General features: G+C 46.6%; 1 protein-coding gene across 1 annotated transcript; it reads right to left on the minus strand.

Annotated features, from left to right (window-relative positions):
• Nucleotides 1-34636: 34636 nt before the first annotated feature.
• LOC140116348 (vomeronasal type-2 receptor 26-like) lies at nucleotides 34637-106342 on the minus strand. The gene is made up of 7 exons (XM_072132876.1): nucleotides 106200-106342; nucleotides 105654-105945; nucleotides 45800-45832; nucleotides 44326-45132; nucleotides 38672-38929; nucleotides 36137-36257; nucleotides 34637-35535 (listed from the first exon to the last, which is right to left on the minus strand). The coding sequence occupies exons 1-7, from the start codon at nucleotides 106340-106342 to the stop codon at nucleotides 34637-34639; spliced, it is 2553 nt and encodes an 850-aa protein (XP_071988977.1).
• Between the last annotated feature and the right edge of the window lie 37837 nt (nucleotides 106343-144179).

Genomic DNA, 144179 nt, shown 5'->3' on the forward strand with positions numbered 1-144179 from the left:
CATCCGGAGTTCCGGCGTACGTGTCCTGCAACCGGAGAACACCGCAGAGCATCACTGAGCCCTGCTGCCTGCCGGACATAGGGAACGGAGACCTTCGTGTACCGGAGCTGTCCTGTCACCGCGGCTGATCCTGAGTGAGTACCGCTGGGGAAGTTAAAGGGGGGTAGAGATTGTTTCCGACGCTAGGTTATTGGCTCACCTCCCAGGGAATAGTGACTGTGTCTTAAAGTGCCCACGTCCCATTCTAGCCATCGCCCATAGCAACGGACATTGTGTAACCCTACAGACTTCCCTCAGCTAGGCCAGTCATGTCCGCCCAGGACGAAGATACGGGACTGGAGCAAGTCCCATCCCCTGGTCCCTCCTCAGGGTACCGGAGCATGTTAAGTCCTCCAGAGAGTCCCTTCAGCCCTGCTACAGCTAGTGTCCCGGGGACTCCCACCATGATGCCTCTGACTATGCCCTACTATCCGGGGGCCCCCTGGTTACCCTACTACGAGGGAGAATCACATACTCTCCCTGAATTCAGGGACAAGTTGTTAGCCACCTTCGCCCTGTGTCCATTTACAGAGGAACAGAAAGTGGGCATCCTCATCGGGCAGTTGAAAGGACCCGCTCTCCGGGAAGTCAAGTCTTGGCCCCGAGAACAGTGTCAGAATGTGGTCCAAATTCTTGATAGGCTACGCAACACCTTTGACAAGTGTACTGTCTCCGAGTTGAAGCAGAAATTCTTCGGGAAAAGACAGAAGCCCCAAGAGTCCCTCCGAGACTTTGCCCTCTCCCTACAGGAGACATGGAAGGCCATCACCTGCCTTGAGCCCAAAGACGCTGAAACCTCTGATCAAACCTTAAGGGAACAATTTATTAATGGACTTGTTGATAGAAATCAAAGGTGTCAACTAAAGATCATCTCTTCTCAACATGCCCAGGCCTCCTTCCTTGAGTTTAAGGAAATTGCCATTGACATATTAGGGGACCGACCGCCTACTGGACCGCAGAAAGAGCCTGAATCCGTGGAAATGGAGGAATCTGCTCTAGCTTGCCATCCAATGCAGTCGACATCACCTACTCCTGCGGCTACGGAAGTTGCTGACTTAGCAGGACAGGTCTCTAATCTGGCGGACACCCTGCATCAAATCCTCGATCGGTTGACCCAGTTGGAAGTAACTGTCTCCGCTAGGAGGAGGAAACCTCCAGAGAACCCGGTACGGTCAGCTACTCCTCGTGAATCTCCGACTAAACAGCGCCCAAAAGAAGCGAAGTCGTTAAGCACCTGGAGTCAGAAGAAACCCCGTCAGCGGTGCAGCTACTGCCATAAATATGGGCATGAAGAGAATGATTGTCGTCAGTTAAACGACAAACCCTTGGAGCTAAGGGACGACCTCCAAGGGAAGAACTTGTAAGTCCCCGAGATGCCAACTGGATGCCCAGGTTCGTGGGGACTCGCCCCATGGTTCATGTAACCATCAATGGAGTTACCCTACCGGCCTTAATTGATACCGGCTCTCAAGTGACCACCCTCCGGATTGCTGCCTTCGAGAAATGCCGAGGAAAAGCATCCTTAGTCCAGCCTCCAAAGGCTTACTTGAACATTATTGCTACGAACGGAAAACCCGTACCCATCCGCGGCTACTGGGAGCCCACGCTAACCATTGGAGACACTGAGTTAACCAGACAGGGCGTAGTGGTGACACGTGTGCCCGAAAACGGTAACTTCTCCCTGGTACTGGGTACCAATGTCCTCCGCAACTGCTACCCTGAAGTGCTGAAGGCTCTCCACGACTCCCTGCCAACAGTGCCCAACGGTTCCCGGAAGGTAATTCAGGAGACTATGCAGGTTCTAGCGGCGCAACAGAAGTTTGCTGGCCCTAATGGAGAAATCTGCAGAGCCCGGATCAAGGATCCCCAACCTGTCCGCCTTCAACCTGGGACTGAGACGTTAGTATGGTGTCGAGCCTGCATGGGCGTCCAAGGTCAAGACTACCAGGCGATAGTAGAACCTCTACCAGCGGATGAAGACCTGCCCATTCTAGCCGCCAGGAGCCTAGTCACTGTGTCCCGAGGGCAAGTACCCATTCGACTACTAAATGTGGGAGACTCCCCAGTGGATCTCAGAAAGTACCAAGCCGTAGCCACTCTCTTCAGCGTGCATCCTGAAGACTTGGTGGAAACCGCTCTGTCTGCCTCCCAACAGTTGGAAGTGAAGCAAAGTGCTGAAGGTGAGCCTGCCGAGCAATCCTGGTGGCTTGAGCTCAATATTGGAGACGACGATTTTACTCCTGCAGACCAAGTACAAGGTGTCCTGGATGTCGTTATGAAGCACCACCAGGCCTTCAGCAAACACCCACTGGATTTTGGGCAGACTACTCTGATCCAACACACCATCCCTACTGGCTCTCATCCTCCTATCAAGGAACGATACCGGCCCATACCTCCAGCCCGTTACCAAGAGGTGAAGAAGCTGGTACAAGAGATAAAGACAGCCAACGTTATCCGGGAGAGTCACAGCCCATGGGCTGCCCCGCTGGTCCTTGTGAAGAAGGATGGAACCCTTCGATTCTGTGTTGACTATAGGAAGATCAACAATATCACCCACAAGGACGCCTATCCTCTGCCTCGAATCGAGGAATCCCTCGCAGCCCTAGGGTCAGCTGCCTACTTCTCTACCCTGGACCTGACCAGTGGCTACTGGCAAGTGGCCATGGCGCCGGAAGACAGAGAGAAGACGGCTTTCACCACCCCAATGGGCTTGTTCGAGTTCAACAACATGCCATTCGGGCTATGCAACGCCCCAGGCACATTTCAACGGCTGATGGAAAGATGTTTGGGTCATCGCAACTTCGAGACCGTCCTGCTATATTTGGACGACATTATCATCTACTCCAAGACTTATGAAGACCACCTCCACCATCTGGCTGAAGTCTTCCAAATCCTGACCCAACATGGGTTGAAGGTCAAGCCATCCAAGTGCCACCTGCTACAACCTAGCGTCAAGTACTTGGGACATGTGGTGAGCGCTCATGGAATTGAGCCAGATCCAGAGAAGATTGCAGCTGTCCACGACTGGCCTACCCCATCAACCGTACGGGACATCAAAAGCTTCCTGGGATTTGCCAGTTATTACAGGCGTTTCATCCCGAAGTTTGCGCAGCTGGCGGCTCCCCTGCAAGAGCTTCTACGGGGCCTGCCAAAGGAGAGCCAACGTTCCCGAGTATCCATTGAGTGGACGGCCGAACGAGAAGCTGCCTTCCAGATGCTCAAGCAACGGCTGACTGAACCTCCGGTGTTGGGATATCCAGACTATAGTCTGCCTTTCACCCTATACACTGATGCCAGCAAGCAAGGTCTAGGGGCGGTATTATCCCAGCTCCAAAACGGAACTGAAAGGGTCATAGCCTACGCCAGCCGTTCCCTCCGAGAACCGGAGCAAAACGACCAGAACTATAGTTCCTTCAAGTTGGAGTTTCTGGCGTTAGTCTGGGCTGTGACCGAAAAGTTCAAGGACTACCTAGCTGCATCATCTTTCACTGTCTTCACAGACAATAATCCTTTGGCGCATCTGAACACTGCACGTCTTGGAGCACTGGAACAACGGTGGGCCTCCAGACTTGCCAATTTCAACTTTACCATCAAGTACCGGGCTGGTAAGACCAACGACAACGCCGACGCTCTGTCCCGTCTCCCTGAACAGTGGAAGGGACCCTCCACGGATGCTCAGTGGGAAGATGTTGAGATGCCAGCATTCTATGCCCGGTTTGTGCGTCAAGATGCCCAGAGAGTTTACTCCCTACCGACAGAGGCAGCGCCAGCTACTCCTCAAGAAGAGTCAGAGCCCCCTGCGGAAAAGGACCTCTGGATGAGTCTTCAGGCTGATAGCCGTTCCATAGGAGAAGTAATGGACTATCTCTCTAGTGGGCGAGTGCCTGAAAGAATCCGGCGCAGAAGAGCTGATGGAGAACTGTCTCAATTGTGGCGCCAGAGAAAGACTCTGAGCATGCACCAGGGTCTGCTAAAGAGAAGAACTCTGGACCCTATCACTTATGACCGGCTATACCAGATTGTGATTCCCAGGAGGGACGCCAAGATAGTACTGGAAATGTACCATGACCAGTCTGGACACTTTGGCGCTCAGAAGACTGAAGCCACCCTCCGAAGGCGATTCTTCTGGGTCAACATGAAGTCCGACATTGAAGCCTGGTGTCGAGAATGCCCAGCCTGCGCCATCGCTCGAGGAGAGCGACACAATCAGAGGGCCCCTCTACGTCCCATTGTGAGCCAACGGCCCTTGTAGATCCTGGCATTGGACCATGGGAAGTTGGAGCCCAGCAGATCCGGTCACAGTTATGCTCTTACTATCATCGACCACTATACCAAATTTGTGGTTGCAGTACCTGTCAGAGACCTGTCTGCAAGGACCACCGCAGCGGCCCTGTGGAAGAGCTTCATCCTCCCCTATGGCTGTCCGGACCAGATCCTTACAGACCAAGGAACAGCATTTGAGTCCCAAGTCTTCCAGGAGCTGTGCACTCTATATGGCTGCAAGAAGCTGAGGACCACAGCCTATCATCCCCAAGGCAACGGGCTTTGTGAAAAGATGAACCAGACTTTAATCAATATGCTGAGGACTCTGACCCCTGCAAAAAGGGCTGACTGGCCAAAACTGTTGCCCGAATTAGTGTACCTGTACAACAATACCACTCATTGCTCCACAGGGTACACCCCGTACTATCTGATGTTCGGGAGACACGGCCATCTCCCTGCTGATATGACCTGGGACATGGAGTCCCCTGATTCCCAGTCTTTACTCCCCCAGACTGACTGGGTTCACGAACACCAGAGGCGCCTGGCGGATGCCAGAGAAGTTGTGGATCTGCGGTTAGAAGAGGCCCGGGAGAAACAAAAAAGGGACTTCGATCGTAATGCCTGTGCTGAGCCTTTTGCCCCAGGAGATCGAGTGTGGCTGCGCAACAACCATCCTACAAGTAAGCTAGATGGGCGTTGGGAGCGTGAGCCATACCTAGTTAGGGACAGTCTCTCCCCTGAAGTCTACGAGATTTCAAGAGGAGACCGTCCACCACTCCGGGTACATAGGAACCGGCTGAAGAGATGTCTTCGTCCTTTTGCCCCTATGTCCACACCTCTCACCTCGACTCCCAACTTACAGACCTCCTTGTGTTCGCCTACCCCCAGTTTCTTGGAACTTGTGACTGTGCCTCAATTCTGTTTTGTTTCCACTCCAGTAAAAGGTACCCCAGAGAGACCATCATCCCCACCGCAGTCTCCAATACTGCTGCCTGTGGAGGATGATCCGGCTCCAGTGTCTGCAACCCCTGAAGCATCAGAGGCAGCTGAGACTCCGACTCCAGCGCTTGACTCAGAGGAGGACGATGAGGAGGTTGTTATCTTCTCCAGGCCGGAACTTCGAAGGTCTCAAAGGGAAACAAAAGGTAAAGCTCCTGCGTACCTGCAGGAGTACCAGCTGGTGACACGCAGAAGCAGGAGGCAGGTACGTTTTTCTGACACCGAAGTACTTACCACCGAGGAAGATGCAGAGTAACCCCTGAAGGGCTGTAGCCCACTTCAGGTACTGTGAATATTGTACATATGTATATCTATTACTGCTATCCCATTTGGGCGAAGTGCCCCTATTCCACAAGAGCCAGAGACTTTCCTGAGACTCTTACCCTTATTTATCTCAGTCCAGAGATTATACACTGTCTTGTGCTATGATAGCACCCCTTCCTCTGCCACAGCAGAGAATTTCTTCAAAGGACTCTGTCCCTCTCCAAATAGAGGAGACCCTTTGCTTCTTCATTGCACTTTTCCCCCACATCAAGGGCTGTACCCAGAAGATGGACTTTGTCACTAGAGACCTTCTGAGAGACTTTCGCCAGATACTCCAGGGAAAAGTTGCTATTGCTATTGACTACTATATTGCACTTAATGCCTTCCTTTTTAGGTACGGACATTCTGCTTGCACTTCCATGCCTTTTCTTTGCAGGAAAAGAGACATTTGCTATCTTGCTACCCTGAGTAGCCTATCTATCTGTAACGTTATGTTATAAGATGTGTACCCATTGGGCTGCTAAGCCAATGTGAATTTATCACCTGTTTGCACACTGTCATATATGCCAGTAGTCTGCATTAACCCTTTCATAGGCTTTTCAGGTTGTAGTGTGGCTGTGTCGGACCGTCTTTATGTAAAACACTGACCGCTACCTGATCCCTCAAACTGAGGTTTGCACGTGGGGGTAGTCCGTAAACTGCGGGTCTTTAGGGGACCGGGGGTGTTACACAGTTAGCACCTGGATGCCACCCATACATGGGTAAGGATGCCAGTCAGGAGGTACTCGTGTCGCATATGCTAACGCTATGCAGATAGACACCTTATATAATTGCCGCCAGGGAAGAAGTGTTGATAAAACAAATATACAGGCCTTGGTGCAAGGAGTGGATTACAGGACATGACACCACACCTTTCCTACTATACAGTTCGGTTTAATGGCGTCAGCGACCAACTGTCATACAGCTACATGTTTTTGTCTTAGTCCGACACCAACCCAGGTGCCTGTCTCCAGGACCATGGGCGGTTTGTCCCTACACCTCACATAGCCTGCACTTCCCAGAAGTGCCCTTAGCCCCCTCTGTGCCCCAAAACATCTGTAGTCGAGCCAAGGGCGGCTCTTTCAATTGCCCCCGGGGTATGCAACACCCTCGCTGATGCAATGGCGAGGAAGGGTTTGCGAATACGTCCCACCTGCATGTAATCCCATTACACAACATGGTTCTGATAGGACATAGGGATATTGCAGTGGTGAATCCTGCCTGGCAAGGCAGAGGTTAAGTATTTTGTATAATGCAAGATGCTATTGTCCAATCATATGTGTTACATCCTGTCCTTTGTAAGCTGAGATGTGATTGGAGGAGCAGCCACCACCTGACCAAAGGGAGGTAATAAAACCCCCTGGCCAGGAATGTTCTGGGTCTTTCCAGAGATCTTTTCAGAGAGATTCTGTTGTAGGAGAATCAGTGAGTGAGTGAGTAATCTCTGTCTAGCCCATACCAGAGCAGGAAGAGCCTAGCCCCTGCCTCTGAAGAGGGATGATAAGACTAGAGTTAGTGTAGTGAGGAAAAGGGGTATCATCTTACCTTTAAAGGTGATACCTGAAGCCCTACAGGACAAGCTGAAGCTTCCTACCAGGACACAGCTGCCTCCCAGCCTGCCCTCTACTTCCAGGCTGGTGAACTATCTCCTGAGGCTCCCTCCAACTCACATCTCGGCACCCTACCTACCTGTTAAAGGCACGTTTGCTGCGGTTCCTGCGGTTCAAATAAAGAACTGTAAGTTGTTTTCTTCAACTTCTGTCTCCGTCTGGTCCCTGCTAATACGGCTACCTTCATCACCGGCACCCTGTCCATCACCCAGAGACTCACACTCGGGACACTAAGGGGTTGCCCCAGGGAGATCCGCTATAACAGCCTCTCCCTCATCATTTCTTGCCAACACCACCCTGCTGGAGACCTGCCAGGCTGTAGGACAGCCCTCCGGTTCCCCCGTACCAAGCACCGTGACAATAGCGTGCTTAGGCCGCAACCGCCAGCCACTCCGGTACCGCGGGCCCCGGCTGTCTCCAGGCCTCACCTCAAGGGCTAGGCCCCGGTGGGGGATGTTGCACATGTGAGGGGTTATATACAGGCGAGGAGACAAGCCATGTGAGGGGCTATATACAGGAGAGGATACAAGCCATGTGGGAGGTTATATACAGGCGAGGAGACAAGACATGTGAGGGGTTATATACAGGAGAGGATACAAGCCATGTGAGGGGTTGTATACAGGAGAGGATACAAGCCATGTGAGTGGGTATATACAGGAGAGGATACAAGCCATGTGAGGAGTTATATACAGGAGAGAATATAGGCCATGTGAGAGGTTATATACAGGAGAGGATACAAGCCATGTGAGGGGGTTATATACAGGAGAGGACACAAGCCATGTGAGGGGTTATATACAGGAGAGGATACAAGCCATGTGAGGGGTTATATACAGGAGAGGATAAAAGGCATGTGAGGGTTTATATACAGGAGAGGATACAAGACATGTGAGGGGTTATATACAGGAGAGGATACACGTCATGTGAGGGGGTTATATACAGGATAGGATACAAGCCATGTGAAGGGTTATATACAGGAGAGGACACAAGCCATGTGAGGGGGTTATATACAGGAGAGGACACAAGCCATGTGAGGGGTTATATACAGGAGAGGATACATGCCATGTGAGGGGGTTATATACAGGAGAGGATACACGTCATGTGAGGGGGTTATATACAGGATAGGATACAAGCCATGTGAAGGGTTATATACAGGAGAGGACACAAGCCATGTGAGGGGTTATATACAGGAGAGGATACATGCCATGTGAGGGGGTTATATACAGGAGAGGACACAAGCCATGTGAGGGGTTATATACAGGAGAGGATACAAGCCATGTGAGGGGTTATATACAGGAGAGGATACATGCCATGTGAAGGGTTATATACAGGAGAGGACACAAGCCATGTGAGGGGTTATATACAGGAGAGGACACAAGCCATGTGAGGGGTTATATACAGGAGAGAATACAAGCCATGTGAGGGGGTTATATACAGGAGAGGATACAAGCCATGTGAGAGGTTATATACAGGAGAGGATACAAGCCATGTGAGGGGTTATATACAGGAGAGAACACAAGCCATGTGAGGGGGTTATATACAGGAGAGGATACAAGCCATGTGAGGGGGTTATATACAGGAGAGGATACAAGCCATGTGAGGGGTTATATACAGGAGAGGATAAAAGGCATGTGAGGGGTTATTTACAGGAGAGGATACAAGACATGTGAGGGGTTATATACAGGAAAGGATACAAGCCATGTGAGGGGTTATATACAGGAGAGGATACAAGCCATGTGAGGGGTTATGTACAGGAGTGGACACAAGCCATGTGAGGGGTTATATACAGGAGAGAACACAAGCCATGTGAGGGGGTTATATACAGGAGAGGATACAAGCCATGTGAGGGGGTTATATACAGGAGAGGATACAAGCCATGTGAGGGGTTATATACAGGAGAGAACACAAGCCATTTGAGGGGTTATATACAGGAGAGGGTAAAAGGCATGTGAGGGGTTATTTACAGGAGAGGATACAAGCCATGTGAGGGGGTTATATACAGGAGAGGATACAAGCCATGTGAGAGGTTATATACAGGAGAGGATACAAGCCATGTGAGGGGTTATATACAGGAGAGGATACAAGCCATGTGAGTGGGTATATACAGGAGAGGATACAAGCCATGTGAGGAGTTATATACAGGAGAGGATACAAGCCATCTGAGGGGTTATATACAGGAGAGGATACAAGCCATGTGAGAGGTTATATACAGGAGAGGATACAAGCCATGTGAGGGGGTTATATACAGGAGAGTATACAAGCCACGTGAGGGGTTATATACAGGAAAGGATACAAGCCATGTGATGGGGTTATATACAGGAGAGGATACAAGCCATGTGATGGGGTTATATACAGGAGAGGAGACAAGACATGTGAGGGGGTTATATACAGGAGAGAATAAAAGGCATGTAAGGGGTTATATACAGGAGAGGATACAAGCCATGTGAGGGGTTATATACAGGAGAGGATACAAGCCATGTGAAGGGGTTATATACAGGAGAGGAGACAAGACATGTGAGGGGTTATATACAGGCGAGGAGACAAGACATGTGAGGGGTTGTATACAGGAGAGGATACAAGCCATGTGAGGGGTTATATACATGAGAGGATACAAGCCATGTGAGGGGGTTATATACAGGAGAGGATACAAGCCATGTGAGGGGGTTATATACAGGAGAGGATACAAGCCATGTGAGGGGTTATATACAGGAGAGAACACAAGCCATTTGAGGGGTTATATACAGGAGAGGATAAAAGGCATGTGAGGGGTTATTTACAGGAGAGGATACAAGACATGTGAGGGGTTATATACAGGAGAGGATACAAGCCATGTGAGGGGTTATGTACAGAAGTGGACACAAGCCATGTGAGGGGTTATATACCGGAGAGGATACAGGCCATGTGAGAGGTTATATACAGGAGAGGATACAAACCATGTGAGGGGGTTATATACAGGAGATGATATAAGCCATGTGAGGGGTTATATACAGGAGAGGATACAAGCCATGTGGGAGGTTATATACAGGCGAGGAGACAAGACATGTGAGTGGGTATATACAGGAGAGGATACAAGCCATGTGAGGAGTTATATACAGGAGAGGATACAAGCCATCTGAGGGGTTATATACAGGAGAGGATACAAGCCATGTGAGAGGTTATATACAGGAGAGGATACAAGCCATGTGAGGGGGTTATATACAGGAGAGTATACAAGCCATGTGAGGGGTTATATACAGGAAAGGATACAAGCCATGTGATGGGGTTATATACAGGAGAGGATACAAGCCATGTGATGGGGTTATATACAGGAGAGGAGACAAGACATGTGAGGGGGTTATATACAGGAGAGAATAAAAGGCATGTAAGGGGTTATATACAGGAGAGGATACAAGCCATGTGAGGGGTTATATACAGGAGAGGATACAAGCCATGTGAAGGGGTTATATACAGGAGAGGAGACAAGACATGTGAGGGGTTATATACAGGCGAGGAGACAAGACATGTGAGGGGTTGTATACAGGAGAGGATACAAGCCATGTGAGGGGTTATATACATGAGAGGATACAAGCCATGTGAGGGGGTTATATACAGGAGAGGATACAAGCCATGTGAGAGGTTATATACAGGAGAGGATACAAGCCATGTGAGGGGTTATATACAGGAGAGAACACAAGCCATGTGAGGGGGTTATATACAGGAGAGGATACAAGCCATGTGAGGGGGTTATATACAGGAGAGGATACAAGCCATTTGAGGGGTTATATACAGGAGAGGATACAAGCCATTTGAGGGGTTATATACAGGAGAGGATAAAAGGCATGTGAGGGGTTATTTACAGGAGAGGATACAAGACATGTGAGGGGTTATATACAGGAAAGGATACAAGCCATGTGAGGGGTTATATACAGGAGAGGATACAAGCCATGTGAGGGGTTATATACAGGAGAGGATACAAGCCATGTGAGGGGTTATATACAGGAAAGGATACAAGCCATGTGAGGGGTTATATACAGGAGAGGACACAAGCCATGTGAGGAGTTATATACAGGAGAGGATACAGGCCATGTGAGAGGTTATATACAGGAGAGGATACAAGCCATGTGAGGGGTTATATACAGGAAAGGATACAAGCCATGTGATGGGGTTATATACAGTAGAGGATACAAGCCATGTGATGGGGTTATATACAGGAGAGGAGACAAGACATGTGAGGGGGTTATATACAGGAGAGAATAAAAGGCATGTAAGGGGTTATATACAGGAGAGGATACAAGCCATGTGAGGGGTTATATACAGGAGAGGACACAAGCCATGTGAGGAGTTATATACAGGAGAGGATACAAGCCATGTGAGGGGTTATATACAGGAGAGGATACAAGCCATGTGAGGGGTTATATACAGGAAAGGATACAAGCCATGTGAGGGGTTATATACAGGAGAGGACACAAGCCATGTGAGGAGTTATATACAGGAGAGAATACAAGCCATGTGAGGGGTTATATACAGGAGAGGATAAAAGGCATGTGAGGGGTTATTTACAGGAGAGGATACAAGCCATGTGAGGGGTTATATACAGGAGAGGATACAAGCCATGTGAGGGGTTATATACAGGAGAGGACACAAGCCATGTGAGGATTTATATACAGGAGAGGATACAAGCCATGTGAGGGGATTATATACAGGAGAGGATACAAGCCATGTGAGGGGTTATATACTGGAGAGGATACAAGCCATGTGAGGGGTTATATACAGGACACAAGCCATGTGAGAGGTTATATACAGGAGAGGAGACAAGACATGTGAGGGGTTATATACAGGCGAGGAGACAAGACATGTGAGGGGTTATATACAGGAGAGGATACAAGCCATGTGAGGGGTTATATACAGAAGAGGATACAATTCATGTGAGAGGTTATATAGAGGAGAGGAGAAAAGCCATGTGAGGGGTTATATACAGGCGAGGAGACAAGACATGTGAGGGGTTATATACAGGAGAGGATACAAGCCATGTGAGGGGTTATATACAGGAGAGGATACAAGCCATGTGAGGGGTTATATACAGGAGAGGACACAAGCCATGTGAGAGGTTATATACAGGAGAGGATACAAGCCATGTGAGGGGTTATATACAGGAGAGGATACAAGCCATGTGAGGGGTTATATACAGGAGAGGATACAAGCCATGTGAGGGGTTATATACAGGAGAGGACACAAGCCATGTGAGGAGTTATATACAGGAGAGGATACAAGCCATGTGAGGGGTTATATACAGGAGAGGATACAGGCCATGTGAGAGGTTATATACAGGAGAGGATACAAGCCATGTGAGGGGTTATATACAGGAGAGGATAAAAGGCATGTGAGGGGTTATTTACAGGAGAGGATACAAGCCATGTGAGGGGTTATATACAGGAGAGGATACAAGCCATGTGAGGGGTTATATACAGGAGAGGACACAAGCCATGTGAGGATTTATATACAGGAGAGGATACAAGCCATGTGAGGGGATTATATACAGGAGAGGATACAAGCCATGTGAGGGGTTATATACTGGAGAGGATACAAGCCATGTGAGGGGTTATATACAGGACACAAGCCATGTGAGAGGTTATATACAGGAGAGGAGACAAGACATGTGAGGGGTTATATACAGGCGAGGAGACAAGACATGTGAGGGGTTATATACAGGAGAGGATACAAGCCATGTGAGGGGTTATATACAGAAGAGGATACAATTCATGTGAGAGGTTATATAGAGGAGAGGAGAAAAGCCATGTGAGGGGTTATATACAGGCGAGGAGACAAGACATGTGAGGGGTTATATACAGGAGAGGATACAAGCCATGTGAGGGGTTATATACAGGAGAGGATACAAGCCATGTGAGGGGTTATATACAGGAGAGGACACAAGCCATGTGAGAGGTTATATACAGGAGAGGATACAAGCCATGTGAGGGGTTATATACAGGAGAGGATACAAGCCATGTGAGGGGTTATATACAGGAGAGGATACAAGCCATGTGAGGGGTTATATACAGGAAAGGATACAAGCCATGTGAGGGGTTATATACAGGAGAGGACACAAGCCATGTGAGGAGTTATATACAGGAGAGGATACAGGCCATGTGAGAGGTTATATACAGGAGAGGATACAAGCCATGTGAGGGGTTATATACAGGAAAGGATACAAGCCATGTGATGGGGTTATATACAGTAGAGGATACAAGCCATGTGATGGGGTTATATACAGGAGAGGAGACAAGACATGTGAGGGAGTTATATACAGGAGAGAATAAAAGGCATGTAAGGGGTTATATACAGGAGAGGATACAAGCCATGTGAGGGGTTATATACAGGAGAGGACACAAGCCATGTGAGGAGTTATATACAGGAGAGGATACAAGCCATGTGAGGGGTTATATACAGGAGAGGATACAAGCCATGTGAGGGGTTATATACAGGAAAGGATACAAGCCATGTGAGGGGTTATATACAGGAGAGGACACAAGCCATGTGAGGAGTTATATACAGGAGAGAATACAAGCCATGTGAGGGGTTATATACAGGAGAGGATAAAAGGCATGTGAGGGGTTATTTACAGGAGAGGATACAAGCCATGTGAGGGGTTATATACAGGAGAGGATACAAGCCATGTGAGGGGTTATATACAGGAGAGGACACAAGCCATGTGAGGATTTATATACAGGAGAGGATACAAGCCATGTGAGGGGATTATATACAGGAGAGGATACAAGCCATGTGAGGGGTTATATACTGGAGAGGATACAAGCCATGTGAGGGGTTATATACAGGACACAAGCCATGTGAGAGGTTATATACAGGAGAGGAGACAAGACATTTGAGGGGTTATATACAGGCGAGGAGACAAGACATGTGAGGGGTTATATACAGGAGAGGATACAAGCCATGTGAGGGGTTATATACAGAAGAGGATACAATTCATGTGAGAGGTTATATAGAGGAGAGGAGAAAAGCCATGTGAGGGGTTATATACAGGCGAGGAGACAAGACATGTGAGGGGTTATATACAGGAGAGGATACAAGCCATGTGAGGGGTTATATACAGGAGAGGATACAAGCCATGTGAGGGGTTATATACAGGAGAGGACACAAGCCATGTGAGAGGTTATATACAGGAGAGGATACAAGCCATGTGAGGGGTTATATACAGGAGAGGATACAAGCCATGTGAGGGGTTATATACAGGAGAGGATACAAGCCATGTGAGGGGTTATATACAGGAGAGGACACAAGCCATGTGAGGAGTTATATACAGGAGAGGATACAAGCCATGTGAGGGGTTATATACAGGAGAGGATACAAGCCATGTGAGGGGTTATATACAGGAAAGGATACAAGCCATGTGAGGGGTTATATACAGGAGAGAACACTAGCCATGTGAGGAGTTATATACAGGAGAGGATACAAGCCATGTGAGGGGGTTATATACAGGAGAGGTTACAAGCCATGTGAGGGGTTATATACAGGAGAGGATACAAGCCATGTGAGGGGTTATATACAGGAGAGGATACAAGCCATGTGAGAGGTTATATACAGGAGAGGACACAAGCCATGTGAGTGGTTATATACAGGAGAGGATACAAGCCATGTGAGAGGTTATATACAGGAGAGGATACAAGACATGTGAGGGGCTATATACAGGAGAGGATACAAGCCATGTGAGGGGTTATATACAGGAAAGGATACAAGCCATGTGATGGGGTTATATACAGTAGAGGATACAAGCCATGTGATGGGGTTATATACAGGAGAGGACACAAGCCATGTGAGGGGTTATATACAGGAGAGGATACAAGCCATGTGAGGGGTTATATACAGGAGAGGACACAAGCCATGTGAGGGGTTATATACAGGAGAGGATACAAGCCATGTGAGGGGTTATATACAGGAGAGGATACAAGCCATGTGAGAGGTTATATACAGGAGAGGACACAAGCCATGTGAGTGGTTATATACAGGAGAGGATACAAGCCATGTGAGAGGTTATATACAGGAGAGGATACAAGACATGTGAGGGGCTATATACAGGAGAGGATACAAGCCATGTGAGGGGTTATATACAGGAAAGGATACAAGCCATGTGATGGGGTTATATACAGTAGAGGATACAAGCCATGTGATGGGGTTATATACAGGAGAGGACACAAGCCATGTGAGGGGTTATATACAGGAGAGGATACAAGCCATGTGAGGGGTTATATACAGGAGAGGATACAAGCCATGTGAGGGGTTATATACAGGAGAGGACACAAGCCATGTGAGGAGTTATATACAGGAGAGGATACAAGCCATGTGACGGGGTTATATACAGGAGAGGTTACAAGCCATGTGAGGGGTTATATACAGGAGAGGATACAAGCCATGTGAGGGGTTATATACAGGAGAGGATACAAGCCATGTGAGAGGTTATATACACTAGAGGACACAAGCCATGTGAGGGGTTATATACAGGAGAGGATACAAGCCATGTGAGGGGTTATATACAGGAGAGGATACAAGCCATGTGAGGGGTTATATACAGGAGAGGACATAAGCCATGTGAGGAGTTATATACAGGAGAGGATACAAGCCATGTGAGGGGCTATATACAGGAGAGGATACAAGCCATGTGAGGGGTTATATACAGGAAAGGATACAAGCCATGTGATGGGGTTATATACAGTAGAGGATACAAGCCATGTGATGGGGTTATATACAGGAGAGGACACAAGCCATGTGAGGGGTTATATACAGGAGAGGATACAAGCCATGTGAGGGGTTATATACAGGAGAGGATACAAGCCATGTGAGGGGTTATATACAGGAGAGGACACAAGCCATGTGAGGAGTTATATACAGGAGAGGATACAAGCCATGTGACGGGGTTATATACAGGAGAGGTTACAAGCCATGTGAGGGGTTATATACAGGAGAGGATACAAGCCATGTGAGGGGTTATATACAGGAGAGGATACAAGCCATGTGAGGGGTTATATACAGGAGAGGATACAAGCCATGTGAGAGGTTATATACACTAGAGGACACAAGCCATGTGAGGGGTTATATACAGGAGAGGAAACAAGCCATGTGAGGGGTTATATACAGGAGAGGATACAAGCCATGTGAGGGGTTATATACAGGAGAGGACATAAGCCATGTGAGGAGTTATATACAGGAGAGGATACAAGCCATGTGAGGGGTTTTATACAGGAGAGGATACAAGCCATGTGAGAGGTTATATAGAGGAGAGGAGACAAGACATGTGAGGGGTTATATACAGGCGAGGATACAAGCCTTATGAGAGGTTATATACAGGAGAGGATATAAGCCATGTGAGGGGTTATATACCGGAGAGAATACAAGCCATGTGAGGGGGTTATATACAGGAGAGGATACAAGCCATGTGAGGGGGTTATATACAGGAGAGGTTACAAGCCATGTGAGGGGTTATATACAGGAGAGGATACAAGCCATGTGAGGGGGTTATATACAGGAGAGGAGACAAGACATGTGAGGGGTTATATACAGGAGAGGAGACAAGACATGTGAGGGGCTATATACAGGAGAGGATACAAGACATGTGAGGGGCTATATACAGGAGAGGATACAAGACATGTGAGGGGCTATATACAGGAGAGGATACAAGACATGTGAGGGGTTATATACAGGAGAGGATACAAGCTATGTGAGGGGTTATATACAGGAGAGGATACAAGCCATGTTTGGGGTTATATACAGGAGAGGATACAAGCCATGTGAGGAGTTATATAAAGGAGAGGATACAAGCCATGTGAGAGGTTATATACAGGAGAGGATATAAGCCATGTGAGGGGTTATATACAGGAGAGGATACAAGCCATGTGAGGGGTTATATACAGGAGAGGATACATGCCATGTGAAGGGTTATATACAGGAGAGGACACAAGCCATGTGAGGGGTTATATACAGGAGAGGACACAAGCCATGTGAGGGGTTATATACAGGAGAGGATACAAGCCATGTGAGAGGCTATATACAGGAGAGGACACAAGCCATGTGAGTGGTTATATACAGGAGAGGATACAAGCCATGTGAGGGGGTTATATACAGGAGAGGAGACAAGACATGTGAGGGGTTATATACAGGAGAGGAGACAAGACATGTGAGGGGCTATATACAGGAGAGGATACAAGACATGTGAGGGGCTATATACAGGAGAGGATACAAGACATGTGAGGGGTTATATACAGGAGAGGATACAAGCTATGTGAGGGGTTATATACAGGAGAGGATACAAGCCATGTTTGGGGTTATATACAGGAGAGGATACAAGCCATGTGAGGAGTTATATACAGGAGAGGATACAAGCCATGTGAGAGGTTATATACAGGAGAGGATATAAGCCATGTGAGGGGTTATATACAGGAGAGGATACAAGCCATGTGAGGGGTTATATACAGGAGAGGATACATGCCATGTGAAGGGTTATATACAGGAGAGGACACAAGCCATGTGAGGGGTTATATACAGGAGAGGACACAAGCCATGTGAGGGGTTATATACAGGAGAGGATAAAAGGCATGTGAGGGGTTATATACAGGAGAGGATACAAGACATGTGAGGGGTTATATACAGGAGAGGATACAAGCCATGTGAGGGGTTATATACAGGAGAGGACACAAGCCATGTGAGGGGTTATATACAGGAGAAGATATAAGCCATGTGAGGGGGTTATATACAGGAGAGGAGACAAGACATGTGAGGGGTTATATACAGGAGAGGATACAAGCCATGTGAGAGGTTATGTACAGGAGAGGATACAAGGCATGTGAGGGGTTATATACAGGAGAGGATACAAGCCATGTGAGGGGTTACATACAGGAGAGGATACAAGCCATGTGAGCAGTTATATACAGGAGAGGATAGAAGCCATGTGAGGGGTTATATGCAGGAGAGGATACAAGCCATGTGAGAGGTTATATACAGGAGAGGATATAGGCCATGTGAGGGTTTATATACAGGAGAGGATACAAGCCATGTGAGGGGTTATATACAGGAGAGGATACAAGCCATGTGAGGGGTTATATACAGGAGAGGATACAAGCCATGTGAGGAGTTATATACAGGAGAGGACACAAGCCATGTGAGGGGTTATATACAGGAGAGGATAGAAGCCATGTGAGGAGTTATATACAGGATTGGATAGAAGCCATGTGAGGGGTTATATACAGGAGAGGATAGAAGCCATGTGAGGGGTTATATACAGGAGAGGATACAAGCCATGTGAATTGTTATATACAGGAGAGGACACAAGCCATGTGAGGGGTTATATACAGGAGAGGATATAAGCCATGTGAGGGGTTATATACAGGAGAGGATACAAGCCATGTGAGGGGTTATATACAGGAGAGGATACAAGCCATGTGAGGGGTTATATACAGGAGAGGACACAAGCCATGTGAGGGGTTATATACAGGAGAAGATATAAGCCATGTGAGGGGGTTATATACAGGAGAGGAGACAAGACATGTGAGGGGTTATATACAGGAGAGGATACAAGCCATGTGAGAGGTTATGTACAGGAGAGGATACAAGGCATTTGAGGGGTTATATACAGGAGAGGATACAAGCCATGTGAGGGGTTACATACAGGAGAGGATACAAGCCATGTGAGCAGTTATATACAGGAGAGGATAGAAGCCATGTGAGGGGTTATATGCAGGAGAGGATACAAGCCATGTGAGAGGTTATATACAGGAGAGGATATAGGCCATGTGAGGGTTTATATACAGGAGAGGATACAAGCCATGTGAGGGGTTATATACAGGAGAGGATACAAGCCATGTGAGGGGTTATATACAGGAGAGGATACAAGCCATGTGAGGAGTTATATACAGGAGAGGACACAAGCCATGTGAGGGGTTATATACAGGAGAGGATAGAAGCCATGTGAGGAGTTATATACAGGATTGGATAGAAGCCATGTGAGGGGTTATATACAGGAGAGGATAGAAGCCATGTGAGGGGTTATATACAGGAGAGGATACAAGCCATGTGAATTGTTATATACAGGAGAGGACACAAGCCATGTGAGGGGTTATATACAGGAGAGGACACAAGCCATGTTAGGGGTTATATACAGGAGAGGACACAAGCAATGTGAGGGGTTATATACAGGAGAGGATACATGCCATGCGAGGGGGTTAGATACAGGAGAGGACACAAGCCATTTGAGGGGTTATATACAGGAGAGGACACAAGCAATGTGAGGGGTTATATACAGGAGAGGATACATGCCATGCGAGGGGGTATATACAGGAGAGGACACAAGCCATTTGAGGGGTTATATACAGGAGAGTTACTAGCCATGTGAGGGGTTATATACAGGAGAGGATACATGCCATGTGAAGCGTTATATACTGGAGAGGACACAAGCCATGTGAGGAGTTATATACAGGAGAGGACACAAGCCATGTGAGGGGTTATATACAGGAGAGGATACAAGCCATGTGAGGGGGTTATATACAGGAGAGGATACAAGCCATGTGAGGGGTTATATACAGGAGAGGATAAAAGGCATGTGAGGGGTTATATACAGGAGAGGATACAAGACATGTGAGGGGTTATATACAGGAGAGGATACAAGCCATGTGAGGGGTTATATACAGGAGAGGATACAAGCCATGTGAGGGGTTATATACAGGAGAGGACGCAAGCCATGTGAGGGGTTATATACAGGAGAGGATACAAGCCATGTGAGGGGTTATATACAGGAGAGGAGACAAGACATGTGAGGGGTTATATACAGGAGAGGATACAAGCCATGTGAGAGGTTATATACAGGAGAGGATACAAGGCATGTGAGGGGTTATATACAGGAGAGGATACAAGCCATGTGAGGGGTTATATACAGGAGAGGATACAAGCCATGTGAGGGGCTATATACAGGAGAGGATACAAGCCATGTGAGGGGTTATATACAGGAGAGGATACAAGCCATGTGAAGGGGTTATATACAGGTGAGGAGACAAGACATGTGAGGGTGTTTTATATATATATGGGGTGGTCACTACTGTAATTTTCGGATTTGAGGTTGTTCCCTCCATTTTTTAGCGCTCTGGTCACACCCCAGGTAGATGATGACATTTGAGGTTGCGGTTACATGTGACATTTGTGATGTGTTTTTAAAAGCACCGCAGAAACTAATGGATAAAGATATAAGGTGTATCAACAGCAAAAGTCCCAGTGGAAAGTCACAAAAACACAAAAAGTTGCAAAAAAAAGAAAGAAAAAAACCAAGCAGAAATAAAGATACTTGTCCCCAAGGTCTATCAGCTGCTTATAAAGCCCAATACAACAGAGACCCAGTAACTTAACCCCTAGGCGCACCACAACGTTATACTACGTCCCCGGGGCTAGATGCTTAGCGCACCGGGACGTAGTATAACGTCCAGCTTCTGGGACTGGCTCAGGAACGGAGCCGGTACCAGAAGCAGCGGCTATCAGCTGTCTATCACAGCTGACAGCCTGCGCTAACACCCGCGAACGAAGCCGACTCCCATCGCGGGTGTTAACCCCTTACCATGTAAGGGTGTTCCTGCTGTGGATCGGATCCCCCGTGCCGCTTACCGGTGGATCCGATCCTCTTCTGGGCAGCCCCGAAGTCTGCCTAGTGCCCCGGGGCTGCCCGATGTCCCTTCCAGTCAGATCCCTTCCGGGTCTGACTGTAGACTGTCTGCGCTTGCTCTGCTTGCTCAGACAGCTTACACTGCTCTACAATGAAATAGTATTATACAGCAGTGTATTGAACTTGAATCAGCAATCAGAGCATCAGCGAATCAGAGCATCGCTGGTTCAAGTTCAAGTAAGTATAAGTAAAAACATGTAAAAACACTAAAGTTAACACATTAGAATAAATAAAAAATTAATACATAAAAATATAAGCCCCTAAAATGACATTTTCCCATAAAAACACTTAATAAACTATTAAAAACACAAACACACAAAAAACCGCCACATATTTGGTATTGTCGCGTCGGTTACAATCTGTATAATAAAACAGAATCGTTAATGGGCCTGCACGGTAAACGCAGGGGGAAAAAATGCAAAAAACGTTCCGAAAAAAGATAATTTTTAATTAACACCTTTAAAAAAATGGTCTAAAGTGATTTAAAAAATGTTACACACTCTAAAATAAGACCACTAATAAAAAACATCTATTCTCGTAAAAAATAAGCCCCTAACCAGATTTGTCAGCCGAAAAATAAAAAAGTAATGCATATGAAAAGATGGCGATTAGAGATGAGCGAACATACTCGTCCGAGCTTGATGCTCGATCGAGCATTAGTGTACTGGTAACTGCTCGTTGCTCGGACGAGTATTTCGCCCGCTCGAGAAAATGGCAGCTCCCGCCGTTTTGCTTTTTGGCGGCCAGAAACAGAGCCAATCACAAGCCAGGAGACTCTGCACTCCACCCAGCATGACGTGGTACCCTTACACGTCGATAGCAGTGGTTGGCTGGCCAGATCAGGTGACCCTGGAATAGACTAGCCCCTGCCTGCGCTGCTCGGATCATTCTCTGTCTGGATGCCGCTAGGGAGAGAGCTGCTGCTGGTCAGGGAAAGCGTTAGGGTGTTCTATTAGCTTACTGTTAGGCAGGAGTGATTCTACAAGAACCCAACAGCCCTTCTTAGGGCTACAATAACGTTATAATTTTTTTTTTTTTTTTTATTTGCAGCTAGTACCATATTGTGAGGAATTAGCAGGGGGACTTGCTACCGTTGTGTTTAGCTCTTAGTGACACACATATCCACCTCAAACACCAAAGTGGGAAAATTTATTAGGGGTTTGAGTAGAATTAGGCACAGTCTGCCAGTTTCTTTTTATTTTACGTTTATTGTTTTAATAACTCAGTGTCATCTCATCTGGCATAGCAGTGTGCTGTAATACTTGGCTAGAAAATAGCCATAGGAGAATACAAACGTCTTAATTACGCCTACAGTAGCGTTATATATATTTGATTTCTGGTTGATCTGCTGGTGGCTGTAGTTGTTGCAGTGCATCTACTAGCAAATTGTGAGCAATTTGGAGTCAGACTTGCGACCACTGTGTTTTAGTGACGCACATATCCATCGCAAAGACCGAAGTGGGAAAATTTATTAGGGCCCGGGGTTGTATTTCAATTAGGCACAGTCTGCCATTTCCTTTTTTATTTTACGTTTATTTTTTTCATAACTCAGCGTCATCTCATCTGGCATAGCAGTGTGCTTTCATACTTGGCTATAAAATAGCCATAGCAATAGGATAGCATCGTTTGGTTTTAAAAACTAAAAAACACAAAAAAAAACAAAAAAAGTTAAAAAAAAAATTCATGTTATAACTCTCATTTTCAAAATGTTTAACCCGAGGGCTAGGGGTAGAGGACGAGGGCGGGGACGTGGGCGTCCAACTACTGCAGGGGTCAGAGGCTGTGGTCCTGGGCGGGGTGAGACACCACCTGCTTATGAGGGAGCAGGGGAACGCCGCAGAGCTACACTCCCTAGGTTCATGTCTGAAGTTACTGGGACTCGTGGTAGAGCACTGTTGAGGCCAGAACAGTGCGAACAGGTGATGTCGTGGATTGCCGACAATGCTTCTAGCCATTTGTCCACCAGTCAGTCTTCCACGCAGTCTACCCATGTCACCGAAATCGGCACTCCTCCAGCTCCTGCACCTCAGCCTCCTCCCCCCCAGTCTGCCCCCTCCCAGCAAAATTTGCCATTTGAACCGGCATACTCTGAGGAACTGTTTTCTGGACCATTCCCACAGTCACAAACCACTTGTCCGGTTGCTGATGAGCAATTTTCCGATGCCCAGGTTTTCCACCAGTCGCAGTCTGTGGGTGATGATGACCTTGTTGACGTACTGGAAGAAGTGTGTAAAGAGGTGTCCGACGATGAGGAGACACGGTTGTCAGACAGTGGGGAAGTTGTTGTCAGGGCAGGAAGTCCGAGGGGGGAGCAGACTGAGGGATCGGAGGATGATGAGGTGACAGACCCAAGCTGGGTTGAGAGGCCGGGTGAACACAGTGCTTCTGAGACGGAGGAGAGTCCTCGACCAGAACAGGTTGGAAGAGGCAGTGGTGGGGCTAGACGGAGAGGCAGGGCCAGAGCTGGTGCAACAGCACCAAATGTGTCAACTAGTGAAGCTCCCGTGGCGAGGGCTCCTGCGGCGAGGGCTAGATTTTCAGAAGTCTGGAGGTTCTTTAAGGAAACACCGGATGACCGACGGACTGTGGTGTGCCACATTTGCCAAACCAGGATCAGCAGGGGTTCCACCACTACTAGCTTAACTACCACCAGTATGCGCAGGCATATGAATGCTAAACACCCCACTCAGTGGCAACAAGCGCGTTCACCTCCGGCCGTGCACACCACTGCTCCTTCCCCTGTGTCAGCTGATAGTCAGCCCCCTGCCCAGGACCCTGCCACAAAAACCCCATCGTCGCCTCCACGATCCTCCACAGCATCCACCAGCGTTCAGCTCTCCATACCCCAGACGCTGGAGCGGAAACGCAAATATAGTGCAACCCACCCGCACGCCCAAGCCCTTAATGTGCACATCTCCAGATTGCTAAGCCTGGAGATGCTGCCCTATAGGCTAGTAGAGACCGAGGCCTTTCGCAGCCTCATGGCGGCGGCCGCCCCTCGGTATTCGGTCCCCAGCCGCCACTACTTTTCCGGATGTGCCGTCCCAGCCCTGCACCAGCACGTGTCAGACAACATAATCCGTGCCCTGACCAACGCCGTTTCTGACAAGGTCCACCTGACCACGGACACGTGGACGAGTGCTGCCGGGCAGGGCCACTATATATCGCTGACGGCACATTGGGTTAACTTGGTGGAGGCTGGGACCGAGTCTGACCCTGCGGCTGGTCATATACTGCCGACGCCGAGGATTGCGGGGCCTACCTCGGTCCAGGTGTTTCAGGCCTACTATGCCTCCTCCTCCTCCCACCCCTCCTCCACCTCCTCCTCCGAACGACCATCCGTGGGCATGGCGCCATCAGTCGCTAGCTCTAGGCACAGCAGCAGTGCCGTCGCTAAGCGACAGCAGGCGGTGCTGAAACTGCTGAGCCTAGGCGATAAAAGGCACACCGCCCAAGAACTATTACAGGGCATCACGGCGCAGACTGATCTGTGGCTGGCACCGCTGAACCTGAAGCCAGGCATGGTTGTGTGTGACAACGGCCGTAACCTGGTGGCGGCTCTGCAACTCGGCAGACTGACACATGTGCCATGCCTGGCCCATGTGTTAAATCTGATAGTTCAGCATTTCCTCAAGACATACCCCAATCTGTCTGATTTGCTCACGAAGGTGCGCCGCATCTGTGCGCATTTCAGGAAGTCCAGCACAGATGCTGCCACTCTCAGGGCAGCGCAGCGCCGCCTCCAACTGCCCGCTCACCGACTGTTGTGCGACGTGCCCACGAGGTGGAATTCAACACTGACCATGTTATCCAGAGTTTACCAGCAGCGCCGAGCGATTGTAGACTGCCAGATGTCAACTTCCACCAGAACTGGTAGTCAGGTCAGTCAGCTTCCTCAAGTCTACAATGAGGAGTGGACGTGGATGTCTGATATCTGTCAGGTGCTGAGTAACTTTGAGGAGTCAACACAGATGGTCAGTGGCGATGCCGCCATCATCAGCCTCACCATCCCGCTGCTTGGCCTGTTGAAAAACTCTCTGGTCAGCATGAAGTCGGAAGCTTTGCGCTCCTCACAAGAGACGGGGGAAGAAGATTCCCTTGTTGATAGCCAAAGCACCCTTAGGTCTGTTTCTCAGCGCATATCGGAGGAGGTGGAGGAGGAAGAGGAGGAGAATGTTGGCGAGACACAAGAGGGGACCATTGTTGAGTCCTTCACTGTTGAGCGTGTATGGGCAGAAGAAGAGGAATTGGAGGAGTTGGAGGAGGAGGAAATGGACAGTCAGGCCAGTGAGGGGAGCGAATTCTTACGCGTTGGTACTCTGGCGCACATGGCAGATTTCATGCTAGGCTGCCTATCCCGTGACCCTCGCGTTCAAAGAATTTATTCCAGCACCGATTACTGGGTGTTCACTCTCCTGGACCCACGGTACAAGCAAAATCTTTCCACTCTCATCCCTGGAGAGGAAAGGAGTGTGAGAATGCATGAATACCAGCAGGCCCTGGTGCACAAGCTGAAACAGTATTTCCCTTCTGACAGCGCTAGCGGCAGAGTGCGTAGTTCTGCGGGACAAGTAGCGAGGGAGAGTAGGCGAGCAGGCAGCTTGTCCAGCACTGGCAAGGGTACGCTTTACAAGGCTTTTGCCAGCTTTATGTCACCCCAGCAAGACACTGTCACCTGTCCCCAGTCTCGGCAGAGTAGGGCTGATCTTTACAGAAAGATGGTGAGGGAGTACGTAGCTGACCATACCATCGTCCTAAATGATCACACAGCTCCCTACAACTACTGGGTTTCAAAGCTGGACATGTGGCACGAACTGGCGCTGTACGCCTTGGAGGTTCTTGCCTGCCCTGCCGCTAGCGTCTTGTCCGAGCGGGTTTTCAGTGCAGCTGGTGGCATCATCACCGATAAGCATACACGCCTGTCGACTGACAGCGCTGACAGGCTGACGCTTATCAAGATGAATAAAGCATGGATTTCTCCTAATTTCCAATCTCCAGCAGGTGAAGGAAGCTCAACCTGAATAATTTATCCACTCCTCCTCCTCCTCCTTCTCCTCATTTTCCTCCTTCTCCTGCTCTTTGTACAGTAAAGCAGAGGAAACTGGCTATTTTTTGACAGGGCCCACTGGCTCTACCTATAGTACTTTATGCATTTAATTTTTCTGGAGGGCCACCGACCCGGTCCTCTGTTTTAAACAATTTTTGGGAGTGCCACATACAGGCACTCAATCTATTCAATTTTTATGGAGGGCCACCTACCTGCTACTCTGGTTTAAAAACTTTTTTGGACTGCCACATACAGGCACTCAATCTATTCCATTTTTCTGGAGGGCCACCTACCTGCTCCTCTGGTTTGAAAAATTTTTTGGACTGCCACATACAGGCACTATCCAAATTGAATTGTCTCCATAGCAGCCTCCACACGTTGTCTCCATTGCTACCTCCAAAAGTCGTCCATATAGCTGCCTCCATACATCGTCCCTTTATCAAACGAGGTTTGTCAGGCCGAAATTTGGGTTGTTTTCATGGATTCCACATCGAAGTTGTTAACTTTGTCGCCACCCTGCTGTGTTATCCACAAAATACACTGGCAAACTTTTACCATTTACGGATATTATTTCAGCGCTTCTTGCGTATCTGTTTACATTCCCCTCACCCGCCATATCCCAAACTTATAAGAACGCTACTACACTTGATCTTATACAAAAGGTTCTTAGAAGTGCTGTTTGGGGAGTAGCCTAGAGACAGGGGCTTGGATTGGCGAAAGCTCGCCTGGCAGCGGAGCGGCAGCTCCATGCCAAGAACCAACTAACATAGTTTTAACTGCAGCACCTTTAATCTACTACTAGTTCACTGCCTCCATACATGGTCCCCTTATCAAACGAGCTGTGTCAGGCAGAATTTTGGATTGTTTTCATGGCTTCCATGTTAACTTTGTCGCCACCCTGCTGTGTAATCCACAAAATATACTGGCAAACTTTTATCATGTACCTGTTAAGATTGGTACACAAAAGACAGGGGATAGTGAGCCCTGAGCTTGCCCCAACCTCTGTCCCTTCCTATAGCCCCCCCACGCTAAACCGTGGGGCGACTACTTGAAGACTTCGAGATACACTGGAATAAGTGTGGGAAGGAAAACACAAACAGACTGACAACATAAAACACAAAAGAATCGTAAACAAGCCGGAGTCACAACGAGAGGGAACGTCAATAGCAAAATCAGTAAGCAAAAAGTCAAAGTCAAAAACTAGCCGAGGTAACAACAATACAGATAAAGATACTGAGCAATACGACCTAGAGCAGCGAGTGGAGAAAGGGATTTTCAAACACTGGCACAGGTGACTAGTGAAGCTGCAATTTATGCAGCCAGAACTCCACCTCCAGAACCTGATAGGAGCTGGACAGCATCTGGGAATTAACCCCTCATGGTGCAGAAACAACCAGGAACCAAGCAGAGGTTCAAAGTCCCAGCCACTCCTAGACAGCGCGAGATCTTAGCAGCCGCTGCCCAGGACGAGAAGTGGAGTTTGCGCGGATACGCGCCGGGGTTCGGAGAACGCCGCTGGTACCACCAGAAGTCCCAGCAATCTCCCTAGCGAACCTGACAGTACCCCCCCCCTGACGGGGGGCCTTCGGACCCCTAGATCTTAAAGATGGCTTCTGAGGGTAGGTCTGATGAAATAACCTGAGTAACCGTGGAGCATGAACATCTCTAGCCGGAACCCAAGACCTATCCTCAGGACCAAAACCTTTCCAATGGACCAGGTACTGCAGGGAGTTACCTACCCATCTGGAATTCACCACCTTTTCCACCTCAAATTCCAGATTCCCCTCCACAATAGATGGAGAAGGAGGGTCAGAAAGAGGCAAAACAGGCTCAACATAGCGCTTCAGAAGACTCTTATGGAAGGTGTTATGGACCCGCCACCCTGCTGGAAGTGTAATCTTGAAGGAAACCGGGTTAACAACAAACGGACCCACAAACCTGGGCGCAAACTTCAAAGAGGGGACCTTCAATTTAAGGTTTTTTGTTGATAACCACACTTTATCCCCCACCACAAACGTATCGGATTTAGTGCGCCTTCTTTCAGTTTGTTGGACCATAGAATTTTGTGCCCTCTGAATATTCTCCCGAACTTGTGACCAGAGCGAGCGCAACTTGGATGTAATAGCTTCCGCTCGAGGAATATTAGAGACAGGCACAGATGAAAAAGAGAAACGTGGATGAAAACCATAATTGCAGAAAAACGGAGATACCTGTGTGGACGAACTACAGTGGTTATTAATAGCAAATTCTGCCAACGGAAGGAATTTCACCCACTGGTCCTGACTGTCCGAGACAAAGAGTCGCAGATATTGAATCATCTCCTGATTCATTCTCTCAGACTGACCATTAGACTCAGGGTGAAACGCCGACGAGAACGACAGATTAACTTCCAGTCTAGAACAAAATGCTCGCCAAAATTTGGAAACAAATTGTACGCCCCTATCTGACACAATATCATCTGGTATACCATGGAGGCGCACAATATTCTGTATAAACAATTCAGCTAATTCTTCAGCTGAAGGCAACTTTTTTAATGGAACAAAGTGTCCCATTTTAGAGAAACGGTCCACTACCACCCAAACCACTGAACAGCCTTGAGATGCTGGCAGATCAGTGACAAAGTCCATAGACACTTTAGACCATGGCCTGGTGGGAACTGGAAGCGGAAGAAGAGGCCCCTCAGGACGTCTCCTGGGAGTCTTTCCTCGCGCACAGACCTGACAGGCTTGGACAAATGCGTGCACATCCTTAGTCATGTGAGGCCACCAGTAACTTCTCTTTAAGAGATCCAAGGTACTCCGCATTCCCGGATGACCAGCCAATACCGAGCAATGCGTCTCCTCCAACACTCTCAAACGACAAGAAGGAGGAACAAATAATTTGCCTTCCGGAAGGTCTTTAGGTGCAGATCTTTGTCCTGCTAAAATTTGAGAGGAGAGGTGGGAGGAGACAGCTGCCAGCACAACCCCTGGAGACAAAATATTACTGTCAGCAGCCTCTGGAAGCTCAGGAGTCCCGAAGCTACGGGACAAGGCATCAGCCTTCACATTTTTTGACCCAGGTCGGTAGGTGACCACAAAATTAAAGCGAGAGAAAAACAAGGCCCACCTAGCCTGACGTGAGTTCAAGCGCTTAGCAGTATCCAAATATACTAAGTTCTTATGATCCGTGAGCACAGTTATCGGATGAAGAGCTCCCTCCAAAAAGTGTCGCCAGACTTCAAATGCCCACTTAATGGCAAGGAGCTCTCGATTACCAATATCATAATTCCTCTCACAAGAAGAAAATTTTCTAGAGAAATATGCACAGGGCCTAAGTCTGGTGAGAGTGGAAGACCCCTGAGACAACACTGCACCTACTCCTACCTCGGAGGCATCAACCTCCACAACAAACGGTAGAGAGAGGTCAGGTTGAACCAAAACCGGGGCTGACGAGAATGCCGCTTTTAGAGTTTCAAACGCTGAGTAAGCGGCAGGGGACCAATTGTTCGGATCAGCACCCTTACGGGTCAGATCCGTGAGGGGTTTGGCGATCACGGAAAAGCTCTTTATAAAGTTCCGATAATAGTTAGCGAAACCTAAAAAACGTTGTAGGGCCTTGAGATTGGTAGGCCGAACCCAGTCCGTGAGCGCCTGAACCTTACTCGGATCCATCTGTACATCAGAGGGAGTTACAACATAACCTAAGAAGGAAACCTTCTGGACGCAAAAAACACACTTTTCCAGCTTAGCGAAGAGGTGGTTTTTGCGCAACCTGGTAAGTACTTGGCGGAGATGTTGCTGGTGAGAAACCATATCAGGAGAGAAAATCAAAATATCGTCTAGATATACCACCATAAACACACCAATGTAATCATGAAAGATGGAGTTCATAAACCCTTGAAAAACCGCTGGGGCATTACTCAAACCAAAAGGCATAACCAGGTATTCAAAGTGCCCCAAAGGTGTATTAAATGCGGTTTTCCACTCATCCCCTTCTCGGATCCGAATCAGGTTATAAGCCCCTCTGAGATCTAATTTAGAGAAAACTTGGGCCCCAGAAACCTGATTTAAGAGATCCGGGATCAAGGGGAGAGGACCTGAGTTTTTTACCGTTATCTTATTTAATTCTCGATAATCAATACACGGCCGTAGACCACCATCTTTTTTCTCAACAAAAAAGAACCCGGCCCCAGTGGGCGACTCAGAGGGACGGATATGTCCGATTGCCAAACTCTCATCAATATAACTCTTCAGTGACTCCCGTTCTGGTACTGACAGGTTATATATACGACCCTTAGGCAATCTAGCATCAGGAAGAAGGTCAATTTTACAATCAAACTCCCTGTGAGGAGGAAGGACTTGGGACAAGGGTTTTGAAAACACATCTGAGTAATCAGAGAGAAAACCTGGAAGACTCTGATCTTCCGCTACTACTGTACATAATGAAACTTTGGACAGGTGATCCTTACAGTGAGGACCCCAATGAACCAGCTCCAGAGTTTCCCAATTAATTACCGGATTATGGATCCGGAGCCAGGGTAGACCAAGGATGACATTTTCAGACAAGTTTTCCATAACTAGGAAAGAACACCACTCTTCATGCATAGCTCCTACCATAAGCTTTATCTGCGGGGTTCGGAATTTGATCAACCCTGCCTGTAGAGGGGTCAAATCCGCACCCGACATCTGGATAGGAGTGGACAATGGAATCAATGACATGCAAAACTGAGAGACAAACTTATAATCGATTAAATTAGACGCAGCACCTGAATCCAAAAAGGCGCGACCAGTGCAGGAAACAGACTGAAACTTAATAGTACAAGGTAAATACATTCTAGACACAATTGGGAGTACCTGAGCTCCTAAGCAGTCCCCCCGACTACTGCTTAGGAGCGGAAGTTTTCCTGCTGCTGCCTCTTGGAACAGGTGTTGACCAGATGATCAGGACTTCCACAGTAGAAACAAAGATGACGTCTCAGTCGATGTTGCTTCCGCTGTGCAGGAGAGATGCTATCCAACTCCATGGATTCCAATTCTGGACTACCTGGAGACAGACTGGCCGCTGGCTGACAGTCAGAGGACACCCGAGGTGATCGCCTGGATCTTAGGCGACGATCAACTCGGATGACCAGAGTCATAGCATCATCTAATGTCTGAGGCTCGGCATAAGCTAAGACTAAGTCCTGTACTCGGTCTGACAGTCCGGACATAAATTGGTCTTTTAGGGCGCAGTCATTCCATTGCGAGTCAGTCACATACTGTCTGAACTGGGCACAATAATCTTCTGCTGTCCGTTTTCCCTGACACAGAGATCTAAGGTGGGAAACTGCCAGTGCTCGGCGGTCAGGTTCGTCATAAATCTGGCCTAAAGCAGAAAAAAAAGCGTCAAGAGAAGAACGGGATGGAGAGTCAGGTGGGAGAGAAAAGGCCCAATTTTGCGGACCCCCACGCAGCAGGGAAATTACCACGCCCACCCTTTGAATCTCTGTGCCCGATGAACGAGGACGTAAGGAAAAATAAAGTTTACAGCCCTCCCGAAATGAAAAAAATTTCTTACGGTCACCAAAAAACACGTCAGGGAGAGGAACCTTAGGTTCAGGTGTGGGTGGCAGTGGATCCTGCGGTGATGTCTGCCGCGGAACCTGCATAGATTCCTGAATTTGGAGACGGGAGGCTAGATCCTGAACAAGCTGAGTTAGGGTCTGGACCTGAGTGACCACAGCTGACAAAGGCTCCATGGGAGGAGAGAATGTAGCAGGTCGGATACAGGATGCAGACCTATGTGTGGCCAGTGTTTCTGTTAAGATTGGTACACAAAAGACAGGGGATAGTGAGCCCTGAGCTTGCCCCAACCTCTGTCCCTTCCTATAGCCCCCCCACGCTAAACCGTGGGGCGACTACTTGAAGACTTCGAGATACACTGGAATAAGTGTGGGAAGGAAAACACAAACAGACTGACAACATAAAACACAAAAGAATGGTAAACAAGCCGGAATCACAACGAGAGGGAACGTCAATAGCAAAATCAGTAAGCAAAAAGTCAAAGTCAAAAACTAGCCGAGGTAACAACAATACAGATAAAGATACTGAGCAATACGACCTAGAGCAGCGAGTGGAGAAAGGGATTTTCAAACACTGGCACAGGTGACTAGTGAAGCTGCAATTTATGCAGCCAGAACTCCACCTCCAGAACCTGATAGGAGCTGGACAGCATCTGGGAATTAACCCCTCATGGTGCAGAAACAACCAGGAACCAAGCAGAGGTTCAAAGTCCCAGCCACTCCTAGACAGCGCGAGATCTTAGCAGCCGCTGCCCAGGACGAGAAGTGGAGTTTGCGCGGATACGCGCCGGGGTTCGGAGAACGCCGCTGGTACCACCAGAAGTCCCAGCAATCTCCCTAGCGAACCTGACATTACCGATATTATTTGAGCGCTTCTTGCTCACCTCCTTTGGTTCCTCTCTGCTACCCATTGGTTTGAAGCCTGAGTCCATTTAGGGTATGTCGCCATGCCACTCTCTAGCCTTCCGCTGCTGCCGCTGACTCTGCATGCCGTCCCCTATAGTGTCAGGGTCAATTATTGGATGTTTTAGATGCTATCTAGCTTCATTCTGTCACTCTGTCAAGGCCATGCTGTTGCCCATAATTTTGGCATAATGGTGCGATTAAGCAGCCTCAGAGGCATCCATGCATGCTGCCCCTGCTGTTTCCTGTCCATTTCCGTGGTGTTTCCATCCTTTTCTGAGGTTCCCAGGTGTTTGGCCAAGCTTCCCTGTGCAGAGCCTTGGTCCCCTTGAAAAATGCTCGAGTCTCCCATTGACTTCAATGGGGCTCGTTACTCGAAACGAGCACTCGAGCATCGGGAAAAGTTCGTCTCGAATAACGAGTACCCGAGCATTTTAGTGCTCGCTCATCTCTAATGGCGATGCTAAAATGAACAAAATTGTCTCCAAATTAGTTTTTATTCAGTAAAATTGAATAAAATACACAAAACCCCCACATATTTGGTATCCCTGCATCCGTAACAATCTGCATAATAAAACAGAATTGTTATTGGACCTGCAAAATGAACCCCGTAAAAAACCTCAAAAACACTGCGAAAAAAAGATAATTTTCAATTAATACCCTTTAAAAATGCTCTAAAAAGTGATTTAAAAAAGTTAAGCACTCTAAAATAAAACCACTAAAAAGAACAAATATTCTCGCGAAAAATCAACCCCTAACCAGATTTGTAAGCTGAAAAATAAAAAAGTTATGCATATGAAAGTCAGTGATGCTAAAATTTACATTTTTGCCTAATTACTTCTTATTCAGTAAAATGGGAAATGTTTTTTTAAAAACCTATATAAATAAGGTCTTTTCGTAATCGTGGAGACCCATAGAATAAAAATAATATACTATTTTTACGGGACGGTAAACGGCCAAAAAAAATTTACAAAAAAAGTTCCTAAAAATTGATGATTTTCATTTCCTCCACCAACAAAGAGTTAATAAAATCTCACCAGCTATAGATGCCCCAAAATTATGTACCAGAAAAGTGCATCTCATGTGGCAAAAAAATAAGCCCCTATAGGTCAACAATAAAAAAACAAAAAAAATTCTAGCCTCTACAATGTGACATAGCAAATCTGCTCTGCATGGCGCCTCCTTCCCTCCAATGCTCCTCCCCCTGTTCTATGCTCCTTCCCTCCTATGCCCGGCCGTGCGCCCGTACAGCAGTTACCACCACATATAGGGGATCGGCACTCGGGAGAAATTGGGTATCAAACATTGTGGAGCCTTTTTTCATTTTATCCATTGCAAATGTTCCACCCAAAATGAATGTATTGTGAAAAAATATTACAATTTGTAGACCACACCTCCTTTTTGTTTTAACCCCTATAAAACACCTAAAGGGTTAACAAACTTCTTAAAAATGCTTTTTCATACGTTGAGGGGTGTAGTTTCCATAATGGGGTAATTTACAAGTCTTGCTATTATTTAGGCCTCTCAGTGTCAATTACAAGTTGAACCGCTCCATCTAAATATTAGTTTTGGTGATTTTCCCAAAAATTTGAAAAATGGCACCTAAATTCATAACATTCTAGTAAAATATGTGGAATATTAAAAAACCATCCAACATAAAGCAGAGACCCGGGAAATGTAAGTTATGAATTTATTTGGGAGCTATGACTATCTGCATCAAAAGTAGGGAATTTAGAACTTTGAAAACAAAGATTTTTTCCAAATTTTTTCCAAATTTAGTTTTTTTTTCATAACTAAACACAAAAGATTTCATCCAAGTTTTTAAACTAATTTGAAGTACAATGTGTCACGAGAAAACAATCTAAAAATCCCCTGGATATCTCATAGCGTTCCAAAGCTATAACCACTTATAGTGACACAGGCCAGATTTGAAAAATGGGGCCGGGTCCTTAAAGCCAAAAGAGGCGGAGTCCCGTAGGGGTTAAGATATTGCTTCCAGGTTCTGCTCACGTTACAGAACGGCCACCACCCAAATGACTACAATTATTATCTCTATAGCAAATTACAGAGAAACTGTCATCTACGACTTTTTATTCTCAGAACTTATTATATAGAAATGTTCTGCTATATAACACGTGTCTAACACTTTGTATATGGAATTTCCTATTATTTACATTGGATCTTCAGTATAATAACAGCATTTATAGGATCATGTATCTCCATGGTCCCTACAGTCTATGAGGTCCTCATTGCTTCCCGATGAGCCTCTGCCTGGTGTTCATCTCCGGAGTGACCAGGATGATGTAACACTTGGGGATGAAGATACAGCCCAGCAGCCCTGCACTAGAGGTCAGGATGGCAAATACCTCCACCGCCACCATGTATTTGCCCTTGGTGCTGAGATATGCCGGGATGAAGGAGATCCACACACTGCAGACCAGCAGCATGCTGAATGTGATGAGCTGGGCCTCATTGTAGCTGGCCGGTAACTTCCTCACCAGGAAAGCCACAAGGAAACTGAATAAGGACAATAATCCCATGTAACCAATCAGAATGTAGAAAGCCACCGCAGAACCTTCATTACAGCGTAGTATCATCTTCTTACTGTCCGATTGCAGGTCATAGTCTGGAAATGGTGGAGAGGAGATCAGCCAGACCATGGATATGATGAGTTGTCCCACCGAGCAGAGGACAACTACACTGATGGACACACCAGACCCCACCCAATCTTTTAACTTGCTCCCAGGCTTGGTGGCCCTGAAGGCCAACACAACCAAGAAGGATTTAGCCAGAACACAAGATACAGACACTGTGAAAAAGATCCCAAAGACGGATTGTCTCAGCAAACAGGTAACTGCCATGGGACGTCCAATGAATAATAAGGAGCAGAGGAAGGAGAAGAGTAGAGACACCAGGAGGACATAGCTGATCTTCTGGTTATTGGCCTTCACTACCGGAGTCTGGTGATATTTCCAGAAGATCCCCAGCACAGCACAAGTCATCATACAAAGGATAATGGAGAGAAGAGCCAAACACATTCCCAGTCCATCATCATAGGAGAGGAATTCAGTGGTCTTCAGGAGGCAGGAAGTTCTCATCTCATTGGAGTAGTGATCTTCAGGACACTTCACACATTCATCTGCGTCTACAATACACAAGGGTAAAGTTATGATCAAAATAATTTGAAACAGTAGAAATCTCAAATCTAGATAGCAGGAAAGTGCGATGGGCAGTTGGAGCTCTTGGAGTTGGAGCTCTTGAGAGATCCAAGGCCTCATGTACATGAACGTGTGCTGGTCCAGGCCGTGACCTTCTCACCCCTCACCTCTCAATAGAGAGCAGAGCAGATGCCTCCGACATGTCCCATGTTTGACCAGCAGCTGCCCGGCAAGGTCGCAGTGCCACTTGACGCATACTGCCACATGTGATGCGGTGCCATAGACCAAATTTGCGGCAAGGTCACGGGTCTCATTATAGTCGTGTGCATGGGGCCTAAAGGTTATGTGTCTGATGTGATTATTACCCTATGAGGATACTTTGAGTAATAAGTGATCGCTCTTCTGCAGAATTTATTAAGACAAACTTCCAGAAATGTATTATTTTTGGCCTCCTTATCTCATGCCTTTGAGGTTTGAAACGGAGAGCTGTGGGAAGTTCTGTGCTCAGTGAATGGTTGCTGGGGGTCTCTGTGTTGGGGGTTTCAGTAGGTGATCCCCCTATCTACACAGACACATCTAGCTCCTCACCTGAGGTGTTGGAGATCTCCCCCTCAGAACATACGACACAACTGTAGCAACAAATGTGGAAGCTCTCAGTCCTCTTCCGGTATCCGGGTTCACAACTCTCACTACACGATGATCGAGGGATCTGGAATGATTGGAGAGATATGACATAACGGAATGGTTTGTTCATGGAATGTAAATGATAGTAGTGACAGATACCGGACACTTCACAACCGCACAACAACCGCACATACATATATACACATACCTCCCAACATTTGAGAAAAGGAAAGAGGGACAAAATGGCGGCACGCGTAGCGATCCCCCTAAGCCACACCCCCAATCACTCCCTGGCCATGCCCCAAATTTTAGCCATATTATAATAATACAAGTAATTTCAATTAAAAAAAAAATGTTTATCCTGACTGGGATTTGAACCTAGAACCTGCAGTGTCCATGAACAATAATGACACAACACCTCCATCTGCTGAGCTATGGTGCTCCAGTCTTCTTGCTCCAGCGTTCACGTCCCGGCCTCCTCACTAATTGGTGCTGGCCACCTGGCTGTCTGTAGAGGGCCAACTTCTTCCCTTGTGCCCTGCTTGATCTTTGTGCCTCATGCCTCTGAGAAAGCTGTGTTCCTGATGCCTTGTGGTCATGTTTTGAATTCCAATTGTGACCCTGGCTCTGTCCCTAACTATGCTCCTTTGCTGCTTGCCTTGACCTCCTGCTTTGCCTATCACATTGATCCTGTGCTTCCTGTCTCGACCTCTTGTCTGTCCCCGACCACAGTTTTGTACCTCACCTTGGTTGTCTCCGTGGACAAAGCCGTGCCTGTGGAGCGACCTGGTGGCACCACACCACAGAAAGTCCAACCCTCTTTGCGGTGGTGCTCTGGTGAAAACCGGCTGCCACTTATATTCTGCTCCCAGGTGTCGGCTTACGTCATCGTTCGCGGTGGTCCAGCGGGACCACTACCCCTGGAGCCTGAAAGTGATGAGTCTCTGCTTGATATTTCTCATTTGCTCTCCTATAAGTGTTTTTTCTCCCACTCAGAGCCGGTAGCTTAGTCCATATGGACATACATCCACATAAATCAACGACTGTCTAACACAATTTATGAAATATTTTTAACTATCCCCCTATCTAGAAAGAAAGTTCTGTTGTTGGAAATGCGCCATGTTTGAGGCTCATGTAAATGGAGAAAACTCCTAGAAGTAAAGAATATGGATTGTGGGTGGCCATAAGGTTGGGTTTACCGTGGGGTGTGTCCGTGTGACTCCTCTGATTGGTGGAGAGGTTTTATAAAAAAATGATGGGTCTGTTTTGTAAAGGGGGAATTTTAAATAAATAAGAAATAGTCAATGTTTTTGGTGACACTCTCATTGGTTAAAATTTGTTTGAGATTGACATTATTTAATATAAAGTTTTTAAAGCACAGGGAAAAGGCTTTAGAAAAATTAAATAGATTTAAATAAGTGAAGAAACGTGAAAATAGGAGATTTTTTTATTCTTTTTATACATTTTATATGCCTTATGTTAGATTGATATGTAAGAATGTGGAATGGATGCTAAGGCTATGCCCCGGCTCGGGCAGCGTGTTTCTAGTATCAGGACATTTTTGTACATGTTATTTGCACAGTTTTTCAAGCTCTTTTGTGAGTATGGAGAAATAAATTACAATGAAATTGGGAATCTCAATGGTCTGCACTATGTGCCTGTCTCCATCCAGTTTTTCCGAGGACATCTGGAAATCACTGTCCTTTGCTTGTAACTGCACTGGAAGTCCAGTGTGACTTCTGTGTTCTGCCCCAATTGATATTTAGGCCTCCGATATCACATAAGAGTCTTGCCCACCCTAACTAGGGTGCTGGCTATAGAGATTTCTACTTAGCTCCCTGCCATTTTTGTGATTCTGATTTTTGTTTTCCTGGTATTCTGACTTTTGGCTTGTGTCCAGACTATTCTACTGTCGTCTGCTGTCTACTGGAAGGTGACTATACTTATCTGTTTCTACTGTCCTGTCTATTGCTCCATGTTTAGCCTTTTGGTGCAGAGAGGCATCGGGTATGAGTTGTCTTTTTACCACTAGGCTATGTAAGGCAATCAGGTAAAGCATTCTGGGTAGTAGCCTAAGCATTAGGGCCCAACGTGTTTGCTCCAGAGCATGCATTAGAGTATTATAATAAAGGATCCCAGCACTACTTGAAGATTTTTTGTAGGTGCAAAACACTTGTCTTTATTAGGTTCTTCTTGAAGCACAACATTAGAAAATTGTTACTGAACTCTGGGCCACCAGAGATGTCAGTCATAGACCATGAACAGTATAGCTGAAGCACACGGTTGTTGTACTGTTGAAGATGATGGTTACACTTTTAAGAAGAACCTAGTAAAGACAAATGTTCCTTCATTCTGCTGTGTTTTAGTAAGTTTGGGTGGATGTACGTGCAACTGCAAAGTGTTAATGGTGATTACCACTGACTGGGTGAGCTAAACAAATGTACGTCATGAGATCTGAACACTGGAGCAAAGGCAATGACATTAGACAAGGTAACTCACCCCGGTAAAGCTCTGGTGCCAGGAGATGTGACTGTCATTGATGACCAGCCGCTGGTCCTCAGGAGCTGAGAGGTTGTAGGTTCCCACATCAACAGCCTGGGCATCTTCTAAAGTAATGCGATTCTCCTCTGTAGAGTCACTAGACTTAATGAACCAGTTCTGGAGATCAAGATCTCTGGGGACCTCTCCTTCCTCATTAAAATAAATGTCATCCCCGGAGCCAGAACTAAAATGGAGCCTCTTCAGATATCTATTGAGCTGTAAAAACATCAAACACAACAGCAAATTGTAGACTTATACAGAGGAAGCCAGGAATCAACATAATATCAGGTGCCTTCAATCGTGAGGAAATCCCGCACCTTCATATAAAATGGGACATTATCAATGAGAAGGTCTTCATACACACATGTTCACAACTGTCTTATTCTCCAGGACAATATTCCTGAGACAACTAGGATTAATATAACTCATTCAGAGTACGCTCAGAATATACAGTAACTGGCATTGATGCACAACAGGGTCTCCGTCAAAGCATTGCAGAGGCAGCACCCGGAGCTTCCATAATGGGAGCACCATAGGTGCTGCAGCTCAGTGCCGCTATAGCTGGGGCTATAGTAGTCATAGAGTAGAGGGGAAGAAATGTAATGATTACTACGAATCCGAAGTTTACGGTGACTCATGGAAACAAATTTTTTTTCCACTTTATTAGCAAAATGGTCGCGAGTACAACGTGTTACATGGGGCAGAGAACTTTGGGAAGGAGAAAGGAACAGCCTTGATCACATGTGCATACCTATGAGCCAATCAGCGACCGGCAGGCTTATGTGATGTCACAGCCCTATAAAAACACATTTCCAATCTCGTCATTTTCACACTGCATGTGCTGCTTGTAGCATCCAGCTGCTTGTACTCAGTAGCTGATGGAGTGAATCATGACGAATCACGTTGAACACCAGGTATTTCCTGGCTGCAGAGAGCCTGTAGGGTGTTTAAATATGCAAAGGGAGCGTGGTTTGGTCTTCAGACAATGCTGTGTTTTAGTATGACATGCACATGACAGCCGCCGCTCTTAGAATCACTTCACTCTTCACTTCCATGTGCACTTACAGAGGCCAACTTCACCAAATAAGCGAAGCAGGAACGCAGCCTGACAAGGTAACGTCTGTGCCGGCTCGAAAGGACCGAGCTGAGGGCCAAGATCCCACTATAACAGCAAAGAGTGCACTCTTTTTACACTGACATCAGATGATTCCATAGATTATGACAGAACCTGTTCTGTTACACGCGGATACATGTAGAAACCCCCCAAAAGAGTGCAGAGGATGTCGGCAGTAATTCTGCATTGACGTCACTGATCATTTTCCCCTTCTTTTCATCTGTCAATGTCCTCTTTCAATCGGTCAATAATCCATCAGTATTGCTAAAGCCTAAAACAAACAGGAGTGGATCCAAAACAGAGATGAGCAGTAAATAGAATACTTGCATGTTCTGTGTGTTCTGTATCCACTCCTGCTTTTGGCTATCAATCCTGAGGCTTTTCATCCTTCTGGCAGATGAAATGAAGGGGAAAACCAAACATAGTGGCAACGTCATAGAGTGATGGAGGGTGAAATCAGCATTATGGAAATCACAGGGTGTTCCAGGGAGACAGCGGTCAGTTGGCAGCAGCATGCGTAGGCTGCAGAGTGGCACAATGGCAAATTATGGAGGTGGCGGAAACATGGTAGGCCACAATAGTGGAACAATTACAGGGTATGTTGGTGGCGGCAGCAGCAGCAGTAGGTCAGAGAGTGGCACAATGACAGAGTGTGGAAGTGGCTGCAGTAGCACAAGGTCAGAAAGTGGCACAATGACAAATTATGGAGGTGACAACAATATCGTAGGCCAGAGAGTGGCACAATGACAGAGTGTGGAGAGTGACAATTCCAGTCCCTGGTAAAGATGTAGGGAGGCAGATGGAGCTCCTCGTTAATATCCAAACTCATTTCTCAACGTTTGGAGGAGGTGTCATGGCTGATCTAATCTGATGCATAAGGCATTGGTATGTTCAAATCCTGGCCAATCGACACATGATTTATCTTGACAAAGGTCAGTCTCTCCACTTCTCTTCTGCAAACTCCGCAAGTCGCGGCCATGCATCAAGTTTGTCTGCTCTGTAGTCCAGAGGATCCTCTACGTGGGGTGGTAAAGTGCTGGCCAAGGCGGCTACCCTCCTCACTAGGCGGGTGAAGGAAGTTGCTTAATAAGGAATCCAGACAAGCTGCTGCTGATGGAGCTGCTACTGTTCCTACCCCCCCCAGCTCCCCACAGCAGCCGTGGCAGTAGTACGTGAGCGATGACTGCCAAGAATCCCCTGGTCAGACCTGACAGAGGATGGACAATGGCGCACATAGGCAGCGGCCAACCGTGTGCACAATATTTCTCTATAGTATGCCAGTTGTTGCTTCCTCTCTGAAGCTGGAAAAAAGTCACCCATTTTGGACTGGTAGCAAGGGTCTAAGAGGGTGGAGAGCCAAAAGTCACACCTGTGCCGGATGTCTACTATCCGGCTGTCACTAGTTAGGCAAAGCAGTATGCTGCAGGTCATCTGTGCAAGTGACTTTGAGGGACTGCCGGCCTCCATCTACACTGTATACTGCCACAGTGCTTCTGGGTCATCTGCCTCGTCCTCTACCTCCTCCGGATGCTTCTGCTCTTCCTCTCCTGCCACCTGAGTAGAAAAACCACTAATTTCACCAGACTCTGCTTGTGCTCCAATGTCCTCCTCCTCCTCCAGTTCAACCCCCACCGGACTCATATGGCCATGAGATGTAGTCTCCACTTCTCCAGTGCCCTGACCAGACAGATTTTGCAGCATCTGTTCCAGGACATGAAGCAGTGGAATGATGTTATTCATCCCGCAGTCCTGGTGATTGACAAATAAGGTGGATTCTTCAAAGGACCTAAGCAAATAACAAGTGTCACGCATGAGCTGTCCGCGACGTCAAAGTTACAGAGGGTAGTAATTGAGCCAGTCCTTGAGCTTATCGGTTTCTTCCAAGGTGCACGGCAGCGCGGATGTGTGGAGCTGTAACTACGGCCAGGGCCAGTACATGTCCTTTACAGCCCACTGGGTGAAAGTGCTTCCCGCCCAGCCACACCAACAACTTGAACACGAGAGGCCGCTTTCTCCTCCACATTGTCAAACTGCTGCTTATGCGCCAGTATCCGCCTCCTCCTTTTCCTCCACCACCTCAGTCTCCACAAGTCCAAGTGCTGCTCCATCATACCACATGTGCAGGGCACAGCGGTGTCACGCAGTTCTACACCTGATTTGCCTGGGCATACAAAGTCACACAGAGGAGGAACTCCTCCGCGTCATGCAACAAGAAATCAATGTGTGGCTTTCTCAAGGACAACTAAAAATCGGAACCATGGTGACAGACAATGGAAGGAAAATGGTGTCCACGCTGCACCGAGGAGGGATGGTCCATGTGCCTGCATGGCGCACGTGTTCAATCTGGTTGTCAACAGATTCCTGAAGTCTTCCACCCATCTGCAAGACATTCTTAATATGGCCAGGAAACTGTGCATGCACTTCAGCCATTCTTTCAAAGCCAAGCACACCCCCCTCGAGTTTCAGCGGCAGAACGGCCTCCCCCGGTCTGATATGCAATGTTTCCACCTGTTGGAATTCCAGCAGCCATATGTTAGACCGCCTGTATGAACAGAAAAAAGCCATTGCTGCCACACTGCTGACTCAAGTCCACAGTAGTGACTTGCTGCCTGCCTCGCTGCCTGGTGCGCAAGCTGACACTCTCTTCTCCTGACGATGATGATGAATCCCTGGCTTCACCCGACTCCCAAGTGCGATCGGCTACATCATCCTCGATTTGTGTTTCCCTGTCACTGCTATTCTCCTCAATGGTCTCAGTATGCACAGCCTGCCTACTTGCAAGTGCATCATAACCTCCCGTGCCACTCTCCATATCTCTACTTTCCTGCCTACTGCACGAAGCAGCGGATGTCTGCCCCACCTCTTCACTGCCAAGCAGCTGCTCACTGTCCTCAAAGAGTTCCTCCTCACTGTATAGTGGCGCTGAGCCCAGACAACCTAGTAGATCTCTGGCAGAGGGAAATAAACAGGACAGAGGCCAGAGGACAGGTGAGGGCTGCTGACCTGCTCCTGGGCCATGCCAACTAAGGGTTGTTTCTGACGAACCCACAGACTCTTAGCTGGGGTTGTCAGATGTTATTTTGAGGAATTGGGTGACCTAGATGACACTAGTTCTGGCCTCAGAGAACCACCCCCGCCGCGACGTCCCCTTACTCTGCCTGCTCCACCTGCTACCTCTTGGTCTGACATAGTGGTTAATTAACTGGATTTGACACAAATTTCTTGATCAACTTTATCAACAAAAAACACTTGAAATTTGTGGTATACAGAACCCCAAAAATGGACAGACACTCTGGACTTTGAGAAAAAATCCCTCCCGCAGCTTCTGATAGACGCTCAGATAGACGCTAGAGATGGCACATACAGTGTGAAATGACAGGATTGCAAACTGCCGTCTGTTCTTATAGGGCTGTGACATCACATAAGCCTGCTGGTCGTTGATTGGCTCACAGGTCTGCACATGTGATCGAGGGTGTTCATTTCTCCTTCTCAGAGTTCTCTGCCCCATTTAACATGTTGTGCACACGGCCATATTGCTAATAAAGCTGAAAAAAATGTATTTTTTCACATGAATCACTGTAAACTTTGGATTCGTGCAGAACCGAAGCTCTCCTGAAATTCTAAAGAAATTCCAATTCATTTGAATCGATTCGCCCATCTCTATCTATGTTATTGGAAACGTGTCATCATAAATTGGCTTAATAAACCACTAGCAATATGTTATCAAGCAGCTGAGCTGCTTCTAGATGATGTTTCTTTCATGGCTGGTTGTGGCGGCAGAAAATTAACTTAAAAGTGAAATGTGAATTTGTTTAGAATGCACACTGCACTGTAATGGATGGTGTGGCATCCAGGGACATCATTGATCAGATGTGCATGATGTCAATCATATGGGAGTTGGGGTTTAAAGGGAAGGGAGAGCTTGACTTCTGTGTTTAACTATCTGCCTCCCTGACTTTATTCATTCAACCTTCTCATCTCATTCAACATCTCATTTCAAAGTTGATTTTTTTTGGATGATGCCAGGCTGTTCAACTTTTTGACTACACACTGGTAGTGATGTATTAGGTCAATATCTGCACCTAGTACAGACTTCACTACTCCTGATAAATGTGGCCCATGTGTGCAGGAAGCCTATGTCTGGAAGGGATTATATGCAACTTTATCCTGGCATTTGCTGAGGAGTAGAATGGTTACCCTGAAGCTGGTAATGTGGTCTGGTTTCTGGTTTTGTCCTGTGGTGAAACCAATGTAACAGAAGTGTGACAGGAGGGATGTGAGGAAGCCTAATCCTGAGAGTTAGATAACTACAACAGGTTGTGTATAGCAATGTTACGTTACTGCGTGGGGACTACTATAACCCGTTTACAACAACCATGAAGCTTCTTTGTTTCAGGGCGGTCCTGTAACCATAAAGCCTGTTGTACTCTTGTCACAGGAAGCAAAGATCTTCTGTTTCAAACAACATGCAACTTGGACATAAAAAGTAATGGAAAACCTTCCACGGCTGTAGAGGTCTCTCCAGGATGGAAGGGTCTGTGATGATTCCATGGGATTTGTCCATCAGCATCTCATGAAGAGAATTGGCCACAATGTAGACGGCGGTGTAAATGCTGTGCACAATTCTGAAATTGACCACATCATAGAGATGAAGTGATACGGACTCCAACGTCTCATCACCAGAACAAAGATCAAGGGCCGGAACAGTCCCATTGATATTGGCCAACAAGGGATAACAACCAAACAAATCGATCCAAACGTCTTTTAATAGAGAGTCCTCTTTGTGACCATAGGGGGTCACGTTGTATATAAACTCCCTCAGGCCAGGGATGTTCCCCTTATGGAGGAGGAAGGTCAGCGACCCGTTTAGCACCTCTGAGGTGTATACTACTTCAGATAATTGAAAATAGGTCAGACCTGACAGAAAGATCCAGACTTTACCACATTTCATTACACATAAGTGAAGTATTACACTGCTCGTAAAGTAAACATCACTGTTGACAATCACAACTTTAGACAATGACGACTGGATTTTTTCTTCCACATTTTCTCTTTGCCTTTTATCAGACACAGTGTACATAAACTCCACACAACCTCCACTGCTCAGGATGAGATTCTTCAGGTCTCGGCTTCCCCTCTCGCTGCTGTCATCATCTGCACTCAAGATTCCCACCCAATTCCATCCAAAATGTCTCAATAATTGGACCACGGCCCGATGCTGATAATTCTGATTGGGAACCGTCCGGTAAACATGTGGAAATTGTACACTGTCTGTAAAGATGGGATCCATGGCCCCGTAGCTGATCTGGAGAGTAGAAAATCCCGATGTTATTATATGTGAGATCAGTCACAATGCACATGGTGACACGCCCTGAATGCCAATGGGAAATTTTCTTTATTCTCGTACAATAAGAGCTGAATGGAGTCCACACGCTAACTGGACTACATTATCAGACTTATTTTGACCACAAATATAGGCTTTATCTAAGGGCTGGGAAAAGCCGGGTTCAAACTAGTCTTCTTAACCAAGAAACCATCATTTGAGAAACATATTGTGGAGTTATGGAACAAAGGGAAAGGTCAGTCTATAGAAAATAAGAAACTACTTTCTCAAATGTCAAACTTATCTTCAGTAACATAAGGCCATGCATTATGTTTTGGGATTCCTGGGATCTTTATTACATCTATGATCTAGGATATTATATAAACATATGGTACATTCCCTCCTTTTCTAAATGTCTAAATGCATAAAATCTTAAAGGAAACCTACCACTTGACGTGGTAGGTGTAAGATGCATAAACCGAGCACCAGCTCAGGGGGAGCTGGTGCCAGTGCTTACTTCCATTAGTGCCCTAAACCGCTATATCACGGTTTGAACACTTCTTATTCTTTACAGCAGAAGGAGCTTCGGCGCACAAAGCGCGTGACCTTGCGAGTACCTACATAGGAAATGCCGGGGAGCTGCGCGTACGGTCACGCGCTTGGTGCGCAGAAGCTCCTTCTGCTGTAAAGAATAAAAAGTGTTTAAACCGTGATATAGCGGTTTAGGGCACTAATGGAAGTAAGCACTGGCACCAGCTCCCCCTGAGCTGGTGCTCGGTGTATGCATCTTACACCTACCACGTCAAGTGGTAGGTTTCCTTTAATTCCTCAGTTATTATCCCTTCATATTTGAAACTCTTGATCATCACGCGGTGTCTTCAGGTCGTTGTATACATCTTCTTCTTTAATTTCCTGACGAAAAATCTTAGTAATAGAAGTGTCCATAAGTCTCTGAATGAGTCCACAAGTAAATACCATAACCACCACTAATGTCAGAGAGATCAATGGATTCAATACGAAAGTTCTCCACTTTTCATGGCTCTGAGGGAGGTGAATCCTTCCGAGATATTTCCTACCTGTCTAATATAATGACTGTGGTTATTCTGTTGGTGCAGTTGGTCTTCTGTGTCTTGTAGTCATTCTCACTTTCCTGTCTCTTCTCTTGTATTTATTCACCACTTTCCTGTCTGTTCTCTTGTAGTCAGTCACCACTTTACATTTTCTTCTCTTGTATTTACTCACCACTTTCCTGTCTGTTCTCTTGTAGTCACTCACCACTTTCCTGTCTGTTCTCTTGTAGTCACTCACCACTTTCCTGTCTGTTCTCTTGTAGTCACTCACCACTTTCCTGTCTGTTCTCTTGCAGTCAGTCATCACTTTCCTGTCTGTTCTCTTGTAGTCACTCACCACGTTCCTGTCTGTTCTCTTGTAGTCACTCACCACTTTCCTGTCTGTTCTCTTGTAGTCACTCACCGCTTTCCTGTCTGTTCTCTTGTAGTCACTCACCGCTTTCCTGTCTGTTCTCTTGTAGTCACTCACCACTTTCCTGTCTGTTCCATTGTAGTCACTCATCACTTTCCTGTCTGTTCTCTTGTAGTCACTCACCAATTTCCTGTCTGTTCTCTTGTAGTCACTCACCAATGTCCTGTCTGTTCTCTGGTAGTCACTCACCACTTTCCTGTCTGTTCATTTGCAGTCTCTCACCACTTTACGGTCTGTTCTCTTGTAGTCACTCATCCCTTTCCTGTCTGTTCTCTTGTAGTCACTCCCCACTTTCCTGTCTGTTCTCTTGTAGTCACTCACCAATTTCCTGTCTGTTCTCTTGTAGTCACTCACCACTTTCCTGTCTGTTCTCTTGTAGTCACTCTCCACTTTCCTGTCTGTTCTGTTGCAGTCACTCTCCACTTTCCTGTCTTTTCTCTTGTAGTCACTCACCACTTTCCTGTCTGTTCTCCTGCAGTCACTCTCCACTTTCCTGTCTGTTCTCTTGTAGTCACTCATCACTTTCCTGTCTGTTCTCTTGTAGTCACTCACCGCTTTCCTTTCTGTTCTCTTGTAGTCACTCACCGCTTTCCTGTCTGTTCTCTTTTAGTCTCTCACCACTTTCCTGTCTGTTCCATTGTAGTCACTCATCACTTTCCTGTCTGTTCTCTTGTAGTCACTCACTAATTTCCTGTCTGTTCTCTTGTAGTCACTCACCAATGTCCTGTCTGTTCTCTTGTAGTCACTCACCACGTTCCTGTCTGTTCTCTTGTAGTCACTCACCACTTTCCTGTCTGTTCTCTTGTAGTCACTCATCACTTTCCTGTCTGTTCTCTTGTAGTCACTCACCGCTTTCCTGTCTGTTCTCTTGTAGTCACTCACCGCTTTCCTGTCTGTTCCATTGTAGTCACTCATCACTTTCCTGTCTGTTCTCTTGTAGTCACTCACCAATTTCCTGTCTGTTCTCTTATAGTCACTCACCAATGTCCTGTCTGTTCTCTGGTAGTCACTCACCACTTTCCTGTCTGTTCATTTGCAGTCTCTCACCACTTTCCGGGCTGTTCTCTTGTAGTCACTCATCCCTTTCCTGTCTGTTCTCTTGTAGTCACTCCACACTTTCCTGTCTGTTCTCTTGTAGTCACTCACCAATTTCCTGTCTGTTCTCTTGTAGTCACTCGCCACTTTCCTATCTGTTCTCTTGTAGTCACTCTCCACTTTCCTGTCTGTTCTGTTGCAGTCACTCTCCACTTTCCTGTCTTTTCTCTTGTAGTCACTCACCACTTTCCTGTCTGTTCTCTTGCAGTCACTCTCCACTTTCCTGTCTGTTCTCTTGTAGTCACTCATCACTTTCCTGTCTGTTCTCTTGTAGTCACTCACCGCTTTCCTGTCTGTTCTCTTGTAGTCACTCACCGCTTTCCTGTCTGTTCTCTTTTAGTCTCTCACCACTTTCCTGTCTGTTCCATTGTAGTCACTCATCACTTTCCTGTCTGTTCTCTTGTAGTCACTCACTAATTTCCTTTCTGTTCTCTTGTAGTCACTCACCAATGTCCTGTCTGTTCTCTTGTAGTCACTCACCACGTTCCTGTCTTTTCTCTTGTAATCACTCACCACTTTCCTGTCTGTTCTCTTGTAGTCACTCATCACTTTCCTGTCTGTTCTCTTGTAGTCACTCACCACTTTATTGTCTGTTCTCTTGTAGTCACTCACCGCTTTCCTGTCTGTTCTCTTGTAGTCACTCACCGCTTTCCTATCTGTTCTCTTGTAGTCACTCACCGCTTTCCGGTCTGTTCTCTTGTAGTCACTCACCAATGTCCTGTCTGTTCTCTTGTAGTCACTCACCACGTTCCTGTCTGTTCTCTTGTAGTCACACACCACTTTCCTGTCTGTTCTCTTGTAGTCACTCATCACTTTCCTGTCTGTTCTCTTGTAGTCACTCACCACTTTCCTGTCTGTTCTCTTGTAGTCACTCAACGCTTTCCTGTCTGTTCTCTTGTAGTCACTCACCACTTTCCTGTCTGTTCCATTGTAGTCACTCATCACTTTCCTGTCTGTTCTCTTGTAGTCACTCACCAATTTCCTGTCTGTTCTCTTGTAGTCACTCACCAATGTCCTGTCTGTTCTCTGGTAGTCACTCACCACTTTCCTGTCTGTTCATTTGCAGTCTCTCACCACTTTCCGGTCTGTTCTCTTGTAGTCACTCATCCCTTTCCTGTCTGTTCTCTTGTAGTCACTCACCGCTTTCCTGTCTGTTCTCTTGTAGTCACTCACCACTTTCCTGTCTGTTCCATTGTAGTCACTCATCACTTTCCTGTCTGTTCTCTTGTAGTCACTCACCAATTTCCTGTCTGTTCTCTTGTAGTCACTCACCAATGTCCTGTCTGTTCTCTGGTCGTCACTCACCACTTTCCTGTCTGTTCATTTGCAGTCTCTCACCACTTTCCGGTCTGTTCTCTTGTAGTCACTCATCCCTTTCCTGTGTGTTCTCTTGTAGTCACTCCCCACTTTCCTGTCTGTTCTCTTGTAGTCACTCACCAATTTCCTGTCTGTTCTCTTGTAGTCACTCACCACTTTCCTGTCTGTTCTCTTGTAGTCACTCTCCACTTTCCTGTCTGTTCTGTTGCAGTCACTCTCCACTTTCCTGTCTTTTCTCTTGTAGTCACTCACCACTTTCCTGTCTGTTCTCTTGCAGTCACTCTCCACTTTCCTGTCTGTTTTCTTGTAGTCACTCATCACTTTCCTGTCTGTTCTCTTGTAGTCACTCACCGCTTTCCTGTCTGTTCTCTTGTAGTCACTCACCGCTTTCCTGTCTGTTCTCTTTTAGTCTCTCACCACTTTCCTGTCTGTTCCATTGTAGTCACTCATCACTTTCCTGTCTGTTCTCTTGTAGTCACTCACTAATTTCCTGTCTGTTCTCTTGTAGTCACTCACCAATGTCCTGTCTGTTCTCTTGCAGTCACTCTCCACTTTCCTGTCTGTTCTCTTGTAGTCACTCATCACTTTCCTGTCTGTTCTCTTGTAGTCACTCACCGCTTTCCTGTCTGTTCTCTTGTAGTCACTCACCGCTTTCCTGTCTGTTCTCTTTTAGTCTCTCACCACTTTCCTGTCTGTTCCATTGTAGTCACTCATCACTTTCCTGTCTGTTCTTTTGTAGTCACTCACCAATGTCCTGTCTGTTCTCTTTTAGTCACTCACCAATGTCCTGTCTGTTCTCTTGTAGTCACTCACCAATTTCCTGTCTGTTCTCTTGTAGTCACTCACTAATTTCCTGTCTGTTCTCTTGTAGTCACTCACCAATGTCCTGTCTGTTCTCTTGTAGTCACTCACCACTTCCCTGTCTGTTCTCTTGTAGTCACTCACCAATTTCCTGTCTGTTCTCTTGTAGTCACTCACCAATGTCCTGTCTGTTCTCTTGTAGTCACTCACCATTTTCCTGTCTGTTCATTTGCAGTCTCTCACCACTTTCCGGTCTGTTCTCTTGTAGTCACCCATCCCATTCCAGTCTGTTCTCTTGTAGTCACTCCCCACTTTCCTGTCTGTTCTCTTGTAGTCACTCACCAATTTCCTGTCTGTTCTCTTGTAGTCACTCACCACTTTCCTGTCTGTTCTCTTGTAGTCACTCACTACTTTCCTGTCTGTTCTGTTGCAGTCACTCTCCACTTTCCTGTCTGTTCTCTTGTAGTCACTCACCACTTTCCTGTCTGTTCTCTTGTGGTCACTCACCACTTTCCTGTCTGTTCATTTGCAGTCTCTTACCACTTTCCTGTCTGTTCTCTTGTAGTCTCTCACCACTTTCCGGTCTGTTCTCTTGTTGTCATTCATCACTTTCCTGTCTGTTCTCTAGTAGTCACTCACCAATTTCCTGTCTGTTCTCTTGTACTCACTAACCAATGTCCTGTCTGTCCTCTTGTAGTCACTCACCACTTTCCTGTCTGTTCTCTTGTAGTCACTCACCAATTTCCTGTTTGTTCTCTTGTAGTCACTCACCACTTTCCTGTCTGTTCATTTGCAGTCTCTCACCACTTTTCGGTCTGTTCTCTTGTAGTCACTCATCACTTTCCTGTCTGTTCTCTTGTATTCACTCCCCACTTTCCTATCTGTTCTCTTGTAGTCACTCACCATTTTCCTGTCTGTTCTCTTGTAGTCACTCAACACTTTCCTGTCTGTTCTCTTGTAGTCTCTCACCACTTTCCTGTATGTTCTCTTGTATTCACTCCCCACTTTCCTATCTGTTCTCTTGTAGTCACTCCCCACTTTCCTATCTGTTCTCTTGTAGTCACTCATCACTTTCCTGTCTGTTCTCTTGTATTCACTCCCCACTTTCCTATCTGTTCTCTTGTAGTCACTCACCATTTTCCTGTCTGTTCTCTTGTAGTCACTCACCACTTTCCTGTCTATTCTCTTGTAGTCACTCACCACTTTCCTGTCTGTTCTCTTGTAGTCACTCACCATTTTCCTGTCTGTTCTCTTGTAGTCAATCACCACTCTCCTGCCTATTCTCTTGTAGTCACTCACCACTTTCCTGTCTGTTCTCTTGTAGTCACTCACCACGTTCCTGTCTGTTCTCTTCTAGTCACTCACCACTTTCCTGTCTGTTAATTTGCAGTCCCTCACCACTTTCCTGTCTGTTCTCTGGTAGTCACTCACCACTTTCCTGTCTGTTCATTTGCAGTCTCTCACCACTTTCCGGGCTGTTCTCTTGTAGTCACTCATCCCTTTCCTGTCTGTTCTCTTGTAGTCACTCCCCACTTTCCTGTCTGTTCTCTTGTAGTCACTCACCAATTTCCTGTCTGTTCTCTTGTAGTCACTCGCCACTTTCCTGTCTGTTCTCTTGTAGTCACTCTCCACTTTCCTGTCTGTTCTGTTGCAGTCACTCTCCACTTTCCTGTCTTTTCTCTTGTAGTCACTCACCACTTTCCTGTCTGTTCTCTTGCAGTCACTCTCCACTTTCCTGTCTGTTCTCTTGTAGTCACTCATCACTTTCCTGTCTGTTCTCTTGTAGTCACTCACCGCTTTCCTGTCTGTTCTCTTGTAGTCACTCACCGCTTTCCTGTCTGTTCTCTTTTAGTCTCTCACCACTTTCCTGTCTGTTCTCTTGTAGTCACTCATCACTTTCCTGTCTGTTCTCTTGTAGTCACTCACTAATTTCCTTTCTGTTCTCTTGTAGTCACTCACCAATGTCCTGTCTGTTCTCTTGTAGTCACTCACCACGTTCCTGTCTTTTCTCTTGTAATCACTCACCACTTTCCTGTCTGTTCTCTTGTAGTCACTCATCACTTTCCTGTCTGTTCTCTTGTAGTCACTCACCACTTTATTGTCTGTTCTCTTGTAGTCACTCACCGCTTTCCTGTCTGTTCTCTTGTAGTCACTCACCGCTTTCCTATCTGTTCTCTTGTAGTCACTCACCGCTTTCCGGTCTGTTCTCTTGTAGTCACTCACCAATGTCCTGTCTGTTCTCTTGTAGTCACTCACCACGTTCCTGTCTGTTCTCTTGTAGTCACACACCACTTTCCTGTCTGTTCTCTTGTAGTCACTCATCACTTTCCTGTCTGTTCTCTTGTAGTCACTCACCACTTTCCTGTCTGTTCTCTTGTAGTCACTCAACGCTTTCCTGTCTGTTCTCTTGTAGTCACTCACCACTTTCCTGTCTGTTCCATTGTAGTCACTCATCACTTTCCTGTCTGTTCTCTTGTAGTCACTCACCAATTTCCTGTCTGTTCTCTTGTAGTCACTCACCAATGTCCTGTCTGTTCTCTGGTAGTCACTCACCACTTTCCTGTCTGTTCATTTGCAGTCTCTCACCAATGTCCTGTCTGTTCTCTGGTAGTCACTCACTACTTTCCTGTCTGTTCATTTGCAGTCTCTCACCACTTTCCGGTCTGTTCTCTTGTAGTCACTCATCCCTTTCCTGTCTGTTCTCTTGTAGTCACTCACCGCTTTCCTGTCTGTTCTCTTGTAGTCACTCACCACTTTCCTGTCTGTTCCATTGTAGTCACTCATCACTTTCCTGTCTGTTCTCTTGTAGTCACTCACCAATTTCCTGTCTGTTCTCTTGTAGTCACTCACCAATGTCCTGTCTGTTCTCTGGTCGTCACTCACCACTTTCCTGTCTGTTCATTTGCAGTCTCTCACCACTTTCCGGTCTGTTCTCTTGTAGTCACTCATCCCTTTCCTGTGTGTTCTCTTGTAGTCACTCCCCACTTTCCTGTCTGTTCTCTTGTAGTCACTCACCAATTTCCTGTCTGTTCTCTTGTAGTCACTCACCACTTTCCTGTCTGTTCTCTTGTAGTCACTCTCCACTTTCCTGTCTGTTCTGTTGCAGTCACTCTCCACTTTCCTGTCTTTTCTCTTGTAGTCACTCACCACTTTCCTGTCTGTTCTCTTGCAGTCACTCTCCACTTTCCTGTCTGTTCTCTTGTAGTCACTCATCACTTTCCTGTCTGTTCTCTTGTAGTCACTCACCGCTTTCCTGTCTGTTCTCTTGTAGTCACTCACCGCTTTCCTGTCTGTTCTCTTTTAGTCTCTCACCACTTTCCTGTCTGTTCCATTGTAGTCACTCATCACTTTCCTGTCTGTTCTCTTGTAGTCACTCACTAATTTCCTGTCTGTTCTCTTGTAGTCACTCACCAATGTCCTGTCTGTTCTCTTGCAGTCACTCTCCACTTTCCTGTCTGTTCTCTTGTAGTCACTCATCACTTTCCTGTCTGTTCTCTTGTAGTCACTCACCGCTTTCCTGTCTGTTCTCTTGTAGTCACTCACCGCTTTCCTGTCTGTTCTCTTTTAGTCTCTCACCACTTTCCTGTCTGTTCCATTGTAGTCACTCATCACTTTCCTGTCTGTTCTTTTGTAGTCACTCACCAATGTCCTGTCTGTTCTCTTTTAGTCACTCACCAATGTCCTGTCTGTTCTCTTGTAGTCACTCACCAATTTCCTGTCTGTTCTCTTGTAGTCACTCACTAATTTCCTGTCTGTTCTCTTGTAGTCACTCACCAATGTCCTGTCTGTTCTCTTGTAGTCACTCACCACTTCCCTGTCTGTTCTCTTGTAGTCACTCACCAATTTCCTGTCTGCTCTCTTGTAGTCACTCACCAATGTCCTGTCTGTTCTCTTGTAGTCACTCACCATTTTCCTGTCTGTTCATTTGCAGTCTCTCACCACTTTCCGGTCTGTTCTCTTGTAGTCACCCATCCCATTCCAGTCTGTTCTCTTGTAGTCACTCCCCACTTTCCTGTCTGTTCTCTTGTAGTCACTCACCAATTTCCTGTCTGTTCTCTTGTAGTCACTCACCACTTTCCTGTCTGTTCTCTTGTAGTCACTCACTACTTTCCTGTCTGTTCTGTTGCAGTCACTCTCCACTTTCCTGTCTGTTCTCTTGTAGTCACTCACCACTTTCCTGTCTGTTCTCTTGTGGTCACTCACCACTTTCCTGTCTGTTCATTTGCAGTCTCTTACCACTTTCCTGTCTGTTCTCTTGTAGTCTCTCACCACTTTTCTCTCTGTTCTCTTGTAGTCACTCACCACTTTCCGGTCTGTTCTCTTGTTGTCATTCATCACTTTCCTGTCTGTTCTCTAGTAGTCACTCACCAATTTCCTGTCTGTTCTCTTGTACTCACTAACCAATGTCCTGTCTGTCCTCTTGTAGTCACTCACCACTTTCCTGTCTGTTCTCTTGTAGTCACTCACCAATTTCCTGTTTGTTCTCTTGTAGTCACTCACCACTTTCCTGTCTGTTCATTTGCAGTCTCTCACCACTTTTCGGTCTGTTCTCTTGTAGTCACTCATCACTTTCCTGTCTGTTCTCTTGTATTCACTCCCCACTTTCCTATCTGTTCTCTTGTAGTCACTCACCATTTTCCTGTCTGTTCTCTTGTAGTCACTCAACACTTTCCTGTCTGTTCTCTTGTAGTCTCTCACCACTTTCCTGTATGTTCTCTTGTATTCACTCCCCACTTTCCTATCTGTTCTCTTGTAGTCACTCCCCACTTTCCTATCTGTTCTCTTGTAGTCACTCATCACTTTCCTGTCTGTTCTCTTGTATTCACTCCCCACTTTCCTATCTGTTCTCTTGTAGTCACTCACCATTTTCCTGTCTGTTCTCTTGTAGTCACTCACCACTTTCCTGTCTATTCTCTTGTAGTCACTCACCACTTTCCTGTCTGTTCTCTTGTAGTCACTCACCATTTTCCTGTCTGTTCTCTTGTAGTCAATCACCACTCTCCTGCCTATTCTCTTGTAGTCACTCACCACTTTCCTGTCTGTTCTCTTGTAGTCACTCACCACGTTCCTGTCTGTTCTCTTCTAGTCACTCACCACTTTCCTGTCTGTTAATTTGCAGTCCCTCACCACTTTCCTGTCTGTTCTCTGGTAGTCACTCACCACTTTCCTGTCTGTTCATTTGCAGTCTCTCACCACTTTCCGGGCTGTTCTCTTGTAGTCACTCATCCCTTTCCTGTCTGTTCTCTTGTAGTCACTCCCCACTTTCCTGTCTGTTCTCTTGTAGTCACTCACCAATTTCCTGTCTGTTCTCTTGTAGTCACTCGCCACTTTCCTGTCTGTTCTCTTGTAGTCACTCTCCACTTTCCTGTCTGTTCTGTTGCAGCCACTCTCCACTTTCCTGTCTTTTCTCTTGTAGTCACTCACCACTTTCCTGTCTGTTCTCTTGCAGTCACTCTCCACTTTCCTGTCTGTTCTCTTGTAGTCACTCATCACTTTCCTGTCTGTTCTCTTGTAGTCACTCACCGCTTTCCTGTCTGTTCTCTTGTAGTCACTCACCGCTTTCCTGTCTGTTCTCTTTTAGTCTCTCACCACTTTCCTGTCTGTTCCATTGTAGTCACTCATCACTTTCCTGTCTGTTCTCTTGTAGTCACTCACTAATTTCCTTTCTGTTCTCTTGTAGTCACTCACCAATGTCCTGTCTGTTCTCTTGTAGTCACTCACCACGTTCCTGTCTTTTCTCTTGTAATCACTCACCACTTTCCTGTCTGTTCTCTTGTAGTCACTCATCACTTTCCTGTCTGTTCTCTTGTAGTCACTCACCACTTTATTGTCTGTTCTCTTGTAGTCACTCACCGCTTTCCTGTCTGTTCTCTTGTAGTCACTCACCGCTTTCCTATCTGTTCTCTTGTAGTCACTCACCGCTTTCCGGTCTGTTCTCTTGTAGTCACTCACCAATGTCCTGTCTGTTCTCTTGTAGTCACTCACCACGTTCCTGTCTGTTCTCTTGTAGTCACACACCACTTTCCTGTCTGTTCTCTTGTAGTCACTCATCACTTTCCTGTCTGTTCTCTTGTAGTCACTCACCAGTTTCCTGTCTGTTCTCTTGTAGTCACTCAACGCTTTCCTGTCTGTTCTCTTGTAGTCACTCACCACTTTCCTGTCTGTTCCATTGTAGTCACTCATCACTTTCCTGTCTGTTCTCTTGTAGTCACTCACCAATTTCCTGTCTGTTCTCTTGTAGTCACTCACCAATGTCCTGTCTGTTCTCTGGTAGTCACTCACCACTTTCCTGTCTGTTCATTTGCAGTCTCTCACCACTTTCCGGTCTGTTCTCTTGTAGTCACTCATCCCTTTCCTGTCTGTTCTCTTGTAGTCACTCACCAATTTCCTGTCTGTTCTCTTGTAGTCACTCACCACTTTCCTGTCTGTTCTCTTGTAGTCACTCTCCACTTTCCTGTCTGTTCTGTTGCAGTCACTCTCCACTTTCCTGTCTTTTCTCTTGTAGTCACTCACCACTTTCCTGTCTGTTCTCTTGCAGTCACTCTCCACTTTCCTGTCTGTTCTCTTGTAGTCACTCATCACTTTCCTGTCTGTTCTCTTGTAGTCACTCACCACTTTCCTGTCTGTTCTCTTGTAGTCACTCACCGCTTTCCTGTCTGTTCTCTTGTAGTCACTCACCACTTTCCTGTCTGTTCCATTGTAGTCACTCATCACTTTCCTGTCTGTTCTCTTGTAGTCACTCACCAATTTCCTGTCTGTTCTCTTGTAGTCACTCACCAATGTCCTGTCTGTTCTCTGGTCGTCACTCACCACTTTCCTGTCTGTTCATTTGCAGTCTCTCACCACTTTCCGGTCTGTTCTCTTGTAGTCACTCATCCCTTTCCTGTGTGTTCTCTTGTAGTCACTCCCCACTTTCCTGTCTGTTCTCTTGTAGTCACTCACCAATTTCCTGTCTGTTCTCTTGTAGTCACTCACCACTTTCCTGTCTGTTCTCTTGTAGTCACTCTCCACTTTCCTGTCTGTTCTGTTGTAGTCACTCACCAATGTCCTGTCTGTTCTCTTGTAGTCACTCACCAATTTCCTGTTTGTTCTCTTGTAGTCACTCACTAATTTCCTGTCTGTTCTCTTGTAGTCACTCACCAATGTCCTGTCTGTTCTCTTGTAGTCACTCACCACTTCCCTGTCTGTTCTCTTGTAGTCACTCACCAATTTCCTGTCTGTTCTCTTGTAGTCACTCACCAATGTCCTGTCTGTTCTCTTGTAGTCACTCACCATTTTCCTGTCTGTTCATTTGCAGTCTCTCACCACTTTCCGGTCTGTTCTCTTGTAGTCACCCATCCCATTCCAGTCTGTTCTCTTGTAGTCACTCCCCACTTTCCTGTCTGTTCTCTTGTAGTCACTCACCAATTTCCTGTCTGTTCTCTTGTAGTCACTCACCACTTTCCTGTCTGTTCTCTTGTAGTCACTCACTACTTTCCTGTCTGTTCTGTTGCAGTCACTCTCCACTTTCCTGTCTGTTCTCTTGTAGTCACTCACCACTTTCCTGTCTGTTCTCTTGTAGTCACTCACCACTTTCCTGTCTGTTCTCTTGTGGTCACTCACCACTTTCCTGTCTGTTCATTTGCAGTCTCTTACCACTTTCCTGTCTGTTCTCTTGTAGTCTCTCACCACTTTCCGGTCTGTTCTCTTGTTGTCATTCATCACTTTCCTGTCTGTTCTCTAGTAGTCACTCACCAATTTCCTGTCTGTTCTCTTGTACTCACTAACCAATGTCCTGTCTGTCCTCTTGTAGTCACTCACCACTTTCCTGTCTGTTCTCTTGTAGTCACTCACCAATTTCCTGTTTGTTCTCTTGTAGTCACTTACCACTTTCCTGTCTGTTCATTTGCAGTCTCTCACCACTTTTCGGTCTGTTCTCTTGTAGTCACTCATCACTTTCCTGTCTGTTCTCTTGTATTCACTCCCCACTTTCCTATCTGTTCTCTTGTAGTCACTCACCATTTTCCTGTCTGTTCTCTTGTAGTCACTCACCACTTTCCTGTCTGTTCTCTTGTAGTCTCTCACCACTTTCCTGTATGTTCTCTTGTATTCACTCCCCACTTTCCTATCTGTTCTCTTGTAGTCACTCCCCACTTTCCTATCTGTTCTCTTGTAGTCACTCATCACTTTCCTGTCTGTTCTCTTGTATTCACTCCCCACTTTCCTATCTGTTCTCTTGTAGTCACTCACCATTTTCCTGTCTGTTCTCTTGTAGTCACTCACCACTTTCCTGTCTATTCTCTTGTAGTCACTCACCACTTTCCTGTCTGTTCTCTTGTAGTCACTCACCATTTTCCTGTCTGTTCTCTTGTAGTCAATCACCACTCTCCTGCCTATTCTCTTGTAGTCACTCACCACTTTCCTGTCTGTTCTCTTGTAGTCACTCACCACGTTCCTGTCTGTTCTCTTCTAGTCACTCACCACTTTCCTGTCTGTTAATTTGCAGTCCCTCACCACTTTCCTGTCTGTTCTCTTGTAGTCACTCACCACTTTCCTGTCTGTTCTGTTGTAGTCAATCACCACTCTCCTGCCTATTCTCTTGTAGTCACTCACCACTTTCCTGTCTGTTCTCTTGTAGTCACTCACCACGTTCCTGTCTGTTCTCTTCTAGTCACTCACCACTTTCCTGTCTGTTAATTTGCAGTCCCTCACCACTTTCCTGTCTGTTCTCTTGTAGTCTCTCACCACTTTCCTGTCAAATCTCTTGTATTCAATCACCACTTTCCTGTCTGTTCTCTTGTAGTCTTTCACCACTTTTCTGTCTGTTCATTTGCAGTCTCTCACCACTTTCCTGTCTGTTCTCTTGTAGTCACTCACCACTTTCCTGTCTGTTCATTTGCAGTCTCTCACCACTTTCCTGTCAAATCTCTTGTATTCAATCACCACTTTCCTGTCTGTTCTCTTGTAGTCTTTCACCACTTTCCTGTCTGTTCTGTTGCAGTCACTCTCCACTTTCCTGTCTGTTCTGTTGCAGTCAATCTCCACTTTCCTGTCTGTTCTCTTGTACTCACTCACCACTTTCCTATCCGTTCTCTTGTAGTCACTCACCACTTTCCTGTCTGTTCATTTGCATTCTCTCACCACTTTCTTGTCTGTTCTCTTGTAATCTTTCACCACTTTCCGGTCTGTTCTATTGTTGTCATTCTTCACTTTCCTGTCTGTTCTCTTGTAGTCACTCACCAATTTCCTGTCTGTTGTCTTGTAGTCACTAACCAATTTCCTGTCTGTTCTCTTGTAGTCACTCACCACTTTCCTGTCTGTTCTCTTGTAGTCACTCACCAATTTCTTGTCTGTTCTCTTGTAGTCACTCACCAATGTCCTGTCTGTTCTCTTGTAGTCACTTACCACTTTTCTGTCTGTTCATTTGCAGTCTCTCACCACTTTCCGGTCTGTTCTCTTGTAGTCACTCACCACTTTCCTGTCTGTTCTCTTGTAGTCTCTCACCACTTTCCTGTATGTTCTCTTATAGTCACTCACCACTTTCCTGTCTATTCTCTTGTAGTCACTCACCAATTTCCTGTCTGTTCTCTTGTAGTCACTCACCAATGTCCTGTCTGTTCTCTTGTAGTCACTCACCAATTTCCTGTCTGTTCTGTTGTAGTCACCCACCACTTTCCTGTCTGTTCATTTGCAGTCTCTCACCACTTTCCGGTCTGTTCTCTTGTAGTCACTCATCACTTCCCTGTCTGTTCTCTTGTAGTCTCTCAACACTTTCCTGTCTGTTCTCTTGTAGTCTCTCACCACTTTCCTGTCTGTTCTCTTGTAGTCACTCACCACATTCCTGTCTGTTCTCTTGTAGTCACTCACCACTTTCTTGTCTGTTCTGTTGCAGTCGCTCTCCACTTTCCTGTCTGTTCTCTTGTAGTCACTCCCCACTTTCCTGTCTGTTCTCTTGCAGTCACTCTCCACTTTCCTGTCTGTTCTCTTGTAGTCACTCACCACTTTCCTGTCTTTTCATTTGCAGTCTCTCACCACTTTTCGGTCTGTTCTCTTGTAGTCACTCACCACTTTCCTGTCTTTTCTCTTGTAGTCACTCATCTCTTTCCTGTCTGTTAATTTGCAGTCTCTCACCACTTTCCTGTCTGTTCTCTTGTATTCAATCAACATTTTCCTGTCTGTTCTCTTGTAGTCTTTCACCACTTTCCTGTCTGTTCATTTGCAATCTCTCACCACTTTCCTGTCTGTTCTCTTGTAGTCACTCACCACTTTCCGGTCTGTTCTCTTCTAGTCACTCACCACTTTCCTGTCTGTTCTCTTGTAGTCACTCACCACTTTCCTGTCTGTTCTCTTGTAGTCCCTCACCACTTTCCTGTCTGTTCATTTGCAGTCTCTCACCACTTTTCGGTCTGTTCTCTTGTATTCAATCACCACTTTCCTGTCTGTTCTCTTGTAGTCTCTCAACACTTTCCTTTCTGTTCTCTTGTAGTCTCTCACCAATTTCCTGTCTGTTCTCGTGTAGTCACTCACCACTTTCCTGTCTGTTCTCTTGCAGTCAGTCATCATTTTTCTGTCTGTTAATTTGCAGTCTCTCACCACTTTCCTGTCTGTTCTCTTGTATTCAATCACCACTTTCCTGTCTGTTCTCTTGTAGTCTCTCACCACTTTCCTGTATGTTCTCTTGTATTCACTCCCCACTTTCCTATCTGTTCTCTTGTAGTCACTCCCCACTTTCCTATCTGTTCTCTTGTAGTCACTCATCACTTTCCTGTCTGTTCTCTTGTATTCACTCCCCACTTTCCTATCTGTTCTCTTGTAGTCACTCACCATTTTCCTGTCTGTTCTCTTGTAGTCACTCACCACTTTCCTGTCTATTCTCTTGTAGTCACTCACCACTTTCCTGTCTGTTCTCTTGTAGTCACTCACAATTTTCCTGTCTGTTCTCTTGTAGTCAATCACCACTCTCCTGCCTATTCTCTTGTAGTCACTCACCACTTTCCTGTCTGTTCTCTTGTAGTCACTCACTACGTTCCTGTCTGTTCTCTTCTAGTCACTCACCACTTTCCTGTCTGTTAATTTGCAGTCCCTCACCACTTTCCTGTCTGTTCTCTTGTAGTCACTCACCACTTTCCTGTCTGTTCTGTTGCAGTCACTCTCCACTTTCCTGTCTGTTCTCTTGTAGTCACTAACCACTTTCCTGTCTGTTCATTTGCAGTCTCTCACCACTTTCCTGTCAAATCTCTTGTATTCAATCACCACTTTCCTGTCTGTTCTCTTGTAGTCTTTCACCACTTTTCTGTCTGTTCATTTGCAGTCTCTCACCACTTTCCTGTCTGTTCTCTTGTAGTCACTCACCACTTTCCTGTCTGTTCATTTGCAGTCTCTCACCACTTTCCTGTCAAATCTCTTGTATTCAATCACCACTTTCCTGTCTGTTCTCTTGTAGTCTTTCACCACTTTCCTGTCTGTTCTGTTGCAGTCACTCTCCACTTTCCTGTCTGTTCTGTTGCAGTCAATCTCCACTTTCCTGTCTGTTCTCTTGTACTCACTCACCACTTTCCTATCCGTTCTCTTGTAGTCACTCACCACTTTCCTGTCTGTTCATTTGCATTCTCTCACCACTTTCTTGTCTGTTCTCTTGTAATCTTTCACCACTTTCCGGTCTGTTCTATTGTTGTCATTCTTCACTTTCCTGTCTGTTCTCTTGTAGTCACTCACCAATTTCCTGTCTGTTCTCTTGTAGTCACTCACCACTTTCCTGTCTGTTCTCTTGTAGTCACTCACCAATTTCTTGTCTGTTCTCTTGTAGTCACTCACCAATGTCCTGTCTGTTCTCTTGTAGTCACTTACCACTTTTCTGTCTGTTCATTTGCAGTCTCTCACCACTTTCCGGTCTGTTCTCTTGTAGTCACTCACCACTTTCCTGTCTGTTCTCTTGTAGTCTCTCACCACTTTCCTGTATGTTCTCTTATAGTCACTCACCACTTTCCTGTCTATTCTCTTGTAGTCACTCACCAATTTCCTGTCTGTTCTCTTGTAGTCACTCACCAATGTCCTGTCTGTTCTCTTGTAGTCACTCACCAATTTCCTGTCTGTTCTGTTGTAGTCACCCACCACTTTCCTGTCTGTTCATTTGCAGTCTCTCACCACTTTCCGGTCTGTTCTCTTGTAGTCACTCATCACTTCCCTGTCTGTTCTCTTGTAGTCTCTCAACACTTTCCTGTCTGTTCTCTTGTAGTCTCTCACCACTTTCCTGTCTGTTCTCTTGTAGTCACTCACCACATTCCTGTCTGTTCTCTTGTAGTCACTCACCACTTTCTTGTCTGTTCTGTTGCAGTCGCTCTCCACTTTCCTGTCTGTTCTCTTGTAGTCACTCCCCACTTTCCTGTCTGTTCTCTTGCAGTCACTCTCCACTTTCCTGTCTGTTCTCTTGTAGTCACTCACCACTTTCCTGTCTTTTCATTTGCAGTCTCTCACCACTTTTCGGTCTGTTCTCTTGTAGTCACTCACCACTTTCCTGTCTTTTCTCTTGTAGTCACTCATCTCTTTCCTGTCTGTTAATTTGCAGTCTCTCACCACTTTCCTGTCTGTTCTCTTGTATTCAATCAACATTTTCCTGTCTGTTCTCTTGTAGTCTTTCACCACTTTCCTGTCTGTTCATTTGCAATCTCTCACCACTTTCCTGTCTGTTCTCTTGTAGTCACTCACCACTTTCCGGTCTGTTCTCTTCTAGTCACTCACCACTTTCCTGTCTGTTCTCTTGTAGTCACTCACCACTTTCCTGTCTGTTCTCTTGTAGTCCCTCACCACTTTCCTGTCTGTTCATTTGCAGTCTCTCACCACTTTTCGGTCTGTTCTCTTGTATTCAATCACCACTTTCCTGTCTGTTCTCTTGTAGTCTCTCAACACTTTCCTTTCTGTTCTCTTGTAGTCTCTCACCAATTTCCTGTCTGTTCTCGTGTAGTCACTCACCACTTTCCTGTCTGTTCTCTTGCAGTCAGTCATCATTTTTCTGTCTGTTAATTTGCAGTCTCTCACCACTTTCCTGTCTGTTCTCTTGTATTCAATCACCACTTTCCTGTCTGTTCTCTTGTAGTCTCTCAACACTTTCCTTTCTGTTCTCTTGTAGTCTCTCACCAATTTCCTGTCTGTTCTCGTGTAGTCACTCACCACTTTCCTGTCTGTTCTCTTGCAGTCAGTCATCATTTTTCTGTCTGTTCATTTGCAGTTTCTCACCTTTTTCCTGTCTGTTCTCTTATTGTCACTCACAACTTTCCTGTCTGTTCTCTAGTAGTCTCTCACCAATTTCCTGTCTGTTCTCTTGTAGTCACTCACCACTTTCCTGTCTGTTCTCTTGCAGTGAGTCATCACTTTCCTGTCTGTTTATTTGCAGTCTCTCACCATTTTCCTGTCAGTTCTCTTGTAGTCACTCACCACTCTCCTGCCTATTCTCTTGTAATCACTCACCACTTTCCTGTCTGTTCTATTGTAGTCTCTCACCACTTTCCTGTATGTTCTCTTATAGTCACGCACCACTTTCCTGTCTGTTCTCTTGTAGTCACTCACCACTCTCCTGTCTATTCTCTTGTAATCACTCACCACTTTCCTGTCTGTTCTCTTGTAGTCTCTCACCACTTTCCTGTCTGTTCTCTTATAGTCACTCACCACTTTCCTGTCTGTTCTCTTTTTGTCATTCATCACTTTCCTGTCTGTTCTCTTGTAGTCACTCACCAATTTCCTGTCTGTTCTCTTGTAGTCACTCACCATTTTCCTGTCTGTTCTCTTGCAGTCACTCACCACTTTCCTGTCTGTTCTCTTGTAGTCACTCACCACTCTCCTGCCTATTCTCTTGTAGTCACTCACCACTTTCCTGTCTGTTCTCTTGTAGTCACTCACCAATTTCCTGTCTTTTCTCTTGTAGTCACTCACCAATGTCCTGTCTGTTCTCTTGTAGTCACTCACCACTTTCCTGTCTATTCTCTTGTAGTCTCTCCCCACTTTCCTGTCTCTTCTCTTGTAGTCACTCACAACGTTCCTGTCTGTTCTCTTGTAGTCACTCACAACGTTCCTGCCTGTTCTCTTGTAGTCTCCCACCACTTTCCTGTCTCTTCTCTTGTAGTAACTCAACACTTTCCTGTCTGTTCTCTTCTAGTCACTCACCACGTTCCTGTCTGTTCTCTTGTAGTCACTCACCATTTTCCTGTCTGTTCTCTTGTAGTCACTTACCACTCTCCTGCCTATTCTCTTGTAGTCACTCACCACTTTCCTATCTGTTCTCTTGTAGTCACTCACCACTTTCCTGTCTGTTCTGTTGCAGTCACTCTCCATCTACCTGTCTTTTCTCTTGTAGTCACTCACCACTTTCCTGTCTGTTCTCTTGCAGTCACTCTCCACTTTCCTGTCTGTTCTCTTGTAGTCTCCCAACACTTTCCTGTCTATTCTCTTGTAGTCTCTCCCCACTTTCCTGTCTGTTCTCTTGTAGTCACTCACCACGTTCCTGTCTGTTCTCTTGTAGTCTCCAACCACTTTCCTGTCTGTTCTCTTGTAGTCACTCAACACTTTCCTGTCTGTTCTCTTCTAGTCACTCATCACGTTCCTGTCTGTTCTCTTGTAGTCACTCACCACGTTCCTGTCTGTTCTCTTGTAGTCTCCCACCACTTTCCTGTCTGTTCTCTTGTAGTCACTCACCACTTTCCTGTCTGTTCATTTGCATTCTCTCACCACTTTCCTGTCTGTTCTTTTGTAGTCACTCAACACTTTCCTGTCTGTTCTGTTGCAGTCACTCTCCACTTTCCTGTCTGTTCTCTTGCAGTCCCTCACCACTTTCCTGTCTGTTCTCTTGCAGTCACTCACCACTTTCCTGTCTGTTCATTTGCAGTCTCTCACCACTTTCCTGTCTGTTCTCTTGTAGTCACTCACCACTTTCCTGTATGTTCTCTTGTAGTCACTCACCACTTTCCAGTCTGTTCTCTTGTATTCACTCACCACGTTCCTGTCTGTTCTCTTGTAGTCTCTCACCACTTTCCTGTCTGTTCTCTTGTAGTCACTCACCACTTTCCTGTCTGCTCTCTTGTAGTCACTCATCACTTTCCCGTCTGTTCTCTTGTAGTCACTCACCACTTTCCTGTCTTTTCTCTTGTAGTCACTCACCACTTTCCTGTCTGTTCTCTTGCAGTCACTCTCCACTTTCCTGTCTGTTCTCTTGTAGTCTCCCAACACTTTCCTGTCTATTCTCTTGTAGTCTCTCCCCACTTTCCTGTCTGTTCTCTTGTAGTCACTCACCACGTTCCTGTCTGTTCTCTTGTAGTCTCCAACCACTTTCCTGTCTGTTCTCTTGTAGTCACTCAACACTTTCCTGTCTGTTCTCTTCTAGTCACTCATCACGTTCCTGTCTGTTCTCTTGTAGTCACTCACCACGTTCCTGTCTGTTCTCTTGTAGTCTCCCACCACTTTCCTGTCTGTTCTCTTGTAGTCACTCACCACTTTCCTGTCTGTTCATTTGCATTCTCTCACCACTTTCCTGTCTGTTCTTTTGTAGTCACTCAACACTTTCCTGTCTGTTCTGTTGCAGTCACTCTCCACTTTCCTGTCTGTTCTCTTGCAGTCCCTCACCACTTTCCTGTCTGTTCTCTTGCAGTCACTCACCACTTTCCTGTCTGTTCATTTGCAGTCTCTCACCACTTTCCTGTCTGTTCTCTTGTAGTCACTCACCACTTTCCTGTCTGCTCTCTTGTAGTCACTCATCACTTTCCCGTCTGTTCTCTTGTAGTCACTCACCACTTTCCTGTCTGTTCTCTTGTAGTCACTCATCACTTTCCCGTCTGTTCTCTTGTAGTCACTCACCACTTTCCTGTCTGTTCTCTTGTAGTCACTCCCCACTTTCCTGTCTGTTCTCTTATATTATCTCATTACTTTTTTGTCTGTTCTCTTGTAGTCACTCACTACTTTCCTGTCTGTTCTCTTGTAGTCACACACCATGTTCCTGTCTGTTCTCTTGTAGTCACTCACCACTTTCCTGTCTGTTCTCTTGTAGTCACTCACCATGTTCCTGTCTGTTCTCTTGTAGTCACTCACCACTTTCCTGACTGTTCTCTTGTATTCACTCATCACGTTCCTGTCTGTTCTCTTGTAGTCACTCACCACTTTCCTGTCTGTTCATTTGCAGTCTCTCACCACTTTCCTGTCTGTTCTCTTGTAGTCTCTCAACACTTTCCTGTCAGTTCTGTTGCAGTCACTCTCCACTTTCTTGTCTGTTCTCTTGTAGTCACTCACCACTTTCCTGTCTGTTCATTTGCAGTCTCTCACCACTTTCCTGTCTGTTCTCTTGTAGTCACTCACCACTTTCCTGTCTGTTCATTTGCAGTCTCTCACCACTTTCCTTTCTGTTCTCTTGTAGTCACTCAACACTTTCCTGTCTGTTCTGTTGCAGTCACTCTCCACTTTCCTGTCTGTTCTTTTGTAGTCCCTCAGCACTTTCCTGTCTGTTCTCTTGCAGACACTCATCACTTTCCTGTCTGTTCATTTGCAGTCTCTCACCATTTTCCTGTCTGTTCTCTTGTAGTCACTCACCACTCTCCTGCTTATTCTCTTGTAATCACTCACCACTTTCCTGTCTGTTCTCTTGTAGTCACTCACCACGTTCCTGTCTGTTCTCTTGTAATCACTTACCACTTTCCTGTCTATTCTCTTGTAGTCTCTCCCCACTTTCCTGTCTGTTCTCTTGCAGTCACTCTCCACTTTCCTGTCTGTTCTCTTGTAGTCACTCACCACTTTCCTGTCTGTTCTCTTGCAGTCTTTCATTACTTTCCTGTCTGTTCATTTGCAGTCTCTCACCATTTTCCTGTCTGTTCTCTTGTAGTCACTCACCACTTTCCTGTCTGTTCATTTGCTGTCTCTCACCACTTTCTTGTCTGTTCTCTTGTAGTCACTCACCACTTTCCTGTCTGTTCATTTGCAGTCTCTCACCACTTTCCTGTCTGTTCTCTTGTAGTCACTCACCACTTTCCTGTCTGTTCATTTGCAGTCTCTCACCACTTTCCTTTCTGTTCTCTTGTAGTCACTCAACACTTTCCTGTCTGTTCTGTTGCAGTCACTCTCCACTTTCCTGTCTGTTCTTTTGTAGTCCCTCAGCACTTTCCTGTCTGTTCTCTTGCAGACACTCATCACTTTCCTGTCTGTTCATTTGCAGTCTCTCACCATTTTCCTGTCTGTTCTCTTGTAGTCACTCACCACTCTCCTGCTTATTCTCTTGTAATCACTCACCACTTTCCTGTCTGTTCTCTTGTAGTCACTCACCACGTTCCTGTCTGTTCTCTTGTAATCACTTACCACTTTCCTGTCTATTCTCTTGTAGTCTCTCCCCACTTTCCTGTCTGTTCTCTTGCAGTCACTCTCCACTTTCCTGTCTGTTCTCTTGTAGTCACTCACCACTTTCCTGTCTGTTCTCTTGCAGTCTTTCATTACTTTCCTGTCTGTTCATTTGCAGTCTCTCACCATTTTCCTGTCTGTTCTCTTGTAGTCACTCACCACTTTCCTGTCTGTTCATTTGCTGTCTCTCACCACTTTCCGGTCTGTTCTCTTGTAGTCACTCACCACTTTCCTGTCTGTTCATTTGCTGTCTCTCACCACTTTCCTGTCTGTTCTCTTGTAGTCACTCACCACTTTCCTGTCTGTTCTCTTGTAGTCACTCACCAATTTCCTGTCTGTTCTCTTGTAGTCACTCACCATTTTCCTGTCTGTTCTCTTGTAGTCACTTACCACTCTCCTGCCTATACTCTTGTAGTCACTCACCACTTTCCTGTCTTTTCTCTAGTAATCTCTCACCACTTTCCTGTCTGTTCTCTTGTAGTCACTCACCACGTTCCTGTCTGTTCTCTTGTAGTCACTCATTACTTTCCTGTCTGTTCTCTTGTAGTCACTCACCACTTTCCTGTCTGTTCTCTTGTAGTCACTCACCACGTTCCTGTCTGTTCTCTTGTAGTCACTCATTACTTTCCTGTCTGTTCTCTTGTAGTCACTCATTACTTTCCTGTCTGTTCTCTTGTAGTCTCTCCCCACTTTCCTGTCTGTTCTCTTGTAGTAACTCACCACGTTCCTGTCTGTTCTCTTGTAGTCTCCCACCACTTTCCTGTCTGTTCTCTTGTAGTCACTCACCACTTTCCTGCTGTTCTCTTGTAGTCACTCATGACTTTCCTGTCTGTTCTCTTGCAATCACTCTACACTTTCCTTTCTTTTTTCTTCTAGTCACTCACCACTTTCCTGTCTGTTCTCTTGTAGTCACTCACCACTTTCCTGTCTGTTCTCTTGTAGTCACTCACCAATTTCTTGTCTGTTCTCTTGTAGTCACTCACCACTTTCCTGTCTGTTCTCTTGTAGTCACTCACCACTTTCCTGTCTGTTCTTTTGTAGTCACTCACCAATGTCCTGTCTGTTCTCTTGTAGTCACTCACCAATTTCCTGTCTGTTCTCTTGTAGTCACTCACCACTTTCCTCTCTGTTCTCTTATAGTCATTCACTAATTTCCTGTCTGTTCTCTTGTAGTCACTCACCACTTTCCTGTCTGTTCATTTGCAGTCTCTCACCACTTTCCGGTCTGTTCTCTTGTAGTCACTCACTACTTTCCTGTCTGTTATGTTGCAGTCACTCTCCACTTTCCTGTATGTTCTCTTGTAGTCACTCACCACTTTCCTGCTGTTCTCTTGTAGTCCCTCATCACTTTCCTGTCTGTTCTCTTGCAGTCACTCTACACTTTCCTTTCTGTTCTATTCTAGTCACTCACGACTTTCCTGTCTGTTCTCTTGTAGTCACTCACCAATTTCCTGTCTGTTCTCTTGCAGTCACTCTACACTTTACTGTCTCTTCTCTTCTAGTCACTCACCACTTTCCTGTCTGTTCTCTTGTAGTCACTCACCACTTTCCTCTCTGTTCTCTTATAGTCACTCACCAATTTCCTGTCTGTTCTCTTGTAGTCACTCACAACTTTCCTGTCTGTTCATTTGCAGTCTCTCACCACTTTCCGGTCTGTTCTATTGTAGTCACTCAACACTTTCCTGTCTGTTCTGTTGCAGTCACTCACCAATTTCCTGTCTGTTCTCTTGTAGTCACTCACAACTTTCCTGTCTGTTCATTTGCAGTCTCTCACCACTTTCCGGTCTGTTCTATTGTAGTCACTCAACACTTTCCTGTCTGTTCATTTGCAGTCACTCTCCACTTTCCTGTCTGTTCACTTGTAGTCACTCACCACTTTCCTGTCTGTTGTCTTGCAGTCACTCTCCACTTTCCTGTCTGTTCTCTTGTAGTCACTTACCACTTTCCTGTCTGTTCATTTGCAGTCTCTCACCACTTTTCTGTCTGTTCTCTTGTAGTCACTCAACACTTTCCTGTCTGTTCTGTTGCAGTCACTCTCCACTTTCCTGTCTGTTCTCTTGTAGTCACTCACCACTTTCCTGTCTGTTCTCTTGCAATCACTCTCCACTTTCCTGTCTGTTCTCTTGTAGTCACTCACCACTTTCCTTTCTGTTCATTTGCAGTCTCTCACCACTTTCCTATCTGTTCTCTTGTAGTCACTCACCACTTTCCTGTCTGTTCTCTTGTAGTCACTCACCACTTTCCTGTCTGTTCTCCTGTAGTCTCTCACCAATTTCCTGTCTGTTCTCTTGCAGTCACTCTACACTTTACTGTCTCTTCTCTTATAGTCACTCACCACTTTCCTGTCTCTTCTCTTGTAGTCACTCACCACTTTCCTCTCTGTTCTCTTATAGTCACTCACCAATTTCCTGTCTGTTCTCTTGTAGTCACACACCACTTTCCTGTCTGTTCTCTTGTAGTCACTCACCACTTTCCTGTCTGTTCTGTTTCAGTCACTCTCCACTTTCCTGTCTGTTCTCTTGTAGTCACTCACCACTTTCTTTTCTGTTCATTTGCAGTCTCTCACCACTTTCCTGTCTGTTCTCTTGTAGTCACTCAACACTTTCCTGTCTGTTCTGTTGCAGTCACTCTCCACTTTCCTGTCTGTTCTCTTGTAGTCACTCACCACTTTCCTGTCTGTTCTCTTGCAATCACTCTCCACTTTCCTGTCTGTTCTCTTGTAGTCACTCACCACTTTCTTTTCTGTTCATTTGCAGTCTCTCACCACTTTCCTGTCTGTTCTCTTGTAGTCCCTCACCACTTTCCTGTCTGTTCTCTTGCAGACAGTCATCACTTTCCTGTCTGTTCATTTGCAGTCTCTAACCATTTTCCTATCTGTTCTCTTTTAGTCACTCACCACTCTCCTGCTTATTCTCTTGTAATCACTCACCACTTTCCTGTCTGTTCTCTTGTAGTCACTCACCACGTTCCTGTCTGTTCTCTTGTAATCACTTACCACTTTCCTGTCTATTCTCTTGTAGTCACTCCCCACTTTCCTGTCTGTTCTCTTGCAGTCACTCTCCACTTTCCTGTCTGTTCTCTTGTAGTCACTTACCACTTTCCTGTCTGTTCTCTTGCAGTCTTCCATCACTTTCCTGTCTGTTCATTTGCAGTCTCTCACCATTTTCCTGTCTGTTCTCTTGTAGTCACTCACCACTTTCCTGTCTGTTCATTTACAGTCTCTCACCACTTTCCGGTCTGTTCTCTTGTAGTCACTCACGACTTTCCTGTCTATTCTCTTGTAGTCTCTCCCCACTTTCCTGTCTGTTCTCTTGTAGTCACTCACCACGTTCCTGTCTGTTCTCTTGTAGTCACTCATCACTTTCCTGTCTGTTCTCTTGCAGTCACTCTACACTTTCCTTTCTGTTCTTTTCTAGTCACTCACCACTTTCCTGTCTGTTCTCTTGTAGTCACTCACTAATTTCCTGTCTGTTCTCTTGTAGTCACTCACCACTTTCCTGTCTGTTCTCTTGCAGTCATTCACCACTTTCCTGTCTGTTCTTTTGTAGTCACTCACCAATGTCCTGTCTGTTCTCTTGTAGTCACTCACCAATTTCCTGTCTGTTCTCTTGTAGTCACTCACCACTTTCCTCTCTGTTCTCTTATAGTCACTCACCACTTTCCTGTCTGTTCATTTACAGTCTCTCACCACTTTCCGGTCTGTTCTCTTGTAGTCACTCACCACTTTCCTGTCTATTCTCTTGTAGTCTCTCCCCACTTTCCTGTCTGTTCTCTTGTAGTCACTCACCACTTTCCTGTCTGTTCTCTTGTAGTCTCCCACCACTTTCCTGTCTGTTCTCTTGTAGTCACTCACCACTTTCCTCTCTGTTCTCTTGTAGTCACTCACCACTTTCCTCTCTGTTCTCTTATAGTCACTCACCACTTTCCTGTCTGTTCATTTACAGTCTCTCACCACTTTCCGGTCTGTTCTCTTGTAGTCACTCACCACGTTCCTGTCTGTTCTCTTGTAGTCTCCCACCACTTTCCTGTCTGTTCTCTTGTAGTCACTCACCACTTTCCTGCTGTTCTCTTGTAGTCACTCACCACTTTCCTGTCTGTTCTCTTTTAGTCACACACCAATTTCCTGTCTGTTCTCTTGTAGTCACTCACCACTTTCCAGTCTGTTCTCTTGTAGTCATTCACCACTTTCCTGTCTGTTCTTTTGTAGTCACTCACCAATGTCCTGTCTGTTCTCTTGTAGTCACTCACCAATTTCCTGTCTGTTCTCTTGTAGTCACTCACCACTTTCCTGTCTGTTCTCTTGTAGTCACTCACCACTTTCCTGTCTGTTCATTTGCAGTCTCTCACCACTTTCCGGTCTGTTCTCTTGTAGTCACTCAACACTTTCCTGTCTGTTCTGTAGCAGTCACTCTCCACTTTCCTGTATGTTCTCTTGTAGTCACTCACCACTTTCCTGCTGTTCTCTTGTAGTCACTCATCACTTTCCTGTCTGTTCTCTTGCAGTCACTCTACACTTTCCTTTCTTTGCTCCTCTAGTCACTCACCACTTTCCTGTCTGTTCTCTTGTAGTCACTCACCACTTTCCTGTCTGTTCTCTTGTAGTCACTCACCAGTTTCCTGTCTGTTCTCTTGTAGTCACTCACCACTTTCCTGTCTGTTCTCTTGTAGTCACTCACCACTTTCCTGTCTGTTCTTTTGTAGTCACTCACCAATGTCCTGTCTGTTCTCTTGTAGTCACTCACCAATTTCCTGTCTGTTCTCTTGTAGTCACTCACCTTTTTCCTGTCTGTTCTCTTGTAGTCATTCACCACTTTCCTGTCTGTTCTCTTGTAGTCACTCACCACTTTCCTGTCTGTTCTGTTTCAGTCACTCTCCACTTTCCTGTCTGTTCTCTTGTAGTCACTCACCACTTTCTTTTCTGTTCATTTGCAGTCTCTCACCACTTTCCTGTCTGTTCTCTTGTAGTCACTCAACACTTTCCTGTCTGTTCTGTTGCAGTCACTCTCCACTTTCCTGTCTGTTCTCTCTTAGTCACTCACCACTTTCCTGTCTGTTCTCTTGCAATCACTCTCCACTTTCCTGTCTGTTCTCTTGTAGTCACTCACCACCTTCTTTTCTGTTCATTTGCAGTCTCTCACCACTTTCCTGTCTGTTCTCTTGTAGTCCCTCACCACTTTCCTGTCTGTTCTCTTGCAGACAGTCATCACTTTCCTGTCTGTTTATTTGCAGTCTCTAACCATTTTCCTATCTGTTCTCTTTTAGTCACTCACCACTCTCCTGCTTATTCTCTTGTAATCACTCACCACTTTCCTGTCTGTTCTCTTGTAGTCACTCACCACGTTCCTGTCTGTTCTCTTGTAATCACTTACCACTTTCCTGTCTATTCTCTTGTAGTCACTCCCCACTTTCCTGTCTGTTCTCTTGCAGTCACTCTCCACTTTCCTGTCTGTTCTCTTGTAGTCACTTACCACTTTCCTGTCTGTTCTCTTGCAGTCTTCCATCACTTTCCTGTCTGTTCATTTGCAGTCTCTCACCATTTTCCTGTCTGTTCTCTTGTAGTCACTCACCACTTTCCTGTCTGTTCATTTACAGTCTCTCACCACTTTCCGGTCTGTTCTCTTGTAGTCACTCACGACTTTCCTGTCTATTCTCTTGTAGTCTCTCCCCACTTTCCTGTCTGTTCTCTTGTAGTCACTCACCACGTTCCTGTCTGTTCTCTTGTAGTCACTCATCACTTTCCTGTCTGTTCTCTTGCAGTCACTCTACACTTTCCTTTCTGTTCTTTTCTAGTCACTCACCACTTTCCTGTCTGTTCTCTTGTAGTCACTCACTAATTTCCTGTCTGTTCTCTTGTAGTCACTCACCACTTTCCTGTCTGTTCTCTTGCAGTCATTCACCACTTTCCTGTCTGTTCTTTTGTAGTCACTCACCAATGTCCTGTCTGTTCTCTTGTAGTCACTCACCAATTTCCTGTCTGTTCTCTTGTAGTCACTCACCACTTTCCTCTCTGTTCTCTTATAGTCACTCACCACTTTCCTGTCTGTTCATTTACAGTCTCTCACCACTTTCCGGTCTGTTCTCTTGTAGTCACTCACCACTTTCCTGTCTATTCTCTTGTAGTCTCTCCCCACTTTCCTGTCTGTTCTCTTGTAGTCACTCACCACTTTCCTGTCTGTTCTCTTGTAGTCTCCCACCACTTTCCTGTCTGTTCTCTTGTAGTCACTCACCACTTTCCTCTCTGTTCTCTTGTAGTCACTCACCACTTTCCTCTCTGTTCTCTTATAGTCACTCACCACTTTCCTGTCTGTTCATTTACAGTCTCTCACCACTTTCCGGTCTGTTCTCTTGTAGTCACTCACCACGTTCCTGTCTGTTCTCTTGTAGTCTCCCACCACTTTCCTGTCTGTTCTCTTGTAGTCACTCACCACTTTCCTGCTGTTCTCTTGTAGTCACTCACCACTTTCCTGTCTGTTCTCTTTTAGTCACACACCAATTTCCTGTCTGTTCTCTTGTAGTCACTCACCACTTTCCAGTCTGTTCTCTTGTAGTCATTCACCACTTTCCTGTCTGTTCTTTTGTAGTCACTCACCAATGTCCTGTCTGTTCTCTTGTAGTCACTCACCAATTTCCTGTCTGTTCTCTTGTAGTCACTCACCACTTTCCTGTCTGTTCTCTTGTAGTCACTCACCACTTTCCTGTCTGTTCATTTGCAGTCTCTCACCACTTTCCGGTCTGTTCTCTTGTAGTCACTCAACACTTTCCTGTCTGTTCTGTAGCAGTCACTCTCCACTTTCCTGTATGTTCTCTTGTAGTCACTCACCACTTTCCTGCTGTTCTCTTGTAGTCACTCATCACTTTCCTGTCTGTTCTCTTGCAGTCACTCTACACTTTCCTTTCTTTGCTCCTCTAGTCACTCACCACTTTCCTGTCTGTTCTCTTGTAGTCACTCACCACTTTCCTGTCTGTTCTCTTGTAGTCACTCACCAGTTTCCTGTCTGTTCTCTTGTAGTCACTCACCACTTTCCTGTCTGTTCTCTTGTAGTCACTCACCACTTTCCTGTCTGTTCTTTTGTAGTCACTCACCAATGTCCTGTCTGTTCTCTTGTAGTCACTCACCAATTTCCTGTCTGTTCTCTTGTAGTCACTCACCTTTTTCCTGTCTGTTCTCTTGTAGTCATTCACCACTTTCCTGTCTGTTCTTTTGTAGTCACTCACCAATGTCCTGTCTGTTCTCTTGTAGTCACTCACCAATTTCCTGTCTGTTCTCTTGTAGTCAATCACCAATTTCCTGTCTGTTCTCTTGTAGTCACTCACCACTTTCCTGTCTGTTCATTTGCAGTCTCTCACCACTTTGCGGTCTGTTCTCTTGTAGTCACTCAACACTTTCCTGTCTGTTCTGTTGCAGTCACTCTCCACTTTCCTGTATGTTCTCTTGTAGTCACTCACCACTTTCCTGCTGTTCTCTTGTAGTCACTCATCACTTTCCTGTCTGTTCTCTTGCAGTCACTCTACACTTTCCTTTCTGTGCTCTTCTAGTCACTCACCACTTTCCTGTCTGTTCTCTTGTAGTCACTCACCACTTTCCTGTCTGTTCTTTTGTAGTCACTCACCAATGTCCTGTCTGTTCTCTTGTAGTCACTCACCAGTTTCCTGTCTGTTCTCTTGTAGTCACTCACCACTTTCCTATCTGTTCTCTTGTAGTCACTCACCAGTTTCCTGTCTGTTCTCTTGTAGACACTCACCACTTTCCTGTCTGTTCTCTTGCAGTCACTCACCAATTTCCTGTCTGTTCTCTTGTAGTCACTCACCACGATCCTGTCTGTTCTCTTGCAGTCAATCTACACTTTACTGTCTCTTCTCTTCTAGTCACTCACCACTTTCCTGTCTGTTCTCTTGTAGTCACTCACCACTTTCCTCTCTGTTCTCTTATAGTCACTCACCAATTTCCTGTCTGTTCTCTTGTAGTCACTCACAACTTTCCTGTCTGTTCATTTGCAGTCTCTCACCACTTTCCGGTATGTTCTATTGTAGTCACTCACCACTTTCCTATCTGTTCTGTTGCAGTCACTCTCCACTTTCCTGTCTGTTCTCTTGTAGTCACTCACCACTTTCCTGTCTGTATCTTGCAGTCACTCAACACTTTCCTGTCTGTTCTCTTGTAGTCACTCACCACTTTCCTGTCTGTTCATTTGCAGTCTCTCACCACTTTCCTGTCTGTTCTCTTGTAGTCACTCAACACTTTCCTGTCTGTTCTATTGCAGTCACTCTCCACTTTCCTGTCTGTTCTCTTGTAGTCACTCACCACTTTCCTGTCTGTATCTTGCAGTCAATCAACACTTTCCTGTCTGTTCTCTTGTAGTCACTCACCACTTTCCTGTCTGTTCATTTGCAGTCTCTCACCACTTTCCTGTCTGTTATCTTGTAGTCACTCAACACTTTCCTGTCTTTTCTGTTGCAGTCACTCTCCACTTTCCTGTCTGTTCTCTTGTAGTCACTCACCACTTTCCTGTCTGTTCTCTTGCAGTCACTCTCCACTTTCCTGTCTGTTCTCTTGTAGTCACTTACCACTTTCCTTTCCGTTCATTTGCAGTCTCTCACCACTTTCCTGTCTGTTCTCTTGTAGTCACTCAACACTTTCCTGTTGCAGTCACTCTCCACTTTCCTGTCTGTTCTCTTGCAGACAGTCATCACTTTCCTGTCTGTTCATTTGCAGTCTCTCACCATTTTCCTGTCTGTTCTCTTTTAGTCACTCACCACTCTCCTGCTTATTCTCTTGTAATCACTCACCACTTTCCTGTCTGTTCTCTTGTAGTCACTCACCACTTTCCTGTCTGTTCATTTGCAGTCTCTCACCACTTTCCGGTCTGTTCTCTTGTAGTCACTCAACACTTTCCTGTCTGTTCTGTTGCAGTCACTCTCCACTTTCCTGTATGTTCTCTTGTAGTCACTAACCACTTTCCTGCTGTTCTCTTGTAGTCACTTATCACTTTCCTGTCTGTTCTCTTGCAGTCACTCTACACTTTCCTTTCTGTGCTCTTCTAGTCACTCACCACTTTCCTGTCTGTTCTCTTGTAGTCACTCACCAATGTCCTGTCTGTTCTCTTGAAGTCACTCACCAGTTTCCTGTCTGTTCCCTTGTAGTCACTCACCACTTTCCTGTCTGTTCTCTTGTAGTCACTCACCAGTTTCCTGTCTGTTCTCTTGTAGACACTCACCACTTTCCTGTCTGTTCTCTTGTAGTCACTCACCAATTTCCTGTCTGTTCTCTTGTAGTCACTCACCACGATCCTGTCTGTTCTCTTGCAGTCACTCACCACTTTCCTGTCTGTTCTCTTGTAGTCACTCACCACGTTCCTGTCTGTTCTCTTGTAGTCACTCACCACTTTCCTGTCTGTTCTTTTGTAGTCACTCACCAATGTCCTGTCTGTTCTCTTGTAGTCACTCACCAGTTTCCTGTCTGTTCTCTTGTAGTCACTCACCACTTTCCTGTCTGTTCTCTTGTAGTCACTCACCAGTTTCCTGTCTGTTCTCTTGTAGACACTCACCACTTTCCTGTCTGTTCTCTTGTAGACACTCACCACTTTCCTGTCTGTTCTCTTGTAGTCACTCACCACGTTCCTGTCTGTTCTCTTGTAGTCAATCACCACGTTCCTGTCTGTTCTCTTGTAGTCACTCACCACTTTCCTGTCTGTTCTTTTGTAGTCACTCACCAATGTCCTGTCTGTTCTCTTGTAGTCACTCACCAGTTTCCTGTCTGTTCTCTTGTAGTCACTCACCACTTTCCTGTCTGTTCTCTTGTAGTCACTCACCAGTTTCCTGTCTGTTCTTTTGTAGTCACTCACCAATGTCCTGTCTGTTCTCTTGTAGTCACTCACCAGTTTACTGTCTGTTCTCTTGTAGTCACTCACCACTTTCCTGTCTGTTCTCTTGTAGTCACTCACCAGTTTCCTGTCTGTTCTCTTGTAGACACTCACCACTTTCCTGTCTGTTCTCTTGTAGTCACTCACCAATTTCCTGTCTGTTCTCTTGTAGTCACTCACCACGATCCTGTCTGTTCTCTTGCAGTCACTCTACACTTTACTGTCTCTTCTCTTCTAGTCACTCACCACTTTCCTGTCTGTTCTCTTGTAGTCACTCACCACTTTCCTCTCTGTTCTCTTATAGTCACTCACCAATTTCCTGTCTGTTCTCTTGTAGTCACTCACAACTTTCCTGTCTGTTCATTTGCAGTCTCTCACCACTTTCCGGTATGTTCTATTGTAGTCACTCACCACTTTCCTGTCTGTTCTGTTGCAGTCACTCTCCACTTTCCTGTCTGTTCTCTTGTAGTCACTCACCACTTTCCTGTCTGTATCTTGCAGTCACTCAACACTTTCCTGTCTGTTCTCTTGTAGTCACTCACCACTTTCCTGTCTGTTCATTTGCAGTCTCTCACCACTTTTCTGTCTGTTCTCTTGTAGTCACTCAACACTTTCCTGTCTGTTCTGTTGCAGTCACTCTCCACTTTCCTGTCTGTTCTCTTGTAGTCACTCACCACTTTCCTGTCTGTATCTTGCAGTCAATCAACACTTTCCTGTCTGTTCTCTTGTAGTCACTCACCACTTTCCTGTCTGTTCATTTGCAGTCTCTCACCACTTTCCTGTCTGTTATCTTGTAGTCACTCAACACTTTCCTGTCTTTTCTGTTGCAGTCACTCTCCACTTTCCTGTCTGTTCTCTTGTAGTCACTCACCACTTTCCTGTCTGTTCTCTTGCAGTCACTCTCCACTTTCCTATCTGTTCTCTTGTAGTCACTCACCACTTTCCTTTCCGTTCGTTTGCAGTCTCTCACCACTTTCCTGTCTGTTCTCTTGTAGTCACTCAACACTTTCCTGTCTGTTCATTTGCAGTCTCTCACCATTTTCCTGTCTGTTCTCTTTTAGTCACTCACCACTCTCCTGCTTATTCTCTTGTAATCACTCACCACTTTCCTATCTGTTCTCTTGTAGTCACTCACCACGTTCCTGTCTGTTCTCTTGCAGTCACTCTCCACTTTCCTGTCTGTTCTCTTGTAGTCACTCACCACTTTCCTGTCTGTTCTCTTGCAGTCTTTCATCACTTTTCTGTCTGTTCATTTGCAGTCTCTCACCATTTTCCGTCTGTTCTCTTGTAGTCACTCACCACTTTCCTGTCTGTTCATTTGCAGTCTCTCACCACTTTCCGGTCTGTTCTCTTGTAGTTACTCATCACTTTCCTGTCTGTTCTCTTGTAGTCACTCCCCACTTTCCTGTCTGTTCTCTTGTAGTCACTCACCATTTTCCTGTCTGTTCTCTTGTAGTCACTTACCACTCTCCTGCCTATTCTCTTGTAGTCACTCACCACTTTCCTCTCTGTTCTCTTGTAGTCACTCACCACATTCCTGTCTGTTCTCTTGTAGTCACGCACCACTTTCCTGTCTGTTCTCTTGTAGTCACTCACCACTTTCCTGTCTATTCTCTTGTAGTCTCTCACGACTTTCCTGTCTGTTCTCTTGTAGTCTCTCACCACTTTCCTGTCCGTTCTCTTGTAGTCACTCATCACTTTCATGTCTGTTCTCTTGTAGTCACTCATCACTTTCCTGTCTGTTCTCTTGTAGTCACTCACCACTTTCCTGTCTGTTCTCTTGTAGTCACTCACCACTTTCCTGTCTGTTCTCTTGTAGTCACTCACCACTTTCCTGTCTGTTCTCTTGTAGTCACTCACCACTTTCCTGTCTGTTCTCTTGTAGTCACTCACCACTTTCCTGTCTGTTCTCTTGTAGTCACTCACCACTTTCCTGTCTGTTCTCTTGTAGTCACTCACCACTTTCCTGTCTGTTCTCTTATAGTCACTCACCACTTTCCTGTCTGATCTCTTGTTGTCATTCATCACTTTTCTGTCTGTTCTCTTGTAGTCACTCACCACTTTCCTGTCTGTTCTTTTGTAGTCACTCACCAATGTCCTGTCTGTTCTCTTGTAGTCACTCACCAATTTCCTGTCTGTTCTCTTGTAGTCACTCACCACGTTCCTGTCTGTTCTCTTGTAGTCACTCACCAATTTCCTGTCTGTTCTCTTGTAGTCACTCACCACTTTCCTGCTGTTCTCTTCTAGTCACTCATCACTTTTCTGTCTGTTCTCTTGTAGTCACTCACCACTTTCCTGTCTGTTCTTTTGTAGTCACTCACCACTTTCCTGTCTGTTCTCTTGTAGTCACTCACCACTTTCCTGTCTGTTCTCTTGTAGTCACTCACCACTTTCCTGTCTGTTCTCTTGTAGTCACTCACCACTTTCCTGTCTGTTCTCTTGTAGTCACTCACCACTTTCCTGTCTGTTCTCTTGTAGTCACTCACCACTTTCCTGCTGTTCTCTTGTAGTCACTCATCACTTTCCTGTCTGTTCTCTTGTAGTCACTCACCACTTTCCTGTCTGTTCTTTTGTAGTCACTCACCACTTTCCTGTCTGTTCTTTTGTAGTCACTCACCAATGTCCTGTCTGTTCTATTGTAGTCACTCACCGCTTTCCTGTCTGTTCTCTTGTAGTCACTCACCAATTTCCTGTCTGTTCATTTGCAGTCTCTTACCACTTTCCGGTCTGTTCTCTTGTAGTCACTCACCACTTTCCTGCTGTTCTCTTGTAGTCACTCATCACTTTCCTGTCTGTTCTCTTGTAGTCACTCACCACTTTCCTGCTGTTCTCTTGTAGTCACTCATCACTTTCCTGTCTGTTCTCTTGCAGTCACTCTCCACTTTCCTTTCTGTTCTCTTCTAGTCACTCACCACTTTCCTGTCTGTTCTCTTGTAGTCACTCACCAATTTCCTGTCTGTTCTCTTGTAGTCACTCACCACTTTCCTGCTGTTCTCTTGTAGTCACTCATCACTTTCCTGTCTGTTCTCTTGCAGTCACTCTACACTTTTCTTTCTGTTCTCTTCTAGTCACTCACCACTTTCCTGTCTGTTCTCTTGTAGTCACTCACCACTTTCCTGTCTGTTCTCTTGTAGTCACTCACCAATTTCCTGTCTGTTCTCTTGTAGTCACTCACCACTTTCCTGTCTGTTCTCTTGTAGTCACTCACCACTCTTCTGCCTATTCTCTTGTAGTCACTCACCACTTTCCTGTCTGTTCTCTTGTAGTCTCTCATCACTTTCCTGTCTGTTCTCTTATAGTCACTCACCACTTTCCTGTCTGATCTCTTGTTGTCATTCATCACTTTTCTGTCTGTTCTCTTGTAGTCACTCACCACTTTCCTGTCTGTTCTTTTGTAGTCACTCACCAATGTCCTGTCTGTTCTCTTGTAGTCACTCACCAATTTCCTGTCTGTTCTCTTGTAGTCACTCACCACGTTCCTGTCTGTTCTCTTGTAGTCACTCACCAATTTCCTGTCTGTTCTCTTGTAGTCACTCACCACTTTCCTGCTGTTCTCTTCTAGTCACTCATCACTTTTCTGTCTGTTCTCTTGTAGTCACTCACCACTTTCCTGTCTGTTCTTTTGTAGTCACTCACCAATGTCCTGTCTGTTTTCTTGTAGTCACTCACCAATTTCCTGTCTGTTCTCTTGTAGTCACTCACCAATTTTCTGTCTGTTCTCTTGTAGTCACTCACCACTTTCCTGTCTGTTCTTTTGTAGTCACTCACCAATGTCCTGTCTGTTCTCTTGTAGTCACTCACCAATTTCCTGTCTGTTCTCTTGTAGTCACTCACCGCGTTCCTGTCTGTTCTCTTGTAGTCACTCACCAATTTCCTGTCTGTTCTCTTGTAGTCACTCACCACTTTCCTGCTGTTCTCTTCTAGTCACTCACCACTTTCCTGCTGTTCTCTTCTAATCTCTCACCAATTTCCCGTCTGTTCTCTCTTAGTCACTCACCACTTTCCTGTCTGTTCTCTTGCAGTCAGTAATCACTTTCCTGTCTGTTCTCTTGTAGTCTCTCACCATTTTCCTGTCTGTTCTCTTGTAATCACTCACCACTTTCCTGCGTATTCTCTTGTAGTCACTCATCACTTTCCAGTCTGTTCTCTTGTAGTCACTCACCACGTTCCTGTCTGTTCTCTTGCAGTCTCCCACCACTTTTCCTGTCTGTTCTCTTGTAGTCACTCAACACTTTCCTGCTGTTCTCTTCTAGTCACTCATCACTTTTCTGTCTGTTCCCTTGTAGTCACTCACCATTTTCCTGTCTCTTCTCTTTTAGTCACTCCCCTTTTTCCTATCTGTTAATTTTCTGTCTCTCACCCCTTTTCTGTCTGTTCTCTTGTAGTCACTCACCACTTTCCTGTCTGCTCTCTTGTAGTCACTCACCACTTTCCCGTCTGTTCTCTTGTAGTCACTCACCACTTTCCTGTCTGTTCTCTTATATTATCTCATTACTTTTCTGTCTGTTCTCTTGTAGTCACTCACCACTTTCCTCTCTGTTCTCTTGTAGTCACACACCATGTTCCTGTCTGTTCTCTTGTAGTAACTCACCACTTTCCTGTCTGTTCTCTTGTAGTCACTCACCATGTTCCTGTCTGTTCTCTTGTAGTCTCCCACCACTTTCCTGTCTGTTCTCTTGTAGTCACTCACCACTTTCCTGTCTGTTCTCTTGTAGTCACTCACCACTTTCCTGTCTGCTCTCTTGTAGTCACTCACCACTTTCCCGTCTGTTCTCTTGTAGTCACTCACCACTTTCCTGTCTGTTCTCTTATACTATCTCATTACTTTTCCGTCTGTTCTCTTGTAGTCACTCACCACTTTCCTCTCTGTTCTCTTGTAGTCACACACCATGTTCCTGTCTGTTCTCTTGTAGTAACTCACCACTTTCCTGTCTGTTCTCTTGTAGTCACTCACCATGTTCCTGTCTGTTCTCTTGTAGTCTCCCACCACTTTCCTGTCTGTTCTCTTGTAGTCACTCACCACTTTCCTGTCTGTTCATTTGCAGTCTCTCTCCACTTTCCTGTCTGTTCTCTTGTAGTCCCTCACCACTTTCCTGTCTGTTCTCTTATAGTCACTCACCATGTTCCTGTCTGTTCTCTTGTAGTGTCCCACCACTTTCCTGTCTGTTCTCTTGTAGTCACTGACCACTTTCCTGTCTGTTCATTCGCAGTCTCTCACCACTTTCCTGTCTGTTCTCTTGTAGTCACTCAACACTTTCCTGTCTGTTCTGTTGCAGTCACTCTCCACTTTCCTGTCTGTTCTCTTGTAGTCCCTCACGACTTTCCTGTCTTTTCTCTTGCAGACAGTCATCACTTTCCTGTCTGTTCATTTGCAGTCTCTCACCATTTTCCTGTCTGTTCTCTATTAGTCACTCACCACTCTCCTGCTTATTCTCTTGTAATCACTCACCACTTTCCTGTCTGTTCTCTTGTAGTCACTCACCACGTTCCTGTCTGTTCTCTTGTAATCACTTACCACTTTCCTGTGTATTCTCTTGTAGTCTCTCCCCACTTTCCTGTCTGTTCTCTTGTAGTCACTCACCACTTTCCTGTCTGTTCTCTTGTAGTCACTCACCACGTTCCTGTCTGTTCTCTTGTAGTCTCCCACCACTTTTCCTGTCTGTTCTCTTGTAGTCACTCACCACTTTCCTGCTGTTCTCTTCTAATCTCTCACCAATTTCCTGTCTGTTCTCTTGTAGTCACTCACCACTTTCCTGTCTGTTCTCTTGCAGTCAGTCATCACTTTCCTGTCTGTTCATTTTCAGTCTCTCACCATTTTCCAGTCTGTTCTCTTGTAGTCACTCACCACTCTCTTGCCTATTCTCTTGTAGTCACTCACCACTTTCCTGTCTGTTCATTTGCAGTCTTTAACCACTTTCCTGTCTGTTCTCTTGTAGTCACTCACCACTTTCCTGTCTGTTCTCTTGTAGTCACTCACCACTTTCCTGTCTGTTCTCTTGCAGTCACTCTCCATTTTCCTGTCTGTTCTCTTGTAGTCACTCACCACTTTCCTGTCTGTTCATTTGCAGTCTCCCACCACTTTCCGGTCTGTTCTCTTGTAGTCACTCACCATTTTCCTGTCTGCTCTGTTGCAGTCACTCACCACTTTCCTGTTGTCCCTTGTTCTCTTGTTGTCCCTCACCATTTTCCTGTCTGTTCTATTGTAGTCACTCACCACTTTCCTGTCGGTTTTCTTGTAGTCAGTCATCACTTTCCTATCTGTTCTCTTGCAGTCAGTCATCACTTTCCTGTCTGTTTATTTGCAGTCTCTCACCATTTTCCTGTCTGTTCTCTTGTAGTCACTCACCACTCTCCTGCCTATTCTCTTGTAGTCTCCCACCACTTTCCTGTCTGTTCTCTTGTAGTCACTCAACAATTTCCTGTCTTTTCTCTTCTAGTCACTCACCACGTTCCTGTCTGTTCTCTTGTAGTCACTCACCATTTTCCTGTCTGTTCTCTTCTAGTCACTTACCACTCTCCTGCCTATTCTCTTGTAGTCACTCACCACTTTCCTGTCTGTTCTCTTGTAGTCACTCGCCACGTTCCTGTCTGTTCTCTTGAAGTCACTCACCACTCTCCTGTCTGTCTCTTGTAGTCACTCACCACTTTCCTGTCTGTTCTCTTGTAGTCACTCACCACGTTCCTGTCTGTTCTCTTGAAGTCACTCACCACTTTCCTGTCTATTCTCTTGTAGTCTCTCCCCACTTTCCTGTCTGTTCTCTTATAGTCACTCACCACGTTCCTGTCTATTCTCATGTAATCACTCACCACTTTCCTGTCTGTTCTCTTGTAGTCTCTCACCACTTTCCTGTCTGTTCTCTTGTAGACACTTTCCACTTTCCTCTCTAGTCTCTTGTAGTCTCTCACCACGTTCCTGTCTGTTCTCTTGTAGTCAATCACCACGTTCCTGTCTGTTCTCTTGTAGTCACTCACCACTTTCCTGTCTATTCTCTTGTAGCCTCTCCCCACTTTCCTGTCTGTTCTCTTGTAGTCTCTCACCACGTTCCTGTCTGTTCTCTTGTAGTCACTCACCACTTTCCTGTCTGTTCTCTTGTAGTCAATCACCACGTTCCTGTCTGTTCTCTTGTAATCACTCACCACTTTCCTGTCTATTCTCTTGTAGTCTCTCCCCACTTTCCTGTCTGTTCTCTTGTAGTCACTCACCACGTTCCTGTCTGTTCTCTTGTAGTCACTCACCAATTTCCTGTCTGTTCTCTTGTAGTCTCTCACCACTTTCCTGCTGTTCTCTTCTAGTCACTCATCACTTTTCTGTCTGTTCCCTTGTAGTCACTCACCATTTTCCTGTCTCTTCTCTTTTAGTCACTCCCCACTTTCCTATCTGTTAATTTTCTGTCTCTCACCCCTTTTCTGTCTGTTCTCTTGTAGTCACTCACCACTTTCCTGTCTGCTCTCTTGTAGTCACTCACCACTTTCCCGTCTGTTCTCTTGTAGTCACTCACCACTTTCCTGTCTGTTCTCTTATATTATCTCATTACTTTTCTGTCTGTTCTCTTGTAGTCACTCACCACTTTCCTCTCTGTTCTCTTGTAGTCACACACCATGTTCCTGTCTGTTCTCTTGTAGTAACTCACCACTTTCCTGTCTGTTCTCTTGTAGTCACTCACCATGTTCCTGTCTGTTCTCTTGTAGTCTCCCACCACTTTCCTGTCTGTTCTCTTGTAGTCACTCACCACTTTCCTGTCTGTTCTCTTGTAGTCACTCACCACTTTCCTGTCTGCTCTCTTGTAGTCACTCACCACTTTCCCGTCTGTTCTCTTGTAGTCACTCACCACTTTCCTGTCTGTTCTCTTATACTATCTCATTACTTTTCCGTCTGTTCTCTTGTAGTCACTCACCACTTTCCTCTCTGTTCTCTTGTAGTCACACACCATGTTCCTGTCTGTTCTCTTGTAGTAACTCACCACTTTCCTGTCTGTTCTCTTGTAGTCACTCACCATGTTCCTGTCTGTTCTCTTGTAGTCTCCCACCACTTTCCTGTCTGTTCTCTTGTAGTCACTCACCACTTTCCTGTCTGTTCATTTGCAGTCTCTCTCCACTTTCCTGTCTGTTCTCTTGTAGTCCCTCACCACTTTCCTGTCTGTTCTCTTATAGTCACTCACCATGTTCCTGTCTGTTCTCTTGTAGTGTCCCACCACTTTCCTGTCTGTTCTCTTGTAGTCACTGACCATCTTCCTGTCTGTTCATTCGCAGTCTCTCACCACTTTCCTGTCTGTTCTCTTGTAGTCACTCAACACTTTCCTGTCTGTTCTGTTGCAGTCACTCACCACTCTCCTGCTTATTCTCTTGTAATCACTCACCACTTTCCTGTCTGTTCTCTTGTAGTCACTCACCACGTTCCTGTCTGTTCTCTTGTAATCACTTACCACTTTCCTGTGTATTCTCTTGTAGTCTCTCCCCACTTTCCTGTCTGTTCTCTTGTAGTCACTCACCACTTTCCTGTCTGTTCTCTTGTAGTCACTCACCACGTTCCTGTCTGTTCTCTTGTAGTCTCCCACCACTTTTCCTGTCTGTTCTCTTGTAGTCACTCACCACTTTCCTGCTGTTCTCTTCTAATCTCTCACCAATTTCCTGTCTGTTCTCTTGTAGTCACTCACCACTTTCCTGTCTGTTCTCTTGCAGTCAGTCATCACTTTCCTGTCTGTTCATTTTCAGTCTCTCACCATTTTCCAGTCTGTTCTCTTGTAGTCACTCACCACTCTCTTGCCTATTCTCTTGTAGTCACTCACCACTTTCCTGTCTGTTCATTTGCAGTCTTTAACCACTTTCCTGTCTGTTCTCTTGTAGTCACTCACCACTTTCCTGTCTGTTCTCTTGTAGTCACTCACCACTTTCCTGTCTGTTCTCTTGCAGTCACTCTCCATTTTCCTGTCTGTTCTCTTGTAGTCACTCACCACTTTCCTGTCTGTTCATTTGCAGTCTCCCACCACTTTCCGGTCTGTTCTCTTGTAGTCACTCACCATTTTCCTGTCTGTTCTGTTGCAGTCACTCACCACTTTCCTGTTGTCCCTTGTTCTCTTGTTGTCCCTCACCATTTTCCTGTCTGTTCTATTGTAGTCACTCACCACTTTCCTGTCTGTTTTCTTGTAGTCAGTCATCACTTTCCTATCTGTTCTCTTGCAGTCAGTCATCACTTTCCTGTCTGTTTATTTGCAGTCTCTCACCATTTTCCTGTCTGTTCTCTTGTAGTCACTCACCACTCTCCTGCCTATTCTCTTGTAGTCTCCCACCACTTTCCTGTCTGTTCTCTTGTAGTCACTCAACAATTTCCTGTCTTTTCTCTTCTAGTCACTCACCACGTTCCTGTCTGTTCTCTTGTAGTCACTCACCATTTTCCTGTCTGTTCTCTTCTAGTCACTTACCACTCTCCTGCCTATTCTCTTGTAGTCACTCACCACTTTCCTGTCTGTTCTCTTGTAGTCACTCGCCACGTTCCTGTCTGTTCTCTTGAAGTCACTCACCACTCTCCTGTCTGTCTCTTGTAGTCACTCACCACTTTCCTGTCTGTTCTCTTGTAGTCACTCACCACGTTCCTGTCTGTTCTCTTGAAGTCACTCACCACTTTCCTGTCTATTCTCTTGTAGTCTCTCCCCACTTTCCTGTCTGTTCTCTTATAGTCACTCACCACGTTCCTGTCTATTCTCATGTAATCACTCACCACTTTCCTGTCTGTTCTCTTGTAGTCTCTCACCACTTTCCTGTCTGTTCTCTTGTAGACACTTTCCACTTTCCTCTCTAGTCTCTTGTAGTCTCTCACCACGTTCCTGTCTGTTCTCTTGCAGTCACTCTACACTTTACTGTCTCTTCTCTACTAGTCACTCACCACTTTCCTGTCTGTTCTCTTGTAGTCACTCACCATTTTCCTGTCTGTTCTCTTCTAGTCACGTACCACTCTCCTGCCTATTCTCTTGTAGTCACTCACCACTTTCCTGTCTGTTCTCTTGTAGTCAATCACCACGTTCCTGTCTGTTCTCTTGTAATCACTCACCACTTTCCTGTCTATTCTCTTGTAGTCTCTCCCCACTTTCCTGTCTGTTCTCTTGTAGTCACTCTCCACTTTCCTGTCTATTCTCTTGTAGCCTCTCCCCACTTTCCTGTCTGTTCTCTTGTAGTCTCTCACCACGTTCCTGTCTGTTCTCTTGTAGTCACTCACCACTTTCCTGTCTGTTCTCTTGTAGTCAATCACCACGTTCCTGTCTGTTCTCTTGTAATCACTCACCACTTTCCTGTCTATTCTCTTGTAGTCTCTCCCCACTTTCCTGTCTGTTCTCTTGTAGTCACTCACCACGTTCCTGTCTGTTCTCTTGTAGTCACTCACCAATTTCCTGTCTGTTCTCTTGTAGTCTCTCACCACTTTCCTGTCTGTTCTCTTGTAGTCTCTCACCACTTTCCTGTCTATTCTCTTGTAGCCTCTCCCCACTTTCCTGTCTGTTCTCTTGTAGTCTCTCACCACGTTCCTGTCTGTTCTCTTGTAGTCACTCACCACTTTCCTGTCTGTTCTCTTGTAGTCAATCACCACGTTCCTGTCTGTTCTCTTGTAATCACTCACCACTTTCCTGTCTATTCTCTTGTAGTCTCTCCCCACTTTCCTGTCTGTTCTCTTGTAGTCACTCACCACGTTCCTGTCTGTTCTCTTGTAGTCACTCACCAATTTCCTGTCTGTTCTCTTGTAGTCTCTCACCACTTTCCTGTCTGTTCTCTTGTAGTCTCTCACCACTTTCCTGTCTGTTCTCTTGTAGACACTCTCCACTTTCCTCTCTAGTCTCTTGTAGTCTCTCACCACGTTCCTGTCTGTTCTCTTGCAGTCACTCACCACTTTCCTGTCTATTCTCTTGTAGTCTCTCCCCACTTTCCTGTCTGTTCTCTTGTAGTCACTCACCACGTTCCTGTCTGTTCTCTTGTAGTCACTCACCAATTTCCTGTCTGTTCTCTTGTAGTCTCTCACCACTTTCCTGTCTGTTCTCTTGTAGTCTCTCACCACTTTCCTGTCTATTCTCTTGTAGCCTCTCCCCACTTTCCTGTCTGTTCTCTTGTAGTCTCTCACCACGTTCCTGTCTGTTCTCTTGTAGTCACTCACCACTTTCCTGTCTGTTCTCTTGTAGTCAATCACCACGTTCCTGTCTGTTCTCTTGTAATCACTCACCACTTTCCTGTCTATTCTCTTGTAGTCTCTCCCCACTTTCCTGTCTGTTCTCTTGTAGTCACTCACCACGTTCCTGTCTGTTCTCTTGTAGTCACTCACCAATTTCCTGTCTGTTCTCTTGTAGTCTCTCACCACTTTCCTGTCTGTTCTCTTGTAGTCTCTCACCACTTTCCTGTCTGTTCTCTTGTAGACACTCTCCACTTTCCTCTCTAGTCTCTTGTAGTCTCTCACCACGTTCCTGTCTGTTCTCTTGCAGTCACTCTACACTTTACTGTCTCTTCTCTACTAGTCACTCACCACTTTCCTGTCTGTTCTCTTGTAGTCACTCACCATTTTCCTGTCTGTTCTCTTCTAGTCACTTACCACTCTCCTGCCTATTCTCTTGTAGTCACTCACCACTTTCCTGTCTGTTCTCTTGTAGTCAATCACCACGTTCCTGTCTGTTCTCTTGTAGTCACTCACCACTTTCCTGTCTATTCTCTTGTAGCCTTTCCCCACTTTCCTGTCTGTTCTCTTGTAGTCTCTCACCACGTTCCTGTCTGTTCTCTTGTAGTCACTCACCACTTTCCTGTCTGTTCTCTTGTAGTCAATCACCACGTTCCTGTCTGTTCTCTTGTAATCACTCACCACTTTCCTGTCTATTCTCTTGTAGTCTCTCCCCACTTTCCTGTCTGTTCTCTTGTAGTCACTCACCACGTTCCTGTCTGTTCTCTTGTAGTCACTCACCAATTTCCTGTCTGTTCTCTTGTAGTCTCTCACCACTTTCCTGTCTGTTCTCTTGTAGTCTCTCACCACTTTCCTGTCTGTTCTCTTGTAGTCACTCACCACTTTCCTGTCTGTTCTCTTGCAGTCACTCTCCCCTTTCCTGTCTATTTTCTTGTAGTCACTCACCACTTTCCTGTCTGTTCTCTTGCAGTCAGTCATCACTTTCCTGTCTGTTCATTTGCAGTCACTCACCACTTTCCTGTCTATTCTCTTGTAGTCTCTCCCCACTTTCCTGTCTGTTCTCCTGTAGTCTCTCACCACGTTCCTGTCTGTTCTCTTGTAGTCACTCACCACTTTCCTGTCTGTTCTCTTGTAGTCAATCACCACGTTCCTGTCTGTTCTCTTGTAATCACTTACCACTTTCCTGTCTATTCTCTTGTAGTCTCTCCCCACTTTCCTTTCTGTTCTCTTGTAGTCTCTCACCACTTTCCTGTCTGTTCTCTTGTAGTCACTCACCACTTTCCTGTCTGTTCTCTTGCAGTCACTCTCCCCTTTCCTGTCTGTTTTCTTGTAGTCACTCACCACTTTCCTGTCTGTTCTCTTGCAGTCAGTCATCACTTTCCTGTCTGTTCATTTGCAGTCTCTCACCATTTTCCTGTCTGTTCTCTTGTAGTCACTCACCACTTTCCTGTCTGTTCTTTTGCAGTCTTTAACCACTTTCCTGTCTGTTCTCTTGTAGTCACTCACCATTTTCCTGTCTGTTCTCTTCTAGTCACTTACCACTCTCCTGCCTATTCTCTTGTAGTCACTCACCACTTTCCTGTCTGTTCTCTTGTAGTCAATCACCACGTTCCTGTCTGTTCTCTTGTAGTCACTCACCACTTTCCTGTCTATTCTCTTGTAGCCTTTCCCCACTTTCCTGTCTGTTCTCTTGTAGTCTCTCACCACGTTCCTGTCTGTTCTCTTGTAGTCACTCACCACTTTCCTGTCTGTTCTCTTGTAGTCAATCACCACGTTCCTGTCTGTTCTCTTGTAATCACTCACCACTTTCCTGTCTATTCTCTTGTAGTCTCTCCCCACTTTCCTGTCTGTTCTCTTGTAGTCACTCACCACGTTCCTGTCTGTTCTCTTGTAGTCACTCACCAATTTCCTGTCTGTTCTCTTGTAGTCTCTCACCACTTTCCTGTCTGTTCTCTTGTAGTCTCTCACCACTTTCCTGTCTGTTCTCTTGTAGTCACTCACCACTTTCCTGTCTGTTCTCTTGCAGTCACTCTCCCCTTTCCTGTCTATTTTCTTGTAGTCACTCACCACTTTCCTGTCTGTTCTCTTGCAGTCAGTCATCACTTTCCTGTCTGTTCATTTGCAGTCACTCACCACTTTCCTGTCTATTCTCTTGTAGTCTCTCCCCACTTTCCTGTCTGTTCTCCTGTAGTCTCTCACCACGTTCCTGTCTGTTCTCTTGTAGTCACTCACCACTTTCCTGTCTGTTCTCTTGTAGTCAATCACCACGTTCCTGTCTGTTCTCTTGTAATCACTTACCACTTTCCTGTCTATTCTCTTGTAGTCTCTCCCCACTTTCCTTTCTGTTCTCTTGTAGTCTCTCACCACTTTCCTGTCTGTTCTCTTGTAGTCACTCACCACTTTCCTGTCTGTTCTCTTGCAGTCACTCTCCCCTTTCCTGTCTGTTTTCTTGTAGTCAGTCACCACTTTCCTGTCTGTTCTCTTGCAGTCAGTCATCACTTTCCTGTCTGTTCATTTGCAGTCTCTCACCATTTTCCTGTCTGTTCTCTTGTAGTCACTCACCACTTTCCTGTCTGTTCTTTTGCAGTCTTTAACCACTTTCCTGTCTGTTCTCTTGTAGTCACTCACCACTTTCCTGTCTGTTCTGTTGCAGTCTCTCTCCACTTTCCTGTCTGTTCTCTTGTAGTCACTCACCACTTTCCTGTCTGTTCTCTTGCAGTCACTCTCCATTTTCCTTTCTGTTCTCTTGTAGTCACTCACCACTTTCCTGTCTGTTCATTTGCAGTCTCCCACCACTTTCCGGTCTGTTCTCTTGTAGTCACTCACCATTTTCCTGTCTGTTCTGTTGCAGTCACTCACCACTTTCCTGTCTGTTCTCTTGTTGTCCCTCACCATTTTCCTGTCTGTTCTCTTGTAGACACTCAACACTTTCCTGTCTGTTCTCTTGTAGTCTCTCACCAATTCCCTGTCTGTTCTATTGTAGTCACTCACCAATTTCCTATCTGTTTTCTTGTAGTCAGTCATCACTTTCCTATCTGTTCTCTTGCAGTCAGTCATCACTTTCCTGTCTGTTTATTTGCAGTCTCTCACCATTTTCCTGTCTGTTCTCTTGTAGTCACTCACCACTCTCCTGCCTATTCTCTTGTAATCACTCACCACTTTCCTGTCTCTTCTCTTGTAGTCACTCACCACTTTCCTGTCTATTCTCTTGTAGTCTCTCCGCACTTTCCTGTCTGTTCTCTTGTAGTCACTCACCACGTTCCTGTCTGTTCTCTTGTAGTCACTCACCATTTTCCTGTCTGTTCTCTTCTAGTCACTTACCATTTTCCTGTCTGTTCTCTTGTAGTCACTCACCACTTTCCTGTCTGTTCTCTTGTAGTCACTCACCTTTTTCCTGTCTGTTCTCTTGTAGTCATTCACCACTTTCCTGTCTGTTCTCTTGTAGTCACTCACCACTTTCCTGTCTGTTCTCTTGTAGTCACTCACCACTTTCCTGTCTGTTCTCTTGTAGTCATTCACCACTTTCCTGTCTGTTCTCTTGTAGTCACTCACCACTCTCCTGCCTATTCTCTTGTAGTCACTCACCACTTTCCTGTCTGTTCTCTTGTAGTCACTCACCACTTTCCTGTCTGTTCTCTTGTAGTCACTCACCACTTTCCTGTCTGTTCTCTTGTAGTCATTCACCACTTTCCTGTCTGTTCTCTTGTAGTCACTCACCACTCTCCTGCCTATTCTCTTGTAATCACTCACCACTTTCCTGTCTGTTCTCTTGTAGTCTCTAAGCACTTTCCTGTCTGTTCTCTTATAGACACTCTCCACTTTCCTCTCTATTCTCTTGTAGTCTCTCACCACGCTCCTGTCTGTTCACTTGCAGTCACTATACACTTTACTGTCTCTTCTCTTCTAGTCACTCACCACTTTCCTGTCTGTTCTCTTGTAGTCACTCACCATTTTCCTGTCTGTTCTCTTCTAGTCACTCACCACTTTCCTGTCTGTTCTCTTGTAGTTACTCACCACGTTCCTGTCTTTTCTCTTGTAGTCACTTATCACTTTCCTGTCTGTTTCCTTGTAGTCACTCATCGCTTTCCTGTCTGTTCTTTTGCAGTCACTCTCCACTTTCATGTCTATTCTCTTGCAGTAACTCTCTACTTAAGTGTCTGTTCTCTTGTAGTCACTCACAAATTTCCTGTCTGTTCTCTTGTAGTCACTCACTAAAGTCCTGTGTGTTCTCTTGTAGTCAATCTCCACTTTCCTGTCTGTTCTCTTGTAATCACTCACCACTTTCCTGTCTGTTCTCTTGTTGTCTCTCACCACTTTCCTGTCTGTTCTCTTGTAGACACTCTCCACTTTCCTCTCTAGTCTCTTGTAGTCTTTCACCACTTTCCTGTCAGTTCTCTTGTAGTCACTCACCACTTTGCTGTCTGTTCTCTTGCAGTCACTCATCACTTTCCTGTCTGTTCCCTTGTATTCACTTACCAATTTCCTGTCTCTTCTCTTGTAGTCTCTCCCCACTTTCCTGTCTGTTCATTTGCTGTCTCTCACCACTTTTCTGTCTGTTCTCTTGTAGTCACTCACCACTTTCCTGTCTCTTCTCCTGTAGTCTCTCATCACGTTCCTGTCTTTTCTCTTGTAGTCACTCATCACTTTCCTGTCTGTTCTCTTGTAGTCACTTACCACTTTCCTGTCTATTCTCTTGTACTCTCTCCCCACTTTCCTGTCTGTTCTCTTGTAGTCACTCACCACGTTCCTGTCTGTTCTCTTGTAGTCTCCCACCACTTTCCTGTCTGTTCTCTTGTAGTCACTCAACAATTTCCTGTCTTTTCTCTTCTAGTCACTCACCACGTTCCTGTCTGTTCTCTTGTAGTCACTCACCATTTTCCTGTCTGTTCTCTTCTAGTCACTTACCACTCTCCTGCCTATTCTCTTGTAGTCACTCACCACTTTCCTGTCTGTTCTCTTGTAGTCACTCACCACGTTCCTGTCTGTTCTTTTGAAGTCACTCACCACTCTCCTGTCTGTCTCTTATAGTCACTCACCACGTTCCTGTCTGTTCTCTTGTAATCACTCACCACTTTCCTGTCTGTTCTCTTGTAGTCTCTCACCACTTTCCTGTCTGTTCTCTTGTAGACACTCTCCACTTTCCTCTCTAGTCTCTTGTAGTCTCTCACCACGTTCCTGTCTGTTCTCTTGCAGTCACTCTACACTTTACTGTCTCTTCTCTACTAGTCACTCACCACTTTTCTGTCTGTTCTCTTGTGGTCACTCACCATTTTCCTGTCTGTTCTCTTCTAGTCACTTACCACTCTCCTGCCTATTCTCTTGTAGTCACTCACCACTTTCCTGTCTGTTCTCTTGTAGTCAATCACCACGTTCCTGTCTGTTCTCTTGTAGTCACTCACCACTTTCCTGTCTATTCTCTTGTAGTCTCTCCCCACTTTCCTGTCTGTTCTCCTGTAGTCTCTCACCACGTTCCTGTCTGTTCTCTTGTAGTCACTCACCACTTTCCTGTCTGTTCTCTTGTAGTCACTCACCAATTTCCTGTCTGTTCTCTTGTAGTCTCTCACCACTTTCCTGTCTGTTCTCTTGTAGTCTCTCACCACTTTCCTGTCTGTTCTCTTGTAGTCACTCACCACTTTCCTGTCTGTTCTCTTGCAGTCACTCTCCCCTTTCCTGTCTGTTTTCTTGTAGTCACACACCACTTTCCAGTCTGTTCTCTTGCAGTCAGTCATCACTTTCCTGTCTGTTCATTTGCAGTCTCTCACCATTTTCCTGTCTGTTCTCTTGTAGTCACTCACCACTTTCCTGTCTGTTCATTTGCAGTCTTTAACCACTTTCCTGTCTGTTCTCTTGTAGTCACTCACCACTTTCCTGTCTGTTCTGTTGCAGTCTCTCTCCACTTTCCTGTCTGTTCTCTTGTAGTCACTCACCACTTTCCTGTCTGTTCTCTTGCAGTCACTCTCCATTTTCCTTTCTGTTCTCTTGTAGTCACTCACCACTTTCCTGTCTGTTCATTTGCAGTCTCCCACCACTTTCCGGTCTGTTCTCTTGTAGTCACTCACCATTTTCCTGTCTGTTCTGTTGCAGTCACTCACCACTTTCCTGTCTGTTCTCTTGTTGTCCCTCACCATTTTCCTGTCTGTTCTCTTGTAGACACTCACCACTTTCCTGTCTGTTCTCTTGTAGTCTCTCACCAATTCCCTTTCTGTTCTATTGTGGTCACTCACCAATTTCCTATCTGTTTTCTTGTAGTCAGTCATCACTTTCCTATCTGTTCTCTTGCAGTCAGTCATCACTTTCCTGTCTGTTTATTTGCAGTCTCTCACCATTTTCCTGTCTGTTCTCTTGTAGTCACTCACCACTCTCCTGCCTATTCTCTTGTAATCACTCACCACTTTCCTGTCTCTTCTCTTGTAGTCACTCACCACTTTCCTGTCTATTCTCTTGTAGTCTCTCCGCACTTTCCTGTCTGTTCTCTTGTAGTCACTCACCACGTTCCTGTCTGTTCTCTTGTAGTCACTCACCATTTTCCTGTCTGTTTTCTTCTAGTCACTTACCACTCTCCTGCCTATTCTCTTGTAGTCACTCACCACTTTCCTGTCTGTTCTCTTGTAGTCACTCACCACGTTCCTGTCTGTTCTCTTGTAGTCACTCACCACTTTCCTGTCTATTCTCTTGTAGTCTCTCCCCACTTTCCTGTCTGTTCTCTTGTAGTCACTCACCACGTTCCTGTCTGTTCTCTTGTAATCACTCACCACTTTCCTGTCTGTTCTCTTGTAGTCTCTAACCACTTTCCTGTCTGTTCTCTTTTAGACACTCTCCACTTTCCTCTCTATTCTCTTGTAGTCTCTCACCACGCTCCTGTCTGTTCACTTGCAGTCACTATACACTTTACTGTCTCTTCTCTTCTAGTCACTCACCACTTTCCTGTCTCTTCTCTTCTAGTCACTCACCACTTTCCTGTCTGTTCTCTTGTAGTCACTCACCATTTTCCTGTCTGTTCTCTTCTAGTCACTCACCACTTTCCTGTCTGTTCTCTTGTAGTTACTCATCACTTTCCTGTCTGTTTCCTTGTAGTCACTCATCGCTTTCCTGTCTGTTCTTTTGCAGTCACTCTCCACTTTCATGTCTATTCTCTTGCAGTAACTCTCTACTTAAGTGTCTGTTCTCTTGTAGTCACTCACAAATTTCCTGTCTGTTCTCTTGTAGTCACTCACTACTGTCCTGTGTGTTCTCTTGTAGTCAATCTCCACTTTCCTGTCTGTTCTCTTGTAATCACTCACCACTTTCCTGTCTGTTCTCTTGTAGTCTCTCACCACTTTCCTGTCTGTTCTCTTGTAGACACTCTCCACTTTCCTCTCTAGTCTCTTGTAGTCTTTCACCACTTTCCTGTCAGTTCTCTTGTAGTCACTCACCACTTTCCTGTCTGTTCTCTTGCAGTCACTCATCACTTTCCTGTCTGTTCCCTTGTAGTCACTCACCAATTTCCTGTCTCTTCTCTTGTAGTCTCTCCCCACTTTCCTGTCTGTTCTCTTGTAGTCACTCACCACTTTCCTGTCTGTTCATTTGCTGTCTCTCACCACTTTTCTGTCTGTTCTCTTGTAGTCACTCACCACTTTCCTGTCTCTTCTCCTGTAGTCTCTCATCACGTTCCTGTCTTTTCTCTTGTAGTCACTCATCACTTTCCTGTCTGTTCCCTTGTAGTCACTCACCACTTTCCTGTCTGTTCTTTTGCAGTCACTCTCCACTTTCATGTCTATTCTCTTGCAGTAACTCTCCACTTAAGTGTCTGTTCTCTTGTAGTCACTCACAAATTTCCTGTCTGTTCTCTTATAGTCATTTCCCACTTTCCTGTCTAATCATTTGCAGTCTCTCACCACTTTCCTGTCTATACTCTTGTAGTCACTCACCACTTTCCTGTCTGTTCTCTTGTAGTCACTCACCACTTTCCTGTCTCTTCTCCTGTAGTCTCTCATCACGTTCCTGTCTTTTCTCTTGTAGTCACTCATCACTTTCCTGTCTGTTCCCTTGTAGTCACTCACCACTTTCCTGTCTGTTCTTTTGCAGTCACTCTCCACTTTCATGTCTATTCTCTTGCAGTAACTCTCCACTTAAGTGTCTGTTCTCTTGTAGTCACTCACAAATTTCCTGTCTGTTCTCTTATAGTCATTTCCCACTTTCCTGTCTAATCATTTGCAGTCTCTCACCACTTTCCTGTCTATACTCTTGTAGTCACTCACCACTTTCCTGCGTGTTCTCTTGTAGTCACTCACCACTTTCCTGTCTATTCTCTAGTATTCAATCACCACTTTCCTGTCTGTTCTCTTGTAGTCTCTCACCACTTTCCTGTCTGTTCTCTTGTAGTCACTCACCACTTTCCTGCCTGTTCTCTTGTAGTCACTCACCACTTTCCTGTCTGTTCTCTTGTAGTCTCTCACCACTTTCCTGTCTGTTCTCTTGTAGTCACTCACCACTTTCCTGTCAGTTCTCTTGCAGTCACTCACCACTTTCCTGTCTGTTCTCTTTCATTCACTCATCACTTTCCTGTCTGTTCCCTTGTAGTCACTCACCACTTTCCTGTCAGTTCTCTTGCAGTCACTCACCACTTTCCTGTCTGTTCTCTTTCATTCACTCATCACTTTCCTGTCTGTTCCCTTGTAGTCACTCACCACTTTCCTGTCTGTTCTCTTTCATTCACTCATCACTTTCCTGTCTGTTCCCTTGTAGTCACTCACCACTTTCCTGTCTGTTCTCTTGTAGTCACTCACCACTTTCCTGTCTGTTCTCTTGCAGTCACTCACCACTTTCCTGTCTGTTCTCTTTCATTCACTCATCACTTTCCTGTCTGTTCCCTTGTAGTCACTCACCACTTTCCTGCCTGTTCTCTTGTAGTCACTCACCACTTTCCTGCCTGTTCTCTTGTAGTCACTCACCACTTTTCTGTCTGTTCTCTTGTAGTCTCTCACCACTTTCCTGTCTGTTCTCTTGTAGTCACTCACCACTTTCCTGTCAGTTCTCTTGCAGTCACTCACCACTTTCCTGTCTGTTCTCTTTCATTCACTCATCACTTTCCTGTCTGTTCCCTTGTAGTCACTCACCACTTTCCTGTCAGTTCTCTTGCAGTCACTCACCACTTTCCTGTCTGTTCTCTTTCATTCACTCATCACTTTCCTGTCTGTTCCCTTGTAGTCACTCACCACTTTCCTGCCTGTTCTCTTGTAGTCACTCACCACTTTCCTGCCTGTTCTCTTGTAGTCACTCACCACTTTTCTGTCTGTTCTCTTGTAGTCTCTCACCACTTTCCTGTCTGTTCTCTTGTAGTCACTCACCACTTTCCTGTCAGTTCTCTTGCAGTCACTCACCACTTTCCTGTCTGTTCTCTTTCATTCACTCATCACTTTCCTGTCTGTTCCCTTGTAGTCACTCACCACTTTCCTGTCAGTTCTCTTGCAGTCACTCACCACTTTCCTGTCTGTTCTCTTTCATTCACTCATCACTTTCCTGTCTGTTCCCTTGTAGTCTCTCACCACTTTCCTGTCTGTTCTCTTGTAGTCACTCACCACTTTCCTGTCTGTTCCCTTGTAGTCACTCACAAATTTCCTGTCTCTTCTCTTGTAGTCTCTCCCCACTTTCCTGTCTGTTCATTTGCAGTCTCTCACCACTTTTCTCTCTGTTCTCTTGTAGTCACTCATCACTTTCCTGTCTGTTCTCTTGTTGTCATTCATCACTTTCCTGTCTGTTCTCTTGTTGTCATTCACCACTTTCCTGTCTGTTCTCCTGTAGTCACTCCCCACTTTCCTGTCCGTTCTCTTATATTATTTCATTACTTTTCTGTCTGTTCTCTTGTAGTCATTTACCACTTTCCTGTCTGTTCTCTTTTAATCACTCTTCACTTTCCTGTCTTTTCTCTTGTAGTCACTCAGCACTTTCCTGTCTGTTCCCTTGTAGTCACTCACCGCTTTCCTGTCTGTTCTTTTGCAGTCACTCTCCACTTTCATGTCCGTTCTCTTGCAGTCACTCTCCACTTAAGTGTCTCTTCTCTTGTAGTCACTCCCCACTTTCCTGTCTGTTCTCTTTTAATCACTCTTCACTTTCCTCTCTGTTCTGTTGTAGTCTCTCACCACTTTCCTGTCTGTCCTCTTGTAGTCTCTCATCACATTCCTGTCTTTTCTCTTGTAGTCACTCATCACTTTCCTGTCTGTTCCCTTGCAGTCACTCTCCACTTAAGTGTCTGTTCTCTTATAGTCACTCACCACTTTCCTGTCTGTTCATTTGCAGTCTCTCACCATTTTCTTGTCTGTTCTCTTGTAGTCACTCACCACTTTCCTGTCTGTTCTCTTGTAGTCACTCAACACTTTCCTGTCTGTTCTATTTTAGTCTCTCCTCACTTTCCTGCGTGTTCTCTTGTAGTCACTCACCACTTTCCTGCCTGTTCTCTTGTAGTCACTCACCACTTTCCTGTCTGTTCTCTTGTAGTCTCTCACCACTTTCCTGTCTGTTCTCTTGTAGTCACTCACCACTTTCCTGTCAGTTCTCTTGCAGTCACTCACCACTTTCCTGTCTGTTCTCTTTCATTCACTCATCACTTTCCTGTCTGTTCCCTTGTAGTCACTCACCACTTTCCTGTCAGTTCTCTTTCATTCACTCATCACTTTCCTGTCTGTTCCCTTGTAGTCACTCACCACTTTCCTGTCTGTTCTCTTTCATTCACTCATCACTTTCCTGTCTGTTCCCTTGTAGTCACTCACCACTTTCCTGTCTGTTCTCTTGTAGTCACTCACCACTTTCCTGTCTGTTCTCTTGCAGTCACTCACCACTTTCCTGTCTGTTCTCTTTCATTCACTCATCACTTTCCTGTCTGTTCCCTTGTAGTCACTCACCACTTTCCTGCCTGTTCTCTTGTAGTCACTCACCACTTTCCTGCCTGTTCTCTTGTAGTCACTCACCACTTTTCTGTCTGTTCTCTTGTAGTCTCTCACCACTTTCCTGTCTGTTCCCTTGTAGTCACTCACCACTTTCCTGTCAGTTCTCTTGCAGTCACTCACCACTTTCCTGTCTGTTCTCTTTCATTCACTCATCACTTTCCTGTCTGTTCCCTTGTAGTCTCTCACCACTTTCCTGTCTGTTCTCTTGTAGTCACTCACCACTTTCCTGTCTGTTCCCTTGTAGTCACTCACAAATTTCCTGTCTCTTCTCTTGTAGTCTCTCCCCACTTTCCTGTCTGTTCATTTGCAGTCTCTCACCACTTTTCTCTCTGTTCTCTTGTAGTCACTCATCACTTTCCTGCCTGTTCTCTTGTTGTCATTCATCACTTTCCTGTCTGTTCTCTTGTTGTCATTCACCACTTTCCTGTCTGTTCTCCTGTAGTCACTCCCCACTTTCCTGTCCGTTCTCTTATATTATTTCATTACTTTTCTGTCTGTTCTCTTGTAGTCATTTACCACTTTCCTGTCTGTTCTCTTTTAATCACTCTTCACTTTCCTGTCTTTTCTCTTGTAGTCACTCAGCACTTTCCTGTCTGTTCCCTTGTAGTCACTCACCGCTTTCCTGTCTGTTCTTTTGCAGTCACTCTCCACTTTCATGTCCGTTCTCTTGCAGTCACTCTCCACTTAAGTGTCTCTTCTCTTGTAGTCACTCCCCACTTTCCTGTCTGTTCTCTTTTAATCACTCTTCACTTTCCTCTCTGTTCTGTTGTAGTCTCTCACCACTTTCCTGTCTGTCCTCTTGTAGTCTCTCATCACATTCCTGTCTTTTCTCTTGTAGTCACTCATCACTTTCCTGTCTGTTCCCTTGCAGTCACTCTCCACTTAAGTGTCTGTTCTCTTATAGTCACTCACCACTTTCCTGTCTGTTCATTTGCAGTCTCTCACCATTTTCTTGTCTGTTCTCTTGTAGTCACTCACCACTTTCCTGTCTGTTCTCTTGTAGTCACTCAACACTTTCCTGTCTGTTCTATTTTAGTCTCTCCTCACTTTCCTGCGTGTTCTCTTGTAGTCACTCACCACTTTCCTGCCTGTTCTCTTGTAGTCACTCACCACTTTCCTGTCTGTTCTCTTGTAGTCTCTCACCACTTTCCTGTCTGTTCTCTTGTAGTCACTCACCACTTTCCTGTCAGTTCTCTTGCAGTCACTCACCACTTTCCTGTCTGTTCTCTTTCATTCACTCATCACTTTCCTGTCTGTTCCCTTGTAGTCACTCACCACTTTCCTGTCAGTTCTCTTTCATTCACTCATCACTTTCCTGTCTGTTCCCTTGTAGTCACTCACCACTTTCCTGTCTGTTCTCTTTCATTCACTCATCACTTTCCTGTCTGTTCCCTTGTAGTCACTCACCACTTTCCTGTCTGTTCTCTTGTAGTCACTCACCACTTTCCTGTCTGTTCTCTTGCAGTCACTCACCACTTTCCTGTCTGTTCTCTTTCATTCACTCATCACTTTCCTGTCTGTTCCCTTGTAGTCACTCACCACTTTCCTGCCTGTTCTCTTGTAGTCACTCACCACTTTCCTGCCTGTTCTCTTGTAGTCACTCACCACTTTTCTGTCTGTTCTCTTGTAGTCTCTCACCACTTTCCTGTCTGTTCTCTTGTAGTCACTCACCACTTTCCTGTCAGTTCTCTTGCAGTCACTCACCACTTTCCTGTCTGTTCTCTTTCATTCACTCATCACTTTCCTGTCTGTTCCCTTGTAGTCACTCACCACTTTCCTGTCAGTTCTCTTGCAGTCACTCACCACTTTCCTGTCTGTTCTCTTTCATTCACTCATCACTTTCCTGTCTGTTCCCTTGTAGTCACTCACCACTTTCCTGCCTGTTCTCTTGTAGTCACTCACCACTTTCCTGCCTGTTCTCTTGTAGTCACTCACCACTTTTCTGTCTGTTCTCTTGTAGTCTCTCACCACTTTCCTGTCTGTTCTCTTGTAGTCACTCACCACTTTCCTGTCTGTTCTCTTTCATTCACTCATCACTTTCCTGTCTGTTCCCTTGTAGTCACTCACCACTTTCCTGTCAGTTCTCTTGCAGTCACTCACCACTTTCCTGTCTGTTCTCTTTCATTCACTCATCACTTTCCTGTCTGTTCCCTTGTAGTCTCTCACCACTTTCCTGTCTGTTCTCTTGTAGTCACTCACCACTTTCCTGTCTGTTCCCTTGTAGTCACTCACAAATTTCCTGTCTCTTCTCTTGTAGTCTCTCCCCACTTTCCTGTCTGTTCATTTGCAGTCTCTCACCACTTTTCTCTCTGTTCTCTTGTAGTCACTCATCACTTTCCTGTCTGTTCTCTTGTTGTCATTCATCACTTTCCTGTCTGTTCTCTTGTTGTCATTCACCACTTTCCTGTCTGTTCTCCTGTAGTCACTCCCCACTTTCCTGTCCGTTCTCTTATATTATTTCATTACTTTTCTGTCTGTTCTCTTGTAGTCATTTACCACTTTCCTGTCTGTTCTCTTTTAATCACTCTTCACTTTCCTGTCTTTTCTCTTGTAGTCACTCAGCACTTTCCTGTCTGTTCCCTTGTAGTCACTCACCGCTTTCCTGTCTGTTCTTTTGCAGTCACTCTCCACTTTCATGTCCGTTCTCTTGCAGTCACTCTCCACTTAAGTGTCTCTTCTCTTGTAGTCACTCCCCACTTTCCTGTCTGTTCTCTTTTAATCACTCTTCACTTTCCTCTCTGTTCTGTTGTAGTCTCTCACCACTTTCCTGTCTGTCCTCTTGTAGTCTCTCATCACATTCCTGTCTTTTCTCTTGTAGTCACTCATCACTTTCCTGTCTGTTCCCTTGCAGTCACTCTCCACTTAAGTGTCTGTTCTCTTATAGTCACTCACCACTTTCCTGTCTGTTCATTTGCAGTCTCTCACCATTTTCTTGTCTGTTCTCTTGTAGTCACTCACCACTTTCCTGTCTGTTCTCTTGTAGTCACTCAACACTTTCCTGTCTGTTCTATTTTAGTCTCTCCTCACTTTCCTGCGTGTTCTCTTGTAGTCACTCACCACTTTCCTGTCTATTCTCTAGTATTCAATCACCACGTTCCTGTCTGTTCTCTTGTAGACACTCTCCACTTTCCTCTCTAGTCTCTTGTAGTCTCTCACCACTTTCCTGTCAGTTCTCTTGTAGTCACTCACCACTTTCCTGTCTGTTCTCTTGTAGTTACTAACCACTTTCCTGCCTGTTCTCTTGTAGTCACTTACCACTTTCCTGTCCGTTCTCTTGTAGTCTCTCACCACTTTCCTGTCTGTTCTCTTGTAGTCTCTCACCACTTTCTTGTCTGTTCTCTTGTAGTCACTCATCACTTTCCTGTCTGTTCTCTTGTAGTCACTCACCACTTTCCTGTCTGTTCTCTTGTAGTCACTCACCACTTTCCTGTCTATTCTTTTTTAGTCACTCACCACTTTCCTGTCTGTTCTCTTGTAGTCCCGACGTCCTACTCCATCCCAAACTCTGAACTGTTGCCGCCTGCCTTGACTACTTGCCTTCCCCGACTACAAGATTGCCTGCCGATTATGTACCTCAACTTTTGCAGCCCTGCGGACAAGTCGTGCATGTGCAGCGGGCTTCAGTTTCACCTATGGAGCCTTCCTTTCCTCGGCTATATAATTTCCGACAGAGGTCTCCAGATGGATCCTGCCAAACTCTCTGCAGTTCTACACTGGCCAGGTCCGGAAGGCCTACATGCCATACAAAGGTTAGGCACCTGTATATTACCTGTTAGCACCTCCACTTTCCCACTATTTCTTAGAGTCTGCGGGGCAAGGCTAGTGCAGAGATAACTTTATAAACATCCTCCGTGCAGGGGCAGTGCTCACCCAGACAGGACTTAAAGGCTGAACTCTCACTTTCGGCTTTTTTTCTAGAACTTTTTCCTCCGCAGAGAAATTATTCCATATGAGATAGAGAACTTTTGGCCATCAAAGTTGCCCTGGAGGAATGGCAATATCTTCTGGAGGGGGCTCAACATCTGGTCTCTGTATATACAGATCATAAAAATCTCCTGTATCTCCAGACAGCCCAATTCCTCAACCCTAGGTAAGCCCGTTGGTCACTCTCTTTTCTCATTTCAATCTTCTGATCCACTTCCATCCTGTGGAGAAGAACATCAAGGCTGAGGCCCTTTTCTGTGCCTCTGATCTTATTGGAGAAGAGACGATTTCTCGGCATATTATCTCTCCTGAATAACTTGTTGTTGCTGCTCCAGTGGATTTTTGGCAGCTTCCCCCCAGCAAGATGTATGTTCTACCTGCACTGCGAAAGAGAATTTTGTCTTGGGGACATTGTTAACATCTGGCTGGGCACCCTGGGGTGCATTGCTCCATGGCCCTGATCCCATGTCTCAGGTGGCAGACGCACCCTTTTCCCTCTCCTTGGCGGCGTCCTGGCTTGGGCTCACTTACCTCTCTGTGCTCCTGCTCCTGTCTCAGCTTCCCAGCGCTTCCATTTCCTAGGATGCGCCTGCTGACACTCGAAAGGGCCAGAGCGCTGCTGATTGGCACTGACCACTTCCCTGGATTCTTTAAAAGCCGGTTTCTCCCAGCATTCCCCGCCAGATTTTTCCGCTCTTATGCCTCATAGAAAGCTTCCTGTTTTTACCTCCCGTTGTGACCCCCGAACCTGTTCCTGATTCCGCTCCTACGCTGCCAACCCTGACCTCCTTCTCCATCCCAGACTCTGAACAGTTGCCACCTGCCTTGACTATTTGCCTGTCCCCGACCTCGAGATTGCCTGCTGGTTCTGTACTCGACTTGGCTGCCAGCGGGGACAAGTTGCACCTGTGAAACGACCTGGTAATACCACTCCGCAGCAAGACCAACCCGCTTTGCGGCGGGCTCTGGTAAAGACCGGGTGCCACTTAGATTCTGGTTCCAGGTGTCGGCTTGTGTAATTGTCCCCGGTGGTCCAGGGGGTTTACTGCGCCTGGAGCCTGACAATACATTGCAGACTTTCTGGACTTTGCTTGCCTGATACCCTGAACAATCTGGTACCTAAATGTCGTCTCATCTTAGCACACATTATGCATTGAGCTCCATTATTCTGTATTAGAATGTATCTTGTCTGGGTTAACCATTCATTGTTATCCCCTATGTCCTGTTGTTACTTCAGTTACACAGACATAGTTATTGTCAGCTATAACTGGTCCTGCCCATCCATCTGGGAGCAAAAATGTCAGTCTTTAATCCGGGCATCCGCCCGCACCAAAACCCAGGCAAACAAGAAGTCCAGGTCTACTCTAGTCTTCTCCCCAGGTGACAAAGTTTGGCTGCCTTCTAGGTACATCTGTGTGAGTATTCCTAGCTATGCACTTGGTTCTTGATTCCTGGGTCCATTTGAAGTACTGAAGCACACCAATCCCGTGGCGTATAAGCTTCGCCTTCCTCTCTCCATGCGCATCCCAAGCTCATTCCACGTCTTTATCTTGAAGACTGTCATAGAGAACCACTACTACCGGCAAGTGGTTCTGCTCCTGATCCAGATTCCACCAATGTTTTCAAGGTAAAGGAAGTCCTGGATATGAAGTCAGTTAGAGTTAAGCGGTTCTTTCTTGTCGACTGGAAGGGGTTCGGCAGGAACCTTGGAACCAGAGGATAACATCTTGGACCGTGGCCTGCTGCAAAAATTCCTCCACCCAAGAAGAAGGGGAGGTCGGAGGGGGGTACAGTCAAGAGTGCACCTCCCAGGTCGCAGGCGCACACGTGCCCTTCTCCACTGCCCCAGTCCCCTGCATATATATTAGTACATGAGGGGGTGCTGCATATATATTAGTACATGAGGAGGTGCTGCATATATATTAATACTGGAGGGGGTGCTGAAACTATATTAGTACATGAGGAGGTGCTGCATATATTTTTATACATGTGGAGGCGCTGCACATAAATTAATACATGTCAAGGTGCTGCATATACTGTATATATGAATTGATGAGAGGGTTGGCGCACAGTGCGCATGTCCCGGGCCCCCGGCTCTTTGCCCATAAATGCGCCCCCACCAAGTGTGGGCAATATTATCAGGGCTTTCATGCCATGACATTGGCATAGAAGCCCTGAAATAGTCACAATTGTTAGCGATCTACCAGCAATTGTGATTATTATTCCCTTTATGCCAGGTGAGGGGGCATGGAAGGGGTTGAAGAAGAGTACGGTCTATATGTGGGCCAATAAAGAGTTCTCCTACGCCCCATCTACTCACAGTGCATATTTTTACACCAGTAGGACCTGATGTAAGTAAATACTCCACATGGCCGCCCCGCAGGAGGGTGGGGATTTCATCATACACTAGAGTGTGATAAATATCCCCCAATCTATGTAAAGCGGTAAGGAGGCGTTAAGGATCTACAGTCCATTCATTCTGGATACACAAAACATAGAAGGAAGAATAGGAGGAGCTCCTACATCTCTTACATCATTGTTAGTTTGATTTGTATGATATTTTAATGTTTTTTACAGGTTTTGATCTCTACCATAGGATTTGGGTTGTGATACCTGCGGATAGTGATACAGGCCGATCAGCTGAGAGATCAGATACGTTGAAGAAGATTCCAGATCCCCAATGATCGCCACCAGATCTTCCCCCTTACGACAGACATAGTTTGGCACCAGGACTTGTCCTCCGGTCATCAGGGACATGGATCCTTTAACCGTTCCTCGCTTCAGCCCCTTCGTGTTATAAATCTCGTAGCCCAGAGTGATGTTGGGTAATAAATCTTGTCTTCCATTGATCTCTTCTATAGCAAACACCGTAGCCAGGTAATGTCTGTAGAGCCGAGGAGAACAACTGCAAAGAAGATTAGATCTGATCAGATTATTCTAGATTATGCTGGATTATGCCAGAATACAGACTATTAGACTAGAATTGTAAAGGTTGTAAAATGTGGAATGCAGGAATTAAGGGACAAGGATGTGCCTGCTGCTGATGGTGGTGATGGAGCTGTTGCTGCAGGGATAGGTCATGTTCCATTTCTACTTGATTCAAGTCCCTTTGGTACAATCATGTGCCAGCATCTACAGGTCGGCCCCTGTCATGGGTACTCCTGTGAGCCATATCCCGGGTCAATGGTGCACCCGTATGCCTCCCTGTGCCCCTGAATCATGTCTTCGGCCTCAATTACCTTCCCTGGCTTCAGCGGCGGTTCCTGCACTCCGATAATTAGCAATGGTCTATTGCCTGCCATGATAAATTCCCAGCCCCTTCCTGTGTACCCTGCTGGATCTTTGAGCCTTGTGCCTTAGAAAAAACTTGCTCCTTATGTCCTGTGCATTTATAGTGATTTCCCATTGTGACCTCAATTCCGTTCCTGACTTCGCTCCTGTGCTGCCTGTCCTGACCTCGGCCTGTACCCAACTCCGTCTCTGCCTCAAGATTTTGCAACTCGCCTTGGCCATCATCGTGGACAAAGTCGAACCTGCGGAATGACCTGTTGGTATCATGCCGCAGAAAGTCCAACTCGCTTTGGGGCTGGCTCAGGTGAAAAAGACACCTTGCCTGCACGGGACCTACCGTCTTCCCTGAGTGGCCTGAACTCTCTGGCCACTCGAATTGACATCCGCTTCTCTGAGCGCTCAGAGGAGCAGAGAGGCGAACAAACCCAAGCTAAGATCCGACAACTATCCCGCTTGGATCCAGTCTTCCAAAGACCACCTCTTCCATCCTCTGTCTCTGCTCCACCTATGCTGATGGATAAAGCTTGGCTGACCCCCCAAGAGTGCTGCAGACGAAGACAGACATGCCTTCTCAAGTGTTCTCCAAGCCTCTGGTGGGTCGCTCAGTGGACTTCGCTGATGTTTTCTCGGAGAAGAAAGCAGAGGCTCTGCCACTGCACCATCCCTACGACTGCCCTATAAAGCTGTTGCTGGGCACATCTCCTCCACGGGGTTGGGTGTTCCCACTGTCTTTGCCTGAAACCGCAGCTTTGTCAGCCTATGTAAAAGAGAACCTGCAGGAAGAGTTGATATGCAAGCACCCTGCCAGTGCTGGGTTCTTCTTCGTGGCCAAGAAGGATGGTTCACTCCGTCGTTCATAGACGATTTGCGGCCTAAAAAAAATTACTGTGAAAAACTGCTACTCACTGCCTCTGTTCACGGAGCTCTTCTTTCGCCTACGTGGAGCCAAGGTCTTCACCAAATTAGACCTACATGGTGCATAAAACCACATCCAAGAAGGCGATGAGTGGAAAACTGCCTTCAGTACTCATGATGGACACTTTGAGTATCTTGTCATGCCATTTGTAATACACCAGCTGTATTCCATGAGTTCGTCAACGACATTTTCAGAGATCTGCTATATACCTGTGTCGTGGTCCACCTCTCTGCAGACCTTGACCCCTAACAGGCTCAGGTATGATTAGTACTCAGGCGCCTAAGGGTTAATCGCCTGTATGCCAAGCTCAAGAGGTGATACAGTCTATGGAGGATGTTCATGGGCTGCAGGGTGACTTGGACAAACTGAATGTTTGGTCATCCACTTGGCAAATGAGGTTTAATGTGGATAAATGTAATGCTATGCACCTGTGGGCCAATAATCCAAAGGCAAATTATGTCCTTGGGGGAGTAAATCTGGGTGAGTCCCTTGTTGAGAAGGACCTGGGTGACTAGTAGATCATAAATTACAGCATGCAATGTCAATCAGCTGCCTCTAAAGCTAGTAGGATCATGTCATGTATCAAAAGTGGTCTGGACTCTCGTGATAGGGATGTAATATTACCACTATACAAGGCATTGGTTCGGCCACACCTGGAATATGCTGTCCAGTTCTGGGCACCGGTCCATAAAAAGGATGCCCTGGAGCTGGAGAGGGTTCAACATAGAGCCACAAAACTGATAAGGGGTATGGAGGGTGTTAGTTATGAGGAAAGATTAAAACAACTAGATTTATTTAGTCTGGAAAAGAGACGACTACGAGGGGACATGATTAATTTATATAAATATATAAATGGTCCATACAAAAATTATGGTGGTAAGTTGTTTCAGATTAGATCAAATCAAAAGACAAGGGGGCGGAGTCTGTGTCTGGAGAAATCAAGGTTTAATCACCGGAGGCGACAGGGCTTTTTTACTATGAGAGAGCGGTCAATCTGTGGAATAGCTGAGCTCAGGCGCTGGTCACAGCAGGGACAGCAGAGAGCTTCAAGAAGGGTCTAGATGCCTTTTTACACCTAAATAACATTGATTGTTATGCTATATATAATTGTTCCCCTAAATCCCTTCCTCATCCAATCCCTACCCTTCCTTGGTTGAACGTGATGGAGAAGTGTCTTTTTTCAACCGTATAAACTATGAAATCTCACTATGAAAGTGTCTATTGCATCAAAAGAGTCTTCCTTTCCTCAGGTATATCATCTTAGACAAAGGACTACAGATGGAACACCTCTGTGTTCTTCAGTGGCTTCGCTAAGTAGGACTTTGGTCCATCCAGAGATTCCTGTGCTTTGCTAATTACTACCAGCAGTTTATAACGCAATTTTCCTCCTTTGTGTCTCCAATAGTGGCAATGATCAAAAAAACGTTGACCCTAAGCTCTGGCGGCTGGAGAGATTTCTCCAAGCTAAAGTCTTCCTTTGCCTCTGCTCCTGTGCTCACTCAGCCTGATATGGAGAAACCGGTCCTGCTTGAAGTTGACTCCTCCTTGGTAGGAGCTGGTGCCGTTCTCACGCAGAAAGGTCTAAAAGGCCGTACTCTCACAGAGAGGAATTATTCCATAGGCAACCGGGAGCTTTTTGCCAAAAAGCTTGCTCTGGAAGAATGGCATTATCTATCTCTATATATACTGACCACAAGAATCTTTTGTATCTCCAGACCACTAAGCATCTCAATCCACGACAGACTCCCTCTTCTTCTCTCGCTTTAATTTCCTGATCCATTTCCATCCTGCAGAGAAGATTGTCAAAGCTTATGCCCTCTCTCAGGCCTCTGATGTAATTGGGGTCAAACAGACTCCTTGACATATTGTTCCTTCTAAGAACCTTGCTGTTGTCGCCGCTGTGGATCTATGGCAGATGCCTCCTGGCAAGACTAATGTCCATCCAGCTCTCTGAAAGAGGATACTAACTTGGGACATTGATCTCACGTGGCTGGGCATCCTCAGGTGCAGAGATCTGTTGCTCTCATATCTAGATTCTACTGTTGGCCAGATCCAGTCAAGGACGTTCGAGATTTTGTTTCTTCCTGCACTTCTCAAGTCAGCAGGTCTGCTCCTGCCATTGTCGATACCCAGTCACATAGCCATGGAAATTATTATTATGGATCTCCCATCTTCTTCCGCAAATACAGTCATCTGGGTGGTGATGGATCGATTTTCTAAGATGTCCCACTTCATTCCTCTGCCTAGTTTACCCTTGTCTCCTCTTCTTGTCAGCCTGTTATTCCTTCACATCTTCTGGCTTAATGGACTCCCTCTGCACATTGTCTAGGACTGTGGGGTCTAGTTTGCTTCTCACTTCTGGTGATACCTGTGTATACTAATCCAAGAAAAGATGGATTTCTCCTCTGCCTACCATTTGCAGTCCAATTGACAAGTAGAGAGAGTTAACCAGACTCTGGGCTGTTTTCTTTGTCAATTTGTCTCTGCCTGTCAGGACGACCGGTCCACTCTGTTGCCATAAGCAGAATTTTCCTACAATTCCTTGGATTCTGAATCTGCCGGCTCCACTCCCCCCTTCATTGTATACAGACAGCATCTACGCCCTCCTCTTGCTCTTTCTGTGCCTTCGGATGTTTCTGCTGGGGAAGAGTTGGTCCAAGATCTTAAGTCTATCTGTGAGCAGACTTGACTCTCCTTGCTGTAGACGTCTGCTCGAACCAAGACCTAGATCGACAAAAAAACACAGGCCTCTTCTGATCTTCTTTCCAAGTGTGGTTGTCCTCCAGGTATATCCGGCTGAAGATCTCCAGCTTCAAACTTGGTCCCCATTTTCTGTGTCCATTCGAGGTGCTCAAGCATATAAACCCTGTGGTGTATAGGCATGCCTTCCTCCCACTCTACGCACCTCAAACTTTTTCTATGTCTCTCTTCTGAAGCCATTCATCCTAAACCACTTCTCCCGGCAAGGGTCTCATCCAGCTCCTGTGGCTGAATTCACTAATGTCTCAGAGGTTAAGGGGGTCCTGGATATGAAGAAGGTTAGAGAGAAGCGGTTCTTCGTTGTCGACTGGAAGTGGTTCGGGTCTGAGGAGATAATGGGAGCCTGAGGATAACATCCTAGACCGTACTCTCCTGCAGAGGTTCCTTCAGACCAATAAGAGGGGGAGGCCAAAGGGAGGGTACATATTCTGGGTCCCAGGCACAACCATGTGCCTCCCTGTGCCCATGGACAGCGAACCCCCTGGCTTTAACTACTTTCCTCAGTCCATAGGCCCATACACGCACATAGGAATCTCAAACATCTGGATGCCTCAAACTCTCGGAGACTCTCCTACCTCTCTCTTACATATCCTCATGCAAGGTGGTAGAAATTGGTGCTACCTTCTACCACACCACAGTTTCTTCAGCCCTGGACTCTGCAGCCCTCCTCACTTTCACTACAACTAGACAAATCAACCAGCAACCCTGGCACACCAACCTCAAAAAGTTGCCAGGAGTGCTGAACGGCAATGGAAAAAATCCCTCTTGAAGGAAGACCTTCTGTCATACAAGTAGGCGGCCGTCACCTACAAATCCACACTTCAGCCAAACAGGATTTTGTGGGTTGGACTTACTGCGACGTGGTACCACCAGTTCGTTTCAAAGGCTTGAATTTGTCCACAGTGGCAGACAAAGCAAAGTACAGAGTCGTAGAGCAGAATTGTGGTCGGGGATAGGCAGGAGTCAAGGAAAATGCAGCACAGGATCGTAGTCAGTAGCAAAGCAAAAGTTCATAGCTAGCACCTGGGAGCGTAGTCAGGAACGGAACCAGGTCACAACGGGAATTCAGGAGACAGTCACAAGGTATAGTGATAAATCTTTCTCTTAAGCACGAGGCACAAAGATCTGACAGGGAGGGGCTGGTAATTTATTAGGGCAGACTGCCGGCCAGCACCAATTATCGGCACGCTGGCCCATTAAATGTTACAAAGCCGGCACGTGTGCACACTAGGAGACGGGGACGCGTGCTGCAGTGCTGGGGCCGCCACTGGATCCAGGAAAGGTAAATGAGGCTGGATCCGGGTGCGCCTGCGACCTGGGTTATCGGCCTCTCCCTCTTCTTGGTCTGGAAGAGAGTACGGACCAGGATGTTATCCTCAGGCTCCCATGATCTCTCTTTGGGCCTGAATCCCTGCCAGTCGACAAGGAAGAACTGCTTCCCTCTAACCATTTTCATATCCAGGACCTCCTTAACGTTGAAGACATTAGTAGATTCAGCCACAGGAGCTGGAGGAGGCACTTGCCGGGAGAAGTGGTTCAGAACGACGGGCTTCAGAAGGAGTTTGGGATGCGTATAGTGGGAGGAAGGCGTAGCTTATACGCCACAGGATTAATGCGCTTCAGCACCTCGAATGGACCCAGGAAATGATCACCAACTTTGTAGCTGGGAATCTTCAAACACATGTACCTAGAAGACAGCCATACTTTGCCAACAGGAGAGAAGATTGGAAGGACCTGCATTTTTTGTCGGCTTGGATCTTGGTGCGGGCGGAAGCCGGAGTAGAGACTGACGCGTTTGCTCCCAGATGGATCTTAGATCTCGGACTAATTTTTTCACAGCAGGAACAGCAGAGCACTCAGCAAGAGGGAGACGAGGATGTTGTCCATACACAATGAAAAAGGAAAATTCTGTCCATGGCAACAGGTCGGGCGGAGACAAAATGGTGGAGATAGGAGCCCAAGATCTGATTAACTCTCTCCACTTGTCCGTGGGGTTTTAATGTTAAATATTTTAAATTTCATCAAAAACAGAAATTATCCTCAAAATAGTCAATTCTGAAAATATGGAAAATCGATATTCGACTTGTAAGCCTCGTGACATCAAAACAAATTATCCAAACATTTAAAAAATTATGAAAATGTAAAGTAGACACATAGGAAATTGTCATGGGTGCTCCCGCGATCCCTGTCTCGGATCACGGGCGTACCCGTGGTCCTCCGTGTGCCCCTGCGCCAGACTCACCTCTCCCAGCTCCTGCTATCCTCCGGACCGCAGTGCATGCACATCCCCACCTCCTAGGGCACGTGCGTGCCGGCTGCTGAAAATTTAACGGGCCAGCGCACCGCTGATTGGTGCGCTTGCTGAAAACCTCCACCTTATAATCTGGCACCACCCTTCCTGCTCTGCCTGATCTTTGTGCCTCACAGCCTGAGAGTGAGCTACCTAGCGAGTATTCCTGCATTCCTGTGTATTCCTGTGTTCCTGTGTGTTCCTGCGTTCCTGTTTGTTCCTGCGTTCCTGTGTGTTCCTGCTCCTGAGTCCTGTGTGCCTGTGTTCTTGTTCCCATCTGCCTGGACCTCCCGTTGCTGATCCCGGATTGGACTTTACCATGCATCTTTGCCGTCTGCCCTGACCCTGTGCCTGGACCCGACTACGAGTCTGTCTTCACCATGGGCTAGTCGCACCTAAGGAATGTCCTGGTGGTACCCGGCCGCAGCAAATCCACCCCGCTTTGCGGAGGCTCTGGTGAAGACCGGGTGCCACTCAGATTTACCACAAAAATGAAGTACAACATTTGAAGCAAAAACATCTCATAATCGCTTTGATAAGTAACAGTGTTCAAAAATTATAACCATAAAAAGCGACGCAAGTCAGAATACAAAAAATGGGGCTGAGCCTTAAGCTACAAACTGACTATGGCCTTAAGGGATTAAAGAAGAAGACACAGGTGAGGGGCCTTTGGGCCCTTTCTGGGTGATTATGGCTCCAGCATCAATCTCTAGCTGAAATGGTTTCTCAGTATCAGGCTGTTTGAGAACTGGAGCAGATGAAAAGGCATACTTCAGCTTAGTAAAAGCTTCTTCAGCCACCGGAGGCCAGAGTTTAGGATTGGCGTTCTTCATGGTCAGCGCCACAATGGGAGATACCGGGAAGGATAAATGTGGTATAAACTGCCGGTAGTCATTGGCGAAGCCCAGAAATCTCTGGATAGCACAAAGTCCTACTGGATGCGGTCACTGAAGTACTGCAGACAACTTGGCAGGTTTCATCTGTAGTCCGTTGTCATATATAAATATCCTAGGAAGACTCTTCTGATGAAATTGGCACTTCTCGAGCTTGGAATATAGGGGATTCGCCCTTAGGCGCCTAAGGACTTGCCATCAGGGCCGGATTAAAGGAGGGACTCCTGGGGCTCGAGCCCTGGGGCCCCCACCACTTTCACTTTTAAATGGGGCAGCTCAGCTGAGGCGGCCCACATCGCACATAGGGGTCGAGGATGTCAGCTATGTCAGTGAGACACAGCTGCCATTTCTGGGGGAGATCGCCGATGCACTGTTTCAGCGGCAGCAGCAGTTTGTGATGGAACGCCGGCGGTGAGTGATGACCTCACGCTGTCGGCGTCCGATCACTACATGCTGCCGCTAAAACAGTGCATTGATGATCTCCCCCAGCAATAGCAGCTGTGTCTTCAGAGGCCGGTGGCTGCCTGAAGAACAAGGAAGAGCCTGCAGCATCGTGGGATCACTGGAAGGGAAGGTGAAGTATAAAGTTTATTATTTTGTGGCTTTTTTCTACAGGGGGCTGGCAGGCTATATACTACAGGGGGCTGGCAGGCTATATACTACATGGGGGCTTGCAGTCTATATACTACTTGGGACTGGCAGGCTTTATACTTCTGGGAGCTTGCAGGCTATATACTACAGGGAACTGGCAGGCTATATACTACTGGAGACTAGTAGCTGTATTCTACAGGGCTAGCAGGCATCATATCAAAAGGGGTCTGCAGGCTATATACTACAGGGGGCTGACAGGCTGTACACTGGGAGCTGGCTATATACTACAGGGGGCTTGCTGTTTATATTCTAAAGGGGGCTGCAGGCTATATTCTACAGGGGGCTGGCATGCTGTATTCTACAGGGGGCTGGCTATTTACTACAGGGGTCTGGCTGGCTATATACTACAGGGGGACGGCAGGCTATATACTACAGGGGGCCGGCAGGCTACATACTACAGGGGAGCCAGCAGGCTATATACTACAGGGGGCCGGCAGACTATATACTACAGGGGGCCGGCAGACTATATACTACAGGGGGCCGGCTGGCTATATTATATAGGCTATATGTAGTATACTACAGGGGGCTGGCAGGTTATACACTACAGAGGCTGGCTATACCCTACAGAGGCTGGCTGGCTATACACTACAGAGGCTGGCTGGCTATACACTACTGGGGGCTGCAGGCTATATACTACAGGGGGCTTCAGACTATATACTACGAGAGCTGACAGGCTATTTACAGAGGCTGGCAGGCTATATACTTCCAAAAACATTGTTGGAAGGGCCCCCACCAGTTTGCGCCCAGGGGCCCCCACCACCCTTAATCCAGCCCTGCTTGCCGTACATGAACCCGTTTGGACTCTAGGTCTGTGGATAACACCAGGATATCATTAAGATAGACCACGACAGTAGGCCTCCAAAGAGCATAACAAGGTATTCAAAATGTCCTTCACGAGCATGGAAGGCTGTCTTCCATCCATCGCCTTCACGGATGCAGCTAAGGTTTTACGATGCCCACAGATCCATCTTGGTGAAAACCTTTGCACATGTGAATGATTAAAAAGTTCAGTGATCAGAGGCAGTGGGTAGCGGATATTCACTGTAACTTTATTTAGACCCCTGTAATCGATGCATGGATGGAGGGAACCATCCCTCTTGGCAACAAAGTAGAATCCAGCACCGGCAGGAGAAGGCTTGCCTATAAAGCCCTTCTGCAGGTTCTCCTTCACATAGGCCAACATGGCTGCAATTTCAGGTACAGATAGGGGATACACTCGACCCTGTGGAGAAGACGTGCCCGGCATCAAGTCTATTGGGCAGTCATAGGGATGGCGAGATGGCAGAGTCTCCGCTTGCTTTTCCGAAAATACAGCAGCAAAGTCCTTGTATGAAGCGGGGAGACTCACCGTTTGGTGGGCACCAAAGAGACCACGATGGACACAGGATGAGGAACCACCAAACAGTGAGACTGGCACTCTGGTCCCCAGTGAAGAACCTCACCGCTATGCCAGTTGAGCTCAGGACCATGATGTTGCAACCATGGGAGACCCAGTAGAACTGAAGAGGTGGATCGAGGTAGGACATAGAATGTCAGTGTCTCTTTATGCAAGGCTCCAATTTGTACACAAAGTGGCTTAGTGCGATACTGGACCGAGTCGCAGAGGATCTGCCCACTGACAGAAGAAATAACCAGCAGCTTCTCTACAGTAGACGAACCACAGCAAAAATGATGCTGGGAGACCATGGCAGCATCCACAAAAGACAAGGTCCAGGAAGGCTAAAGCTTGAACCGGGTTGCTTGAACTGGAACATTCAGGCGTGGAGAAGCTTTGTTTTCACATAGGGGCTCTTTTCCAAGATACCCTAGGTGCTGGCGTTTCCTGGATGCTGAGGACGGATAGAACGTGTCATAAGAAAGTGCTCTGGGAACGCTCTTGAGTAGAAAGACGAGCTCTATCCACCAGCATAGGTTCCTCTGCAGCTGAGGTGGAGTTTGGAAGACAGGAGCCAGACGGAGCAGATATCGGTTCCTGACTTGCACTTGTTCATGATGCTGCTCCTCAGAACGCTAATTGAACTGGATGTAAATGCGAGTGGCCAGAGAGATGAGACCACTTAGGAAAGGCCACAGGTCACTAGCCGACTAGTGCATCTTTTATGTGTCCAAAAAGTCCATTTTTAAAGGTTGACGACCAATTCTGCTTCATTCCAGACTATCTCAGAAGCCAAGGTATGGAACTGAACTGCATAGTCACCGAAAGATGAGTTCCCTTGTTGCAATTTCAGCAGGATGGTCTCAGCAGAAGACGCCCGGGCTTGTTCCTCAAAGACAGAACGGAATTCAGCAAAGATGGTGGTGATATTAGCTGTGACTAGGTCTTTTCTGTCCTACAGGAGAGTAGCCCATGCCTGGGCTTTCCCAGAAAATTATAAAGGCCACTTTAGACCGTTCTGTGGCAAACTGTGTAGGCACAAGTTCAATGTGCAAGGAGTATTGGGTGATAAAGCCCCTGCACGAAATTGTAGTTGCAGGAGAGACCGCAGGAACTTGACGCTGTTGCTGAGAAGCCATCAATTGCTGCAACATGGTGGTGTCTTGTCCAAGTTGCTGACCTTGCACGGCAATCTGCTGGGACTGCTGGGCTGCAATGGTGGTAAGATCAGCCAGGTCAGGTAGCAGAAAACTTGGCCAGATCTTACTGTTATGATTCAGGGGTAGTGTACCCACTGAATCACCGTGGACAATGATCTAAGCCTACACCTTGGAGCGGAGTTCCCGGTTTTCACTAGATCCTGGTACAGAGTTGTAGAGCAGAATCGTGGTCAGGAGCATGCAGGAGATCAGGACAGGAAGTATGAGATCATAGTCAGTAGGAGGGATGAAGGTCAGGGCTGGCAGCAGAGAATGGAACCGGGGGCACAACGGGAATTCAGTAGACAGTCACAAGGCATAGGGATAAAGCTTTCTCTAAGCTACGAGGCACAAAGATCCAGTAGGGGAAGCAGGAAGGGGCTGGCAATTTATCATGGCAGGCGGCCGGCCAGTACCGATTATCGTTGTGCTGGCCATTTAAATGTTACAGAATCAGCATGGGGACCTCCACTGGAGACAGAGAAGGTGAGTGAGATTGCAGACTGGCTTCAGGGACACAGGGAGGCACACGGGTGCGCCTGCAACCCGGAATGTGGGTTGCAGGAAAAACCGTGATGTTGAAGAAAATTATTGATCACTGGAATATCCTAAAGGAGGATAAGATCATAGAAGAATTGTTATCGGTAAAACCTGCATTTATGTTTAAAAGCGCTAAAATCATTAAGAGTATAGTAGCCTCAATGGTGAAAAGTAAGAACAACAATAGGAATGGGACATTATAAAGTCGATAACCAGGCTTGTTCCATGTAAAAAATACTCTGCATGCAAGACCTTAAAACTAAAGCAATTTGTAATATTGAGGCATTAAATAGCAAAGAGATCAAGGACCGTTTTGATTGTTGAATGAAAGGAATCAATTATGGGATCAAAGGTACATGAAACAAGTTATATGGTGTAAGGACAATACAACGAGTCACAGATCACTCATTATCACAACATTGTTTAGAAAAACATAGAGGAGATATAAGAGGAACAATATGCAACATCCCCCCACCACCACCACCACCAGGGCCTAGACTTTTCTTGGGGCCTGGAGGCAGCCGGGGCCCAGAATACCGGATTGGCTGGCGGTTGTGGTCTAGGGCATGCTAGTGTCACGGTGCTTGGTATGGAGACTGGAGGGCTGTCCTACAGCCTGGCAGGTCTCCAGCAGGTGGTATGTGCAAGAAGTATGGAGGGAGAGGCTGAGGTACTGGTTCTCCTTGGGGCAACACCTGAGTGTCTGTAAGATAAGTCCCTCGGTAATGGATGGGGAAGCCCGTGGTAGTAACAGCCGTATCCAGGGATCAGATGGAGGCAACGTTGCAAATTAATTCATGGTTCTTTATAGAACAGGTATCAGGCAATGACCTAAACGGTCTCACAGCAGATTCTGGTACTGGAGTGGTCATGAAGAGGGTTTCGCAGGATAATGCACCACTCTGGTAGTAGATGGAGGCTTGGATAATTGTCCAAACTGTGGAAGCTGCAGCTCTGGATTAAAGTCTCCTGACTCAATTCCTAGGATTGGCTTCTGTGGTAGTACTAAGGGTGTAATGTACATTGTCTCTCTCTCCACTCAGGGGGGTGGGGGGTTTACACTCCCCGTGGTCAGGTGGTAGCTTCTCTCCAATCACATTCCAGCTTGCAATACAGCCACATAATTGGATAACATCTTACATCCACTTAACTATTGCCATTCCAGGCAGAGGCTATAGCTGCTATTACCTGAGATCTCCCTGCATTATCCCCTGGGTGAGTTGTGCAGGCACCAGATGGATCCTGACAGGTAGAGGGCGCTATTCCCAACTACTCCCTTGCTTGTACGTTGGCAGGGGTGTTGCAAATATTTTTCAGGATTGAACAGGTTAAACATAACAAGCTCTGTGAAGCCTCAGGCAGTAGCCAACCCTAAAGTCAGAAGTTACAGGGTCGTATTTAGAGGCAACTGAAATTGTGTCCAGTGGGACTGATAGAGACAGGGTGGACTTGTCTGTAAAATGTTTTGCTTAATAACAGTGAATTAGAGAATGTGATATTTTGTTATCCTGAGTATATTGAGTATACTGAGAAACATGTCTTTGTGGGAATATCCCTTTAAGGTGCTATGGCTCTGCATCCCTACTAGAGGAAGACATTACTTCCGAAACACATTGGAAAAGTATGACCCAGATCGCAATCCCTAGCAGTGGTGACGTCTCCTGAAGTGGAGAGCGCAACACATTGCCAAAGGTATTTGCTGGTGTGGAAGGTACACGGCTGTATTGTATTAATCTATTTCTAGTTGTTATCTTAATCGATACCACAATACCAAGTATTTTACAGTCTGCCGCACCACCAGTGCATTTTAGCAAAAGAAAATAACAGCGCTGGTGCGTTGCAGATACTAGTGACAGATTAGTTACAGAGACCTGATGATGGGTGTCCTTGGCAGTAGCTGTCGCACACTATGAAGTCTCCAAGTCCTGCATGAGGCTGCGCATAGGCTATAGGAACTCTCCTACTGCTTATAGAAGATTATACAGCCATACCTGAAAACGACCAGACAGGAATATTAGCATCTACTGCACCACCCAACAAGATCGGGTCGGTCCTGTCCCTGTAAAGTATTTAAATCAACCGGCCTCAATAGGTTAAGTGCATAAATACAGCAGTGTGGGCATTTCTAGATCTCCAAGAAAAAACTTAAGCCAAAAGTTATGAAAAAAAGGGGAAATTCACTAATTCACAAAAAGAACCTGATAGTATCCCCTTGACGAAGGAGATTCTACCAAAACGTCCGGCAGGTGGTGTGCTGATAGTATCCCCCTGACGAAGGAGATTCTACAGAAATGTCCGGTGGGTGGTGTGCTGATAGTATCCCCCTGACGAAGGAGATTCTACAGAAATGTCCGGTGGGTGGTGTGCTGATAGTATCCCCCTGACGAAGGAGATTCTACAGAAATGTCCGGTGGGTGGTGTGCTGATAGTATCCCCCTGATGAAGGAGATTCTACCAAAACGTCCGGCGGATGGTGTGCTGATAGTATCCCCCTAATGAAGGAGATTCTACAGAAACGTCCGGCAGGTGGTGTGCTGATAGTATCCCCCTGACGAAGGAGATTCTACAGAAACTTCCGGTGGGTGGTGTGCTGATAGTATCCCCCTGACGAAGGAGATTCTACAGAAACTTCCGGTGGGTGGTGTGCTCATAGTATCCCCCTGACGAAGGAGATTCTACAGAAATGTCCGGCGGGTGGTGTGCTGATATTATCCCCCTGACGAAGGAGATTCTACAGAAACTTCCGGTGGGTGGTGTGCTGATAGTATCCCCCTGACGAAGGAGATTCTACAGAAACGTCCGGCGGGTGGTGTGCTGATAGTATCCCCCTGATGAAGGAGATTCTACAGAAATGTCCGGCGGGTGGTGTGCTGATAGTATCCCCCTGACGAAGGAGATTCTACAGAAATGTTCGGCGGGTGGTGTGCTGATAGTATCCCCCTGACGAAGGAGATTCTACAGAAACGTCCGGCAGGTGGTGTGCTGATAGTATCCCCCTGACGAAGGAGATTCTACAGAAACTTCCGGTGGGTGGTGTGCTCATAGTATCCCCCTGACGAAGGAGATTCTACAGAAATGTCCGGCGGGTGGTGTGCTGATATTATCCCCCTGACGAAGGAGATTCTACAGAAACTTCCGGTGGGTGGTGTGCTGATAGTATCCCCCTGACGAAGGAGATTCTACAGAAACGTCCGGCGGGTGGTGTGCTGATAGTATCCCCCTGATGAAGGAGATTCTACAGAAATGTCCGGCGGGTGGTGTGCTGATAGTATCCCCCTGACGAAGGAGATTCTACAGAAATGTTCGGCGGGTGGTGTGCTGATAGTATCCCCCTGACGAAGGAGATTCTACAGAAACGTCCGGCAGGTGGTGTGCTGATAGTATCCCCCTGACGAAGGAGATTCTACAGAAACGTCCGGTGGGTGGTGTGCTGATAGTATCCCCCTGATGAAGGAGATTCTACAGAAACGCCCGGCGGGTGGTGTGCTCATAGTATCCCCCTGACGAAGGAGATTCTACAGAAATGTCCGGTGGGTGGTGTGCTGATATTATCCCCCTGACGAAGGAGATTCTACAGAAACTTCCGGTGGGTGGTGTGCTGATAGTATCCCCCTGACGAAGGAGATTCTACAGAAACGTCCGGTGGGTGGTGTGCTGATAGTATCCCCCTGATGAAGGAGATTCTACAGAAACGTCCGGCGGGTGGTGTGCTGATAGTATCCCCCTGACGAAGGAGATTCTACAGAAATGTCCGGCGGGTGGTGTGCTGATAGTATCCCCCTGACGAAGGAGATTCTACAGAAACGTCCGGTGGGTGGTGTACTGGTAGTATCCCCCTGACGAAGGAGATTCTACAGAAACGTCCGGCGGTTGGTGTGCTGATAGTATCCCCTTGACGAAGGAGATTCTACAGAAATGTCCGGCGGGTGGTGTGCTGATAGTATCCCCCTGACGAAGGAGATTCTACAGAAACTTCCGGCGGTGGTGTGCTGATAGTACCCCCCTGACGAAGGAGATTCTACAGAAATGTCCTGCGGGTGGTGTGCTGATTGTATCCCCCTGACGAAGGAGATTCTACAGAAATGTCCGGTGGGTGGTGTGCTTATAGTATCCCCCTAATGAAGGAGATTATATCAAAACGTCCGGTAAATGGTGTGCTGATAGTTTCCCCCTGATGAAGGAGAATCTACAGAAATGTCAGGCGGGTGGTGTGCTGATAGTATCCCCCTGACGAAGGAGATTCTACAGAAATGTCAGGCGGGTGGTGTGCTGATTGTATCCCCCTGATGAAGGAGATTCTACAGAAATGTCCGGCGGGTGGTGTGCTGATAGTATCCCCCTGATGAAGGATATTCTACACAAACGTCCAGTGAGTGGTGTGCTGATAGTATCCCCCTGATGAAGGAGATTCTACAGAAACGTCTGGCGGGTGGTGTGCGGATAGTATCCCCCTGACGAAGGAGATTCTACAGAAATGTCTGGCGGGTGGTGTGCTGATATTATCCCCCTGACGAAGGAAATTCTACAGAAAATTCCGGCGGGTGGTGTGCTGATAGTATCCCCCTAATGAAGGAGATTCTACCAAAACGTCCGGTAAATGGTGTGCTGATAGTATCCCCCTGACGAAGGAGATTCTACAGAAACTTCCGGTGGGTGGTGTGCTGATTGTATTCCCCTGACGAAGGAGATTCTACAGAAACTTCCGGTGGGTGGTGTGCTGATAGTATCCCCCTGACGAAGGAGATTCTACAGAAACTTCCGGTGGGTGGTGTGCTGATAGTATGCCCCTGACGAAGGAGATTCTACAGAAACGTCCGGTGGGTGGTGTGCTGATAGTATCCACCTGATAAAGGAGATTCTACAGAAACGTCCGGCGGGTGGTGTGCTGATAGTATCCCCCTGACGAAGGAGATTCTACAGTAATGTCCGGCGGGTGGGGTGCTGATAGTATCCTCCTGACGAAGGAGATTCTACAGAAACTTCCGGCGGTGGTGTGCTGATAGTATCCCCCTGATGAAGGAGATTCTACAGAAATGTTCTGCGGGTGGTGTGCTGATTGTATCCCCCTGACGAAGGAGATTCTACAGAAATGTCCGGCGGGTGGTGTGCTGATAGTATCCCCCTAATGAAGGAGATTCTACCAAAACGTCCGGTAAATGGTGTGCTGATAGTATCCCCCTGATGAAGGAGAATCTACAGAAACGCCCGGCGGGTGGTTTGCTGATAGTATTCCCCTAATGAAGGAGCTTCTACAGAAATGTCCGGTGGGTGGTGTGCTGATAGTATCCCCCTGACGAAGGAGATTCTACAGAAACTTCCGGTGGGTGGTGTGCTGATAGTATCCCCCTGACGAAGGAGATTCTACAGAAACGTCCGGTGGGTGGTGTGCTGATAGTATCCCCCTGATGAAGGAAATTCTACAGAAATGTTCTGCGGGTGGTGTGCTGATTGTATCCCCCTGACGAAGGAGATTCTACAGAAATGTCCGGCGGGTGGTGTGCTGATAGTATCCCCCTAATGAAGGAGATTCTACCAAAACGTCCGGTAAATGGTGTGCTGATAGTATCCCCCTGATGAAGGAGAATCTACAGAAACGCCCGGCGGGTGGTTTGCTGATAGTATTCCCCTAATGAAGGAGCTTCTACAGAAATGTCCGGTGGGTGGTGTGCTGATAGTATCCCCCTGACGAAGGAGATTCTACAGAAACTTCCGGTGGGTGGTGTGCTGATAGTATCCCCCTGACGAAGGAGATTCTACAGAAACGTCCGGTGGGTGGTGTGCTGATAGTATCCCCCTGATGAAGGAAATTCTACAGAAACGTCCGGCGGGTGGTGTGCTGATAGTATCCCCCTGACGAAGGAGATTCTACAGAAATGTCCGGAGGGTGGTGTGCTGATAGTATCCCCCTGACGAAGGAGATTCTACAGAAATGACCGGCGGGTGGTGTGCTGATTGTATCCCCCTGATGAAGGAGATTCTACAGAAATATCCTGCGGGTGGTGTGCTGATTGTATCCCCCTGACGAAGGAGATTCTACAGAAATCTCCGGCGGGTGGTGTGCTGATAGTATCCCCCTAATGAAGGAGATTCTACCAAAACGTCCGGTAAATGGTGTGCTGATAGTATCCCCCTGACGAAGGAGATTCTACAGAAACTTCCGGTGGGTGGTGTGCTGATAGTATCCCCCTGACGAAGGAGATTCTACAGAAACGTCCGGTGGGTGGTGTGCTGATAGTATCCCCCTGATGAAGGAGATTCTACAGAAACGTCCGGCGGGTGGTGTGCTGATAGTATCCCCCTGACGAAGGAGATTCTACAGAAATGTCCGGAGGGTGGTGTGCTGATAGTATCCCCCTGACGAAGGAGATTCTACAGGAACGTCCGGTGGGTGGTGTGCTGATAGTATCCCCCTGATGAAGGAGATTCTACAGAAACGTCCGGCGGGTGGTGTGCTGATAGTATCCCCCTGATGAAGGAGATTCTACAGAAACTTCCGGTGGGTGGTGTGCTGATAGTATCCCCCTGACGAAGGAGATTCTACAGAAACGTCCGGTGGGTTGTGTGCTGATAGTATCCCCCTGATGAAGGAGATTCTACAGAAACGTCCGGCGGGTGGTGTGCTGATAGTATCCCCCTGACGAAGGAGATTCTACAGAAATGTCCGGCGGGTGGTGTGCTGATAGTATCCTCCTGACGAAGGAGATTCTACCAAAACGTCCGGTAAATGGTGTGCTGATAGTATCCCCCTGATGAAGGAGAATCTACAGAAACGCCCGGCGGGTGGTGTGCTGATAGTATTCCCCTAATGAAGTAGCTTCTACAGAAACGTCCGGTGGGTGGTGTGCTGGTAGTATCCCCCTGACGAAGGAGAATCTACAGAAATGTCCAGCGGGTGGTGTGCTGATAGTATCCCCCTGACGAAGGAGATTCTACAGAAATGTCCGGCGGGTTGTGTGCTGATAGTATCCCCCTAATGAAGGAGATTCTACCAAAACGTCCGGCAGGTGGTGTGCTGATAGTATCCCCCTGACGAAGGAGATTCTACAGAAACTTCCGGTGGGTGGTGTGCTGATAGTATCCCCCTGACGAAGGAGATTCTACAGAAACGTCCGGTGGGTGGTGTGCTGATAGTATCCCCCTGATGAAGGAGATTCTACAGAAACGTCCGGCGGGTGGTGTGCTGATAGTATCCCCCTGACGAAGGAGATTCTACAGAAATGTCCGGAGGGTGGTGTGCTGATAGTATCCCCCTGACGAAGGAGATTCTACAGAAATGTCCTGCGGGTAGTGTGCTGATTGTATCCCCCTGACGAAGGAGATTCTACAGAAACTTCCGGCGGGTGGTGTGCTGATAGTATCCCCCTAATGAAGGAGATTCTACAGAAACGCCCGGCGGGTGGTGTGTTGATAGTATCCCCCTGACGAAGGAGATTCTACAGAAATGTCTGGCGGGTGGTGTGCTGATAGTATCCCCTTGACGAAGGAGATTCTACAGAAATGTCTGGCGGGTGGTGTGCTGATAGTATCCCCCTGATGAAGGAGATTCTACAGAAATGTCCGGTGGGTGGTGTGCTGATAGTATCCCCCTGATGAAGGAGATTCTACAGAAACGTCCGGCGGGTGGTGTGCTGATAGTATCCCCCTGACGAAGGAGATTCTATAGAAATGTCCGGAGGGTGGTGTGCTGATAGTATCCCCCTGACGAAGGAGATTCTACAGAAATGTCCTGCGGGTGGTGTGCTGATTGTATCCCCCTGACGAAGGAGATTCTACAGAAATGTCCGGCGGGTGGTGTGCTGATAGTATCCCCCTGACGAAGGAGATTCTACAGAAATGTCTGGCGGGTGGTGTGCTGATAGTATCCCCTTGACGAAGGAGATTCTACAGAAATGTCTGGCGGGTGGTGTGCTGATAGAATCCCCCTGACAAAGGAGATTCTACAGAAACGTCCGGCGGGTGGTGTGCTGATTGTATCCCCCTGACGAAGGAGATTCTACAGAAACATCCGGCGGGTGGTGTGTTGATAGTATCCCCTTGACGAAGGAGATTCTACAGAAGCGTCCGGCGGGTGGTGTGCTGATAGTATCCCCCTGACGAAGGAGATTCTACAGAAACGTCCGGCGGGTGGTGTGCTGATTGTATCCCCCTGACGAAGGAGATTCTACAGAAACATCCGGCGGGTGGTGTGTTGATAGTATCCCCTTGACGAAGGAGATTCTACAGAAGCGTCCGGCGGGTGGTGTGCTGATAGTATCCCCTTGACGAAGGAGATTCTACAGAAACGTCCGGCGGGTGGTGTGCTGATAGTATCCCCTGATGAAGGAGATTCTACAGAAACGCCCGGCGGGTGGTGAGCTGATAGTATCCCCCTGATGAAGGAGATTCTACAGAAACTTCCGGTGGGTGGTGTGCTCATAGTATCCCCCTGACGAAGGAGATTCTACAGAAACTTCCGGCGGGTGGTGTGCTGATATTATCCCCCTGACGAAGAAGATTCTACAGAAATGTCAGGGGGGTGGTGTGCTGATAGTATACCCCAGTGATGGCGAACCTTTTAGAGCCTGAGTGCCCAAACTTCAAACAAAAGCCACTTATTTATTGCAAAGTGCCAGCAGAGCAATGTAAGCAGTAATGTATTTCTCTTTGTTTATTGACAACTTTCAATCCTTCAGCCTCCCAAGGACACCAACACCGTTAAAAGGAGGAGGGCAAATTCATCTATCAGTGTAGGAAGATTCTGCAGGCAGATTCTTGAGTTCTGTCTGGTGAACTTCATTCTGGGGTGAAGGCCTGGGTGCCCACAGAAAGGGCTCAGAGTGCCGCCTCTGGCACCCGTGCCATAGGTTCTCCACCACTGGTATACCCTGACGAAGGAGATTCTACAGAATTGTCCGACGGGTGGTGAGCTGATAGTATATTCCCCTGAAGAAGGAGGTTCTACAGAAATGTCCGGCGGGTGGTGTGCTCATAGTATCCCCTGATGAAGGAGATTCTACAGAAACGTCCGGTGGGTGGTGTGCTGATAGTATCCCCCTGACGAAGAAGATTTTACAGAAATGTCAGGCGGGTGGTGTGCTGATAGTATCTCCCTGACGAAGGAGATTCTGCAGAAACGTCCGGCGGGTGGTGTGCTGATTGTATTACCCTGACGAAGGAGTTTTTACCGAAACGTCGGGCGGGTGGTGTGCTGACAGTATCCCCCTGATGAAGGAGCTTTTACCGAAACGTCGGGCGGGTGGTGTGCTGACAGTATCCCCCTGACGAAGGAGCTTTTACCGAAACGTCTGGCGGGTGGTGTGCTGATAGTATCCCTGACGAAGGAGCTTTTACCGAAACGTCCGGCGGGTGGTGTGCTGATAGTATCCCCCTGACGAAGGAGCTTTTACCGAAACGTCCGGCGGTGGTGTGCTGATAGTATCCCCCTTACAAAGGAGCTTCTACCTAAACGTGCATTGGGTGGTGTGCTGATGGTTTCCCTCTGATGAAGGAGCTTTTAACGATCCATGCAGTAGGTGGTGTGCTAATAGTATCCCCCTGAGTAAGGAGTTTCTTCCTAAATGTGCATTGGGTAAGGAGCTGAGTAAGGAGCTTCTACTGAAACGTCTGGTGGGTGGTGTGCTGATAGTTTCCCTCTGACAAAGGAGCTTCTACTGAAACATGCGTCTGGTTTCATGAAGGGTTAATATGAGGTCGATGAGAACAAGCATAAAATGTCTAAAAAGGTTTTAAGATACGGCAAAGCTCCTTCACCTGATTCTTTCTTACCCTGTTCTGCAACACCCCAGAGTGCGAGCTTCTCACTAACCAAGAGCAAAGCGTCCATCTATCTCCAGCATAAGGAAAGCAGATTTGGCCCTTGAATAGTGATCATCCTGCACTAAGAGCATAACAAATCTACAGCGAATATCATCCATCAGAGAAGAAAAGAGCTTACAGTCTATGAGGATGAGGGGAGGACACAAGAGCTTACAGTCTATGAGGATGAGGAGTGACACAAGAGCTTACAGTCTATGAGGATGAGGGGGGACACAAGAGCTTACAGTCTATGAGGATGAGGGGGTGACACAAGAGCTTACAGTCTATATGGATGAGTGGGGACACAAGAGCTTTCAGTCTATGAGGATGAGGGGACACAAGAGCTTACAGTCTATGAGGATGAGGGGAGGACACAAGAGCTTACAGTCTATGAGGATGAGGGGGGAAACAAGAGCTTAGAGTCTATAAGGATGAGGGGGTGACACAAGAGCTTACAGTCTATGAGGATGAGGGGGTGACACAAGAGCTTACAGTCTATAAGGATGAGGGGGTGACACAAGAGCTTATAGTCAAAGAGGATGAGTGGGGGACACAAGAGCTTACAGTCTATGAGGATGAGGAGGGACACAAGAGCTTACAGTCTATGAGGATGAGGGGGGACACAAGAGCTTACAGTTTATAAGGATGAGGGGGGACACAAGAGCTTACAGTTTATGAGGATGAGGGGGTGACACAAGAGCTTACAGTCTATGAGGATGAGGGGGCACACAAGAGCTTACAGTCTATGAGGATGAGGGGGTGACACATGAGCTTACAGTCTATATGGATGAGGGGGAGACACAAGAGCTTACAGTCTACGAGGATGAGGGTGACACAAGAGATAACAGTCAATGAGGATGAGGGGGGGACATAAGAGCTTATAGTCTATAAGGATGAGGGGGTGACAAAAGAGCTTACAGTCTATAAAGATGAAATGGATGACACAGGAGCTTACACTCTTTTAGGATAAGGGCGTGACACAAGAGCTTGCATTCTATGAGGATTAAGAGGGACACAAGATTACAGTCTATGAGGATGAGGGGGGGACACTACAGCTAACAGTCTACGAGGATGAGGGGACACAATAACTTAGAGTCTATAAGGATGAAGGGAGGGCACACGAGTTCACAGTCTATAAGGATGAAGAAAGGGCACGAGAGTTTACAGTCTATGAGGATGAGGGGGTGACACAAGAGCTTACAGTTTATAAGGATGAGGGGGTGACACAAGAGCTTACAGTCTATGAGGATGAGGAGGACACAAGAGCTTACAGTCTATGAGGATGAGAGGGGACACAAGAGCTTACAGTCTATGAGGATGAGGGGTTGACACAAGAGCTAATTGTCTATGAGGATGAGGGGGGACACAAAAGATAACAGTCTATGAGGATGAGGGGGGACACAGGAGCTTACAGTCTATGAGGATGAGGGGGTGACACAAGAGCTTATAGTCTATGAGGATGAGGGGGTGACACAAGAGCTTATAGTCTATGAGGATGAAGGGGGACACAAGAGCTTCCAGTCTATGAGGATGAGGGGTTGACACAAGAGCTTACAGTCTATGAGGATGAGAGGGGGACACAAGAGCTTACAGTCTATGAGGATGAGGGGTGACACAAGAGCTTACAGTCTATGAAGATGAGGGGGTGACACAAGAGCTTCCAGTCTATGAGGATGAGGGGGACACAAGAGCTTACAGTCTATGAGGATGAGGGGGACACAAGAGCTTACAGTCTATGAGGATGAGGGGGACACAAGAGCTTCCAGTCTATGAGGTTGAAGGAAAGACAAGCGCTTACAGTCTATGAGGATGAGGGGGGCACAAGAGCTTACAGTCTATGAGGATGAGGGGGGCACAAGAGCTTACAGTCTATGAGGATGAGGGGGACACAAGAGCTTACAGTCTTTGAGGGTGAGGGGTGACACAAGAGCTTACAGTCTATGAGGATGAGAGGGGTCACAAGAGCTTACAGTCTATGAGGATGAGGGGAGGACACAAGAGCTTACAGTCTATGAGGATGAGGGTGTGACACAAGAGCTTACAGTCTATAAGTATGAGGGGGGACATAACAGCTTACAGTCTATGAGAATGAGAGGGTGAAACAAGAGCTTACAGTTTATGAGGATGAGGGGGTGACACAAGAGCTTACAGTCAATAAGGATGAGGGTGTGACACAAGAGCTTACAGTCTATGAGGATGAGGGGGACACAAGAGCTTACAGTCAATGAGGATGAGGGTGTGACACAAGGGCTTACAGTCTATATGTATGAGGCAAGACACAAGAGCTTACAGTCTATAAGTATGATGGGGGACATAAGAGCTTACAGTCTATGAGGATGAGGGGGTGACACAAAAGCTTACAGTCAATGAGGATGAGGGGGACACAAGAGCTTACAGTCTATGAGGATGAGGGGGGACACAATAGCTTACAGTCTATGAGGATGAGAGGGTGAAACAAGAGCTTACAGTCTATGAGGATGAGGGGGTGACACAAGATATAACAGTCTATGAGGATGAGGGGGACACAAGAGCTTACAGTCTATGAGGATGAGGGGGTGACACAAAAGCTTACAGTCTATGAGGATGAGGGGGTGACACAAGAGCTTACAGTCTATGAGGATGAGGGGGTGACACAAGATATAACAGTCTATGAGGATGAGGGGAGGACACAAGAGCTTACAGTCAATGAGGATGAGGGGGTGACACAAGAGCTTACAGTCAATGAGGATGAGGGGGTGACACAAGAGCTTACAGTCTATGAGGATGAGGGGGTGACACAAGAGCTTACAGTCTATGAGGATGAGGGGTGACACAATATATAACAGTCTATGAGGATGAGGGGGACACAAGAGCTTACAGTCTATGAGGATGAGGGGGTGACACAAAAGCTTACAGTCTATGAGGATGAGGGGGTGACACAAGAGCTTACAGTCTATGAGGATGAGGGTGTGACACAAGAGCTTACAGTCAATGAGGATGAGGGGGTGACACAAGAGCTTACAGTCTATGAGGATGAGGGGGGACACAAGAGCTTACAGTCTATGAGGATAAGGGGTGACACAAGAGCTTACAGTCTATTAGTATGAGGGGGTGACACAAGAGCTTACACTCTATGAGGGTGAAGGGGTGACACAAGAGCTTACAGTCTATGAGGATGAGAGGGGTCACACGAGCTTACAGTCAATGAGGATGAGGGGGTGACACAAGAGCTTACAGTCTATGAGGATGAGGGGGTGACACAAGAGCTTACAGTCTATGAGGATGAGGGGTGACACAATATATAACAGTCTATGAGGATGAGGGGGACACAAGAGCTTACAGTCTATGAGGATGAGGGGGTGACACAAAAGCTTACAGTCTATGAGGATGAGGGGGTGACACAAGAGCTTACAGTCTATGAGTATGAGGGTGTGACACAAGAGCTTACAGTCAATGAGGATGAGGGGGTGACACAAGAGCTTACAGTCTATGAGGATGAGGGGGGACACAAGAGCTTACAGTCTATGAGGATAAGGGGTGACACAAGAGCTTACACTCTATGAGGGTGAAGGGGTGACACAAGAGCTTACAGTCTATGAGGATGAGAGGGGTCACACGAGCTTACAGTCAATGAGGATGAGGGGGTGACACAAGAGCTTACAGTCTATGAGGATGAGGGGGGACACAGGAGCTTACAGTCTATGAGGATGAGGGTGTAAATCAAGAGTTTACAGTCTATGAGGATGAGGGGAGGACACAAGAGCTTACAGTCTATGAGGATGAGGGGGTGACACAAGAGCTTATAGTCTATGAGGATGAGGGGGGGGACACAAGAGCTTACAGTCTATGAGGATGAGGGGGGACACAAGAGCTTACAGTCTATGAGGATGATGGGGTAAAACAAGAGCTTACAGTCTATGAGGTTGAAAGAAACACAAGATCTTACAGTCTATGGGGATGAGGGGGGACACAAGAGCTTACAGTCTATGAGGATGCGGGGTTGACACAAGAGCTTACAGTCTATGAGGATGAGGAGGGGACACAAGAGCTTACAGTCTATGAGGATGAGGGGATGACACAAGAGCTTTCAGTCTATGAGGATGAGGGGGTGACACAAGAGCTTACAGTCTATATGGATGAGTGGGGACACAAGAGCTTTCAGTCTATGAGGATGAGGGGACACAAGAGCTTACAGTCTATGAGGATGAGGGGAGGACACAAGAGCTTACAGTCTATGAGGATGAGGGGAGGACACAAGAGCTTACAGTCTATGAGGATGAGGGGGTGACACAAGAGCTTACAGTCTATGAGGATGAGCGGGTGACACAAGAGCTTACAGTCTATGAGGATGAGGGGGACACACAAGAGATTACAGTATATGAGGATGAGGGGGTGACACAAGAGCTTACAGTCTATGAGGATGAGCGGGTGACACAAGAGCTTACAGTCTATGAGGATGAGGGGGGACACAAGAGCTTACAGTCTATGAGGATGAGGGACACACACAAGAGATTACAGTCTATGAGGATGAGGGGAGGACACAAGAGCTTACAGTCTATGAGGATGAGGGGTGACACAAGAGCTTACAGTCTATGAGGATGAGGGGGTGACACAATAGCTTACAGTCAATGAGGATGAGGGGGACACACAAGAGATTACAGTCTATGAGGATGAGGGGGTGACACTAGAGCTTATAGTCTATGAGGATGAGCGGGTGACACAAGAGCTTACAGTCTATGAGGATGAGGGGGGACACAAGAGCTTACAGTCTATAAGGATGAGGGGGAGACACAAGAGCTTACAGTCTATGAGGATGAGGGTGACACAAGAGCTTACAGTCTATGATGATGTGGGGAGACACAAGAGCTTACTGTATATTAGAATGAAGGTTGACACAAGAGCTTACAGTCTATGAGGATGAGGGGGGACACAATAGCTTACAGTCTATGAGGATAAGGAGGGGACACAAGAGCTTACAGTCTATGAGGATGAGGGGGTGACACAAGAGCTTACAGTCTATGAGGATGAGGGGGGACGACGCAAGAGCTTACAGTCTATGAGGATGAAGTGAGGACACAAGTGCTTACCATCTATGAGGATGAGGGGGTGACACAAGAGCTTACAGTCTATGAGGATGAGAGGGTGACACAAGAGCTTTAAGTCTATGAGGATGAGGGGGTGACAAAAGAGCTTACAGTCTATGAGGATGAGGGGTGACATAAGATCTTACAGTCTATGAGGATGAGGGGTTGACACAAGAGCTTACAGTCTATGAGGATGAGGGGGGACGACGCAAGAGCTTACAGTCTATGAGGATGAAGTGAGGACACAAGTGCTTACCGTCTATGAGGATGAGGGGGTTACACAAGAGCTTACAGTCTATGAGGATGAGGGGGTGACACAAGAGCTTTAAGTCTATGAGGATGAGGGGGTGACAAAAGAGCTTACAGTCTATGAGGATGAGGGGTGACATAAGATCTTACAGTCTATGAGGATGAGGGGTTGACACAAGAGCTTACAGTCTATGAGGATGAGGGGGACACAAGAGCTTACAGTCTATGAGGATGATGGGGTAAAACAAGAGCTTACAGTCTATGAGGTTGAAAGAAACACAAGATCTTACAGTCTATGAGGATGAGGGGAGGACACAAGAGCTTACAGTCTATGGGGATGAGGGGGGACACAAGAGCTTACAGTCTATGAGGATGAGGGGTTGACACAAGAGCTTACAGTCTATGAGGATGAGGAGGGGACACAAGAGCTTACAGTCTATGAGGATGAGGGGATGACACAAGAGCTTTCAGTCTATGAGGATGAGGGGGTGACACAAGAGCTTACAGTCTATATGGATGAGTGGGGACACAAGGGCTTTCAGTCTATGAGGATGAGGGGAGGACACAAGAGCTTACAGTCTATGAGGATGAGGGGGTGACACAAGAGCTTACAGTCTATGAGGATGAGGGGAGGACACAAGAGCTTACAGTCTATGAGGATGAGGGGGGACGACGCAAGAGCTTACAGTCTATGAGGATGAAGTGAGGACACAAGTGCTTACCGTCTATGAGGATGAGGGGGTGACACAAGAGCTTACAGTCTATGAGGATGAGGGGGTGACACAAGAGCTTACAGTCTATGAGGATGAGGAGGACGCAAGAGCTTACAGTCTATGAGGATGAAGTGAGGACACAAGTGCTTACCGTCTATGAGGATGAGGGGGTGACACAAGAGCTTACAGTCTATGAGGATGAGGGGGTGACACAAGAGCTTACAGTCTATGAGGATGAAGTGAGGACACAAGAGCTTACAGTCTATGAGGATGAGGGGGTGACAAAAGAGCTTACAGTCTATGAGGATGAGGGGTGACATAAGATCTTACAGTCTATGAGGATGAGGGGTTGACACAAGAGCTTACAGTCTATGAGGATGAGGGGGGACACAAGAGCTTACAGTCTATGAGGATGATGGGGTAAAACAAGAGCTTACAGTCTATGAGGTTGAAAGAAACACAAGATCTTACAGTCTATGAGGATGAGGGGAGGACACAAGAGCTTACAGTCTATGGGGATGAGGGGGGACACAAGAGCTTACAGTCTATGAGGATGAGGGGTTGACACAAGAGCTTACAGTCTATGAGGATGAGGAGGGGACACAAGAGCTTACAGTCTATGAGGATGAGGGGATGACACAAGAGCTTTCAGTCTATGAGGATGAGGGGGTGACACAAGAGCTTACAGTCTATATGGATGAGTGGGGACACAAGGGCTTTCAGTCTATGAGGATGAGGGGACACAAGAGCTTACAGTCTATGAGGATGAGGGGAGGACACAAGAGCTTACAGTCTATGAGGATGAGGGGAGGACACAAGAGCTTACAGTCTATGAGGATGAGGGGGTGACACAAGAGCTTACAGTCTATGAGGATGAGCGGGTGACACAAGAGCTTACAGTCTATGAGGATGAGGGGGACACACAAGAGATTACAGTATATGAGGATGAGGGGGTGACACAAGAGCTTACAGTCTATGAGGATGAGCGGGTGACACAAGAGCTTACAGTCTATGAGGATGAGGGGGGACACAAGAGCTTACAGTCTATGAGGATGAGGGACACACACAAGAGATTACAGTCTATGAGGATGAGGGGAGGACACAAGAGCTTACAGTCTATGAGGATAAGGGGTGTGACACAATAGCTTACAGTCAATGAGGATGAGGGGGACACACAAGAGATTACAGTCTATGAGGATGAGGGGGTGACACTAGAGCTTATAGTCTATAAGGATGAGCGGGTGACACAAGAGCTTACAGTCTATGAGGATGAGGGGGGACACAAGAGCTTACAGTCTATAAGGATGAGGGGGAGACACAAGAGCTTACAGTCTATGAGGATGAGGGTGACACAAGAGCTTACAGTCTATGATGATGTGGGGAGACACAAGAGCTTACTGTATATTAGAATGAAGGTTGACACAAGAGCTTACAGTCTATGAGGATGAGGGGGGACACAAGAGCTTACAGTCTATGAGGATGAGGAGGGGACACAAGAGCTTACAGTCTATGAGGATGAGGGGGTGACACAAGAGCTTACAGTCTATGAGGATGAGGGGGACACACAAGAGATTACAGTCTATGAGGATGAGGGGAGGACACAAGAGCTTACAGTCTATGAGGATGAGGGGGGACGACGCAAGAGCTTACAGTCTATGAGGATGAAGTGAGGACACAAGTGCTTACCGTCTATGAGGATGAGGGGGTGACACAAGAGCTTACAGTCTATGAGGATGAGGGGGTGACACAAGAGCTTAAAGTCTATGAGGATGAGGAGGACACAAGACCTTACAGTCTATGAGGAAGAGGGGGTGACACAAGAGCTTACAGTCTATGAGGATGAGGGGTGACATAAGATCTTACAGTCTATGAGCATGAGGGGTTGACACAAGAGCTTACAGTCTATGAGGATGAGGGGGACACAAGAGCTTACAGTCTATGAGGATGAGGGGGTGACACAAGAGCTTACAGTCTATGAGGATGAGGGGTGACACAAGAGCTTACAGTCTATGAGGATGAGGGGGAGACACAAGAGCTTACAGTCTATGAGGATGAGGGGGAGACACAAGAGCTTACAGTCTATGAGGATGAGGGAAGGACACAATAGCTTACAGTTAATGAGGATGAGGGGAGGACACAATAGCTTACAGTCTATGAGGATGAGGGGGGACACAAGAGCTTACAGTCTATGAGGATGAGGGGTGACACAAGAGCTTACAGTCTACGAGGATGGAGGGACACAAGAGCTTACAGTCTATGAGGATGAGAGGGTGAAACAAGAGCTTACAGTTTATGAGGATGAGGGGGTGACACAAGATATAACAGTCTATGAAGATGAGGGGGGACACAAGAGCTTACAGTCTATGAGGATGAGGGGGTGACACAAAAGCTTACAGTCTATGAGGATGAGGGGGAGACGCAAGAGCTTACAGTCTATGAGGATGAGGGGGGACACAAGAGCTTACAGTCTATGAGGATGAGGGGGGACACAAGAGCTTACAGTCTATGAGGATGAGGGGGTGACACAAAAGCTTACAGTCTATGAGGATGAGGGGGTGACACAAGAGCTTACAGTCTATGAGGATGAGGGGGGACATAAGAGCTTACAGTCTATGAGGATGAGGGGGTGACACAAGAGCTTACAGTCTATGAGGATGAGGGGGGACATAAGAGCTTACAGTCTATGAGGATGAGGGGGTGACACAAGAGCTTACAGTCTATGAGGATGAGGGGGACACACAAGAGCTTACAGTCTATGAGGATGAGGGGTGACACAAGAGCTTACAGTCTATGAGTATGAGGGGTGACACAAGAGCTTACAGTCTATGAGGATGAGAGGGGTCACAAGAGCTTACAGTCAATGAGGATGAGGGGGTGACACAAGAGCTTACAGTCTATGAGGATGAGGGGGACACACAAGAGATTACAGTCTATGAGGATGATGGGGTGACACAAGAGCTTACAGTCTATGAGGATGAGGGGGGACGCAAGAGCTTACAGTCTATGAGGATGAGGGGGGACACAAGAGCTTACAGTCTATGAGGATGAGAGGGTGACACTAGAGCTTACAGTCTATGAGGATGAGGGGGGACACAAGAACTCAGAGTCTACCTGTTACATAGGACTGCAGGGATCAGCTGCTGCATTATCTGTACTATGAGATATACTGTAGGGGGACAGGTCAGAATCTACCTGTTACATAGGACTGCAGGGAGCAGCTGCTGTATTATCTGTAATATAAGATATACTGTAGGGGACAGGTCAGAATCTACCTGTTACATAGGACTGCAGGGAGCAGCTGCTGTATTATCTGTACTATGAGATATACTGTAGGGGACAGGTCAGAGTCTACCTGTTACATAGGACTGCAAGGAGCAGCTGCTGCATTATCTGTACTATGAGATATACTGTAGGGGACAGGTCAGAGTCTACCTGTTACATAGGACTGCAAGGAGCAGCTGCTGTATTATCTGTACTATAAGATATACTGTAGGGGACAGGTCAGAATCTACCTGTTACATAGGACTGCAGGGAGCAGCTGCTGCATTATCTGTACTATGAGATATACTGTAGGGGACAGGGTAGAGTCTACCTGTTACATAGGACTGCAGGGAGCAGCTGCTGCATTATCTGTACTATGAGATATACTGTAGTGGACAGGTCAGAGTCTACCTGTTACATAGGACTGCAGGGAGCAGCAGCTGTATTATCTGTACTATGAGATATACTGTAGGGGGATAGGTCAGAGTCTACCTGTTACATAGGACTGCAGGGAGCAGCTGCTGTATTATCTGTACTATGAGATATACTGTAGGGGACAGGTCAGAGTCTACCTGTTACATAGGACTGCAGGGAGCAGCTGCTGCATTATCTGTACTATGAGATATACTGTAGGGGACAGGTCAGAGTCTACCTGTTACATAGGACTGCAGGGAGCAGCTGCTGTATTATCTGTACTATGAGATATACTGTAGGGGACAGGTCAGAGTCTACCTGTTGCATAGGACTGCAGGGAGCTGCTGCTGCATTATCTGTACTATGAGATATACTGTAGGGGAGAGGTCAGAGACTACCTGTTACATAGGACTGCAGGGAGCAGCTGCTGTATTATCTGTACTATGAGATATACTGTAGGGGACAGGTCAGAGTCTACCTGTTACATAGGACTGCAGGGAGCAGCTGCTGCATTATCTGTACTATGAGATATACTGTAGGGGACAGGTCAGAGTCTACCTGTTACATAGGACTGCAGGAAGCAGCTGCTGTATTATCTGTACTATGAGATATACTGTAGGGGACAGGTCAGAGTCTACCTGTTACATAGGACTGCAGGGAGCAGCTGCTGCATTATCTGTACTATGAGATATACTGTAGGGGACAGGTCAGGGTCTACCTGTTACATAGGACTGCAGGGAGCAGCTGCTGTATTATCTGTACTATGAGATATACTGTAGGGGACAGGTCAGAGTCTACCTGTTACATAGGACTGCAGGGAGCAGCTGTATTATCTGTACTATGAGATATACTGTAGGGGACAGGTCAGAGTCTACCTGTTACATAGGACTGCAGGGAGCAGCTGCTGCATTATCTGTACTCTGAGATATACTGTAGGGGACAGGTCAGAGACTACCTGTTACATAGGACTGCAGGGAGCAGCTGCTGTATTATCTGTACTATGATATATACTGTAGGGGACAGGTCAGAGTCTACCTGTTACATAGGACTGCAGGGAGCAGCTGCTGTATTATCTGTACTATGATATATACTGTAGGGGACAGGTCAGAGTCTACCTGTTACATAGGACTGCAGGGAGCAGCTGCTGCATTATCTGTATTATGAGATATACTGTAGGGGACAGGTCAGAGACTACCTGTTACATAGGACTGCAGGGAGCAGCTGCTACATTATCTGTACTATGAGATATACTGTAGGGGACAGGTCAGAGTCTACCTGTTACATAGGACTGCAGGGAGCAGCTGCTGCATTATCTGTACTATGAGATATACTGTAGGGGACAGGTCAGAGACTACCTGTTACATAGGACTGCAGGGAGCAGCTGCTGCATTATCTGTACTATGAGATATACTGTAGGGGGACAGGTCAGAGTCTACCTGTTACATAGGACTGCAGGGAGCAGCTGCTGCATTATCTGTACTATGAGATATACTGTAGGGGACAGGTCAGAGGCTACCTGTTACATAGGACTGCAGGGAGCAGCTGCTGTATTATCTGTACTATGAGATATACTGTAGGGGACAGGTCAGAGTCTACCTGTTACATAGGACTGCAGGGAGCAGCTGCTGTATTATCTGTACTATGAGATATACTGTAGGGGACAGGTCAGAGTCTACCTGTTACATAGGACTGCAGGGAGCAGCTGCTGTATTATCTGTACTATGAGATATACTGTAGGGGGAAAGGTCAGAGTCTACCTGTTACATAGGACTGCAGGGAGCAGCTGCTGTATTATCTGTACTATGAGATATACTGTAGGGGACAGGTCAGAGACTACCTGTTACATAGGACTGCAGGGAGCAGCTGCTGCATTATCTGTACTATGAGATATACTGTAGGGGACAGGTCAGAGTCTACCTGTTACATAGGACTGCAGGGAGCAGCTGCTAGATTATCTGTACTATGAGATATACTGTAGGGGGGCAGGTCAGAGTCTACCTGTTACATAGGACTGCAGATAAACCTTCCACTTCATATGTTTAATGCTACACATTTATCTCTATACATAGGATGGAGTTAACCCTTACAGGTAAAAAAGTATTTCTCTGGGTTCTTCTGTAAAGTCCTTCAGATCCATGTAGCGTGTGGGCTCCAGCTGCAGGATGCCCCCCAGGGTGAAGTCCCCCATCCGGTGATATCGGTCAGCTCTGTAGCGGGTTCTCAGGTTGCATCTGGTGTCGGTGGTGAGGTCAGTCAGAGGGAGAAGCAGGAGAAGGAAACTCAAGGTCTGGAGTAGTGGAGCTCGGCAGTAGAGGACTGTCCATGAGATGAGGAGGTGGACACCGGTGGAGCTGGCACCGAGACACAGGCTCAGAAGCAGAACAATGGTCCAGGGCTTAGGTTGCAGCATCCAGACACTGAGGCTCCGCTGTACAGGGACAGGGACACCGGTGACCCCCACCTGCAGGATGAGAGCGAGCAGTAAAGTTCTCCACCTTATATAAGCCTCAGGATGTAATACAGGATCTATAAACTGCCCCCGTGTCCTGGGGCTCTCGGATATTCGGAGCACACAGGACCTTCCTCGTACTCTGTATTGTATATGTGGACACGAAAACCCCAGGGAGAAGTGCCCACAATAGAACTCCCGGGAATCTGTAGCCCACGTTCTGGTTACATTATATCTACACATGAAGATAACCGGACCGCTCCTAGGTCTGGTGTGAGGATAAGACTGAGAAGTGGTAAAACCAGTGACAAACACATAGGGGGTAATTTATCATATGCCGGTTTTCGTGCACCTGTGTATGATAGTCTAGTCAAGCAGCGGGGACATCAAGGTGCTCCGGCCTTTGACGTATGAAAAGTCACTGGCTGCAGCGAGTGTGCAGGTGCGGGAACAGAAGAGCCCCAAACCAGAGCACTCCCCGCCTGCTGGGCCAACCCTTGGCCAGTTTTGCCCGTCCTCCACGCCCCTCTATGTCTCCCTGCCATGGAGTTAGTGAAAAGGGGAAAATAGTCACAAGTGCTAGCTATAAGCCCCAATATCGTGGCACAAAAGCCCTGACAAATACCCCACCAGGGGGAGAATTTATCATACACCTATGGGTCTGCAAATGATTAATGCCACAACCCCCTGTCCTGGTGGATACATCAAGACACATCGACTTATTGCCGCATCCACTCAGAGGTAGTGCCGCCTGGAAAAACAACACCAAGGGGCATATTTATCAGGACCTCTGCACACCGCCAGTGGCGCAGAGGCCCTGAAATAATCGCAAATGCTAGCTTATTGCTAGCTTTTGCGATTATTTTCCCCAATCCGCCACCTTCACGCCAGTGGGGCGTGAACGGGGTCAGCAACAGGAGATCAACAGAAACGGGAAAAAGTAACAGTATGGGAACAAATGCAGAGCAAAGGAAGCTTTAGTTTCTCACCATAGTTCAAAGATCCGGCAGGGAATCCTGGGAACAGCCGCTCTAAAAGGAAACCCGTAAGGACCCTTTAAATATTCAAGCGTCGGCGCGCTTCAGGAGGGAGACATGGAAGGAGTTTGGGATGGAGGGAGGCGGAGTTTGTAAGCCGCTGGATTGATGTGCTGAATTACCTCAAAAGGGCCGAGGAAGCGGGGAACAAGCTTGTTGCTTGGTATCTTCAACCGTACACATCTGGAAAATAACCACACCTTGTCACCTGGAGAGAAAACAGGAGGAGGCCACCGCTTCTTGTCAGCCAGGGTCTTGGTGTGGTCTGAGGCATGGAGAAGAGACTGACGTGTCTGGTCCCAAATACACTTAAGGTCCTGCACCAGATCCTCTACTGCCAGGACATCGGAAGGAGTAGACAGTGGAAGAGGAGGATGAGTTATTTGTCCGTAGGCCACAAAGAACAAGGAGTCCAAGCAGTTATAGGAAAACTCAGCCCAAGGAAGCAAATCAGCCCAATTATCTTGACGGGCCGAGACAATGTGGCGGAGGTAACAGCCCAAAATTAACTTGCAGCTGGTTAAACAAGGAACGCCAGAACTTGGACACAAACTGGACCCCTCGTTCAGACACGATGTGCACGACTGAAGATATGGATAGGGGATTCTCGAGAGGAACCACCGGAATTCTATTCGAACCAAATCGAATCATAATGAATCACTTTAAAAACCAGGTATTTCCTGGATGCAGAGAGCCTGTAGGGTGTTGTAGAACATTGTTCCATGCTCAAATATGCATAGGGAGCGTGGTTTGGTCTTCAGACAATGCTGTGTTTTAGTATGACATGCACATGACAGCCGCCGCTCTTAGAATCACTTCACTCTTCACTTCCATGTGCACTTACATAGGCCAACTTCACCAAATAAGCGAAGCGGGAACGCAGCCTGACAAGGTAACGTCTGTGCCAGCTTGAAAGGACTGAGATGAGGGCCAAGATCCCACTATAACATCACAGAGTGCACTCTTTTTACAATGATGATTCCATAGATTATGACAGAACCTTTTCTGTTACACACGGATATATGTAGAAACCCCCCAAAAGAGTGCAGAGGGTGTCGGCAGTAATTCTGCATTGACGTCACTGATCATTTTGCCCTCCTTTTCATCTGTTAGTGTCTGCTTTCAATCAGTCAATAATCCAAAAGCAAACAGGAGTGGATCCAAAACAGAAATGACCAGTAAATGGGATATTTGCATGTCCTCTGTGTTCTGTATCCACTCCTGCTTTTGGCCATCAATCCTGAAGCTTTTCATTCCTTCTGACAGATGAAATGAAGGGGAAAACTAAACATAGCGGCAACGTCATAGAGTGGTGGAGGGTGAAATCAGCATTATGGAAATCACAGGGTGTTCCAGGAAGGTCCAGGAACAGTCAGTTGGCAGAAGCATGAGTAGGCCGCAGAGTGGCACAATGACAAACTACGGAGGTTGCAGCAGCAGGAGGTCAGAGAGTGGCACAATCACAGTGTGTGTAGGTGGGCAGCAGCATGAGGCCAGAGAGTGGCACAATGACAGTGCGAAGGTGCCGGCAGCAGCAGGTGAAGGTGGGTGACAATTCCAGTCCCTGGTAAAGATGGTGGGAGGCAGATGGAGCAACTGGCAGAAGATGTGTGGCATCAGGCGGGAGGCAGCATCAGAATAGCGGCTGAGGCAGGTAGTTAGAACCCCGACTCATTTCTCAACGTTTGGAGGAGGCGTCATGGCTGATCTAATCTGATGAATAAGGCATTGGTGAGTTGAAATCCTGGCCATTCAACATCTGATTCATCTTGACAAAGGTCAGTCTCCACTTTACAGGTGGACAAGCGGGTTCTCCTTGGAGTTTCTCTACTGCAAACTCCGCAAGTTGTGGCCACACATCAAGTTTGGCTGCCCAGTAGTCCAGGGGATCCTCTAGCTGGGGCGATAGAGTGGTGTCCAAGTAGGCCGCCACCGGCTGGTGCAGGGTTTGCTCCATGTCCTGCTGCTGGCGGCTACCCTTCTCACTTCGCGGAAGCTGCTCCTCGCTAAGGAAGCTGCTCAATAAGGACTTGAATGAAATGACGAAATTGCAAATGTCCATCTGTTGTTCTAGGGCTGTGACATCACATAAGTCGGTTGTTGATTGGCTTACATCTCTGCACATGTAATCAAGGGTGTTCTCAGCCCCATGTAACACTTTATGCTCGTGGCCATTTTGCTAATAAAGGGTAAAAAAAAAATAGTTCCCACAAATCACCGAAAACTTCCGATTCGTGCCGAACCGAAGTTTTCCTAAAATCTGTAACAAATTCCAGTTAGTTTGAATAGATTCACCCATCTCTACTTGTGATGCAATTCCTCAGCATGCTGCATTAACCGCACGTCTACTGGAGTGGCCAAGGTGATGAGACCACTCAGAGTAGCCGGCAGGTCACGGACAGTCCCTTTTTGAATAGAGAGAGAGCTTGGAAGTTAAGGTACGGAACTTGACAGCATATTCGCCTACGGACGAGATCCCTTGACTTAAGTTCAGCAGCCCCATTTCAGCTGACAAAGCTCGTGCAGGTTCCTCAAATTCGGATCGGAATTCAGCCAGGAATGCAGTATGGGTAGCCGTGACTGGATCGCCTCTGTCCCATAGAGGGGTAGCCCAGGCCAGGGTTTTCCCGGAGAGTAAACTGACAATGAATGCCACCTTGGAGCATTCAGTGATAAACTGGGATGGCATCAGCTCTATGTGCATCGAGCACTGTGTAACGAAGCCCCTGCACAGCTTGGGATCACTGTTAAGGATATCACACTGGTCTTGAATGCCATTTTACATATTGTCGGACATTTTAAAGATTCAGTATTCATTTCACATAACTTTGTGTAGTGATAACTAAAGTTTGGGTGGTGTTTGTCCCTCAGCACACAACGACTTAGTGCTCGCTAGCACCACCTAGAGGAAAGTATCCAGGTGAACATCTGGGCATTTTGTTTATGTGAAGACAGCCAATGGTTCTACATTCCTTTGTGTGCTTACATCCAATAGTATTACATTCCCTGGGTGAGAACACCCAATTATAGTTGCTGCTTTCCTAATTACACGCCTTATGCAAAGTGCCTTATGGTTTTCTATAAATGTCGGTCCCTCAATAAACTTATCAGTCTTGTTGTGAGCTAACTTTCTGCAAGGACAGGTTTGTCTTTTCTTTCAAGTTAGTCAAATTCCAGCGCTGGACACAGACTCATTTAATTCGGAACTCACTTTTGCAACGTGGACGAGGATGGTTAAAGCCTCGTGAATCAAAAGACCCTTATGGTAATTTCTCCCTGACAATCACCATCATACTTGTCAGGCATACAAAGATTGAGTCTTGGTTCTGTCGCCGGCATAACTGGAGAGGTCTCAGGAACTGCCACAGGAGTAGTCACTGGATACAGATGCTGGTGCACAGAGGTAAACAGCTGTTGCAGTGCGGTAGTGACGGAGCTCTCCATGTGAAGCAATCTGCAGGGACTGCTGGGCAGCAACCCTGGAAATATCAGCCAGTATCGTAAGCGGCACCGTGGCGGGGTCCATGGCTGGATCTTACTGTCAGGATTCAGGGTCAGTGGACCCTCTGGACCACCGTGGTACTAGCCGACACCTGGGACCGGAATCTAAGTGGTAACGGGTCTTCTCCATAGCCCGCCGCAAAGAGGGATGGACTTGCTGCAGCATGGTTCCACCAGGTCGTTCCACAGGTGGGACTAGCCTGTGGCGGCAGCCAAGGTAGAGGTACAGATACAGCGGGCAGTCTCTTGTAGGATACAGACACATAGTCAGGGTAGGCGGCAGAGATACAAGGTCAAAGTATAAGCCCGGGATCAGCAACAGGATATCAGCAGAGACGGGAGCAAGGAACGGGATAGGAAAAAACGTAGGGCAAAGGAAGCTTTCTCTTCTCACCATAATTCAAAGATCTGGCAGGGAATCCTGGGAACAGCCAGCTTATAAGGAAACAGCTGTGCGCTGGCCCTTTATATCTTCAAGTGCCGGCACGCGTGTGGCCCCACTCCCTTGAAGTGCCAGGCCGGACGGGAGCAGGAGCGTGGAGAGGTGATTGTCGAGCGGGGACCGGGGCTGCGCCATGGAGAGAGGCACAGGTGGGCCCGTGATTCGTTACATGGATCAGTTGAATCTCTGAAAATTCATACAGACACTGGAAAAACCAAGTTGCATGGGATCCATGCCTGGTTCATCATGATGAACGTAAGGGTCTCCATGTTGGCTGCAGAAAGGCGGATCCTATTGTTG

Source organism: Engystomops pustulosus, chromosome 2, assembly GCF_040894005.1.
Source record: "Engystomops pustulosus chromosome 2, aEngPut4.maternal, whole genome shotgun sequence".
In the NCBI taxonomy this organism is placed as follows: domain Eukaryota; kingdom Metazoa; phylum Chordata; class Amphibia; order Anura; family Leptodactylidae; genus Engystomops; species Engystomops pustulosus.

Bases quoted from the DNA above. Each gene is read 5' to 3' on its own strand.
- LOC140116348 (XM_072132876.1), bottom strand. From the start codon at position 106,342: ATGGCAGGCAATAGACCATTGCTAATTATCGGAGTGCAGGAACCGCCG. The intron at 105,946-106,199 runs GTACCCATGACA...TCTTCTTTGCAG, and splicing joins CCGGGATATGGCTCACAGGA to TTGTTCTCCTCGGCTCTACA. The intron at 45,833-105,653 runs GTATCACAACCC...TATTCTTTACAG, and splicing joins GCCTGTATCACTATCCGCAG to CAGAAGGAGCTTCTGCGCAC.